The following is a 110,113-nucleotide window of genomic DNA, read 5'->3' on the forward strand; positions in this document are numbered from 1 at the left end:
AAATATGATTACCGCAAAAATATGTACAGTTACAAAATTATATGCTACATGTAATGTATGTAATTGTGGTTGTCTCTTTAATGCTTTACATTGTCCTATTACACAAGTTTCTTTCAAAGACCGTCTGATTTTAGGTTTGTATTACCAATGTCACCTTTCTATTGTTCCCTAGGTTTTTAATTGTTATTTTCCAAATCGTGTGTAAACTGTCTAAATTTATCGGAACTTTATTTGCCGCCACAAGAAAACACTTTCCAGTCACTTACACCTAATGTATAGGTGTTAAGATTGTTACATATACAATCTAGCTGAAAGATATTTGTCGTGACAAATATGTCACTGTTCCTTAAATTGTAATTAAATGTGTCTAGGTATTTGTTTAACGATCTAGTTTTTGTTCATAAATCCATGAAATGTTTAGAATAATAAATCACACAATAACTAACGGAGGTATGGCCATCTCGTAGGAGTGCTACGCTTACACCAATACCAAACTGAGAAATTTCCCTCGGGCAATTTGACCAGAGAATGACCACGAAAACAGATTTGTCATAGGCACACTCGTCACAAATGTTATTCGACTGTGTATTTACCTGGCGGCGTATACAATACTGGTCGTGTATCGTGTCATCGGGATATTGGAATTAAACAATACAACCAAATCATGAAATCAACTTAATCCGACGCAAATCAAGCTTAAAGATCACCTTATAAATAGCAAGTGGCTAAAGGACTGACCAGTCCATGCATATCCCCTGGTGATATCGTGACTGTCTATAGGGATACAGCTCAAGAAATGGCGGTCCTTGGACGACTCCTCCCTGTGCTACTTTGGGCCATAGTGTCTCATGCAGCTTGCCCAGATAAAGAACCTGGTCTGAAAAATTGGTCCAACCCTACTACATGGCCAAACGGGGTATGTACACGGTTTTGTTGAAAATTAACACTTGTTTTATATGCACTAGTGTATTGTGCACATACTGCATCTGATAACTGATGTTATATAAAGTTACCAAGACCCGGAAAAAATGTATCATTAAAGATACCCCCTTTATAAAATAAAATACTGTCAACACATATATTGGCTAAATTTTCATTGTTGACAGTGTATTGATCACACTTTCAAATTTGTTTAATATGTAAATGTACATCCTGTCGATCAAACCCATATTTCTATGTGATAACATACGTACCAGGTATTACTCGCAATGTCGAAGTTAGATATGAATATGATATGTTCCATCTCCAAAGTCACAAAAACATGTTGGGAGTCTTTTAAATGATCCAGTGCTAGGTCAGAATTAAAGTCGCTGGCACAAAATTATATTTATAGCTTGACAACCATAATTCATAAAGGCTTTATTGGTATTGGTAATTAATGGCACTGCATATTTATAGAAATATTTATCTTTTACATGAAAGCGTATGGCTAGCACTGTCAAATTAAGATTTGGATGTAGTGAATAGTGATGCATCGCCTTTCTGACAAAAATATTTTGTTTTACATGTGGCGATGTTTTACTGCTAACGGTACAATACAGTTTGTGAAATTACATTTCCCGTACAATTACTGCAAATTAGACATACATAAGATAGCCAATTGTACCATTACATGTAGACTTTAATACACAGTACCACTCCACATATATTTACCCCTTAATACCAGTGAAATATATGTATATTAAGGTTTACATACGAAATTCCGTATATTTTCTGATTTCGGAGATAGTTTTAGTGCGATGGGATATTTGAAGACTTCCTGCAGGATTAAACAAAAGACACAGAATATATAAGCATCTTTCAATATAATTAGAGGAACCACGTTATCTTCGGTGTTATCATCAACTATATTATTTTTATCGTTTTATAAATCCAAGGCCTAATGTGTTATAATGATATTGATATATAGTTTAACGCGGATTTCGAGCATGTTTTTACAAAAAGAATCCCCTATTTGACTCTAGCTGCTTATATCAAATCAGGTCCCAGGTGAAGGTGCCGACGTCATCATTGATACCAAGATAGCATTAGATTCAAGTCCCGGCGTCGACCTCAGCAGCGTCACCATAGTAACCGGAGGTCAGCTGGTATTCTTACCGAATAGCGACTTGACACTTAGAACGAAATACATTGATATCAAAGGCGGAAGAATGGACATCGGGTCTGAAGATTGTCTTTACGAAGGACAAGCAACGATTCAACTATTAGGTACTTTACTTACCGAGATCAGGTATTGATCTAATAGGATTAATACTGTATGTAGTGATTTGATATAATAATAACAAATTGGTCGGAAGGTGAAATTGATATAGCACTATACGAACCGATCTCAGTCACTTCAATTTCCTGATCTGACCTGGAAAGATGCGAGAGGTAGCCGGATATAATATTCTCGAATTTAAAAACATAGCCCCGCCCACTTGATATATGGTTTATTCTCTAAGTAAGACTATGAATGCCATCAAGAATAATTAAACTATTTTTAACCAAGTAAAACTCTTATTTCTTACGTTATCTAAAATAGCTACGACATGCATGTTTGTTTTTATTTCCGTTTATTTTTAGGGACCGCCCAAGACACTTACTCTGTACCCGGATTTGGACGAAAGTTCATCGGCGTTGATGTTAATGGGGCACTTGAGATTCATGGAGAAAGGAAACTTTCGTGGACTAAACTTTTAACTCCTGTCCAGAAATTGACTGACGATGCGTTCGCCTCTTATGATGCCGTAAGACGGAATCATTACTTTATAAAAAAAACTCGTATAGCATTAAGTTCATAACAGCTGATTGTGTAATAATATTGAATTACTGGTAAACATTGCATTCGTTTGTATTGTCTGTGTAAGCATTACTGTACATGCATTTTGTATGATTATTCCCTTTCATCACTCATGATCTGTTGAACTTGGCGGAAATTTAATCACTTTTGAAAAGGTTAATAATTTCTTATTTAAGGTACCGGAAAAAGCAGATACAAGGGGATTCATAGTAAATTCGTACAACCCTGTCACTGGAATCAGGGACAGACCACGAGGTGAATTTGGGATTGGCAAGGCTCACCAGAAAGCAGTTGACAGAGAAATAGAGAGCTTCATCGACTATATTACTGGTAACTATAGATAATTATAAAACGGTTTCACCATACAATATTGACTGATGTGGTTTCGGTCTTCATTACCTTATGGCTGGCATCATGCTAGTCGACAATAGGAACGTCCTGTACACTTCGCCATGCATCTTATATCGTCCACGCAAATATCATACACTATAATTATGAGTAATCAATTGGACTTTTATAATCATTTGATAATTTGTATTTATTTTAGGCATACCTGATGGAAACGTAGTAATGCTGGCGGTCCGAAAATTCATCATTGACAGAGAAAATGCTTTTGATAGAAGTCGTTTTTATGATGCTGTTGAAATGTTAGGGTTTGGAAAGATTACAAACAACAGTAAAATCAGGGACTTGGTGTTTTACGACAGTTTTGCCATGATCGTTGTAAAAGGTAGGTCTTTATTGATTAGTGCCTTTCTAAGAATTTGAGCAATGATGAATATATAGAGGTATATTTTCAGTGACTATAGATTGGAAACATTCGTTTTGATGCATAAATAACGTTTTTAAGGATTATTACTGTTACAACAGCTAGATATTTATGATGTTATATAATAATATTGCTTTATTTGATTTACACCATGCACATTCCATAAAAAACTGTTCTTTGAAATTCAAAAGTGAGTTTAAATCATAAATTATATTTCACTGAAATACCGCTGTACCTTAACCTTAAGCTTATGTTTTAATGTCTGTTTTAACGCTTAGTAAAACGATTGAAAGATAAAAAGGATTACTAATGTACTTGAGTTTAGCCATTTGATTTATTGAGAAATATGTTCAGAAATATCTACATATGCACGTCATAATATACAAGACATAGACACACTTTTTATAGTTTTACCGTCGAGGCGGCTATACCCGGGTACCCTTCACCTATGCCTTTATATCACGGATATATATTGATTGATTAAATTTACATGTATTTTGCTTTCAATATTTGTTTCTTTGTTTTTTATCTGAACGTTTTTCTTATCACGATGTCAATTTAACTAATCTTTGAGCAATCATTGTTGTAAATAACCTGTCGATTTTGTGAAGATTTTGAAAATTGTCAAGATAATGCTATACCATCACTACTGGTTTACATGTTTGATCTGACGGTTATAGGAGATCCCACAAAGACTGTGGAGGGGTTCAACCCCTACAAAGCTGGGGGGTTACATCAGACCTCCACAGCTACTTTGTTATCTGATGACATGCGTCTGAAGTTCTACGTGGAGAGTTACACAAGATCAGTTGGGTTTGGGCAGTCTACCGCGACATTTGAGGTGACCGATACTGACCGATCCATCCCTATTCTCGATGTCAGCGATAACGTCACTTCCTGGCATACAGGTACCTCAAGCTACATAATATATATTCTTTATATCTGTTAAGTTTAAAATGTGTGCACATATTGTCTATACACCAAAGCTAACTAGTTATGAAATATAAACATAAATGAAATAGCTGTGTACTTCGAAAAAAATGCATTGCTTGAAAGCTTTATAATTTGCTACCAAAAATTAATGTAGTTATACATATAACAAAAATTAGACAATGAACTCGAAATATATAATTCACATCAATTCATAGTAACTGAGTAAGACATTCATTGTTTAAACTTTAAGAAGATACCTCTCCTGAGTAATACTCCATACTCTTTCTTCAGAAGGATTGATTAAAACTATAGAAAAACATAGTTTGTGGTGACAAACATAATGCTAAAACTGATCCAAGTGTGTTAAGGTAGATGTAGCGTGGTATCTTGCTAATTATGCTTTGTTGTTATTCAGGTGATAAAGTATTCATCACGTCTACGGACTATGACTGGGAGCAGGTCGAGGTGGGCACACTATTTCCCTGTGACAGCTGTAACTACAATCAGTTCAGAATTGACTGTAAGTTTCACTTGTACGTTACATTTCATCATTTAGATTTAATCAGGGTTTTCATCTAATTCCAAGACGTGATACACTCTGAAATGAGAAGAATGACAGACACGTCTGCTGAATGGATATTTGATTTTATGTCGAATGGATCTTCAAATAACATCTTTTCATCCTATTTCTCTACTTTATCATTGACGGTACATGGAACAATGAACAGGATTATTTGCTTTTTGCCTCCGATTGTTTTACTAGGCTCGTACTGTTGTTTTTGCCATTTTTGTGTAACATGAATATGTAATTTTGTGTAACATAAATCTGTTTTGTTTATGTAACAGAAAATCTGTAATTTTGTGTACATAACTTTTCTTTTGTGCAACATCAATCTGTACTTTTGTGTGACATCAGTCTGTGATTTCGTTCATATTTTGTCCCCGCTTCACTGCCTATAATGTCAGCAATCTCTGATGTTTTTTTATTTCGTTTTTTGTGTGTGTTGGCTGACATTGTTGTATGTATTTGGTATGTTGATAGTATCACCGCGATTCAACCACTATGCTGCTATCACTAAGAACGTGGACATGCGTGCTGAAGTAGGACTACTCAGTAGAAACGTCATCATTGAAGGGGACATGACACTTGGTGACGATCAGCTTGGCGGACACATCAAGGTGAGCACTATTACTAAAACGACCAATTAAAACAATTCTAATATAATTTCTATATAAGAACAGGAATCCCTCTCGATGTCATTGTTTTACGCATTATTACTTTCTAGTGTAGGACTTTCTTGGCGGTATTAACTGTTTATAAATATATAACCGTATGGCATATGTAATTGTACAGGTCTTGCAAGGATTCAAAGACTTCCATATCGAAGGAGCGGAAATACGCCGTATGGGACAGTCCATGCAACTTGGTAAGTATATTAATATTTGTTAGTCGTGGCTGTAATATTACATGCATTTAGTGAGAATTTTCGTATATCACTTCATTCTTAGAAAAAATGAAATACGTGTATATCATATCTTTCTTTGAATTCTATTCCAGTGCTGAATTAAATATGTTTTAACTAACGAGACATTATATTAAAGTATGCATGTTATCACAGTACATTGTACTTTTTTTTCTGTCTTGAAATAACCACCGTTAATGTAATCATCGATTGTCCATTCAGTATTATGTACGATGTAACAACGGTATGTGTACATCACATATACTATAGATAGTGTCTACACCTTAATTAAGCTCCCTCCTTTGGTGTATATGAACAAGGATGTGCTATTTCAAGAGCTTTGATTAAGAGAAGAAAAAAAAAATATCCAGATCTGTCGTGTCCATCAATTTAACAGTTACAGTACGTACCATATCCGAATAGAAACCATCAACCCATCCAGAAAATCCGTAACTCAATGCCTTTTATGACATTTGCTTTTGTATTTTTATAGAATTATCTATTTAGTTAGCAATACAGTATCACATCCGGCATGAATAAAACGGGTAAAACATCGTTTCTCCATTGCAGGTAATTATCCCATCCACTGGCACATGTGTGAGGATGTAGACGACATGGAGATATATCCAAATCCGACGTACGCTCGCGAAAACTCCATTCACGATTCATATGCCAGATGCATAACAGTCCATGCGACACATGGGACAACGGTACTGATATTTTTTTCATTTAGTAAAAATATCATCAAAATATTGAAGGATATATGTATAAAAAAAAAACAAAAAAAAAAACGTAACTTGTTTGTTTTTTAATTCTGACATGTCAAAGTGATCAAATTAAGAAGGAAGATAAATACAACGTTATTTGATATACAATCGTGTATCGAGAACTGCAACATTTACTTAATTTCATTTTGCCATGTTGTAGGTAGCAAATAATGTCTGCTTTAAGAGTATTGGGCACGGCTATTTTCTTGAAGAAGGCGGGGAAAAGAGGACATTATTCAACGGCAATCTTGGTGTTGGACAGACAAGAGGCAATCTGATCCCGACTGACATGTGAGACTCTTATACACAAACATTAAAAAAAAAAAAAGATTATGAACTTTTTATAGCAGAATTTATTTAAATATTCATAAAATACTTCCAGGACGTGAATTACAAACTTACTTTAACATTACAGACGCCCGACAACATTCTGGATAACTAACCCTCTCACAACCATGGAAAACAACGTTGCAGCTGGCGGAGAGGTAAGCTTGTGTATAGAGGTTTTATGATACAACCCGATCGTCATCATATCTTCTACCTGCTAATTTCTACATATTCAAACAGTATACAGAAACTGCACTCAACGCAATAATAATTAGCGGACGATTTTTAACTCGACATATTGTATTATCATATTTCTCAAATTCGGATAATGTATGTAAAGGGATTTAAATAACATATATTCATGCCATCAATATCATTAAATCAAGTTTAAGAACCTGAGTTGAAATGTAACACGAAAATATCGTGCATTTAATACGCCATCAGACGACGTTGTAGACTTTGTTGATAAGAAACAGTGCTAGAAAACACTAGTACTACTTGTGATCTTCAGATTTCTTTAATTGATACGTACATTTATAGGGTTTCGGATTCTGGTATATCTTTCCTTATGAACCTTTTGGATCGTCCAAAGGAAAGGGCTACATGGGGGTGGAAGAGGCGAGCCATACTGCAATCACCTGGTTCTACAATAATGTAGCACACTCCAACAAATTAGTAAGTTAACTTTTTTTATCTAATATTGTTGTTCTAAACGTTCTTGTTTATTCCAAATAGTATTATAATTTATTGTTTTAGGTCCAAAAATTATAGCTGTTTTGTCCCACATATAATTTACATACACGTACAATTATATATTTTTAAATGTGAAAAAGCCACTGAATTTTATATTGTGATATATATATTTCAATATGGGTAAAAGCAAAATAAGTCCACAAGACAAATATATGAACAATTACTGAATTCCTATCATTTAGGTCGGTCTCAAGATAGACGACACGATGGACGAGAATGGAACACGAGTAACAAACAGTAGGTACGAACCATGGAACGACCCTCTCGACGAGTTTTCTGGCAGCAAGAAGGTCGAAATCATCAAACTTACAGGTAATGATACTAGAGAAAACCACAAATGGTGAGTCTACCTCGAAACAGACAGTCGATATGGAATCGGAACCTCATCACAAATACAATATGGTCACGAATGCCACAAATTCGGCCATAAAGTTAGCATCGTTTATAAAATTCGTCTATGTAGTTATCAATTTTTTGTAAGTAATTATGAGATTATGCTGGTAATTGTTTACCGTAGCGTTACAAATGCTTCAATTTCGTCTATAGAATTAGCCGTGTAACTTTTCAAAAATCATCGAAGCAGAAAAATTCACTAACCCGAAATCATGAAGTATCACAGAAAAGAAGTTTACACCATATGAATCTACATGTATACAACATATGTCCGATATCATGATCGCGCTTAGATATGACACTACCTTTCCATACCTTTTTACATTAATTTAAGAGAAAGTGTTTTTTTTAACATAACATTTTAGCTTAACATTTCGAAAAATATTTCAGTGAGTACCTGTTGTTGGTCGCCTATCTTTATAAGAATAAATGCCCTATTTTGTTTATAACCGTATCATTCCAACAAGAGTTTAATAATTTTGTGTTATTCTCTTTTATAGTATGATTTCTTTTACAGCGTACAAGAACAGATTTTTCAATGCCCTGATGAGAGGTTACATAGAAGTTATAGACTCATCGTAAGTAATTTTGAGGATATGTTTGGAATATTACCATAACATGTTATATCATTATAAAAAATAGTACCAGCGTTCTTTATGGTTATACGACTTTTCTTTTGGTTAGTTATGCATTCAACACCCGTTATCTATTCCGAAATCAACATCCACAATAAAGCTATACTTATTTGTTATGTATATACCACGTGATTAAATAACCTTTTTTTATTGTTTTAGGATTGCTGATTCTGCGCAGGGGTTACAGATGCTGAGGTTTGTTCAAAGTTATCGACCCCAATGTCCTATTTTATTTATGTTGGTAAAAGGTTTGTGCCAAAGACACACAATATTAGCACCTTTCAAAAGATACAATAGAGCAAACATGAATTACACTGCATAATATAGCTATTTCGTTTTTCTATGACCCATCAGTGATGCTAAGGACATACAATGTTCATGATAGTAGGCGGTCAGAACAAAACTGGGAAAGGATTTTAAATGCCAAAATTTGGATAGGGATATGCAAAAGGTCAAGAACATATACATTTCATAATTTTCAATAATGCATTTCTAGAGGACATCAAATGCACGTGACTCTATTCTAATTAATGAAAACCTGACAAGCAGGTTACATTTAATATTTGTGACTGAAAAATCACCAACCAGTGTCTGCCATTTACAATCTCAAAGAATAGTACAAAAGTTGCACAAGATATTAGATCCCTTCAAAAACAAATTGAGAGGTAGTCACCGTATAGCAAAATTAATTATACTGCAATCAAAAATACTTACTGTTTACCGCCAGTAGTTATTTCTTATAGGTAATACATCTAACTTCTGGATGGAGAATTTTTCCGGATGCAGTGCTTTATATAACATTGAATTCAAATAGCTTCCCTATCGAGATATTGTTTACACTTCCATTAATGCTGATATATATGTAATTTGCCTGTTATTGTCAGTAATAGGAAATATATCACTTCAAAAGATATTCTCAAATATTGTTTGTTATCGAATTATGTACGTTAACGAAATATTCATGCAATTATATAACGTAATGATTTCATTATGACGACAAAATAGATGGAAAACCGGAGGGCAAAAGGTGACCAACACTGTCATCATCGGGGACTCGGATAACTTGGGAGAACCCTCAATAGGGGCGGACCGATCTTTGCCAATGGAAGACTCTATGATTGGGTAAATATGGTCTTTTCTTATATAAAACTTCACTTAAAACACTCTTAAAATCTTGAATATTGTATTACAAAATAGAACTAATTAATAAGGTTCACATTTACAATTTACTTAGCATCAACCTTCATTTATTTCCGCTTATTGATTTTAAAGTGATATTTTTTGTCATTAATTCAGTAGAAAAAACAACAACAACTACGCTATTGTAAGTAAATGATCACGAACTTGAGTATATAAGTGTCGTTTATTATTTCAAACATATTTTTAAATCTAGATCTATATTCATTCTAGCTACTCTCAGGCAGGTAAAGAAAAAAAGTTAATAGAAGCATTTATGGGGTTTTAAGTCATTGTGCATTCCTGATAACATTAGACGTGCTGCTACTCTTTAATTGAAGGTCCGTTCCAAGAAAAGGTCTGATCTTTGGAATGGGGCCTATGATCGTGAAGAACGTGTGGTTCAATGGATTTGCCAACACAGCTGATGCGGAGGCTGGGGCCATTGGCTTTCAGCCATTGAACGGCATGTTAAGCTCTCCGAACAATATTCTAGATGGAATTGGATTTGGCTTCGATGACGTAAGATCATTTAAAAATGTCTGCAAAAACATATTCTTCGATCCGAAAACTTTATTTATGTTAAACAAAGAAGAAGAAAATATATCAGAGTAAGATGTTACAAGATTTCTTACTAAAATAAAAATTGGGGAAGCATATTACGTAATTTACATTTTCTATGAGCACATGGAATTTATATCGGAATTAAAACAAATCCACATTCAAGCGTTGTCTCTTATTTGCAGGGGTCCGAGGGAAACCGAGTTTACCAGGGTGAAATTCCTGAGGATTATCGAGATGGAAATAAAGTGGAACGTTTGTTTGACGCTTCCGGTTCCGTTACGTCAGTTCCTGGCGCTAGCATTGTTAGGGCTACCCCATTTCAAATGACACCTAACTGTGCGGAGAGAGCCAATTGGAGAATGGCTGTCTGCAATGAAAACTTTGCACAGGTAGTTCAAAGAAAAGAAACCTAGTCTGCATTAGACATGAAACGATATACGAATATATCTTACAGTTTCAGGAAATACAAATACATCGAAACATTTACGTTATAAATGCCCTGTATATGGAATATGTATATTATTGATTACACTATAACAATAATGACTCTAGTCACGTTAACGATTTAAGATGATAATCAGAATAAAACTGGCTTGTTTAAAGTTAATGACCGTGTACGTTAATTGAAAAAATATATGTTTTTGACCATATATAACAACAATATCTGGTAACCATCTTATATAAGGTAATATTGAATGTTATTGTGTAATCTCTTACTCAGGCGATTGTAAGAGTAGAAAGGGAAGACAGTGCGACCATGATGAGGACGGATAACATAGTAACAAACAAACACACGTCGGATAATCTAGGACAAGCTGTATTCAATTTAGTGACAAGCGGAGCATATGGTTATCTTCTCAAATACAACAAAATAATGCCAAAAGACGCTATCGTAGTTCGTGCAACCAACATGGCTGTGTAAGTATACAACTAGAGCTGATACAAGTATATTTTATCAAATAAAACTAGTTAGTAATGTTCAGTGTTCGAGAGATGGCAACAATTTGATGTAAGACTATAAAACATTGTTCTCATACATTTATTTGCAAATAACGTAAATAATATAAGTTCAATGTTGTGTGATGACGACTTATGATATTCAAAATCATTGTCAAGTTATTCACTTTTTTTAGTGGCGGGAGTTTCCTTCTTGGTGTGTGTGTACCTAAGGACCTGATTTTCAAAGCTATGGTAAGGAAACCTGCACCAGCAAGGATGGCAGAGGTAACCAGTGTAGGCGACGTTGTTTCTGGTGACGGATCCAAGTATTTCTTTGATCGAGATGTCGGGTATGTATATATTTGTATATTTGTCGTCAAGCGATTTCCACCGCATTTAATTACGTTTTAGTTTAAAAAAAAGCAGCAATATTTTGTGAGACCTCAAAATGTCTTTCAAATCATTTGAAAAATAGTCACGAGGTATCTAGAGGCGATCTTTAGTGACTTTTTGCGTTTTGTAAAATTTTTCATTTTAAGGATTAAAGCTATGTTTCGCCTGCATTTTTTTTCAGGGTTCTATTTGCAAAATATACATACGACGGTGGAAATTCTCTCACGACAATAATGGCGTTTGTCAGACTGGAAACTTCACATCGTAAAGATGTTGACTGTGTACCCGCCTACACCGCTAAATACGGAGCTACAAATGAGGTCAGTTTACAGCCCGTTAATGTGTGCATTTCAATTCGAAATAGTCAATCTTTAAAAAGCACTCTATATTCGTGTACATATAATTTGAAATTATTTTAATGAAAAATAGTGAAGTAAATAAATAAGTAATAATGTTATTGCATATGGTTATTTGCCATTCATAACATTTTGCCTGACAAGTATTTAATAGAATAATATTAACAGAGCTATTGTGTGCAAGTTCCCAGTACACGGACAAAGATCTTAAGCTATTTTTATGCATTAGTATTGTTGCCTGTACCGTTGGATGTAATGTAAATATGATCCATTTTTAGAAAAAAAGATTTATGTAAACAGGTATGACAATACCTTATCGTAATACACTCAAGGAAAGTTATACAATATATATAAATTATATAAATATAGGTATACAAATATTCATGCTGTATATTTTTCTGTGAAAAATGGTTGTATTTTCCTGATTTGCTAGCATCGTGCCAAAAAGTTTTAAAATACAATCTCGATAACCTCCCTTGAAATATATAAATTATGTTTATCAACATGTGATTTGAAATTTGACGTACTCTGAACTCATACATCTGTGTTAGATAAAATTCGTGTATGTACATATCACCAGAATAACCACGGCCCTATATTTATTCAATATATGTACTTAGATGGTTACGTTAACATGATTAAGATTTTGCTGTCAAGTCTGACGAATGTTTTTATACAATTGGATGTAATTTCATAAACACGCCTACATGTAAAAATTACACATTCATGTTTAGTAAGAATATTTTACACTCATTTCAAGAGTTATAACGACACTTTAATATACATCAACTATCTTGTCATTAGGCAATAAAATAGAAATATTATTTTACGCATGCAAACTGTTACTACGACCACACTATCTTGTTATCTGGGAATGAAGGGGTAAACATCCTGTGTATGTTACAATGCATTTTGTATGTATCAGTTCGTTGATATTGATTTACAAAAACCTGTCGATTTTTGAATGTGTAACAGTGATTTGGATTCCTTCATTTAGTTTTGCACCTCCTGTGATGTTGTTATGGCGTCAGTTGAATTAAGCTTTCGGCTTTACATAGAAACATAACGTATGACCATTCGCTTCCAGTGCAGCAATGGAATGCAAATAAAGATTGATATTTGACTAAAAGGCACGCCACATTGATTATCTACTTTTTTTTTACTATGAAGTAAAAACTGCTTCCTCAGCCTCAATTGTCGAGTAACAGATAAAGTGTATGTCCTTCTGATAAATCTAATAACTTATTCTTTGTTTTCAGGTTGTCGGTCAAAATCCACTAATTTTATCGACGGAACTGCTCCATACCTCACGAGAGCCCCCTCAGGTAAATTACCGTCTTTAAGTATGCATTTATTAAAACAGCATGTAAAATAGATCCGCTCATTTAGTCACATGTATTTGGATATCCCAGTATCCAGCCAGATTTAAAAGCATTTTTTGTTTTTGATTTTCTTTTCAACACAATAAAGCTGTTTCCCGTTCTAGATACATTTTTAGAGAACATTTTTTTCCTCTAAGGAGAAGTTCTATTTCACGTTATAAGCGCCCTTCAATATGTAAGATTAGATGAAATGAAAGTACTTATTAGGTTTATGTCCCGATTTCTGACGAAATCGAGAATAGAAAATTATCATTATACATCATTGAAGCCAGCGTCACTGCATATGCATAAATAAAGAATATCATATCAGTATCGCTCATAGTTTTGTTTTGTTTGTGTTTTACAGTCCCTTGACAACTAGGGTCTTTTAGGGCCAAACAGTATATATGTACTGTACTATCATTGTGTTTTATGACTTTAAACCCAGATAAAATTGGTCATTGTTAAAAGCATTCGTATTGCATATTTAGATCATTATGATAAAAAAGTTGGTTAAAATAGTAACAATATATATATATGTATATATAACGAATAGATTATATGAACTTTATGATATATATATTCAACGTCAAATAGAATATTTGTAAAAGACATCAAAGTCTGTAGAATAGATCGATTTCTTTCAAGTATTTAAATTTTGTTTTCCAATCCAAGGAACTGAAAATAGTTTTGATATCCGGGACTCGAATGTATTTATCATGAAGGTGCTTGAAATCGGAACATTCTATAAGAAAATGCTCAACTGTGAATTGAGTGTCACATACATGGCATATCGGTGGATCCTCTCTACTTTTTCCGCTTTACGATCTTTCACTCATACAGGGGCTATTTTAGGGTAAGGAAAAATAAGACTTGGTGACTTATCTTCATCGTTCTGCCCAGGGCGAAAAATAAAACGTTTGTTGTATGATTTATCGGTAAAAAATTCACATAAAAATTGAGGGGATTTTTTTTTTGTTGTTTTGTTTTTTTTGTTTGTTTTAATATTTGAACAGTAATATGCACATGTTATGTCGAGATAGCAAATAAATGAAGGAATTTAATGTTACTTTCCGTTACTATAAACCAGACGGGCGGCCTAAAATCAAAAGTGTTTTAAAGAAAACATACATCCCGAGTAATGCCTTAATCTGTTATTTTATTTACAGAACGCTGGAGCAGGATCCACTCATGGATGATGTGAAAGTGATGCCAATGAAGAAGAAATCCAGTTTTCTATTTGTTTTTATACTATTCATATACTTGTACGTAATGTATGCTGCAATTATAACACGTATGATTTCTAAATAAAGATCTAGCAGATCAATGATTTATGTCATAGCCTTATCATTTACCTCCAAACCCAGAATTTGTCCATATGTGATTGCCTTTTCATTAACCCAATCATAGCTTTTGTACGTATATGGAACCTTCTTATTTACCCCAAACTCAACTTTTGTACATATGAGATGACCTTCGCATTTAAACAAAACCCAGAGCTATTTGTACATTTTTTATTGTACGTATGTGATAACCTTCTCTTTAACCCATACCCAGCTTTTGTACGTATATGATAACCTTCTCAATAACCAAGCTGTTGTACGTATGTGATAACCTCCTCATTATCCCCATATCAGGCTATTGAAGTATGTGACAGCGTTTCCATTAATCCCAATTCCAGCTATTGTAGTATGTGACAGCCTTTCCATTGATCCCAATTCCAGCTATTGTAGTATGTGACAGCCTTTCCATTAATCCCAATTCCAGATATTGTAGTATGTGACAGCCTTTCCATTAATTCCAATTCCAGCTATTGTAGTATGTGACAGCCTTTCCATTAATCCCAATTCCAGCTATTGTAGTATGTGACAGCCTTTCCATTAATCCCAATTCTAGCTATTGTAGTATGTGACAGCCTTTCCATTAATCCCAATTCCAGCTATTGTAGTATGTGACAGCCTTACCATTAATCCCAATTCCAGATATTGTAGTATGTGACAGCCTTTCCATTGATCCCAATTCCAGATATTTGTTTTTTTTCTTTTTTTTTTGTTACACTCAGAGAATGGGAGTTTTTGCCAATGATTTGAATAAAAAAAAGTGTGAATTGCCAATAATTATAAAAAAGGACATTTTTGGGGATTCTAATATATAGTATAGTTAATATGCTTAATTACTCCTGGTGAACAACAATCCGGTTATAAAATTATACAGAAAGGACAGCAAGAACCTATGAGGAAAAAATTAACCATCAAAAGAGAAAAGCAGTAATTAAGTAGTCAAAGAATTTACTTGAGAGAGAGTACATGTCAGACAATTCGAACAATGCGTTTGCTTGCTACCAGGATGTCATTTGAGGGCAACAACTTAAAATATAACAACAAGAACTGACAGACATAATTTAGAAAGATAGGAAGATCTTAAAACAATATTCAAGTTCTAGAATCAAGCAGCCAGAATAACTACCTTTACAAAATAAGTTTCTAAGATGTCAGAACATTCCTCTAGAAATAGTGAATAAGCCAAAAGCCGTAAATCTCCTTTGATAGAAGTAATTTATCACTGTAGATTGTAAAGTATTTCTCTGGAAACAGAATTATTATATAACTTTATAAGGGACCCTATAACAAATCAAATTGTTTTCATTAATACCTTTACATTGATTTTGTATGTTGGCTTTTCTCATTTTTTTTTTTTATCTTTGTAAGCATATAATTATTTTCTGGCCATAAGCAATGCGAACTTAAACACATTTGACATAATTTTGCGGTGACCTGATCAATTATACCAAGAGTCCAGTTTCCGTGTTGGTCATATCAACTCTAGCCACATCTACTGAACTGTTAGTATGATTGACCAGGATCCGAGTCTCAAAATCCATAATGAACCAAAGAATATAATTGTCTATAGTGTAAGTATATTTTTTCCTGCCATAAGCAATGCGCACTTCAACACATTTAGCATAATTTTGCGGTTACCTGATCAATCATACCAAAAGTCCAGTTTCCGTGTTGGTCATATCAACTCTAGCCACATCTACTGAACTATTGGTATGACTGACCAGGATCTGTGCCCCTTTTTATATATAAGATGCCCATATATTGTCATTTAGAGGTTAAATTTTAACGCAAAATGTTCAATGAGCCCTTTGGGTTTAAGTTTCGTGGTGATTTTAATGATAAGTAGCTCTTCTTTAAACAGCCTTTGAATATCAACAGTTTTACGCTTTTGTTCACTTACGTGAAAGGCTCTATATATTCCAGTTATTGTTTGCTACCAATTTGCTTCTTTTGAGAACATAATGGAAAATGTTTTGCAACAACGTTTTTGATGTTGAATATAGATATACACTTAGTAGTGCGTCACGCTACCTTCTACTGAAAAGCCATACTTTTCATTTCGCTTTGTACAGATTTCTGACATTAACTTGGTTTTTATGATTATTATATACTGCTATCGCCACTTTTACCCTCTATTCCAAAGAAAACATATCCCGAGACATTTTTAAGTTACTTACGTTTGACTTAAATGGTTAAATGAAAATTAAGGACAGTCGCAGAATGGAAAACACTGCCGAAGGAATGGCTTATTTTTTTTGTTAACGTAAAATGCGTTATCATGACAATGTTAGAAGTGAAATCGAGGAGACACACTGTTTATCTTCTCAATACGTGTGACCATCCGTCCATGTTTCCGAACTATTTGTTTCGTATAGATAAATAACAGAATGAAATGGATCAAATCTTGATCGATTAGACATAAAGGAGATAAAGCTAGTCAAACGACTACCCGGTATAGCACTGTGACATCCCCCAGGAATTCAGCGCCAAAAAGGCTTCATTTTAATGGCACCTCAATAATTCCATTTTCATCACAGCATTGCCATTTCCTTACTTCATGGCTTATATTCTCACTGGTTTGTCTGATCATTCTTCATACTTGCTACCTTATCTCTATATCACAGTTTTCACCTTATAAAATAGTTTCCAGATATAGCCGTGGAAATTGTCCGAGAAAACTGCCCGTATTTAGAAACGATCAGGAAATTCTTTTTCAAAGTTTTTTAAAACAAAACCTCTAAACCTCCTTAATTTACTTGATAAAAAAGATAGAATAAACAAACACAAAATATCAATACTTTATTGCAATAATATACGCATATACAACTATAAATAAGATATACAATTAATTACTAAGCTTTACTTTCAATGTTGTTGACAATATATATAATTTTTTTTTTGCAAATTTGCAATACCCAGTCAATTTTTTGTTAAGAATGATTTAAAACAAAAGTATGGTAAAAAATATCAACAATGGATATTTAAAATAAAAATAAATGCATTATTTAAACAGTGGGGTTGTTTTGGCAAGACTGAGTGCGTTAGTTTGGATCATTGTCTAACTTTATTTTTCAACGAAAGGGACATTGGTTATATACGGGTATACAATTCATATAAAACAAGGAATGGGTTTATATGCTATCCTCACACGTTAAAGGTATATAGTGATGACCTGGTTGATATATAAAACACCCGGCATATTTGAATTAACTATGATTTACTAACGTTAATCAAATCTTTTCATATGTGGTGTTCATACACAATTTTGACAAATTAACATATCTCTGCAGTCAAAGTTCAAAAATATAAAGAATAAAGGATCTTGCTGTTACGTATCATGTAATATGTACCGTTTTTTTTTACTATAATCATTTTAAATATTTTAAGCAGTCAAAACAGATAACACTACTTTGGAAACAACACTATATTAACATGTATTACAGTCCAAACGTAATCGTATCGATGAATATATTAATAATTTGACAATAATAAAGGCTATATAATCACTTAAAACTTCAAACGGCGTTGATCACATTGGATGAAAAGTCGATAGGTGGGTCATTCTGGAGGGTTTTAGCGTACACATTTGGGATTCACTTCCTTGTAGCAGAACATGTACCATAACCCTACAAATAGATAAATTAATCAATATATAAGTACATACGTACAGTAATATGTTTCAAATATTTCAATTGTATGAACTTAGTCATTGATTTAACTATTTTGATCTGTAATACTCAACAGGTGTTAAATATACAGGATAATGTTTTTTCTTGATAGTTCAAAATTATATGAAACAATATTGATTTAGAAAAAACTTACAGCAGGTACAGCACCAGTATATGCCGCAAAGACTCTGTCAGGATCCTCCACACTCCTCCTGCTTAGTGTGCGCTTTAGCTAGAATACCAATTCAGAAATGTCTGTATAAAGTCTAAAGGTAAATATATTGCAACTTAGTGTAAATAGTAAGAGAACAAAATATAAAACCTCCAAAATGTTTTCTAACCTTTTTTCACTCAGAAACTTCCAAATATGTACAGTGCAGTATTTCGGTAGTTTTATATAACTATAACTCGAGCATCAAATCAAATGCTTAGAGGCCAATACCCTTTTATGACTTCTGCAAAGCATATATTTTGTTTGGCCTAATGGAACGTACGTCATTTTCATGAATGAATCATCAACCGTAATCTTGACTAATGAACCATAAATGCCCAATGCCACGTAATTTGATCCAAAGTATTAACAGCTAAAATATTGACCTAATAAAGTCACTATTGATTATTAAATGGATTCACAGGAATTATGTTAGACACACATTACGACACTTACAGCGGTCTTCTTGGAACGGGAACTTTCGGATTCACCCCGGGCAAGTTTCGCAATGAGTTTCAATAATCTCTTCTCTGCTATTGTCATTGTCTGTAAGACAACAACAAAACTTGGAAATTGTTAAGGAACCTATTTGAATAACATTGACAGATTTGATAATACTTATTTCCGGAAAATAGCACAAAAGGCAAAATCTTGGGAATACAATGTAGTTACACGTCATTAATCAATAGATATTAATTACATATTCAATAGATATCGAGAAGAAATGATTGCATACCTTATGATCATGATCAACTAGTCCTCTCTTTGCCTAGAAAAAATATATATTTGATCTTTATTTCCTTTATATTCTTGAGATAATTGCGGGGAAAACATATAATGTATACAGAGTGTAGCACATGAAATAAACAATGACCAATCTGAAGATAAAAAATATAAAAGTCGTGTCTGTTATTATACTACATTGTTGAAATACAGCAAAGATAGCGAACAGCGAGACATTCAAGTATATATAAATGTACTTTTACTTTCTTATCAGTGAAGTATGACTATAAATTGCAACAAATAAAGACATTTTATAAGAGACAATATGCAATGTGGATTATACAAAGCATTCGATGAACTTGAATTGTTCTTTTTGAAATATGAATCGGTGAAACTTACTGATAATCACTTTACAGATGAGTGTTCCTTTAGAAATTCCATTTACGAGTAGAAAGACGCAGGTACGGAAACATGAATACTATCCAACTATTCCCAGGATATCTACTGAACGAATTAACCCATGTCGACAAGAACAGTAAGCGACCGGTTCCTATGTTGCTTCATTATCTTCTAATTCTAAATCGTGCAACTAGTAGTAGATAAAGCGTAAACACCGAAACAAAATCGACCTAACTGAAAGGTAAATCAAATTATGATACTTCAATTAAACGTACCGCTGGTGATGGTGGTGTGTACTGTTCGGCATCCGCGAAGCAATCATTAATTCCTGTAACGCTGTTTGTCACTTTAACCTTGACAGTACGGCATACCCCTGTTGTGTCGAAGTCACTTGAACAAGCATCATTGTTATCCTGTCCAAGAACATTGAAAAACAAAACCCTGTAAAAAAATGTTAAAATTGGATTGTTATAGCCAACTAAAAAAAGACATAATCTAAATAGAATGGATAATGATAAGGAATCTGAGAACACCGATTGCCCTAGCTGCCGTGGTTTTGTGTTTCAGAAAAGCATTTCGCAAACAACAAACGAGGTTGTCCGGTATTTTGTTGAGTGAAGTAGAAAGGTGGCTATCACATTGAGTCACTGCCGCAAAATGGTATTTTTGATACTCAGTTAGCGATCCCAATCCCATTATCTTTCCAATTAAACTTCAATCGCGAACACATATCATAGTATCTAATAGGAGCGTTTTGATTGGTTGAAATGCCTCTTCAAGCCATGTTTGTGTAATATAATTCAAAACCGTCATTTACATTTCAAGTTCAAAATAAAATAAGTGTTTATACTATTAATAGAGTCATATCAGGTGAAAAAATGACCCTATTTTAAAATGTGGTATAGACACTAATGAGTATGATAAAACGGTTGATTTTCAGTTTTGATTATTTGTGTGACTTATAGCTGTTTGATGCTGCGTCTTACCAATAAGTAACTCTACAGTAGCAACTGTCTGCATCTACAGCAAATTATTGATGGTTTTGAGAAACTAACGTCCAGGCAAACAAATGATTAGTTCTGTGCAAATCTGTGGAATTCTGTTCTCTTTTAAAATTCAACATAATTTTCCTATACAGATGATCCTTAAAGACATGTGTAGAAAAATTGTTGAAATAAAAAAGAAACAGTAAACTTCTCAAAATGCACCTAAACTGACTTTTTAACCAAACATTTCTCTTCCTGAGTAATGGGAAGAAAACATCCAATAGTGCCTAAATTACAACAAATGTTCGCCTATAAACAGTTTTATAAGTGGATTACCGATGAGGTTACCACGTTAATTCCTCTAAAATGAGGATTCTAACGTGAACACGCCAAAAATAAATAAGTAAATCAAATTCAAAAGCCATACAGCAATGCAACTATTTTGATTGAAATATCACCAATGTTTTTTTGAGAAACAGTCAAGTTTCCCTACACACCTTTTCAGAGTCACTGTTCTACAAATTATGGTTGAGATTACATAGTTAAAGGGAAATTTTCATGCCGACGTCGTCCCCGTTGATTAATTTAACTAGTATCTCGCTTTTGTGACTTTTCGTCGCAGGCAAGACAAAATTGAATCTTACCCTGCTGTCTTATCGAGAAAATAATTCTTTTCAGTACTGGTGGCCAAATCGCTGTAAGAACCGACAGCAGTGAACCGTTCTGCGGAGCTATATTGCACTCGAGTCTCGGCTCCCGGTGGAACACAGCAACCAAATACTTTATTTCTGTCCAAAAATATTAAGAATAAAACAATTTGACAATTTGCACAATACATAACATTTTCTAAAGCGTACAAACAAATAATTGCTGAGACTTGTTATTCTGTTTTTAAAGATATAATAATAGAATATTCACATTTGGGAATACAGTCTTCTACGAGCGTATAGATGCAGCCAAGATCATAATATAATGACGTGATTGTTACGTTATTTTGATCAACATCATGGAAATGCTTCGCTATGCGTTACGAATGAATCAAACGCAGCGAGGATAATGATGGAGAACACTTCCGTTACTATTCATCTGTCACCCAGATTGTATTAATATTGATAGTGAATACACTATAACAAGCGTTTAATTGTTAAATGAAATGACATATGACTGTAGAAAGTAAATAATGAACTTACCCGTTGTTACCTCCGATCAATTTTACATTTACTGACGAGGAAAAATCATTATTATCAAAGCGAAATAGATAATGATATTGCTGCTTGTCGACAATAGCGTTGAATGGAGTACTGGACGGTAAGACGCCTCCTGGTAGATACACATAATTAGCTTCATTGTCAACTCTCGCGATTGTAGCGGCAGTGTTGATGCTCACCTGTAAGATGTTCAAGCGTAATACGTTACACTAAATGAAATAGACAAACCTCTAATTCAAAGCATAATATTACGGGGAGAAAAAAAGCAAAATTCAATTCGTCACGGGAAGATTTTGAAAACGTATAATATTTTACGAAATGCTGTACACAATTTCGCTATATAAAATGTGACGATTTTTTTTATTATCTATTTTTATTTTCAAACTTATATAAAGTCAAACTGCACCATTTGATACTCTTCGTCACAGACTGAATAGTCCCAGTTCTCTCTTCTGTAGCATTTGTCTGTTGTTTGGAAGTCAAAACTTCTCAAGACTGTTAAGGGCGAGTTTGAATCTGTAACATCACCAGCATCAATAAACGATTCAGCACGGTTTCCGTCTCCATCCTCTGCTACATCAGGCGGAAGCACTCGATTACCATCAGTGGCCTATAGTGAACATAGTAAAACATTTACCTCTAGATTAAAATAAAATAAAATTCCGTACCTACATTTCTACAATTACGCACTTTGTTCCCGGAGCTATTTCGAATACGATACAATCAATTCATATTAACACATACTCAAATGCAGATAACAATCAATAAGACGTTATGTACTTAAAAGTATTCCAGGATATGACACATGTATTCAATCAAATGATTACTCAGGTACATGTACAACAGCACGTGCATTTGACACATTTATCCAAGGATACAATAAGATATAAGTTTTCAGATGACAACGTATACTGATCTGATGTTGATAAGCTTTGCTAATTAAAAAGTTTTTTTTTTAGATATATATTTACGTCAGTGAAGCCGAAATAAACATCGTCTCCTATTTCATTTCCTATTATTGAATGGCGGTTTCCATCATTAAAACCGATGGCCCCAGAACGGTAAACGGTAGTTTTGTAGAAATCATTAAAATAAAGTTGTGACAAAGATACTGGTCCGGTAAATTCCAACCCAACTCTATAATCGGTGTCACTGAAACCAATGAAAAAAAGTAAAACAATTACAGAAAAAAAAGACATGTAAGCAATTTGATTAATTTTAGAAGCAGAAACAGTAGAGCTAAGATTACGACTGAGGTACATTTTGTAGCTAGGAGACGCCAGAGGTAGCTAGGAGACAACGGAAATTACTAGGAGGCGATGGAAGTATCTAGAAGTCGACGGGGCTAACTATGAGGCGACGGGGCTAACTAGAAGGTGACAAGGCAATTTAGCAGGCGATGGAGGTAACTAGGATACGACGGAGATTACTAGGAGACGACGGGCTAACTAGGAGACGCTCCATGTAATTAGGAGGAGACGGAGGTAGCTAATCTGAATATGGATATGGTGTTAGCATATTACTCGAAATATGAGATAAGCAATTACTTGTTTTGTTTAGGTTATTACAAGGACAAGGACAAGGACAAGGAGCAAGGGGCTATTCCCTATACTCCCATTAATTGAAAAACTTACAATAAACAATGACAAACGCTAGAGTGGTATATATTTATTGGCATTAGATTGAACCTTTTTATTTAACGTTACAGAAATGATTACTGTGATAGTACATATCACAATTATCACATTCCTCATCTTCACAGAGAGGGCTTCAGCGTTTTACGGGATTTTCAAAGTTAATGTCATATCAAGTTTTCGCCAAATAAACCTGATATATCTGCACCGATGAGTCATTGCCAATTTGGTGTTTTTCATGTGCTCACTATGATATAGGGGAGATCTGTTTCAGTTGTTAATGCAAAGAACAATGAAGAAATGAAACCGTATAGATTAAGAATAATCGGTAAAAATATCATAGTAAACAATAAAAATCAAATAAAAACAAAGCGAAGTATTCGCTCTTAAAGCAAACTAATACAAAAATTAAAATAACATAATATAAAATTCTAAAGCCTTTTATCATTAAAACTGTATACATACTCCTCGTCCACAGCTTCGTCAGCGCTTTCACGATCACCTAGGATAACACAATTCTTTACTGTCTGTTCAAACCGCTCATTGTTTATTCCTCTGAAAAATGATTATGTCTACATTATTGAACCATTCATGGTAACTTACTTAACGAACATACTGTGGTTATGAAATATTAATATTCAGAATTGTTATCATATCATTACTTTAATCTTTAAAATAGTGTATCATGAGAGAGTATATCAAGACCTGGAGGTCCATCTATTTGCCATCATTCCATTGTATTTTTACTTGGTGGCTAATAGTCCTGAGCATACGTCACGTGACCATTAATGACAATTTAAAGAGGTTTTTCTTTTCCTTTTGTCAGTTCCATTTTTATAACCTAAAAAAGATATAAGAACGGTTGAATTTTATGAGTATTTCACCTACAATAAAACAATCCACATCTTTAATCCATTAGAAACAGAAATGAGAACGTGGGTTATTTCCCCTTCTTCAAATTTGTACACTTCCTCCGCAATTGATTATTTTGATGTGTTGCAGAATACTTTAGAACGTGATATATCTAAAGTGTTGGAATCTCAGATTTAAAACCAACATGGAGCACCGACATGATATCGAAATCGTAACTCAAAATCGAAAAATATGATACTTACAAATCTTCATATTTTGGTGTATATTTATACACCAAAATATGGAGATTTGTAAGTATCATTTTTTATCATGTAGAAGGATGAGAATTGTACCATTTTCATGACCAAACATCTAATTTGTGCTCACTCCAACTTTAAGATCACATAAATCGTGAGACATCAAGTTAAAAGAAACCCCTAAACATCGAAAATAATATCGTATAAGTATTTCCGAAATTCTTTCAAATAAAAAAATAATAAATTATATTATACTTCTCATTAAAAGTATTCGAAACATAGTTCATTTGAGGTAAATTTATATTAGAAAACGAGTGGAACCATTTTGCTTTGGCAATACTTAACATTTATTCATGAAAAGGGCATCATTAAACAGTTGCATGAACGGATTATGGCTCTGTTTAAATAACCGGCCAATACAATATTGGAAAAAGGATAACTATCTTATACCAAAACTGTACTCACCTCAACAGTGTAATCCCCCTTTTGGCCTTTGCGACACTAAAAGAGCAAAATTCATGCATTAAATGACGTAACCAACATTTTCACAGTGTATAATCAAACCAAGATCACAAAACAAATCAATTGCATATGTTTAGAATTGTTATCATCAGTAAATTTCAATAAAATGATAAAGAACATTGAAAATATACATGACCTTATTCACGGTGACATTGGTCATTGGAAAGGGGGAATGTTTCGACATATAATATATGTCCATGGAACCTTGTATTGTTTTAAACTAATAAGTATATACATAAGTGTTGATGAAAAGAAATTGTTTTCTCATGAGTTGAATGTATGGTGTATTGTGTTTCGCGCGTAGTGAAAAATATCACACTCATTCATTTGATCTGTATTGTTAATATCAAAGAGCTAACACTCGACACAATATTACAATGAACCACTGTGTATATGTATTGTTAATATCAAAGAGCTGACACTAGACACAATATCACATTGATCACTGTGTATCTGTATTGTTAATATCAAAGAGCTGACACTAGACACAATATCACATTGATCACTGTGTATATGTATTGTTAATATCAAAGAGCTGACACGAGACACAATATCACAATGAACCACTGTGTATATGTATTGTTAATATCAAAGAGCTAACACGAGACACAATATCACATTGATCACTGTGTATATGTATTGTTAATATCAAAGAGCTGACACGAGACACAATATCACATTGATCACTGTGTATCTGTATTGTTAATATCAAAGAGCTAACACGAGACACAATATCACATTGATCACTGTGTATATGTATTGTTAATATCAAAGAGCTGACACGAGACACAATATCACATTGATCACTGTGTATCTGTATTGTTAATATCAAAGAGCTAACACTAGACACAATATCACATTGATCACTGTGTATCTGTATTGTTAATATCAAAGAGCTAACACGAGACACAATATCACATTGATCACTGTGTATATGTATTGTTAATATCAAAGAGCTGACACGAGACACAATATCACATTGATCACTGTGTATCTGTATTGTTAATATCAAAGAGCTAACACTAGACACAGTATCACATTGATCACTGTGTATCTGTATTGTTAATATCAAAGAGCTGACACTAGACACAATATCACATTGATCACTGTGTATCTGTATTGTTAATATCAAAGAGCTGACACTAGACACAATATCACATTGATCACTGTGTATATGTATTGTTAATATCTACAATTTAGGTGTAGACAAAGTATACATTGATTAACGGTAAAGTACGTACACATAGGTTATACGATAAGGTATATAGGTTAAACGATCAGGTGCATATGTTTAACTGTAAGGCATACAGGTAAAACGGTAAGGTAGGTATTCACAAGTTAAACGTTATGATATACAGGTAAAACGGTAAGGTAGGTATACATAAGTTAAACGTTAAGATATATAGTATAACAGTAAGGTAGGTAATAGGTATACGTACATTAAACGTCAAGATATATAGGTTAAACGGTATGATAGGTATACATAAGTTACACGTTTAGATATACACAAGTTTAACGTGAGGATATATAGTATAACGGTAAGGTAGGTATACACAAGTTAAACGTGAAGATATATGGGTAAAACGGTAAGGTACTCACGCGATATTCGTCAATGATGCCTTGGCCGTTCTGACGTGTACATTGCTTTCCCCATTATTATAGGCTGAAATCGTTAGAATGGAAGTGATGCATATTTACTTGCATATAACACATAAACAAATGTATAGGAAATAAAAATGAAACGGCTAAAGCTTGAACATATGTGCCATGTAGAAAAAAAATTCATAGTAAGAAAAAATCTAAACAATATCTTCTGTCGTATTCTATTTTCTTCCATTGCTTTTAGTACACTTTGTGCTTATGTTCAAGTGAGTGACTTCATTAACTTTAACCAATATTTCTATTATGTTTATATCTGAAGGCTCATCGTTTCTTAAATATCGTTTCGGCTCCATGTCTTTGCTTATCATTTTTACCGTTTTAGACGATGTATCTCAATATCAATATCAATGACCGAAGTACAACCCTACGGTTATCAAAGTATTTGTAAAACTCACAAGTGATACAGCTGAGCTCCGTTAAGACTAATGCTGATGAGCTGTCTTTTGGGTCGACACGGGCGTTGTAACCACTGCCTGACTTAACTTCTCCTGTACTGTCAAGGTAGTCATCGAAACGCACGCCATCCTTATAGAAAAAAAAGGTGAAGATGGTAAAATGAATAAGAGGCAATATGGCTCCCTAGCCGTTCTACATGCAAAGCTAGTAAGTATACTGCAATGCTGCTATCATCTGTGTACTTAAACATGCCTAGATATACCATTACTGCTATGAGAAAGGGGGGCCAGCTGCAATCTCCAATACGTCTTCACATATATTAAACCCTACATAAAATATTGCTTTATCAATTCCTGGAAAAGGCAGTGCCTTATGAGTGTGACTTTGGACAAACGTGTGCGTGTTTTAATAAATTTGTATCTATGGATAACTGAAAACGGATACCCCTAAATCATGAAGTCGAAAAAGTCACAAATAAAAGCTACCACATATACTACAATACTGATAATGAAGCATGAAATAAATATATCACCATTAAGTTTGAGTGAGCTGTGTTCTTAGTAAATAGAGCGATGTTGGTTCTGCTTGCCTCCCCTGCTACAAGATTATTCAGCGGGGCTGCGTTGCCAGTTGGTGATTCCGGAAATACCAAATAAAAGCCATGTCCCTGAAATATGAGTCATGCAAATTAATGCCAATGATAAACTAAAAGCATGAATTTTTGATATAAGTAAAGAGTTGTCCTGGAGAAAATAAATCATTATATACAAACATCTATTTATTACCTAAAACATTCTTTTCTTATTTCATTAGACACCAGTAAGTAATTCTTCATCTGGACTCATACTCTGGATAGTCCGTCCGGCAGGTACCGAGGCGAGGGCCTGGGCAAACTTCCCGGCGTGTGCCGAGGCGAAGGCTTCAACAATCCTTGCGGCGGGTGTCGAGGCGAGGGCTTAAAAAATCCTTCCGGCAGCTGTCGAGGCGAGGGCTTAAACAATCCTTCCGGCAGGTGTCGAGGCGAGGGTTTAAACAATCCTTGCGGCGGGTGTCGATGCGAGAGCTTCAACAATCCTTCCAGCGGGTGTCAAGGCGAGGGCTTCAACAATCCTTGCGGCGGGTCTCGAGGCGAGGGCTTCGACAATCCTTGCGGCGAGTATCGAGGCGAGGGCCTGGACAGACCTTCCGGTGATCGTCGAGGTGAGTTCATGGAGAGTTCGTCCAGCGGGTGTCGAGGCGAGGCCTGGACATCCCTTTTTAAATGCTTTCACTACATCCTTATCAATTTCAAAATTAAGCTCCCGGCTACGATAATAAAAAAGCTAGCACCTATCCATAATTTGAGTCTATCAAAAGTTAGCATTTATATATCATTATAGGATTCAAACCTTCCAACCAACGATGTATAGGGAAACGAAACTTTTCTGTAACACTTACCTCAGATCCTACTGCATGGTTACCCTCAAATTTATTGTTGGGATGGGTAATGAAAAAACCACTCGGCTTTCTGTAAGTACAGTATATTCATCCCCAGTTGGTTAATGGATTTTTAGAAGGAGGGAAACAAAGAGGATTTAACGTACTGCCTTTAGAAACAATTAATTAACTTAAAGATTGAAGACATTGTAAACTTAATGCAAGCAATGGAAATAAGATATGGCATCCAACTGACAAAATAATGAGCATATGTTTACAAAACTATAAAAATCGGCCTGTAGGGATGTGTAAAGTGATCTATGTACGGTTTACTATTGTTATTTTGCTGTGATTACTTTCCCTAGATGAAAACATTATTGCATTAATGATGTAAAACCACTCTGAAATGAAAAGAACCTGTCAGCACAACATCAAGTAACTGACATGTCTCAGGAACGCGGAAGAAAAGTATTAACAAATATAAGAGTGAGGAACGGTATAACATAATTACATAACTGACTCATTTGAGTGATGCTACATAACATTGATAGAACTGTCGTCCGGGGGCAAACTCGTACGCCCTCTCCTCCGCGCCATCAATGAGGTTACTTGTAGAATAATGAAGTTAATAATTGTAGTCTTGTAACACAGGATCGGGGTCAATTTAGCTTTCCAAAACAGGAAAGTTAATTCTACCTCTTACATATTACGCACATCTACAACGCATAAGGATTATTGTTGGTAATGTTGGTCCCATTCAATTTATAGGACAAAGGCTTACAATGATCGGAAACCATTACAGAAGTCCCCAATATATCTCCCATATTTGCAGTCCCTAAAACCCCCAAGTATGATTAAATAACAGTGGTTTGAGGGACACATTGTGATATGATTATATAACTAACCCATCTAAGCGAAAGGAACTAATATGATTAAAAAACTGACTGTTCTGAGAAACAAAGCATAATAAATCAAATAACTGACCTATCTTAGGGACATGGCACAATATAAATAAATTACTGACTGCTCTGAGGGACACGATAAAATATAATGAAATAACTGACAGGTCCGAAGGACACGATAAAGTATAATTAAATAACTGACTGGTCTGAGGGACACGACATACAATTATTAGATAACTGATTCGTCTGAGGGACACGGCATAAACTAATTAAACTAATGACCTATCTGAGGGACACAACATCCTAAGATAATAGAAAAATCCAGTCCAGAAGGATGTCTATGAACTAAACGTAGTGTTGTGTATTAACAAACTTGTTCACTGGAAATGTGAACCAAATATCTTTCTTGTCGGACACACGAGGTGCATTAATATAAAAAACTTACTTGTCTGACGGAATCAGAAAAGTATTGTCTTCATTATTCGGCTTGATTGGCAGCAAGGCGAGGTTATCTGTAAAAGTGTTACCAATCTCGTCTCCGTCTTCCAAGAAATACCCATGACCAAGAAACTTCACACAGATGTTGCCTGTAACCTACACATATATTCACAGTTGCATTGAAAGATAATTTGAACCAATGTCTTACTTTTAATAAACCGCTACCTGTTATAAGTAAACATCCATTTTTAAAGAATTGGTTAGAAGTGTACGCCTCATAACTATATATATATATATGTGTATGAATTGTAAATGCTTAATGTTTAATCATGTGTAAAAGTTCGTGGGAGTTTTGTTCCATTACATCTATCAAAACAGATAAGTGGGTGAAGACCATTAACACTAGGGTATTGGGTCGAGAGATGCATTTATATGCTATTTTAGCATGCTACATAAGGAGAGGGTACACTAGCCAAGGGGCCATAGCCTTAGTGAATACAATGGACAGCGGTCTGTACCTTCATTTTAATTTGTAGCGCGTATTCCAACACCTGCATCTGGAGTTAAACTTCCTTTCCCATCATCTCCCATACGATCCACTTATTACATATATATTTTAGGGACCTTTCGTGTCCCATCCTAGACTTGTCAACTACATTCCTCAAGACAATTTTCACATGATGGTTCGCGTTGTACATTTATGGACATTTACCCTTTAGAAAAGTGTGGAAACGGAGTCGTTTTCGTAGGCCAACCTTAGACGTCTAACATGCTTACCATTTTAAGGATCCATACTAAGAATCCATCATAAACAATACATATTGACATATTAAGGGTCTGTACAGTTTGTTGTATTGCCAGTACACATGTTGTTATTCCTAAAAGGTAGATCAGGTAAAGTCAATACCAGATTAAAGATAAAGTTCTGTTCCAAGACAGATGGAGCGATTCAAGTAAACCTCTCATTTTGTTTTTAAAGTATATTTTGGGCACTCAGCGATGTGCACACACGCACGCATGCACTTTCTACATTCATTTGGATGATAATGGCGGTACTTACAATGAGGTTGTTTGTGCGGTGGACCGTTACACAGCGGGCGTACGTGTCGTGGATGGATAAAGATTTAACAAGTCCATTACCTGTTACAACATCTCCCAGGTGAAAATGTATCGGGTAACGTCCTGCAAAACGACCACAACATTCAAATCGTCGAACAATATGTAAAAAGGTACATATATAACAGCGTGCATTTCAGTCATAGACAATAGTTTCTAGTCTCTAAACGATTAACACATGTAAAGTTGGGGCGTTTTGTAACATTATAACATTTAATCTCCCTTCCTGACGTTGTGGGCTAGGTTTGGGAAAATTACCCCAAAACATGACTTTATAGGAACTATAAAAGATATAATTAAATATTTACAAATGCTTCACAATTCAGCCTCTATGTGCAAGTGTTATGTGTATTCATTGCATGGTTATCAAAAATCAGAAAAACCATTTTATAATACAAGTGTATAACTATTATAGCCTTTTGGTTTCGATTAATATATGGTTTTATTAACATGAAAAATATCAACCTCGGACTTCGTCCGCGGTCAAATATTTTGTCTGGTTAATAAAACAATGTCAATTACATTGACCTTATCAAAAGGCAACAATTTTATATTATGACATTTTATGTATATACTGTTATCTATAATTTCAATGTTGATGTACATAATGTTATCTACAATTATAATGTTTTATGCATATAAATGTTATCTACAATTATATTATGTATATAATGTTATATACAATTATCATGATTTATTCTGCACAGTTGATGTAGCATTGCTCGCAAATATGTTTATTGAATGGAAATAAAAGCATGGGGATAACATGAAAATAATGTACTTACCTAGAGGAAATTGTTGGCCCATTAGAGACAGTTCAAAGTCAACAAAATTACAGCTTCCAAAACCAGCCAAGCACTATAACATTAAATATAGTTATACATACATTAGTACACCATGTTAAAGGGTTTTAAAGGTGCCTATCCTGTATCCCTCAACGATGAACAATTAATAATCTATTATGGCTATTAGAAACTGATGTATATCAATGCCATTAATGGTAAGGTTTTGTAAAATGATTTTACTTTCTAACTGGTAAATACATTAAAATATTCCCGGTAGATACGTTACTAATTGCAAATAAAATGAAAACAAAGCTAATCTATCCACTATGTAAAGAATCGTTTTCTCAGCAATTTGCACTATATGTTAATTTTTAACTATATTTTTGGCTGGCAAGATGCTGTGATCTTCATATACCCGGATCAGGAGAAGATATTTATGCATTGCAAGTTGTACTTGTGAACTAACGAATACTACGTTTGAAAAAAAACAGCCTCATTTAAAATATGAAAATAGCAACTAGTGGGATGATAAAATAATGCGAACATTTTGACTATGAAAATCAAGCAATGCTGTTGAATATCAAATATATATGTTTCTTATTGTATACTGTAGGCTAGACGATTACCTGTGAACGTGATAAGTGATTAAAAATGTACACGTGCATATTGACCCGAATTAAGAAGGAAAGGTAAATGTTACATGTAGACTTGTGGAAATTTTAGTGGCATATCTATTGAAGTAATATACCAAACACGAATTACATCCCTCCAAAGGTAACCATCCATATGGCAGCTTGAGAAAAAGACAGTCCGCGCGGTTGAAAAATGCAATAATCTCAGAGGGTTAAATTTCTGTAAAATGCTCCTGGGTAAATTGGTCGCTAAGATCAAGATAAGAATGTTAAAATCTAACTAGAATTAATAAAACATTGGAGGACGTGGTGTATAGTAGCATTCGAAAACATTCCAAACACGAAGAGTGATTGCATACTATCATTATCATTTGGTATTAATGATTTGTATCCTTGATGAGCCAAAAAATAAAATTTAGCCACCATTTTGGTAAACAGTAACACAGTTTATTTAGCAATATTAAGCAACCATATCGGAACTGCAATGAAACCATGCATACTGTATAGCCACCGTATGTCGTTCCTCTAGGACTCGTCAGTGATGTAAGGGACACCATACAACTATATCGTCCCTCTAGGACTCGTCAGTGATGTAAGGGACACCATACAACTGCATTTTCCCTCTAGGACTCGTCAGTGATGTAAGGGCCATCATACAATAGTATTGTCCCTCTAGGACTCGTCAGTGATGTAAGGGCTACAATACAACTGTATCGTCCCTCTAGGACTCGTCAGTGATGTAAGGTCCATCATACAACTGTATCGTCCCTCTAGGACTCGTCAGTGATGTAAGGGCCACCATACAACTATATAGTCCATCTAGGACTCGTCGGTGATGTAAGGGACACCATACAACTGTATCGTCCCTCTAGGACTCGTCAGTGATGTAAGGTCCATCATACAACTATATCGTCCCTCTAGGACTCGTCAGTGATGTAAGGGCCATCATACAACTATATCGTCCCTCTAGGACTCGTCGATGATGTAAGGGCTACCATACAACTGTATAGTCCCTCTAGGACTCGTCAGTGATGTAAGGGCTACCATACAACTGTATCGTCCCTCTAGGACTCGTCAGTGATGTAAGGTCCACCATACAACTGTATCATTCCTCTAGGACTCGTCAGTGATGTAAGGGCTACCATACAACTGTATAGTCCCTCTAGGACTCGTCAGTGATGTAAGGGCTACCATACAACTATATCGTCCCTCTAGGACTCGTCGGTGATGTAAGGGCTACAATACAACTGTATCGTCCCTCTAGGACTCGTCAGTGATGTAAGGTCCATCATACAACTATATCGTCCCTCTAGGACTCGTCAGTGATGTAAGGGCCATCATTCATCTATATCGTCCCTCTAGGACTCGTCGATGATATAAGGGCTACCATACAACTGTATAGTCCCTCTAGGACTCGTCAGTGATGTAAGGGACACCATACAACTATATTGTCCCTCTATGATGTAAGGGACACCATCTATCGATAATATACCACTCACCTTAATGTTACCTCCGTAGAGATCATCACCAAATGTTATTCCCTCTACATGAACGTTTCTATTAAGAAGTGCCACTTCAGCACATTTGAATACGCCCTTGTCGGTTTCACACTTGTGCTCGTGCCGGACGGTCACTGTAGTGAATATACATTTTATATAACAAAACAACGAAACACATCGATTCTTTCGGTATATCGTATAACATTCTGTGTTACATATATAGTAGTTTTAACGTATAAGTCATGGGTTATTGATCTTTCTCTTGGACAACAGGGCTGATCTACTTTTATGCTTAAGCTAAAGGACTACGCAAGTTTTCTGAACATGTTTATCCTAAATGTTACAGATCGATAAATAGTCTATCAGAATTAAATTAATTTTAAATAAAACGGTAATATTATGAAAATGTACGTAAGACGATTGATTATATTTACCGCACAATCACCACAAAATTTGTTTGACAGCTTTCCCTGATTTTTTCCCTTTTGTTCAACTATGATATGCATGATTTTCTGGAGTTACAAATATGTGCTGACTTCTTGTATCAAAAACGATATAAGTATACTTACAGTCGATCTTAACATGGGTGGAATCAATTACTTCCGTGACTGTCGCGTACTCGTGTTCCTCTGGATCACTGCCCGTTGGTGCTATAACTATACTGTCATCTGGATAACGGAATAAAGATTCCAATGTGAAGTTGGTGAACCATTATAAAAATGGTGTCCAATCATAAGGATGGATTGCTGATACAAATACTATGAGATTCCCTAATGATATTATGTTAGGTATTACGTTAACTATCAAACAAGAGACAATGAAACCTGTCTTCACTGACACTGTATGGTATTGCGTCGGATATGACAGTGTGTCGGTAAAGTCAATGTCGGCAATGACAGTTGGGCATGTCACTGTTCTGGTTGATATGGTCAAATATTACAGGATGTCGTTAAAGTCAGTGGTCGGCAAAGTCAGGTTTCATTGCACAAAGGTGTATATCAATAGATGTGAAAGATTATTTAACATACATGTAGTGCATATATAATATATAATTTAAAATTAAAAACACATCACCCTATTTCCACCCCTGGAATATTTCATGGCAAAATCGTAGGTACACGGCTAGCTCTTTAAAAGACCTGAATAGACCTGACCTATACACGCCAGTTATTTTCAATCTATTAACTAATTGTTATACCTGCTCCAGAGTAATCATAAATCATGCACGCATAAAAAAAACCTTGGATAATTATTTTTGGCCATCTAGTTGCGTTGTCTTCTTACCTGCTTTAAAAGAGTGTTTAGCAACTGCGATGGTTGGCTCGGAGTATTCTCGCAGGGTAGCCTCGACCTCTATATAGGATTGTCCGTGAGCTTTAATTCTAGTATAACTTTTGGCGTAAAATTTAAGATCCCCATCAAACTTGATGAGTTCACACTCCTGGTGCAGTCCGTTCAGTCTGTAATCGCTTGTTTCCTCAATCGCTGGGTATGAACCACCTACCAATGGAAACATCAATGTAATATACGTAGTTATATAAATGTACATGTAAATATAAACTACCAAAACAATGTTACAACTGTAATATCAATGCCTGTAAGCTATTTCAAGACCCCTCACCAAAAACCTCTTCCCATTATTCATTCAAATGAAACTTACCTTTCTTCATAAGCATGACATAGCCATCGTAAAATTCCAGCGTACGGAGTTTAGATTTTCCTTCGTCCAACTGTAAAAAATCCTCTATAACTTTGTATAACGGCTCGAAGTCCTTCACATCGTTTTCCGCCATCAAGGACTTTCGTATGGCCGCAATGACCACATACTGGTCAGGAACCGCTAAAGAAATAACAATATAAAGATCTATAATAACACTCGTTTTAAGAGAAATGATTCACATCTTGTTATGATCTATAAACCCATTGCGTTATCATTTTTGAAGACACAGCATACCATAGTTTTCATGAAAGACAAATATGGCTTGAATAATAACATAAGGTTTACCATTCCAACGAGTGTACAAGCAACACACGAGGGTCCTTAAGTAAATTCTGTCAATATACTGATTCCCTACAATACCATAACACACAGCAAAGGTATATCAATAGCAATGCACGAGTAAAACTTTACCGAACCCGAGTTAACACTGAGGCACTCCTGGGTCATTGGATTTGATAATGACGAATTTGATATCAAATGAAAACGCGACCAGACAGACCATTTATTTCAGCATAAACACACAGCACACATCACCTGTTAACAAAGTGTTTGAAATTCTGGCTGTCATTGGGTGAGAGACACAAGTATACGAACATTTAATATACTCTTTGTAAATTTGTAAACTAGTTCCAAAAGTTCCCTATCATCTCTAAGGAGTAAGCCGGGTTAATGGCTTAACAGACATGGGGCTATGTCTTTGTGAAGTGTAATTATTAGACGATGAAAGGGAAAACGACCTATATCACGGAAGGGCAGATAGAAGTGTTAATAGGTTTGATTTGAGAATGACAATTCATTTTTTATTGAATATCAAATTCTTATTTGAAAACAATCTGGTTGATTACGCTCAAGACATTTGTTTTGAAGTATTGAGAGTATACACCAATTATTAGAGCAGGTATACACCAGCTCATTCGAGTGGGTATACACCAACTCATTAGACGAATACACTCCAACTCATTAGAACGAGTGTACAAAACTCATTAGAGTAAGTATACACCTATCAATAGAGGGAGTATACACCGACTCAAAAGAGATAGTATAGAGCAATTCCTTAGAGCAAGTATTCACCAACTCATTAGAGCGAGTAAACAGCGATTAATTAGAGCGAGTGTACAACTCATTAGAGCGAGTGTACAACTCATTAGAGCAAGTATACAACAACTCATTCGAGCGAGTTTAGAGCAATTTATTATAACGAGTATATACCATTATAGCGAGTATACACCAAACTATTATAGCGAATATACAGCAATTCATTAGAGCGAGTATATACCAACTCATTAGACGGAGTAATCACCAACTCATTAAAGCGAGTAAACATCAACTCATTATAGCAACTATACAGCAATTCATTAGAGCGAATGTATAGCAACTTATTAGAGCGAGTGTACACCAACTCATTAGAGCAAATATGCATCAACTCATTAGAGCAATCATTCACCAGCTCATTAGAGCGAGTGTACACCAACTCATTAGAGAGAGTGTACACCAACTACTTAGAGCGAGTGTACACCAACCCATTAGAGAGAGTGTACACCAACTCATTAGAGCGAGTGCACACCAACTCAACAGAGCAACAATAATACTCGATTATACACTTGAGTACGCAAGAGTATTTTCGGATCTGTTCGCCTAAGGCACATCCTTTGTTTCTGATTTTCTATTAGCTAATACCGGACTAAAAGGACAGGCGTAATATTTTCTGTAAGGCAACGGTAACTCACGGACGGACAGCGTGATAGGTGTATAGTGTAGAGACTGCTAAAAAGGGTTGCTCTGTGCCTTTTTTTTATCATTTTTATTTTAAGTGAGCTAGTAGTTCAGGAATGGAAATCTTAATCGTATAGACACATCGTGTATTAAAAATATCAACATAAAAAAGTGTCCAAGTAAAGGAAAACTACAACGTCATGCGATTGCCAAAGTGCGTTTCTGCCAAGGAAGATTGCTACGGAAAATGTTACTTACACAATGATACGCATGATTGATGACATTGATGACAGAATCTGTTCTTTGCACTTATCAATTTACCCTCAGGTATAAACAACAATTAGCCTACAATCAGGCGGTAAAATTTCCTCTTATGTAAGGTTTAACTGTCGAACATCTAGATATCTACCTTAGTTACTATCTTCTTCAATGACTTAATAGTAAAATGATAATATATGTTATAATAGATAATATAGGTTGTAATAGAAAATATATGTTATAATATGAACTATACATGTATGTTATAAAAGATAATGTTTGTTATGATAGATAATATAGATTATAATAAATAATGTATGGTATAATAGATAATATATGTTGTAACAGAAAATATATATTATAATATGTGTTTAATAGATGATATATATTGTACTTTATGTTATAATAGATAATATATGTTATAATATGTACTATATGTTGTAATAGAATATATATATTATTATAGATAATATAGGTTATAATAGGAACAATATGTTATAATAGGTACTATATGCAAAAATAGACACTGTATGTTATCACAGATAATATATGTTGTAATAGGTTCGTGACAACTTACCATCGAGGTCAGCTTTCAGTGTGTCCACAGTTCTGCTGAATTTATCTTGTGAACTTGTTTTAAAATTGTAAACCTTTTCATTTACATCGGCATCAGTAAAACTGTCCTGTGCGGGGTTAAACTGGTATGTAATGAAGCCTTGTATTGCGTCATCCTGTGTTACCTGATAATGGAAAAACAATAGTGTTGTTATAATTTCAAGCTTATCATCCCACTTCTTGAGGTGTATACGACTCACTAGGGCTGACGTTATAGCAAATGATTTCCAAATCCGGAAGGCTTTTGCAATCCGAAACAGTCTCTAAATAGTTTCAGGAAATTGATGGCTATTGGTGGCATTTTACATTGCAAACACAAATAAACAGAATCAAAATTGAACGTGCAAAACATTCTGACTTACCTGTTTTGCAAACGCAAATCCTGTGTCTGGCATCTTCTGCAGGGTGCTTGTCAAAGAGGTCCAGGCAACCTGCTCTGTTCCCCATATATTTAGATGACCTCCACTTTCGACCCCTATGAACTTGTCACCGAAACTCGGGATATTGATAGTTGTGGTCCGCTCGCCTGAAATAGTTTGTCAAGCATGGATAGATTGTTGCATGTAAATCCATGATCAATTCAAAGGGTATAATCGATATTGTTAAAATGATACTTTTATTTAATCTAGAATCTGGAGCTTTGTCACCTAGTTGGAAACACGCAACAATGATGTTATTTTTAAAGGAAATGTGATGTTTTATATTGTATTATATTTGTTTGCAATATTGACCAGGGAAAGGGGTTAGCTTTTGATCGTGGCCAAGGTATTATAATTAAACTTAAGAAATAAAGCACTAATGGAAATCAAGATGGACTTCATTTAAAAAGTCATTTCAAAATATCTGTAGAATCTTTATTATACCTTCTCGTAACAACCTAGCCACACATGTGAATAAAATGTATTGACCGGTCTTTTATTCGATTCATTTGGCTATCTATATACATTTTCCCATCAGGCGCTAGTAAAACAAAAATATCGTATATGTAAAGGTGTATTAAAATTTACAATGATTCGGTCAGTGTATGGATACAGCTTCAGGTGTCCTAGGTTTGCATCATGGTATAGTTGCAGGTAAATGTGTTATAGAGATCATCATGGACAATTACTCGAAATGAAATAATTCATTAGCTATGTCAGGGACGTTCGAGATAGGAAACTTTATCTATGTATTCTTTATTTACTCTTTATCAAAGTTCATGCTAAAATCGAAATTAAAAGTGTGTACAATTGATGTATATGTGTGTAGCATAGCGTTATTGTCCTTTAGCTCGGTAATAGGTAGGACAACGAACACACCAGTACTACATTGGTATTACTACAGCTAATTGGGGTGTTTTTCTCCGCCTATTTTATCGGTGTGGGTAATTGACTGATCCCGTTTAGTCCCTGTACGTCAGTAGTATGTGATTGGCATTTTGACGATTTAATAAGTACGAACATTTACCCATACGTCTAGCGTTGAGTAACTTATCGATAAGTTAATGTCAGTGTCTCAAAAACACTTACCGAGCAGCTGAATGTTTAATGAACCTTCATATCGACATCCATCAGCTCCTATATCCATACGTCCACCGTCTTTGATAAGGATATAGGATGTTCTAAGGACAATCCCGTCAGCAATGTTTGGCGCAAACACCAATGCTCCGCCGTTTTCTATCTCTATACCTGCAAATTCTTCAGTGAGAGTCTTGTCCAGAAGTACTTTTGTGGAAATTTTGACCAGAGTACCGGTCGCCGCGTCCTGCAATAAACCAATTGTACAAATTACCATGTGATAAATGGCTGATGATGGCATGCGTGAAAGAGAAGCGCTTGACCACAACAAACGAGCATCTGTAAGAGAAATGTGGTTGAAAGAAGTGAAATGACAAAATATGACAGCTTTTATTACATCAATTCTCAGTGTTTGTTACATTTCGTTTTATAACTCGTCACAATACTCACAGCTGGCCATGATCCAAGATCGGAATCATCGTATGGACAAGTTACAGCATAAGTTGTCTGTAATGTTGCCACTACCAAGATGGCAAACAGAGGATTGGACAGCATTGCTTTCTTCGTCCGTTTGTCACTTGTATCAGTTTATTTTATCTGTAATCAAATAATGAAGTATGATTTCATGCAAAGATAGGATATCCTTCTTAGAGTTTTACAGATTAAACATTGCTTTTACTTACCAAAAAGCATGTAACTTCATATGTTAATAACATTCGCCGCGGAGGTCTGAAAATTGGACAAAAGACCATCCCCGAAAACTTTGTTCCCCAATCCACTGTAAAGTTATAGACAAGTGATCACTCACCAAAAAACACACGCAACGATATTTCTAATCTCCCGTGAATGTCTGAAGACCCGATTACTCACGAAAATGCACGTGCAACGTTGTTCCCTAATCTAATTTAAAGTTTTGACAAAAGACAGCTCATGCGCTGCAAGACCTACAATGGTAAAGCGACGCCATTGTAGAATTAAATATATATTTCTAAAGCATTCCTTATTCTGCTCATAGTCAAATGTCTAAAAGTCTAATTATGTTAAGTATGTATTGTATGCATAATCATGAAGCAGTGTTCAATATGCAAAGTATACGAAATAACCACGAATTCGTATAATTCATCAGGAGAAAAGTTTACTTATGGCTCTTGTGTTTCCTTCCATACACATAAGTAAATTGCAGTCGAGCGTTTGATATGACCGGGTTATGACCTTATACAAGTGATATTTAGACCGTTTATCAGTGAAATTACGTTCGATATGATCAATGATGTTGTTGGGATGGAAAGCTGATTTAATTGAAAGGTAAACTGTGATATTTTGTTTATAGGAATATTTTAATGTTCGGTTTACTCATAAAAGGTCGTATATGATAAACAATATGAAGTCAAATGAGAAGAACGAGCTGTTACCGTGCAACAACAACTGGACCTGTTTTTGACAATAAATTTGTTAGATGATTGTCATAACAGGAACAAATACAATCTATCTACAGGTTAATTTACGTCGAAATGATTCTAGGTATACTTAGTAAATTATTGATTTCGGACAATCACTTTGTTCGTTCATAACAATAGTATATGTGTATGTGCATGTAAGGTACTATTTTTATCAGCTCCCTATTTTACCTGTAGACAAATGATAATTCATCGAGTGGCCTTTTGCATATTATACTTCAAATATTTAATGTGGAATATTATGTTGTCAAATGACATACTGTAAGTATCAAGTGTATTCATTTTGTTTAAATTCATACCAATTTCAGGTTGGAGGCATACATGAACAACAACTTAAGGGACGATGCTATGTTTTTACCTAGACATAATACGTTGCGTAATTGGCCAGTTGGGATGTTCGGGTTTCGTTAGTTGACCCTATACCACAACAATCAGTTGTCAACACTTGGAATGGCACAGGTTGAATGTATCGCACATTGTATCAAATTATCAGGAGTAAGTAAGCATTGGTGGTCCTACTTTTTACATGCATTGTAATGGGAAAGTGGAACTCGCGAAGAAACCTGTTGACAAAATACTTATTGATACTGGAAAAACGACATTTGCAATATATTGAATTTTAACTAAGTATCAATAAGCACATATTATTGCAATGTATAAACTTTCATCAAACGAGACCTCGTTGTTTGGGCCACATTGTTTGTTTACGTATAACAGCTGCCTGTATTCCTCCACCCACTGGGTGTTATAGCCTGAGGCAATGGGTGGAATATGCGTATGGCGGCAACTGCCTCTAAGCATTGTGTCCATGGAAAAATGCGGAGCAAATGTAAATAAAAATTATTTTTTTTCAACGGTTATGAGGTTATAACAACATTTGCTTTCTGGACATATTTACCAAAAATCGCTATCGCGATGTTTACATTATGCTTATTTTTTTAATTCAATCTGTAAAAAAGCACATGATACAAAATGTATTTTCCATGTTTTTACCTGAGAGTGACGTCGGAGAGAGAACAGCCGTTTGCCCGGGAAAGTGCCAGACAGTTCTTGACACGGTCTTAGCAACCACCATAACAACAACACAAACAAAATGTGATTCAATCAGCAATATTTAATGTGTTTTGGAGTATTTTTCCTGTTTTAAACATTTAGGGGATCGTAAAAACTAAAACATTGGTTTTATGTAAATATTACTTGAAACGTGTTTATTTAAAATCCGACGGCTTGACAGCGGAGAGTATTACCCGTGGTAACGCGAGTGTGCAGTGATGAAAAAAATATGAAAAAATGAATACAATATTCGGCAATGCTTTCAAGTATACTGAATTAAAATATAACACAGTATACAGACACTATAGTCCTCAACAACGACGTCACAGCGAGAACCGCAGTCACAACACAGTGGACAGACAATGTCGGGTTCTACAACGACGTCACAGCGAGAACCGCAGCCACAACACAATGGACAGACACTAGCGGGTTCTACAAAGACGTCACAGCGAGAACCGCAGCCACAACACAGTGGACAGACACTCTCGGGTTCTACAACGACGTCACAGCGAGAACCGCAGTCACAACACAGTGGACAGACAATGTCGGGTTCTACAACGACGTCACAGCGAGAACCGCAGTCACAACACAATGGACAGACACTGTCGGGTTCTACAAAGACGTCACAGCGAGAACCGCAGTCACAACACAATGGACAGACAATGTCGGGTTCTACAACGACGTCACAGCGAGAACCGCAGTCACAACACAATGGACAGACAATGTCAGGTTCTACAACGACGTCACAGCGAGAACCGCAGCCACAACACAATGGACAGACACTAGCGGGTTCTACAAAGACGTCACAACGAGAACCGCAGTCACAACACAGTGGACAGACAATGTCGGGTTCTACAACGACGTCACAGCGAGAACCGCAGTCACAACACAGTGGACAGACAATGTCGGGTTCTACAACGACGTCACAGCGAGAACCGCAGCCACAACACAGTGGACAGACACTCTCGGGTTCTACAACGACGTCACAGCGAGAACCGCAGCCACAACACAATGGACAGACAATGTCGGGTTCTACAACGACGTCACAGCGAGAACCGCAGTCACAACACAATGGACAGACACTCTCGGGTTCTACAACGACGTCACAGCGAGAACCGCAGTCACAACACAGTGGACAGACACTGTAGGGTTCTACAACGACGTCACAGCGATAGCCGCAGCCACAACACAGTGGACAGACACTCTCGGGTTCTACAACGACGTCACAGCGAGAACCGCAGCCACAACACAATGGACAGACACTCTCGGGTTCTACAACGACGTCACAGCGAGAACCGCAGTCACAACACAATGGACAGACACTGTCGGGTTCTACAACGACGTCACAGCGAGAACCGCTGTCACAACACAGTGGACAGACAATGTCGGGTTCTACAACGACGTCACAGCGAGAACCGCAGTCACAACACAATGGACAGACAATGTCGGGTTCTACAACGACGTCACAGCGAGAACCGCAGTCACAACACAGTGGACAGACACTCTCGGGTTCTACAACGACGTCACAGCGAGAACCGCAGTCACAACACAGTGGACAGACACCCTCGGATTCTACAACGACGTCACAGCGAGAACCGCAGTCACAACACAATGGACAGACACCCTCGGGTTCTACAACGACGTCACAGCGAGAACCGCAGCCACAACACAATGGACAGACACTAGCGGGTTCTACAACGACGTCACAGCGAGAACCGCAGCTACAACACAGTGGACAGACACTCTCGGGTTCTACAACGACGTCACAGCGAGAACCGCAGCCACAACACAATGGACAGACAATGTCGGGTTCTACAACGACGTCACAGCGAGAACCGCAGTCACAACACAATGGACAGACACTCTCGGGTTCTACAACGACGTCACAGCGAGAACCGCAGCCACAACACAGTGGACAGACACTGTAGGGTTCTACAACGACGTCACAGCGATAGCCGCAGCCACAACACAGTGGACAGACACTCTCGGGTTCTACAACGACGTCACAGCGAGAACCGCAGCCACAACACAATGGACAGACACTCTCGGGTTCTACAACGACGTCACAGCGAGAACCGCAGTCACAACACAATGGACAGACAATGTCGGGTTCTACAACGACGTCACAGCGAGAACCGCAGCCACAACACAGTGGACAGACACTCTCGGGTTCTACAACGACGTCACAGCGAGAACCGCAGCCACAACACAGTGGACAGACACTAGCGGGTTCTACAACGACGTCACAGCGAGAACCGCAGTCACAACACAATGGACAGACACTCTCGGGTTCTACAACGACGTCACAGCGAGAACCGCAGTCACAACACAATGGACAGACACTCTCGGGTTCTACAACGACGTCACAGCGAGAACCGCAGTCACAACACAATGGACAGACACTCTCGGGTTCTACAACGACGTCACAGCGAGAACCGCAGTCACAACACAGTGGACAGACACCCTCGGATTCTACAATGACGTCACAGCGAGAACCGCAGTCACAACACAATGGACAGACACCCTCGGGTTCTACAACGACGTCACAGCGAGAACCGCAGCCACAACACAATGGACAGACACTAGCGGGTTCTACAACGACGTCACAGCGAGAACCGCAGCCACAACACAGTGGACAGACACTCTCGGGTTCTACAACGACGTCACAGCGAGAACCGCAGTCACAACACAGTGGACAGACACTGTCGGGTTCTACAACGACGTCACAGCGAGAACCGCAGCCACAACACAATGGACAGACACTAGCGGGTTCTACAACGACGTCACAGCGAGAACCGCAGCCACAACACAATGGACAGACACTAGCGGGTTCTACAACGACGTCACAGCGAGAACCGCAGCCACAACACAGTGGACAGACAATGTCGGGTTCTACAAAGACGTCACAGCGAGAACCGCAGCCACAACACAGTGGACAGACAATGTCGGGTTCTACAACGACGTCACAGCGAGAACCGCAGTCACAACACAATGGACAGACACTGTCGGGTTCTACAAAGACGTCACAGCGAGAACCGCAGTCACAACACAATGGACAGACAATGTCGGGTTCTACAACGACGTCACAGCGAGAACCGCAGTCACAACACAATGGACAGACAATGTCAGGTTCTACAACGACGTCACAGCGAGAACCGCAGTCACAACACAATGGACAGACACTAGCGGGTTCTACAAAGACGTCACAACGAGAACCGCAGTCACAACACAGTGGACAGACAATGTCGGGTTCTACAACGACGTCACAGCGAGAACCGCAGTCACAACACAATGGACAGACACTGTCGGGTTCTACAAAGACGTCACAGCGAGAACCGCAGTCACAACACAATGGACAGACAATGTCGGGTTCTACAACGACGTCACAGCGAGAACCGCAGTCACAACACAATGGACAGACAATGTCAGGTTCTACAACGACGTCACAGCGAGAACCGCAGCCACAACACAATGGACAGACACTAGCGGGTTCTACAAAGACGTCACAACGAGAACCGCAGTCACAACACAGTGGACAGACAATGTCGGGTTCTACAACGACGTCACAACGAGAACCGCAGTCACAACACAGTGGACAGACAATGTCGGGTTCTACAACGACGTCACAGCGAGAACCGCAGCCACAACACAGTGGACAGACACTCTCGGGTTCTACAACGACGTCACAGCGAGAACCGCAGCCACAACACAATGGACAGACAATGTCGGGTTCTACAACGACGTCACAGCGAGAACCGCAGTCACAACACAATGGACAGACACTCTCGGGTTCTACAACGACGTCACAGCGAGAACCGCAGTCACAACACAGTGGACAGACACTGTCGGGTTCTACAACGACGTCACAGCGATAGCCGCAGCCACAACACAGTGGACAGACACTCTCGGGTTCTACAACGACGTCACAGCGAGAACCGCAGCCACAACACAATGGACAGACACTCTCGGGTTCTACAACGACGTCACAGCGAGAACCGCAGTCACAACACAATGGACAGACACTGTCGGGTTCTACAACGACGTCACAGCGAGAACCGCTGTCACAACACAGTGGACAGACAATGTCGGGTTCTACAACGACGTCACAGCGAGAACCGCAGTCACAACACAATGGACAGACAATGTCGGGTTCTACAACGACGTCACAGCGAGAACCGCAGTCACAACACAGTGGACAGACACTCTCGGGTTCTACAACGACGTCACAGCGAGAACCGCAGTCACAACACAGTGGACAGACACCCTCGGATTCTACAACGACGTCACAGCGAGAACCGCAGTCACAACACAATGGACAGACACCCTCGGGTTCTACAACGACGTCACAGCGAGAACCGCAGCCACAACACAATGGACAGACACTAGCGGGTTCTACAACGACGTCACAGCGAGAACCGCAGCTACAACACAGTGGACAGACACTCTCGGGTTCTACAACGACGTCACAGCGAGAACCGCAGCCACAACACAATGGACAGACAATGTCGGGTTCTACAACGACGTCACAGCGAGAACCGCAGTCACAACACAATGGACAGACACTCTCGGGTTCTACAACGACGTCACAGCGAGAACCGCAGTCACAACACAGTGGACAGACACTGTAGGGTTCTACAACGACGTCACAGCGAGAGCCGCAGCCACAACACAGTGGACAGACACTCTCGGGTTCTACAACGACGTCACAGCGAGAACCGCAGCCACAACACAATGGACAGACACTCTCGGGTTCTACAACGACGTCACAGCGAGAACCGCAGTCACAACACAATGGACAGACACTGTCGGGTTCTACAACGACGTCACAGCGAGAACCGCAGTCACAACACAGTGGACAGACACTCTCGGGTTCTACAACGACGTCACAGCGAGAACCGCAGCCACAACACAGTGGACAGACACTAGCGGGTTCTACAACGACGTCACAGCGAGAACCGCAGTCACAACACAGTGGACAGACACTCTCGGGTTCTACAACGACGTCACAGCGAGAACCGCAGTCACAACACAATGGACAGACACTCTCGGGTTCTACAACGACGTCACAGCGAGAACCGCAGTCACAACACAGTGGACAGACACCCTCGGATTCTACAATGACGTCACAGCGAGAACCGCAGTCACAACACAATGGACAGACACCCTCGGGTTCTACAACGACGTCACAGCGAGAACCGCAGCCACAACACAATGGACAGACACTAGCGGGTTCTACAACGACGTCACAGCGAGAACCGCAGCTACAACACAGTGGACAGACACTCTCGGGTTCTACAACGACGTCACAGCGAGAACCGCAGTCACAACACAGTGGACAGACACTGTCGGGTTCTACAACGACGTCACAGCGAGAACCGCAGCCACAACACAATGGACAGACACTAGCGGGTTCTACAACGACGTCACAGCGAGAACCGCAGCCACAACACAATGGACAGACACTAGCGGGTTCTACAACGACGTCACAGCGAGAACCGCAGCCACAACACAGTGGACAGACAATGTCGGGTTCTACAAAGACGTCACAGCGAGAACCGCAGCCACAACACAGTGGACAGACAATGTCGGGTTCTACAACGACGTCACAGCGAGAACCGCAGTCACAACACAATGGACAGACACTGTCGGGTTCTACAAAGACGTCACAGCGAGAACCGCAGTCACAACACAATGGACAGACAATGTCGGGTTCTACAACGACGTCACAGCGAGAACCGCAGTCACAACACAATGGACAGACAATGTCAGGTTCTACAACGACGTCACAGCGAGAACCGCAGTCACAACACAATGGACAGACACTAGCGGGTTCTACAAAGACGTCACAACGAGAACCGCAGTCACAACACAGTGGACAGACAATGTCGGGTTCTACAACGACGTCACAGCGAGAACCGCAGTCACAACACAATGGACAGACACTGTCGGGTTCTACAAAGACGTCACAGCGAGAACCGCAGTCACAACACAATGGACAGACAATGTCGGGTTCTACAACGACGTCACAGCGAGAACCGCAGTCACAACACAATGGACAGACAATGTCAGGTTCTACAACGACGTCACAGCGAGAACCGCAGCCACAACACAATGGACAGACACTAGCGGGTTCTACAAAGACGTCACAACGAGAACCGAAGTCACAACACAGTGGACAGACAATGTCGGGTTCTACAACGACGTCACAACGAGAACCGCAGTCACAACACAGTGGACAGACAATGTCGGGTTCTACAACGACGTCACAGCGAGAACCGCAGCCACAACACAGTGGACAGACACTCTCGGGTTCTACAACGACGTCACAGCGAGAACCGCAGCCACAACACAATGGACAGACAATGTCGGGTTCTACAACGACGTCACAGCGAGAACCGCAGTCACAACACAATGGACAGACACTCTCGGGTTCTACAACGACGTCACAGCGAGAACCGCAGTCACAACACAGTGGACAGACACTGTAGGGTTCTACAACGACGTCACAGCGATAGCCGCAGCCACAACACAGTGGACAGACACTCTCGGGTTCTACAACGACGTCACAGCGAGAACCGCAGCCACAACACAATGGACAGACACTCTCGGGTTCTACAACGACGTCACAGCGAGAACCGCAGTCACAACACAATGGACAGACACTGTCGGGTTCTACAACGACGTCACAGCGAGAACCGCAGTCACAACACAGTGGACAGACAATGTCGGGTTCTACAACGACGTCACAGCGAGAACCGCAGTCACAACACAATGGACAGACAATGTCGGGTTCTACAACGACGTCACAGCGAGAACCGCAGTCACAACACAGTGGACAGACACTCTCGGGTTCTACAACGACGTCACAGCGAGAACCGCAGTCACAACACAGTGGACAGACACCCTCGGATTCTACAACGACGTCACAGCGAGAACCGCAGTCACAACACAATGGACAGACACCCTCGGGTTCTACAACGACGTCACAGCGAGAACCGCAGCCACAACACAATGGACAGACACTAGCGGGTTCTACAACGACGTCACAGCGAGAACCGCAGCTACAACACAGTGGACAGACACTCTCGGGTTCTACAACGACGTCACAGCGAGAACCGCAGCCACAACACAATGGACAGACAATGTCGGGTTCTACAACGACGTCACAGCGAGAACCGCAGTCACAACACAATGGACAGACACTCTCGGGTTCTACAACGACGTCACAGCGAGAACCGCAGCCACAACACAGTGGACAGACACTGTAGGGTTCTACAACGACGTCACAGCGATAGCCGCAGCCACAACACAGTGGACAGACACTCTCGGGTTCTACAACGACGTCACAGCGAGAACCGCAGCCACAACACAATGGACAGACACTCTCGGGTTCTACAACGACGTCACAGCGAGAACCGCAGTCACAACACAATGGACAGACAATGTCGGGTTCTACAACGACGTCACAGCGAGAACCGCAGTCACAACACAGTGGACAGACACTCTCGGGTTCTACAACGACGTCACAGCGAGAACCGCAGCCACAACACAGTGGACAGACACTAGCGGGTTCTACAACGACGTCACAGCGAGAACCGCAGCCACAACACAATGGACAGACACTAGCGGGTTCTACAACGACGTCACAGCGAGAACCGCAGCTACAACACAGTGGACAGACACTCTCGGGTTCTACAACGACGTCACAGCGAGAACCGCAGTCACAACACAGTGGACAGACACTGTCGGGTTCTACAACGACGTCACAGCGAGAACCGCAGCCACAACACAATGGACAGACACTAGCGGGTTCTACAACGACGTCACAGCGAGAACCGCAGCCACAACACAATGGACAGACACTAGCGGGTTCTACAACGACGTCACAGCGAGAACCGCAGCCACAACACAGTGGACAGACAATGTCGGGTTCTACAAAGACGTCACAGCGAGAACCGCAGCCACAACACAGTGGACAGACAATGTCGGGTTCTACAACGACGTCACAGCGAGAACCGCAGTCACAAGACAATGGACAGACACTGTCGGGTTCTACAAAGACGTCACAGCGAGAACCGCAGTCACAACACAATGGACAGACAATGTCGGGTTCTACAACGACGTCACAGCGAGAACCGCAGTCACAACACAATGGACAGACAATGTCAGGTTCTACAACGACGTCACAGCGAGAACCGCAGTCACAACACAATGGACAGACACTAGCGGGTTCTACAAAGACGTCACAACGAGAACCGCAGTCACAACACAGTGGACAGACAATGTCGGGTTCTACAACGACGTCACAACGAGAACCGCAGTCACAACACAGTGGACAGACAATGTCGGGTTCTACAACGACGTCACAGCGAGAACCGCAGCCACAACACAGTGGACAGACACTCTCGGGTTCTACAACGACGTCACAGCGAGAACCGCAGCCACAACACAATGGACAGACAATGTCGGGTTCTACAACGACGTCACAGCGAGAACCGCAGTCACAACACAATGGACAGACACTCTCGGGTTCTACAACGACGTCACAGCGAGAACCGCAGTCACAACACAGTGGACAGACACTGTAGGGTTCTACAACGACGTCACAGCGATAGCCGCAGCCACAACACAGTGGACAGACACTCTCGGGTTCTACAACGACGTCACAGCGAGAACCGCAGCCACAACACAATGGACAGACACTCTCGGGTTCTACAACGACGTCACAGCGAGAACCGCAGTCACAACACAATGGACAGACACTGTCGGGTTCTACAACGACGTCACAGCGAGAACCGCAGTCACAACACAGTGGACAGACACTGTCGGGTTCTACAACGACGTCACAGCGAGAACCGCAGTCACAACACAATGGACAGACAATGTCGGGTTCTACAACGACGTCACAGCGAGAACCGCAGTCACAACACAGTGGACAGACACTCTCGGGTTCTACAACGACGTCACAGCGAGAACCGCAGTCACAACACAGTGGACAGACACCCTCGGATTCTACAACGACGTCACAGCGAGAACCGCAGTCACAACACAATGGACAGACACCCTCGGGTTCTACAACGACGTCACAGCGAGAACCGCAGCCACAACACAATGGACAGACACTAGCGGGTTCTACAATGACGTCACAGCGAGAACCGCAGCTACAACACAGTGGACAGACACTCTCGGGTTCTACAACGACGTCACAGCGAGAACCGCAGCCACAACACAATGGACAGACAATGTCGGGTTCTACAACGACGTCACAGCGAGAACCGCAGTCACAACACAATGGACAGACACTATCGGGTTCTACAACGACGTCACAGCGAGAACCGCAGTCACAACACAGTGGACAGACACTGTAGGGTTCTACAACGACGTCACAGCGATAGCCGCAGCCACAACACAGTGGACAGACACTCTCGGGTTCTACAACGACGTCACAGCGAGAACCGCAGCCACAACACAATGGACAGACACTCTCGGGTTCTACAACGACGTCACAGCGAGAACCGCAGTCACAACACAATGGACAGACAATGTCGGGTTCTACAACGACGTCACAGCGAGAACCGCAGTCACAACACAGTGGACAGACACTCTCGGGTTCTACAACGACGTCACAGCGAGAACCGCAGCCACAACACAGTGGACAGACACTAGCGGGTTCTACAACGACGTCACAGCGAGAACCGCAGTCACAACACAATGGACAGACACTCTCGGGTTCTACAACGACGTCACAGCGAGAACCGCAGTCACAACACAATGGACAGACACTCTCGGGTTCTACAACGACGTCACAGCGAGAACCGCAGTCACAACACAATGGACAGACACTCTCGGGTTCTACAACGACGTCACAGCGAGAACCGCAGTCACAACACAATGGACAGACACTCTCGGGTTCTACAACGACGTCACAGCGAGAACCGCAGTCACAACACAGTGGACAGACACCCTCGGATTCTACAATGACGTCACAGCGAGAACCGCAGTCACAACACAATGGACAGACACCCTCGGGTTCTACAACGACGTCACAGCGAGAACCGCAGCCACAACACAATGGACAGACACTAGCGGGTTCTACAACGACGTCACAGCGAGAACCGCAGCTACAACACAGTGGACAGACACTCTCGGGTTCTACAACGACGTCACAGCGAGAACCGCAGTCACAACACAGTGGACAGACACTGTCGGGTTCTACAACGACGTCACAGCGAGAACCGCAGCCACAACACAATGGACAGACACTAGCGGGTTCTACAACGACGTCACAGCGAGAACCGCAGCCACAACACAATGGACAGACACTCTCGGGTTCTACAACGACGTCACAGCGAGAACCGCAGCCACAACACAGTGGACAGACAATGTCGGGTTCTACAAAGACGTCACAGCGAGAACCGCAGTCACAACACAGTGGACAGACACTCTCGGGTTCTACAACGACGTCACAGCGAGAACCGCAGCCACAACACAGTGGACAGACAATGTTGGGTTCTACAACGACGTCACAGCGAGAACCGCAGCCACAACACAGTGGACAGACAATGTCGGGTTCTACAACGACGTCACAGCGAGAACCGCAGCCACAACACAGTGGACAGACAATGTCGGGTTCTACAACGACGTCACAGCGAGAACCGCAGTCACAACACAATGGACAGACACTCTCGGGTTCTACAACGACGTCACAGCGAGAACCGCAGTCACAACACAGTGGACAGACACTGTCGGGTTCTACAACGACGTCACAGCGAGAACCGCAGCCACAACACAATGGACAGACATTGTCGGGTTCTACAACGACGTCACAGCGAGAACCGCAGCCACAACACAGTGGACAGACACTCTCGGGTTCTACAACGACGTCACAGCGAGAACCGCAGTCACAACACAATGGACAGACACTCTCGGGTTCTACAACGACGTCACAGCGAGAACCGCAGTCACAACACAATGGACAGACACTAGCGGGTTCTACAACGACGTCACAGCGAGAACCGCAGCCACAACACAATGGACAGACACTGTCGGGTTCTACAACGACGTCACAGCGAGAACCGCAGTCACAACACAATGGACAGACACTCTCGGGTTCTACAACGACGTCACAGCGAGAACCGCAGCCACAACACAATGGACAGACACTCTCGGGTTCTACAACGACGTCACAGCGAGAACCGCAGTCACAACACAGTGGACAGACACTAGCGGGTTCTACAACGACGTCACAGCGAGAACCGCAGCCACAACACAGTGGACAGACACTCTCGGGTTCTACAACGACGTCACAGCGAGAACCGCAGCCACAACACAATGGACAGACACTCTCGGGTTCTACAACGACGTCACAGCGAGAACCGCAGTCACAACACAATGGACAGACACTCTCGGGTTCTACAACGACGTCACAGCGAGAACCGCAGTCACAACACAATGGACAGACACTAGCGGGTTCTACAACGACGTCACAGCGAGAACCGCAGCCACAACACAATGGACAGACACTGTCGGGTTCTACAACGACGTCACAGCGAGAACCGCAGTCACAACACAATGGACAGACACTCTCGGGTTCTACAACGACGTCACAGCGAGAACCGCAGCCACAACACAATGGACAGACACTCTCGGGTTCTACAACGACGTCACAGCGAGAACCGCAGTCACAACACAGTGGACAGACACTAGCGGGTTCTACAACGACGTCACAGCGAGAACCGCAGCCACAACACAGTGGACAGACACTCTCGGGTTCTACAACGACGTCACAGCGAGAACCGCAGTCACAACACAATGGACAGACACTAGCGGGTTCTACAACGACGTCACAGCGAGAACCGCAGCCACAACACAATGGACAGACACTGTCGGGTTCTACAACGACGTCACAGCGAGAACCGCAGTCACAACACAATGGACAGACACTCTCGGGTTCTACAACGACGTCACAGCGAGAACCGCAGCCACAACACAATGGACAGACACTCTCGGGTTCTACAACGACGTCACAGCGAGAACCGCAGCCACAACACAATGGACAGACACTCTCGGGTTCTACAACGACGTCACAGCGAGAACCGCAGTCACAACACAGTGGACAGACACTAGCGGGTTCTACAACGACGTCACAGCGAGAACCGCAGCCACAACACAGTGGACAGACACTCTCGGGTTCTACAACGACGTCACAGCGAGAACCGCAGCCACAACACAATGGACAGACAATGTCAGGTTCTACAACGACGTCACAGCGAGAACCGCAGCCACAACACAGTGGACAGACACTCTCGGGTTCTACAACGACGTCACAGCGAGAACCGCAGCCACAACACAATGGACAGACACTGTCGGGTTCTACAACGACGTCACAGCGAGAACCGCAGCCACAACACAATGGACAGACACTCTCGGGTTCTACAACGACGTCACAGCGATAGCCGCTGTCACTCACAGCAAAGTTTCATTTTTTTCTAGTCACCAAATGCAATTCGTTTTACAAATGCATAGTACAAGAATTATTCTGAACATGCTTCTCAAGATGGCGGAGGATAATTCTTAATATTACTAAACGAAATTGAATTAAACGAACGTGCTTTATATAATTACATACTACAAATTGATAAGATTTGTTTTCTCTTATCTTAATTTTAACATTTTTGCATGAATATAGTTATATAAGCTTAAAAACACTCGGATGTCTATAATGATATTGTTTTATAAACTTAACTCTTAACTCTGCATAAGTTGTACATGGTAGTATAAAATGCACCTCATCTTCTACATCATTTTTGTTACCGACTTTACATATTCCTCCGCCTCTCGGAACGGCATTACAGCGCCCGGACAAAATAAAGTGCGCCTGCATACGAATTTTATTTAATATTTGTTAAGTTCTGAAATTAAACGATTTGTCAAACGATATGGAATTTCAAAGATATCAGCAAAGTATGCATACATTTTAAGTATCGAATGCATTATGTAATTCCTGAATAGATATGTCATGCAAGTTTTGCATATTCGTTTTCAAAAACTGTTTTTCATTATGTACATTTTGAGCAATAATTGTCATAGTTTATTTCCCCGAAAGCACAACACAATCTCAGTGAAGGGATGTTCAGACACCCCATTCAGCGAAGTAAATCATTCTTAACCTCTATGAACGCCATATATATTCAATTTTAATCAGATAGTCGTGCGCGACCGCAAACCCGGGTGCCGCAATCTTGGGATATCTGACACAGTGGACAGACACTATCGGGTTCTGCAACGACGTCACAGCGAGAACCATCGAGAAAAAAAAGAGGAAAACAGATTCAACGAATACCTACAAAAAAGCACATAAGAAATGTGTTATAAAGGAAAACCAAAACTGTTCGGGATTCGGACTCGATATACTTTTACCTGTACTCACCGACGTAACCATTTGGTGGTCAATACAAAAAGTCTCGGAAATCATTTTAAACTGTTCCATATACACATATTTTCAATATACCTATTTGCCTTCTATATTTGACTCGAAGGCCAATCAAAGTTTAACACCAAGGGCCACTCTAGTGGAATCATAACTTTAGGTCTTAAAATTGATAATTATTCCGGCACTGTCATAATTATTTTTCATTTGCTGGTGTTTGTAAGAGAGTTTGTATACCGTGGGTGCAATTTTATACATTTTGACACACAGTGTATAGGCTGTCAGCGCTGTAGCATCCCAAGTACGGAAGCCGAGTGTGAATAAACACTTATTACCGTGTACGGAAGGCGAGAGTGAACTTACTCCCAATTTACTGTGTACGGAAGGCGAGTGTAAACAAACTCCCAATTTACTGTGTACGGAAGGCGAGTGTAAATAAACTTCCAAATTTTACCGGGTACGGAAGGAGAGTTTAATTAAACTTCCGAATTTTACCGGGTACACTGCAAAAGATGGAATTTGCAAGCTCTCCTTTAATAAAAACATCAACAACAGCATTATCTATTTCTGCTACTTGTATTGCAAATTAATGGTAAGTCCTATACAGTCAGACTTAATACAGATTTGACCTTACATCAGCACAACACAAAATAATTTACAAGGCGCCAAGTTAAAAATACGATAGCAAACGTTATAGAGTAGCACAACATTTCACTCAGGTCAGGCTAAATGTCAGACCATTGGTATTAGTATACTAATGGATTCGACAATTCGACCAATGATGCTTATTCAACTGTAATGATAGTAAATGATTCTTTGCCATAATTATAAGTGAATAAATATGTGAATAAATCTAATAACAATACATGTGTACTCTTGATCAATCAACACAATTACTATCACTTTTCCCTCAACTTAAAAGTGGCCTTAGGAAGCATTGCAGAATTCAAGACATTACCTTTAACTCAATTTTTCCTAAATCCAATAACGCTTTCCTATGCAATTTTTCAGTTTAAAGAATTTCTGCCAAATGAAGAATATCGATTAAACATGGACTCGATTGTAGGATTAGAGTAAAGAGCTATAATCGTGTGATTACTTACAGTTGCCGTGTCTCTTCCTTGCCCCGTCCGACGAAAGGTGATTTCTCACAGGTCAAGGGTGGCACTTTATAGCAAATCTGTATGACGTCTCCTGAACACAATTATAGATTCGTGACCAGTCAGCTTTTTATCATTAGATAAAAATCTACACTAATACACAGTGAAAGTGGTGAAAAAATCACATAGGTCAACCTTTAGAAATCGAACACAGATAGAAATAAGTGGTAGCAAAAACAAATAGGATAACCTTTAGAATTCCGACACAGTAAAAATAAGTGCCTGGTACATGGCTAATAGGCATAGCAAATCAATAAAATTTCAACCGGTTGACGGTAGGAATTAAGATGTAATTTATTTGTCTTTGGTATGAGATACGCCAATAGGTGGCGCTACCTGTATTTGCACGTGAAAATGGGCTTAGTATTAATTTGTATTCAGGCGACAAATGTAACAGCGAGTACATGCATTGTTTTTATTGTTTTTTTGTTTTGTTATTGATAAGATTAACAGGTGAGAAATGTGTATCATGTGTGCGAATTGTGTCATTGTTTTTGATAATCATGAGTTTTTAAAATAAATATATCAGTCCGTGTCTATGTCGCTGTGAAATACAGTTGTTGTATTTGTGTTTTTTATCCGATTAGATTATATATATGATGCATTTTAGTTGCTTTTCTCCTTTTGATATCTTAAGAATTAAAATGCAAGCGTAAACCATTTTATATATTTACAGAATTTGAGAAATATTGCATAGCAAGTTAACTAGGGGAATATTCACCAGATATTTAATATATAAGGCACATTTTCCAATTAAATAGAGAGCTTTAATGAAGAAAAAAACTCATTTGAATTAATAAACTTAATTTTCATATGAATGCATATTAAAAGTAGTTATACAATTAAGTAAATTAAATTTATCTATAAATCTCTTATTGAATAAAGTGTCAAACTGCCTTGAAATCTAAAATATTTTGTTCAGAGAGTCACTTAATATCTAACAACCTCGTGTTTATCAAGCATACATATTTAACAACCCCGTGTTTATCAAGCATACATATATAATCACTGATTTTATCCCGAATGGAGTAGACCACATGAGGTTTTATTTATAGGGCAATATAAGACTGAGAACATTCCATGTTTCCATGCGAACGATCCCCAACATGATGAAAGGTGAAGGCGTTGTACACCACCACCCGACCACCGACGGTGGCCGTATAAGGCTAGTAATACCTGTTGGTGATTAATTTCAGCCTTCGCTTTTTGTGTCTTCAATGTCTGACCACAAGAGGCCATATCAATTTAAAAAGCAGCACATGGACATTCATATTTCCCAGCAGTTATTAATCAAAAAGCTGGTAGGTGCACATGTTTCACAAAATAAGTGATATGTGTTTAAGATAGCAGTTATTCACTTAAATCATACTACAGTTCCTCTCTTTATATTAACTCCTCAACACACACTAAATCTAGATATATAAGATAATATTTGAAATGGTTCTACAAACGAAATACGAAACAGTTCACTTTTGATTAATTCGTTTCTTTCATATTGCCCTCATAAAACTGTGATAAAATGTTTATCTTACATAACATATTGCCCGAGAACTCACCTTAAGTAACCGTATTTAAATTCTGATGACTAGAAAGCCTATCATGTTTAAACTATTTATGCTTTGTAGTAAAGGCCTGTCATATGTGTCCATGAATGTGAGTATATAACGAAAAATACATTGATATCAAGTTTATCTCTAAAGTGGACATGCTATACTTGACAAGGGATCGTTGCTTTTCCTGGTGAAACCTTCAAATTATACTTCATATTTATGTCAACAAAAACAAAAATAATGGTCAAGACGGGCGTTGTTTGTTGGTACAAGTATGCCAATAACCTTTTTGTGTATGACTATGTTTTTATTTACATCAAATTATTTGCTTTCCCAAGGAAAGAATAGTCCACAACATGAGAAAGAATGAATGTGCTTTTTATATATAGTTTTACATAGTTTAAAGAATGAGGTATAGTCGTATACAGATTAAAAAGTAAAATGTTCTAAGGTGAAATTTTGTCACCGATTTTCTGTGCCTTATATGCTGATGGTTGTGAAACTCATTTCTAAGTGACTGCCCATCATCGAAATCCAAATGACAAATATATTTCTTTTAATGTATGCCGACGACAATATCAGAAATTCAAGAAAGGTTATAAAAAATGTTGACTCCTCAATAAAATACACGCAGAAATGTGATCTTACAGTGACTACTTCCAAAACTGAAATAGTAATATTCCGTAATGGTGAAATTATAAGAGCAAATAAATCGTTGGTATATAACGATTGTGTGTTGGAAATCAACAATGGATATAACTATCTTGGAGTATTGTTAAATTATAATGGTATTTCAGTAAAACGTTAACTTAAACAAAAAGTAACCGAACAAGGACAGAAAACATTATTTGCACTAATGAAAGTATGTTCTGATAACATTATTATCCCTAAAAGCATAAGTTAGCAAATAGTATACTTATTAACGGATCTGAAATATGGCTTATTTTTAACATGATAGATATCCTTTATTTAAGTGTGGAAAATGAAAACAAAAACAAAAACATACAAAAAACAATAATAATTTGGCCAAAATACGCTTCAGTACTTTATATTTTACACGTTAATGTATAATAAGAAAGTTCTAGCTTAAATTTAATAACACAGAACATTGCATTTTACATGCAACAGAGCATGTTCAGTCAAATGGTACAAAATAGCGATATCTACGTAACTGGTCTTAAGAATGAGTTGTATAGATAGGGATAAGGATATGTATATACGCCGACAAAAAGTATATCCTATCAATAAGGACAAATGATTAACATTTCTCGCCAAAAGTGTATCGAAAGAATAAATTCTTCGCCTAAAGGTAGCTTGTAACGATTTCTTAACAGAAATGAGTAGAATACGATTGTCATCGCCTGATTTACGTACTGAAACTGGGAGATGTTATAATGTAGAACAAATGTAAGCTGTGCTCACTTTTAATGATTCAAGACATTGCAGATGAATTTCATTTTATCTTAAAGTGTCCTTATTTTGATTAAACACGAAGGAAATTAATCAAGTCTTATTATTTCAGAAATGTTCATGTTCAAATTAGAAGAGCTTTTAACAACAAATGATACAAAGGATACTCAAATCTTGCAAAATATCTTTAGGTTGCAAGAAAGAAAAGATTAGATGGACCTAATTATTGATATTTATATAACGACATTACGTTCCTCTACCACATGTTGTTTGAATTGTCTCTATATATGTTTATGTATACATGTTTTATATGTGTATGTATGAGTGAACATGGGCGAGAATTAAAGTCGCTAATTTGCGTGCATTTATTTCGTCTTTTCGAGTGTGATGTTTCGTTCTATCGTGGCGAAAAGACGAAATTTAAGTTTTGTTAATTTTTCATCCTTTCGGGGCGAAAAGACGAAATTCAAAATTTTAAAAATTAGCCAACGTAAATATGGCGTTAAAGGCTGCCTTGCGGCGATGTAACGACGTAATGTACATAGCAAGATCATCAGAAAATTTAGACTACCACCTTTTGAACCATCGTATTCATCCAGGCGGCTCCAAACTGCGCGTGACCTATTGTTTCTATCGAAGAATAAAATTCCGGTAGACTTTGACTAAAATCACTAGAGATTATATATACAATCAATTAGACACTGGCTGTAAATACATAGTCTTCAACTCCATTTACAATTCCTAATGTTAATCAACGGAGTAAACAAAACCGCACGAAACGTGTGCTTTGCAAATGTTGGTTAAAAATGATTAATTCACATATACAGTTAGTATTGAATAGCTAGGACCTAAATACTGTATTGCTCGTGTGTGCACACGATGCACATGCCTATGCACATCGTTTTTGGTGCATTGCTCTATAGCAAGACTATAATTACATAACCTAAGGCCCTAAACTATTGACCACAGAATATCAATGTATATAGGTATACCATGTATGGGACTGAAAATCAATCTGGAAAGAAAAGTGATATTTGACCTTTGGGTGTATACAAATCTAGTTTTTATTTACTCAAAATGTTTGAAGTTATCTCTAATTTCATCAATAAGGTAATGGATTATTTTTGTAAAGTTCATCTCTACCCCCGGTACGTTTCACTGATGGTACCTTAATCATTTTGTTTGACGTGTTCGCAATTGAAATCACTATCTGTCTGCATCTGTTGATATGTTTCCCCCTTTAAGACAGTATGGCGCCAACAAGCACTTTCAGAGATAATTCAATAGTAATCCTAGAATGTTCCACAGATTTTTTTTTTTTCACATTTAGGTATATGCATATTGTGTTACAGCACACAACGCACTTGCTTTTGGAAAATATCACACATGTCTGCAGTATTTCGGGGTGATACAATTACTTCACATCCGCTAATATATCGCTCTAACTATACGACTAAGGATTATCTAGCTATACCAACCAACAATGTATATCTAGCTATACTAACAAGGTGTATCTAACTATACCAACAAGGTGTATCTAACTATACCAACAAGGTATATATAACTTTACCAACAAGGTATATCTAACTATACCAACAAGGTATATCTAACTATACCAACAAGGTGTATCTAACTATACCAACAAGGTATATCTAACTATACCAACAAGGTTTATCTAACTATACCAACAAGGTATATCTAACTATACTAACAAGGTGTATCTAACTATATCAACGAGGTGTATCTAACTATATCAATAAGGTATATCTAACTATACCAATTAGGTGTATGTAACTATACCAACAAGGTGTATCTAACTATACCAACAAGGTATATCTAACTATACCAACAAGGTGTATCTAACTATACCAACAAGGTATATCTAACTATACCAACAAGGTGTATCTAACTATACCAACAAGGTATATCTAACTATACCAACAAGGTGTATCTAACTATACCAACAAGGTATACTATACCAACAAGGTGTATCTAACTATACCAACAAGGTATACTATACCAACAAGGTGTATCTAACTATACCAACAAGGTATACTATACCAACAAGGTGTATCTAACTATACCAACAAGGTATACTATACCAACAAGGTGTATCTAACTATACCAACAAGGTATACTATACCAACAAGGTGTATCTAACTATACCAACAAGGTATATCTAACTATACCAACAAGGTGTATCTAACTATACCAACAAGGTATATCTAACTATACCAACAAGGTGTATCAAACTATACCAACAAGGTATATCTAACTATACCAACAAGGTGTATCTAACTATACCAACAAGGTATATCTAACTATACCAACAAGGTATACTATACCAACAAGGTGTATCTAACTATACCAACAAGGTGTATCTAACTATATCAACAAGGTGTATCTAACTATACCAACGAGGTGTATCTAACTATATCAACGAGGTGTATGTAACTATACCAACAAGGTGTATCTAACTATACCAACGAGGTGTATCTAACCATACCAACAAGGTGTATCTAACTATACCAACAAGGTATATCTAACTATACCAACAAGGTGTATCTAACTATACCAACAAGGTATACTATACCAACAAGGTGTATCTAACTATACCAACAAGGTATACTATACCAACAAGGTGTATCTAACTATACCAACAAGGTATACTATACCAACAAGGTGTATCTAACTATACCAACAAGGTATACTATACCAACAAGGTGTATCTAACTATACCAACAAGGTATATCTAACTATACCAACAAGGTGTATCTAACTATACCAACAAGGTATATCTAACTATACCAACAAGGTGTATCAAACTATACCAACAAGGTATATCTAACTATACCAACAAGGTGTATCTAACTATACCAACAAGGTATATCTAACTATACCAACAAGGTATACTATACCAACAAGGTGTATCTAACTATACCAACAAGGTGTATCTAACTATATCAACAAGGTGTATCTAACTATACCAACGAGGTGTATCTAACTATATCAACGAGGTGTATGTAACTATACCAACAAGGTGTATCTAACTATACCAACGAGGTGTATCTAACCATACCAACAAGGTATATCTAACTATACCAACAAGGTATATCTAACTATGCCAACAAGGCATATCTAACTATACCAACAAGGTGTATCTAACTATATCAACAAGGTGTATCTAACTATACCAACGAGGTGTATCTAACTATATCAACGAGGTGTATCTAACTATACCAACGAGGTGTATCTAACTATATCAACAAGGTGTATCTAACTATACTAACAAGGTATATCTAACTATACCAACAAGGTATATCTAACTATACCAACAAGGTATATCTAACTATACTAACAAGGTATATCTAACTATACCAACAAGGTATATCTAACTATACCAACAAGGTGTATCTAACTATACCAACAAGGTATATCTAACTATACTAACAAGGTGTATCTAACTATACCAACAATGTATATCTAACTATACCAACAAGGTATACTATACCAACAAGGTGTATCTAACTATACCAACAAGGTGTATCTAACTATACCAACAAGGTATATCTAACTATACTAACAATGTATATCTAACTATACCAACAAGGTATATCTAACTATACCAACAATGTATATCTAATTATACCAACAAGGTATACTATACCAACAAGGTGTATCTAACTATACCAACAAGGTATACTATACCAACAATGTATATCTAACTATACTAACAAGGTATATCTAACCATACCAACAAGGTGTATCTAACTATACCAACAAGGTGTATCTAACTATATCAACAAGGTGTATCTAACTATACCAACAAGGTATATCTAAATATACCAACAAGGTGTATCTAACTATACCAACAATGTCTATCTAACTATACTAACAAGGTGTATCTAACTATACTAACAAGGTATATCTAACTATACTAACAAGGTGTATCTAACTATACCAACAAGGTGTATCTAACTATGCCAACAAGGTGTATCTAACTATACCCACAAGGTGTATCTAACTATACCAACAAGGTATATCTAACTATACTAACAAGGTGTATCTAACTATACCAACAAGGTGTATCTAACTATACTAACAAGGTGTATCTAACTATACCTAACAAGGTGTATCTAACTATACCAACAAGGTGTATCTAACTATATCAACAAGGTGTATCTAACTATACCAACAAGATGTATCTAACTATACCAACAAGGTATACTATACTAACAAGGTATACCTAACCATACCAACAAGGTATATATAACCATACCAACAAGGTATACTATACCAACAAGGTGTATGTAACTATACCAACAAGGTATACTATACCAACAAGGCATATCTAACTATACCAACAAGGTGTATCTAACTATACTAACAACGTGTATCTAACTATACCAACAATGTATATCATTTGAAGATCGGACTAAGCACCGTCTGTGGAACGGAAACAGCTAACTTTTAAAACGAACAGGCTGATGGTCGACAATTACAGCTTGGCTAGCACTGTCTGCAGAGCTGTCGACCAATCATATTGCCCGTTGCAGAACCTATCAAAAATATAGAGTCTGCTTCCGTTCCACAGATGATGCATCTTCGCCTACCACGACTGCTTTTGTTCTATTTTCTCACAGAATAATAACACGAGTTGATATTTATGGATTGAAACCAAGGTACAAAACTGAAATTGATGTGCATTTATATTTCGGTCGGATTGAACTTAAATTAAAAGTCTTTTAAAGTGTTACACCTTGTTGATAGAGTATTTTTTTCTATCATCATCCAGCAATATCCACTCCAAGGCTATCTATCAATCACACGTCCGGCAATAGCCCTGAAAATGATCAAGGTTGAACATTTCATATACCGTGTATATAGTACTGTTTATATAGCTATTACAATGTAGTACTGTTTGTATAGCATTACAATGTAGTACTGTTTATATAGCTATTACAATGTAGTACTGTTTGTATAGCATTACAATGTAGTACTGTTTGTATAGCATTACAATGTATTAATGTTTGTATAGCTATTACAATATAGTACTGTTTGTATTGCTATAACAATGTAGTACTGTTTGAATAGCTATAACAATATAGTACTGTCTGTAAAGCTATTACAATGTAGTACTGTTTGTATAGCTATAACAATAAAGTACTGTTTGTAAAGCTATTACAATGTAGTACTGTTTGTATATCTATTACAAAGTAGTTATGTTTAAAAAGCTGTTACAATATAGTAATGTTTGTATTGCTATAACAATGTAGTACTGTTTGTATAGTTATTACAATGTATTAATGTTTGTTTTGCTATTACAATGTAGTACTCTTTGCATAGATATTACATGTAGCACTGTTTGTATAGCTATAACAATATAGTACTGTTTGTATAGCTATTACAATGTATTAATGTTTGTATTGATATTACAATGTAGTACTGTTTGTATAGATATTACAATGTTTTAATGTTTGTATTGCTATTACAATGTAGTACTGTTTGTACAGCTATTACAATGTACATGTATTAATGTTTGTATAGCTATTACAATGTAGTGCTCTTTGTATAGATATTACAATGTAGTACTGTTTGTAAAGCTTTTACAATGTAGGACTGTTTGTATAGATATTACAATGTAGTACTGTTTGTATAGATATTACAATATAGTACTGTTTGTAAAGCTATTACAATGTAGGACTGTTTGTATAGATATTACAATGTATTAATGTTTGTATTGCTATTATAATGTAGTACTGTTTGTATAGCTATTACAATGTAGTTTTGTTTCTATAGCTATAACAATGTATTAATGTTTGAATAGCTATAACATTGTCGTACTGTTTGTATTGCTTTTACAATGTAGTACTGTTTGTATAGCTATTACAATGTAGTACTGACTGTAATGCTATTACAATGTAGTACTGTTTGTATAGCTATTACAATGTATAATTGTTTGTAATGCTATTACAATGTAGCACGGTTTGTATTGCTTTAACAATGTAGTACTGTTTGTATAGCTATTACAATGTATTATTGTTTGTAATGCTATTACAATGTAGCACTGTTTGTATTGCTTTTACAATGTAGTACTGTTTGTATAGCTATTACAATGTAGTACTGACAGTAATGTTATCTGGAAACATTAGATAAGAAGGCCTGGAACACTGGTTTTTATGCAAATACATTTATTTACCAGTATGTTGTTGACGATCCTATATTGAAATGAATCAGTGGATAACAAAATCGCCAGATTATATATATATATATCTGTATCCTAAAGCGACGCGCCCATTCACGCGATGCAATCGCAACACAGGGACTTAATGGTGATATATTTAGAAAAACAACTTTCATTTTTTTGAAAATAAAAGAGTTTATGACCTTTCCGTAGATCTTATCTTTATTTACCCACTTTTTAAATTTGTTTTGATTCGAAATTTAAGGTTAATGGAAAAGTGTTTTGAAGGTCAAAGCAGATATTTTTATAATTTAAGGTTTATGGAGAAGTGTTATGAAGGTCAAAGCAGATATGAGCTGAACCTTTATAGGGTTAATGACGCCCTACAAATGTGTATGTGGTTTGCTCCTTATAGATAATATGACGCTTACAGGCCCTTTAAATATTGTTTTAATTTTATGTAGATAAGTTTTTCCGGATATTTTGTGTTATTATGTAATAGATGTATTTTCACAATACGCGTCAGTTTTATCAATATAGTAACCTATTATTTTAATGATAAAATAACATTTTCACATGCCAGTATACAAGTGAAATATCTCATATTTCTATTTGCTCTGCACTGTCACTATATCACTTAACATGAAATGGAAATATATATATATATATATAGAATTACATAAGCTACGGCATCCTGGTTGTACTTCTGCAAGAGAACACAACTGCTGAGTAGACACACAGAAAGTCTGTACCTATACTCTCCACTGGACAGTCGATAGTAATCATTATTAGTACAATACAATTTATTTAGCTAAAACGTCATGTATCACAGTTCATGGCATATCATATAGAACTTTAATGTTTACAGCATGGAAATATATATTATAAAAGTGTACAGTAAAAAAGAATATGTTGTATTAAGAACTGATACCAAGCCAGGACTTGCGTATGAGACACTGCATCATTATTTGTTGTCAGTAGCCATTGCGCAGTAAGCAGTTGGCTGTAAGCAGTAGATAGTCAGCTGTAAGCAATAAGCTCATGGGATTCGATAATTATAAGATCATAACATTATACTTACAAAGGAAAGATATTTTGAACCGAACAAAAGTCATTAAAATGTGTTCTTAAAAGGTACAGATCAGGTATTTTCCGAATTATGAGAACTATCCGTTTGATATTAAAGACTTAAGAAATAATGATGATGACGAACAGAGGCATTGTCAAATGTACTAGAATTTCAGTATTTTTACCCAAACAGCTATTTCAGAACATATATCAAATTTCGGAAAAATCCCGCATTTTCAGAATTAATGTAGTGATATCATTTTTTATACCAAAATCACTCTTTGAGTAACGCAAACTTTAACTTATTGAGCAACATATCTAGACGCAAATCGTGGCATATGAAATGCTGACGACGCCTTCGTTACCGCCCAAAAAGTAACACCAAGAGACAAAAATCACGATATGTATTATTAGTCAGTCATTTAGGTTTTATATCCAAACATTTTGTACAGTAACTATTCATTAAATAAGAAAAGCATTGGTTTGATAAAACATCTGCATTCATTAACAACAGTGGACACATGCATATCGTTAGTTTACAAACAATTTACGTGATCCTCATCGTGGATCAAATCACATTACAAAATACTTAATTTTTATTAAAAAGAAAAGTGGTATTTGACCTTTCGATACACATGTATCTGGTCCTTGTTTACTCAATATCTCTTAAGTGATCTTTTATTCTATCAAAGTGGTAATGGAAAAATACTATGAAGCTTATTATCATCCCGGCACATTTCACTGACAGTACCTGAATTCTTTAGGAGTAATTTGTGATTTAGAATATGAAGTTGCCATACTCAAGTAAGGAGTGTCAATCTCATCGATACCTGACATTCATCAAGGTAAAAATGGAAAATGGACCATGTTGAATAGCTTTGGACTGTACAGGCATTGTGGGAAACATAATTCTTTGAATAAAGATTGTATTGGCATGGAATCCTGGGTGATATGAAATCGAAATGAAGCTACATATCATCTTATTGATTACCTATAACAATAAAATGTTAATGGTAAGTATAACATTGGGTGGCTCACCACATAATAAATATACAAACATCTGCATATATCAGAGCAAACGTATTACATCTCATCAGTTTCTGTATCTATGCCATCCTGGTATACTAGCTTCTTACAGTTTCTGTATCTATGCCATCCTGGTATACTAGCTTCTTACAGTTTCTGTATCTATGCCATCCTGGTATACTAGCTTCTTACAGTTTCTGTATATATGCCATCCCGGTATACTAGTTTCTTACAGTTTCTGTATCTATGCCATCCTGGTATACTAGCTTCTTACAGTTTCTGTATCTATGCCATCCTGGTATACTAGCTTCTTACAGTTTCTGTATCTATGCCATCCTGGTATACTAGCTTCTTACAGTTTCTGTATCTATGCCATCCTTGTATACTAGCTTCTTACAGTTTCTGTATCTATGCCATCCTGGTATACTAGCTTCTTACAGTTTCTGTATCTATGCCATCCTGGTATACTAGCTTCTTACAGTTTCTGTATCTATGCCATCCTGGTATACTAGCTTCTTACAGTTTCTGTATCTATGCCATCCTGGTATACTAGCTTCTTACAGTTTCTGTATCTATGCCATCCTTGTATACTAGCTTCTTACAGTTTCTGTATCTATGCCATCCTTGTATACTAGCTTCTTACAGTTTCTGTATCTATGCCATCCTTGTATACTAGCTTCTTACAGTTTCTGTATCTATGCCATCCTGGTATACTAGCTTCTTACAGTTTCTGTATCTATGCCATCCTGGTATACTAGCTTCTTACAGTTTCTGTATCTATGCCATCCTGGTATACTAGCTTCTTACAGTTTCTGTATCTATGCCATCCTGGTATACTAGCTTCTTACAGTTTCTGTATCTATGCCATCCTTGTATACTAGCTTCTTACAGTTTCTGTATCTATGCCATCCTGGTATACTAGCTTCTTACAGTTTCTGTATCTATGCCATCCTGGTATACTAGCTTCTTCTTACAGTTTAAGTTAAAGGGACATTATCCTTAACCCATTCGTTCAAACGTCCGACACGTTAAATAGGGGTTCTGGGCTCAAACATAATCAGCCTTACTTTCACAAGCACCGCTGTTACAGCCGAGATCGGATGTAATTTCATCCTGGTAAGATACAAGCTGTTTCCTTTTGACTCGGTGTTATTTCACCCTGATAGGATGCTAACTGTTTCCTTCTGACTCGGTGTTATTTCCCCCTGGTAGGATACCAGCTGTTTCATTCTGAATCGGTGTTATTTCATCCTGGTAGATACTAGCTGTTTCCTTCTGACCCGGTGTTATTTCACCCTGATAGGATGTTAACTGTTTCCTTCTGACTCGGTGTTATTTCATCCTGATAGGATACTAGCTGTTTCCTTCTGACTCGTTGTTATTTCACCCTGGTAGGATACTAGCTGTTTCCTTCTGACTCGGTGTTATTTCATCCTGGTAGATACTAGCTGTTTCCTTCTGACCCGGTGTTATTTCCCCCTGATAGGATGCTAACTGTTTCCTTCTGACTCGGTGTTATTTCATCCTGATAGGATACTAGCTGTTTCCTTCTGACTCGTTGTTATTTCACCCTGGTAGGATACTAGCTGTTTCCTTCTGACTCGGTGTTATTTCATCCTGGTAGATACTAACTGTTTCCTTCTGACTCTGTGTTATTTCACCAAGTAGATACTAGCTGTTTCCTTCTGACTCGGTGTTACATGTATGTCCCCCAGGTAGATACTAACTGTTTCATTCTGACTCGGTGTTATTTCATCCTGATAGGATGCTAGCTGTTTCCTTCTAACTCGGTGTTATTTCATCCTGATAGGATACTAGCTGTTTCCTTCTGACTCGGTGTTATTTCATCCTGATAGGATGCTAACTGTTTACTTCTGACTCGGTGTTATTTCACCAGGTAGATACTAGCTGTTTCCTTCTGACTCGGTGTTATTTCCCCTGGTAGGATACTAGCTGTTTCCTTCTGACTCGGTGTTATGTCCCCCAGGTAGGATACTAGCTGTTTCCTTCTGACTCGGTGTTATTTCACCCTGGTAGATACTAACTGTTTCCTTCTGACTCGGTGTTATTTCACCTGGTAGGATACTAGCTGTTTCCTTCTGACTCGGTGTTATTTCACCCTGATAGGATACTAGCTGTTTCTTTCTGACTCGGTGTTATGTCCCCCAGGTAGGACACTAGCTGTTTCCTTCTGACTCGGTGTTATTTCATCCTGGTAGATACTAACTGTTTCCTTCTGACTCGGTGTTATTTCCCCTGGTAGGATACTAGCTGTTTCCTTCTGACTCGGTGTTATTTCATCCTGATAGGATACTAGCTGTTTCCTTCTGACTCGGTGTTATTTCATCCTGATAGGATGCTAACTGTTTCCTTCTGACTCGGTGTTATTTCACCTGGTAGATACTAGCTGTTTCCTTCTGACTCTGTGTTATTTCACCAAGTAGATACTAGCTGTTTCCTTCTGACTCTGTGTTATTTCACCCTGATAGGATACTAGCTGTTTCTTTCTGACTCGGTGTTATGTCCCCCAGGTAGATACTAGCTGTTTCATTCTGACTCGGTGTTATTTCACCCTGATAGGATACTAACTGTTTCCTTCTGACTCGGTGTTATTTCACCTGGTAGATACTAGCTGTTTCCTTCTGACTCGGTGTTATTTCACCCTGGTAGGATACTAGCTGTTTCATTCTGACTCGGTGTTATTTCACCCTGGTAGGATGCTAACTGTTTCCTTCTGACTCGGTGTTATTTCCCCCTGGTAGGATACCAGCTGTTTCATTCTGACTCGGTGTTATTTCACCTGGTAGATACTAGCTGTTTCCTTCTGACTCGGTGTTACATGTATGTCCCCCAGGTAGATACTAACTGTTTCATTCTGACTCGGCGTTATTTCACCTGGTAGATACTAGCTGTTTCCTTCTGACTCGGTGTTATTTCACCCTGATAGGATACTAGCTGTTTCATTCTGACTCGGTGTTATGTCCCCCAGGTAGGATACTAGCTGTTTCCTTCTGACTCGGTGTTATTTCATCCTGGTAGATACTAGCTGTTTCCTTCTGACTCGGTGTTATTTCCCCTGGTAGGATACTAGCTGTTTCCTTCTGACTCGGTGTTATTTCACCCTGATAGGATACTAGCTGTTTCCTTCTGACTCGGTGTTATTTCATCCTGATAGGATGCTAACTGTTTCCTTCTGACTCGGTGTTATTTCACCTGGTAGATACTAGCTGTTTCCTTCTGACTCTGTGTTATTTCACCAGGTAGATACTAGCTGTTTCCTTCTGACTCTGTGTTATTTCACCCTGATAGGATACTAGCTGTTTCTTTCTGACTCGGTGTTATGTCCCCCAGGTAGATACTAGCTGTTTCATTCTGACTCGGTGTTATTTCACCCTAGTAAGATACTAACTGTTTCATTCTGACTCGGTGTTATTTCACCTGGTAGATACTAGCTGTTTCCTTCTGACTCGGTGTTATTTCACCCTGGTAGGATACTAGCTGTTTCATTCTGACTCGGTGTTATTTCACCCTGGTAGGATGCTAACTGTTTCCTTCTGACTCGGTGTTATTTCCCCCTGGTAGGATACCAGCTGTTTCATTCTGACTCGGTGTTATTTCACCTGGTAGATACTAGCTGTTTCCTTCTGACTCGGTGTTACATGTATGTCCCCCAGGTAGATACTAACTCTTTCATTCTGACTCGGTGTTATTTCATCCTGATAGGATGCTAGCTGTTTCCTTCTGACTCGGTGTTATTTCACCCTGATAGGATACTAGCTGTTTCTTTCTGACTCGGTGTTATGTCCCCCAGGTAGGACACTAGCTGTTTCCTTCTGACTCGGTGTTATTTCATCCTGGTAGATACTAACTGTTTCCTTCTGACTCGGTGTTATTTCCCCTGGTAGGATACTAGCTGTTTCCTTCTGACTCGGTGTTATTTCATCCTGATAGGATACTAGCTGTTTCCTTCTGACTCGGTGTTATTTCATCCTGATAGGATGCTAACTGTTTCCTTCTGACTCGGTGTTATTTCAACTGGTAGATACTAACTGTTTCATTCTGACTCTGTGTTATTTCACCAAGTAGATACTAGCTGTTTCCTTCTGACTCTGTGTTATTTCACCCTGATAGGATACTAGCTGTTTCTTTCTGACTCGGTGTTATGTCCCCCAGGTAGATACTAGCTGTTTCATTCTGACTCGGTGTTATTTCACCCTGATAAGATGCTAACTGTTTCCTTCTGACTCGGTGTTATTTCACCTGGTAGATACTAGCTGTTTCCTTCTGACTCGGTGTTATTTCACCCTGATAGGATGCTAGCTGTTTCATTCTATTCTGACTCTGTGTTATTTCACCCTGGTGGGATACTAGCTGTTTCATTCTGACTCTGTGTTATTTCACCCTGGTAGGATGCTAACTGTTTCCTTCTGACTCGGTGTTATTTCCCCCTGGTAGGATACCAGCTGTTTCATTCTGAATCGGTGTTATTTCACCTGGTAGATACTAGCTGTTTCCTTCTGACTCGGTGTTACATGTATGTCCCCCAGGTAGATACTAACTCTTTCATTCTGACTCGGTGTTATTTCATCCTGATAGGATGCTAACTGTTTCCTTCTGACTCGGTGTTATTTCAACTGGTAGATACTAGCTGTTTCCTTCTGACCCTGTGTTATTTCACCAAGTAGATACTAGCTGTTTCCTTCTGACTCTGTGTTATTTCACCCTGATAGGATACTAGCTGTTTCTTTCTGACTCGGTGTTATGTCCCCCAGGTAGACACTAGCTGTTTCATTCTGACTCGGTGTTATTTCACCCTGATAAGATGCTAACTGTTTCCTTCTGACTCGGTGTTATTTCACCTGGTAGATACTAGCTGTTTCCTTCTGACTCGGTGTTATTTCACCCTGATAGGATGCTAGCTGTTTCATTCTATTCTGACTCTGTGTTATTTCACCCTGGTGGGATACTAGCTGTTTCATTCTGACTCTGTGTTATTTCACCCTGGTAGGATGCTAACTGTTTCCTTCTGACTCGGTGTTATTTCCCCCTGGTAGGATACCAGCTGTTTCATTCTGAATCGGTGTTATTTCACCTGGTAGATACTAGCTGTTTCCTTCTGACTCGGTGTTACATGTATGTCCCCCAGGTAGATACTAACTCTTTCATTCTGACTCGGTGTTATTTCATCCTGATAGGATGCTAGCTGTTTCCTTCTGACTCGGTGTTATTTCACCCTGATAGGATACTAGCTGTTTCTTTCTGACTCGGTGTTATGTCCCCCAGGTAGGACACTAGCTGTTTCCTTCTGACTCGGTGTTATTTCATCCTGGTAGATACTAACTGTTTCCTTCTGACTCGGTGTTATTTCCCCTGGTAGGATACTAGCTGTTTCCTTCTGACTCGGTGTTATTTCATCCTGATAGGATACTAGCTGTTTCCTTCTGACTCGGTGTTATTTCATCCTGATAGGATGCTAACTGTTTCCTTCTGACTCGGTGTTATTTCAACTGGTAGATACTAGCTGTTTCCTTCTGACTCTGTGTTATTTCACCAAGTAGATACTAGCTGTTTCCTTCTGACTCTGTGTTATTTCACCCTGATAGGATACTAGCTGTTTCTTTCTGACTCGGTGTTATGTCCCCCAGGTAGATACTAGCTGTTTCATTCTGACTCGGTGTTATTTCACCCTGATAGGATGCTAACTGTTTCCTTCTGACTCGGTGTTATTTCACCTGGTAGATACTAGCTGTTTCCTTCTGACTCGGTGTTATTTCACCCTGATAGGATGCTAGCTGTTTCATTCTATTCTGACTCTGTGTTATTTCACCCTGGTGGGATACTAGCTGTTTCATTCTGACTCTGTGTTATTTCACCCTGGTAGGATGCTAACTGTTTCCTTCTGACTCGGTGTTATTTCCCCCTGGTAGGATACCAGCTGTTTCATTCTGAATCGGTGTTATTTCACCTGGTAGATACTAGCTGTTTCCTTCTGACTCGGTGTTACATGTATGTCCCCCAGGTAGATACTAACTCTTTCATTCTGACTCGGTGTTATTTCATCCTGATAGGATGCTAGCTCTTTCCTTCTGACTCGGTGTTATTTCATCCTGATAGGATGCTAGCTGTTTCCTTCTGACCCGGTGTTATTTCACCCTGATAGGATGCTAACTGTTTCCTTCTGACTCGGTGTTATTTCATCCTGATAGGATACTAGCTGTTTCCTTCTGACTCGTTGTTATTTCACCCTGGTAGGATACTAGCTGTTTCCTTCTGACTCGGTGTTATTTCATCCTGGTAGATACTGTTTCCTTCTGACTCGGTGTTATTTCCCCTGGTAGGATACCAGCTGTTTCATTCTGAATCGGTGTTATTTCACCTGGTAGATACTAGCTGTTTCCTTCTGAATCGGTGTTATTTCACCTGGTAGATACTAGCTGTTTCCTTCTGACCCGGTGTTATTTCACCCTGATAGGATGCTAACTGTTTCCTTCTGACTCGGTGTTATTTCACCCTGGTAGATACTAACTGTTTCCTTCTTACTCGTTGTTATTTCACCCTGGTAGGATACTAACTGTTTCCTTCTGCCTCGGTGTTATTTCCCCTGGTAGATACTAGCTGTTTCCTTCTGACTCGGTGTTATTTCATCCTGATAGGATGCTAACTGTTTCCTTCTGACTCGGTGTTATTTCAACTGGTGGATACTAGCTGTTTCCTTCTGACTCTGTGTTATTTCATCAAGTAGATACTAGCTGTTTCCTTCTGACTCTGTGTTATTTCACCCTGATAGGATACTAGCTGTTTCTTTCTGACTCGGTGTTATGTCCCCCAGGTAGATACTAGCTGTTTCCTTCTGACTCGGTGTTATGTCCCCCAGGTAGATACTAACTGTTTCCTTCTGACTCGTTGTTATTTCACCCTGGTAGGATACTAGCTGTTTCCTTCTGACTCGGTGTTATTTCATCCTGATAGGATACTAGCTGTTTCCTTCTGACTCGGTGTTATTTCATCCTGATAGGATGCTAACTGTTTCCTTCTGACTCGGTGTTATTTCAACTGGTAGATACTAGCTGTTTCCTTCTGACTCTGTGTTATTTCACCAAGTAGATACTAGCTGTTTCCTTCTGACTCTGTGTTATTTCACCCTGATAGGATACTAGCTGTTTCTTTCTGACTCGGTGTTATGTCCCCCAGGTAGATACTAGCTGTTTCATTCTGACTCGGTGTTATTTCACCCTGATAAGATGCTAACTGTTTCCTTCTGACTCGGTGTTATTTCACCTGGTAGATACTAGCTGTTTCCTTCTGACTCGGTGTTATTTCACCCTGATAGGATGCTAGCTGTTTCATTCTATTCTGACTCTGTGTTATTTCACCCTGGTGGGATACTAGCTGTTTCATTCTGACTCTGTGTTATTTCACCCTGGTAGGATGCTAGCTGTTTCCTTCTGACTCGGTGTTATTTCCCCCTGGTAGGATACCAGCTGTTTCATTCTGAATCGGTGTTATTTCACCTGGTAGATACTAGCTGTTTCCTTCTGACTCGGTGTTACATGTATGCCCCCCAGGTAGATACTAACTCTTTCATTCTGACTCGGTGTTATTTCATCCTGATAGGATGCTAGCTGTTTCCTTCTGACTCGGTGTTATTTCATCCTGATAGGATGCTAGCTGTTTCCTTCTGACCCGGTGTTATTTCACCCTGATAGGATGCTAACTGTTTCCTTCTGACCCGGTGTTATTTCACCCTGATAGGATGCTAGCTGTTTCCTTCTGACCCGGTGTTATTTCACCCTGATAGGATACTAGCTGTTTCCTTCTGACTCGTTGTTATTTCACCCTGGTAGGATACTAGCTGTTTCCTTCTGACTCGGTGTTATTTCATCCTGGTAGATACTGTTTCCTTCTGACTCGGTGTTATTTCCCCTGGTAGGATACCAGCTGTTTCATTCTGAATCGGTGTTATTTCACCTGGTAGATACTAGCTGTTTCCTTCTGACTCGGTGTTATTTCCCCTGGTAGATACTAGCTGTTTCCTTCTGACCCGGTGTTATTTCACCCTGATAGGATGCTAACTGTTTCCTTCTGACTCGGTGTTATTTCCCCCTGGTAGGATACCAGCTGTTTCATTCTGAATCGGTGTTATTTCACCTGGTAGATACTAGCTGTTTCCTTCTGTCCCGGTGTTATTTCACCCTGATAGGATGCTAACTGTTTCCTTCTGACTCGGTGTTATTTCACCCTGGTAGATACTAACTGTTTCCTTCTTACTCGTTGTTATTTCACCCTGGTAGGATACTAACTGTTTCCTTCTGACTCGGTGTTATTTCCCCTGGTAGATACTAGCTGTTTCCTTCTGACTCGGTGTTATTTCATCCTGATAGGATGCTAACTGTTTCCTTCTGACTCGGTGTTATTTCAACTGGTGGATACTAGCTGTTTCCTTCTGACTCTGTGTTATTTCACCAAGTAGATACTAGCTGTTTCCTTCTGACTCTGTGTTATTTCACCCTGATAGGATACTAGCTGTTTCTTTCTGACTCGGTGTTATGTCCCCCAGGTAGATACTAGCTGTTTCCTTCTGACTCGGTGTTATGTCCCCCAGGTAGATACTAACTGTTTCCTTCTGACTCGTTGTTATTTCACCCTGGTAGGATACTAGCTGTTTCCTTCTGACTCGGTGTTATTTCATCCTGATAGGATGCTAACTGTTTCCTTCTGACTCGGTGTTATTTCAACTGGTAGATACTAGCTGTTTCCTTCTGACTCTGTGTTATTTCACCAAGTAGATACTAGCTGTTTCCTTCTGACTCTGTGTTATTTCACCCTGATAGGATACAAGCTGTTTCTTTCTGACTCGGTGTTATGTCCCCCAGGTAGATACTAGCTGTTTCATTCTGACTCGGTGTTATTTCACCCTGATAAGATGCTAACTGTTTCCTTCTGACTCGGTGTTATTTCACCTGGTAGATACTAGCTGTTTCCTTCTGACTCGGTGTTATTTCACCCTGATAGGATGCTAGCTGTTTCATTCTATTCTGACTCTGTGTTATTTCACCCTGGTGGGATACTAGCTGTTTCATTCTGACTCTGTGTTATTTCACCCTGGTAGGATGCTAACTGTTTCCTTCTGAATCGGTGTTATTTCCCCCTGGTAGGCTACCAGCTGTTTCATTCTGAATCGGTGTTATTTCACCTGGTAGATACTAGCTGTTTCCTTCTGACTCGGTGTTACATGTATGTCCCCCAGGTAGATACTAACTCTTTCATTCTGACTCGGTGTTATTTCATCCTGATAGGATGCTAGCTGTTTCCTTCTGACTCGGTGTTATTTCATCCTGATAGGATGCTAGCTGTTTCCTTCTGACCCGGTGTTATTTCACCCTGATAGGATGCTAACTGTTTCCTTCTGACTCGGTGTTATTTCATCCTGATAGGATACTAGCTGTTTCCTTCTGACTCGTTGTTATTTCACCCTGGTAGGATACTAGCTGTTTCCTTCTGACTCGGTGTTATTTCATCCTGGTAGATACTGTTTCCTTCTGACTCGGTGTTATTTCCCCTGGTAGGATACCAGCTGTTTCATTCTGAATCGGTGTTATTTCACCTGGTAGATACTAGCTGTTTCCTTCTGACTCGGTGTTATTTCCCCTGGTAGATACTAGCTGTTTCCTTCTGACCCGGTGTTATTTCACCCTGATAGGATACTAGCTGTGTCATTCTGACTCGGTGTTATTTCATCCTGGTAGATACTGTTTCCTTCTGACTCGGTGTTATTTCCCCTGGTAGGATACCAGCTGTTTCATTCTGAATCGGTGTTATTTCACCTGGTAGATACTAGCTGTTTCCTTCTGACCCGGTGTTATTTCACCCTGATAGGATGCTAACTGTTTCCTTCTGACTCGGTGTTATTTCACCCTGGTAGATACTAACTGTTTCCTTCTTACTCGTTGTTATTTCACCCTGGTAGGATACTAGCTGTTTCCTTCTGACTCGGTGTTATTTCATCCTGGTAGATACTAACTGTTTCCTTCTGACTCGGTGTTATTTCCCCTGGTAGATACTAGCTGTTTCATTCTGACTCGGTGTTATTTCATCCTGATAGGATGCTAACTGTTTCCTTCTGACTCGGTGTTATTTCAACTGGTGGATACTAGCTGTTTCCTTCTGACTCTGTGTTATTTCACCAAGTAGATACTAGCTGTTTCCTTCTGACTCTGTGTTATTTCACCCTGATAGAATACTAGCTGTTTCTTTCTGACTCGGTGTTATGTCCCCCAGGTAGATACTAGCTGTTTCCTTCTGACTCGGTGTTATGTCCCCCAGGTAGATACTAACTGTTTCCTTCTGACTCGTTGTTATTTCACCCTGGTAGGATACTAGCTGTTTCCTTCTGACTCGGTGTTATTTCATCCTGGTAGGATGCTAGCTGTTTCCTTCTAACTCGGTGTTATTTCATCCTGATAGGATGCTAACTGTTTCCTTCTGACTCGGTGTTATTTCAACTGGTAGATACTAGCTGTTTCCTTCTGACTCTGTGTTATTTTACCAAGTAGATACTAGCTGTTTCCTTCTGACTCTGTGTTATTTCACCCTGATAGGATACTAGCTGTTTCTTTCTGACTCGGTGTTATGTCCCCCAGGTAGATACTAGCTGTTTCATTCTGACTCGGTGTTATTTCACCCTGATAGGATGCTAACTGTTTCCTTCTGACTCGGTGTTATTTCACCTGGTAGATACTAGCTGTTTCCTTCTGACTCGGTGTTATTTCACCCTGATAGGATGCTAGCTGTTTCATTCTATTCTGACTCTGTGTTATTTCACCCTGGTAGGATACTAGCTGTTTCCTTCTGACTCGGTGTTATTTCACCCTGATAGGATGCTAGCTGTTTCATTCTATTCTGACTCGGTGTTATTTCACCCTGGTAGGATGCTAACTGTATCCTTCTGACTCGGTGTTATTTCCCCCTGGTAGGATACCAGCTGTTTCATTCTGACTCGGTGTTATTTCACCTGGTAGGATACCAGCTGTTTCATTCTGACTCGGTGTTATTTCACCTGGTAGATACTAACTGTTTCATTCTGACTCGGTGTTATTTCATCCTGATAGGATGCTAGCTGTTTCCTTCTGACTCGGTGTTATTTCATCCTGATAGGATACTAGCTGTTTCCTTCTGACTCGGTGTTATTTCATCCTGATAGGATGCTAACTGTTTACTTCTGACTCGGTGTTATTTCACCAGGTAGATACTAGCTGTTTCCTTCTGACTCGGTGTTATTTCCCCTGGTAGGATACTAGCTGTTTCCTTCTGACTCGGTGTTATGTCCCCCAGGTAGGATACTAGCTGTTTCCTTCTGACTCGGTGTTATTTCATCCTGGTAGATACTAACTGTTTCCTTCTGACTCGGTGTTATTTCACCTGGTAGGATACTAGCTGTTTCCTTCTGACTCGGTGTTATTTCACCCTGATAGGATACTAGCTGTTTCTTTCTGACTCGGTGTTATGTCCCCAAGGTAGGATACTAGCTGTTTCCTTCTGACTCGGTGTTATTTCATCCTGGTAGATACTAACTGTTTCCTTCTGACTCGGTATTATTTCCCCTGGTAGGATACTAGCTGTTTCCTTCTGACTCGGTGTTATTTCATCCTGATAGGATGCTAGCTGTTTCCTTCTGACTCGGTGTTATTTCATCCTGATAGGATGCTAACTGTTTCCTTCTGACTCGGTGTTATTTCAACTGGTAGATACTAGCTGTTTCCTTCTGACTCTGTGTTATTTCACCAAGTAGATACTAGCTGTTTCCTTCTGACTCGGTGTTACATGTATGTCCCCCAGGTAGATACTAACTGTTTCATTCTGACTCGGTGTTATTTCATCCTGATAGGATGCTAGCTGTTTCCTTCTGACTCGGTGTTATTTCATCCTGATAGGATACTAGCTGTTTCCTTCTGACTCGGTGTTATTTCATCCTGATAGGATGCTAGCTGTTTCCTTCTGACTCGGTGTTATTTCATCCTGATAGGATGCTAACTGTTTACTTCTGACTCTGTGTTATTTCACCAGGTAGGATACTAGCTGTTTCCTTCTGACTCGGTGTTATGTCCCCCAGGTAGGATACTAGCTGTTTCCTTCTGACTCGGTGTTATTTCATCCTGGTAGATACTAACTGTTTCCTTCTGACTCGGTGTTATTTCACCTGGTAGGATACTAGCTGTTTCCTTCTGACTCGGTGTTATTTCACCCTGATAGGATACTAGCTGTTTCTTTCTGACTCGGTGTTATGTCCCCCAGGTAGGATACTAGCTGTTTCCTTCTGACTCGGTGTTATTTCATCCTGATAGGATGCTAACTGTTTCATTCTGACTCGGTGTTATTTCACCCTGGTAAGATACTAACTGTTTCCTTCTGACTCGGTGTTATTTCCCCTGGTAGGATACTAGCTGTTTCCTTCTGACTCGGTGTTATTTCAACCTGATAGGATACTAGCTGTTTCCTTCTGACTCGGTGTTATTTCATCCTGATAGGATGCTAACTGTTTCCTTCTGACTCGGTGTTATTTCAACTGGTAGATACTAGCTGTTTCCTTCTGACTCTGTGTTATTTCACCAAGTAGATACTAGCTGTTTCCTTCTGACTCTGTGTTATTTCACCCTGATAGGATACTAGCTGTTTCTTTCTGACTCGGTGTTATGTCCCCCAGGTAGATACTAGCTGTTTCATTCTGACTCGGTGTTATTTCACCCTGATAAGATGCTAACTGTTTCCTTCTGACTCGGTGTTATTTCACCTGGTAGATACTAGCTGTTTCCTTCTGACTCGGTGTTATTTCACCCTGATAGGATGCTAGCTGTTTCATTCTATTCTGACTCTGTGTTATTTCACCCTGGTAGGATACTAGCTGTTTCATTCCGACTCTGTGTTATTTCACCCTGGTAGGATGCTAACTGTTTCCTTCTGACTCGGTGTTATTTCCCCCTGGTAGGATACCAGCTGTTTCATTCTGAATCGGTGTTATTTCACCTGGTAGATACTAGCTGTTTCCTTCTGACTCGGTGTTACATGTATGTCCCCCAGGTAGATACCAACTCTTTCATTCTGACTCGGTGTTATTTCATCCTGATAGGGTGCTAGCTGTTTCCTTCTGACTCGGTGTTATTTCATCCTGATAGGATGCTAGCTGTTTCCTTCTGACTCGGTGTTATTTCATCCTGATAGGATGCTAGCTGTTTCCTTCTGACCCGGTGTTATTTCACCCTGATAGGATGCTAACTGTTTCCTTCTGACTCGGTGTTATTTCATCCTGATAGGATGCTAACTGTTTACTTCTGACTCGGTGTTATTTCACCTGGTAGATACTAGCTGTTTCCTTCTGACTCGGTGTTATTTCACCCTGATAGGATGCTAGCTGTTTCATTCTATTCTGACTCTGTGTTATTTCACCCTGGTAGGATACTAGCTGTTTCCTTCTGACTCGGTGTTATTTCACCCTGATAGGATGCTAGCTGTTTCATTCTATTCTGACTCGGTGTTATTTCCCCTGGTAGGATACTAACTGTTTCATTCTGACTCGGTGTTATTTCAACTGGTAGATACTAGCTGTTTCCTTCTGACTCTGTGTTATTTCACCAAGTAGATACTAGCTGTTTCCTTCTGACTCTGTGTTATTTCACCCTGATAGGATACTAGCTGTTTCTTTCTGACTCGGTGTTATGTCCCCCAGGTAGATACTAGCTGTTTCATTCTGACTCGGTGTTATTTCACCCTGATAAGATGCTAACTGTTTCCTTCTGACTCGGTGTTATTTCACCTGGTAGATACTAGCTGTTTCCTTCTGACTCGGTGTTATTTCACCCTGATAGGATGCTAGCTGTTTCATTCTATTCTGACTCTGTGTTATTTCACCCTGGTAGGATACTAGCTGTTTCATTCCGACTCTGTGTTATTTCACCCTGGTAGGATGCTAACTGTTTCCTTCTGACTCGGTGTTATTTCCCCCTGGTAGGATACCAGCTGTTTCATTCTGAATCGGTGTTATTTCACCTGGTAGATACTAGCTGTTTCCTTCTGACTCGGTGTTACATGTATGTCCCCCAGGTAGATACCAACTCTTTCATTCTGACTCGGTGTTATTTCATCCTGATAGGGTGCTAGCTGTTTCCTTCTGACTCGGTGTTATTTCATCCTGATAGGATGCTAGCTGTTTCCTTCTGACTCGGTGTTATTTCATCCTGATAGGATACTAACTGTTTCCTTCTGACTCGGTGTTATTTCACCCTGATAGGATGCTAACTGTTTCCTTCTGACTCGGTGTTATTTCATCCTGATAGGATGCTAACTGTTTCCTTTTGACTCGGTGTTATTTCACCTGGTAGATACTAGCTGTTTCCTTCTGACTCGGTGTTATTTCACCCTGATAGGATGCTAGCTGTTTCATTCTATTCTGACTCTGTGTTATTTCACCCTGGTAGGATACTAGCTGTTTCCTTCTGACTCGGTGTTATTTCACCCTGATAGGATGCTAGCTGTTTCATTCTATTCTGACTCGGTGTTATTTCCCCTGGTAGGATACTAACTGTTTCATTCTGACTCGGTGTTATTTCACCTGGTAGGATACTAGCTGTTTCCTTCTGACTCGGTGTTATTTCACCTGGTATATACTAGCTGTTTCTTTCTGACTCGGTGTTACATGTATGTCCCCCAGGTAGATACTAGCTGTTTCCTTCTGACTCGGTGTTATTTCACCCTGGTAGGATACTAGCTGTTTCATTCTGACTCGGTGTTATTTCACCTGGTATATACTAGCTGTTTCCTTCTGACTCGGTGTTATTTCACCCTGGTAAGATACTAACTGTTTCATTCTGACTCGGTGTTATTTCCCCCTGGTAGGATACTAGCTGTTTCATTCTGACTCGGTGTTATTTCACCTGGTATATACTAGCTGTTTCTTTCTGACTCGGTGTTACAGGTATGTCCCCCAGGTAGATACTAACTGTTTCATTCTGACTCGGCGTTATTTCCCCCTAGTAAGATACTAACTGTTTCCTTCTGACTCGGCGTTATTTCCCCCTAGTAAGATACTAGCTGTTTCTTTCTGACTCGGTGAGGGATTATTTCTCGTTGGCTCAATCAGATTTATACGTCAGTAGTCCTAGGCTCAATCCCTAACGGATGATTTGAAATTAATATAATTTATCACGGCCTCTGTTAACATCCACACTGTATATAAACTAGTACACAATTGATTCTATATTATATTCATTATATTATTGTTGATTTATAGGTTTTCATTTTGTATAAATTATTATACATTTGATTGCATGTAGGTGTGTAATATAGATGTTGGTGTTTCATATGTTTAAATATAAATATAATAAAATAGATGTTCGTTCCAGCAGCGTTAATTGTGTTTGCGGTTCATTTAACTAATGTACTATTGGTACGGCAGCTGTTTGTCATGTTTTCATCGCAAGTCACTCAATAAACATTGAGAAACATCCATCAAAAGTTGAGTTTGACGTTAAATCACAACCCCGATAACTTAACAGAAATGTTTAAATTTTCGATTGAAAAGCACCCACACTTAATAGTTCATTCCTCCACACTTAATATTTTTTTCTGTCATAATATCAATAACAAGAATTTTGATTGCTTGGTTTGTCACAAACCTTGTTTATCTAAAGTAAATTATGCAGATTTCTTTACACTAGAAAATAAAATCTACCGAAACATTTTGAATTCGTCTATATACCGATGCTTTAGAAATTGGTTAATATAGAAAGTAGATCATTGAGGAAATAAAGCTGACGTTGTTCTTTTCGCAATAAACTCGAAGTTTTGTTATGTTAAAAGACCTGATTAACTGGCATATATGTTGGTGGAAATATCATTTAAAAATCGAAACGTTAATTTGCTACTTTTGTCATAACCTTATTGTTTTTGTTGGGGAATTGAAGCTCTCACGTCCTGATAATTTGTGTTGGGAGAGTTTTCTTCGCAGTTTTAATTGAAAGATAAAGAGGGTTTTCTTTCATAGGACTAATGAACTATTTTATTGTTTTTTCAGCTGAACTTAAGATGGTTGTTCTTTATAAAAGTGTCATGCATTGTTTCGTGTACTGTTAGTAAATGGTATTGTAATAATTGCTGCCTGGAAATTTTGGAATTGGGATGTTGCAATTTTAAATGAGAATTAGGGTGGTGACAACGAAATCGCTAGGCATATCAGCAAGCGTCAAAACAAAATAATTATCTTCTTCAAACTGTACTTCTCGAAACCTTCTCCGTCAGAAACCGACATATGTCCTGGAAATCGAGATGATGGGAACAACTTCTTTGAATACCAAATCCACTTGGCAATGTAACACCGTAGGTAAAGAAGCAGGGATGTCATATCCAGGAAGGGAAAATTTATAAATGGGAAATTGAAATAATCACGCTTCTTGACAGCTTGGGTGTAAGCTACCACTCCTGTTGATCACTTTGTAAGTAAAGATCGATTTAAGGGCTGGTGTTGAAGAGTCTGAAGTGTCCTTGATTTCAAGTTCTACAGGGTATATCAGATTGATATGGTCAATAAAGCGTTTGCTCTTTAAAATAACGCATCGTCATTTTACCTATGGGTGACATTGAAAGCCTTTGTAAGGTCTCTGGTACTTGTTTTGATAAACTCTTCAATAAAACCAGCTTCGTAAGAGGAAAAATCGGCTGATGGAGGAACACAATTTGTTCCCGTAGGTATGTTAATAGTCTGCGGGAAGATCTGGTCACGATAACAGATTCGAGAAATGTTGATGTCAATCGGCAATCAAATCCTCCTCACAACAGATAAGGATAAGAGAGAACATGATTGACTTGTACAAATAGTAAACAACTTCTACGACGAGGCGGTAAGTACGTTGGGGAAACGATGTGATAATACGGCATCTCGGCATGATATTAAAGAGCATTCGAAAATGTTATATCCGCAACAATCCAAGACATCAACCAGGGCAAATTCTTTTTCTCGGTGAGGACAATCAGGACATGTAACAGCCTCAAAGAGGAAGTGATATCGACAGAAAATTTCAACACCTTTTAAAATAGGCTAAGTGGCTCCTGTTTAAGAGTCTGTTATAACCTTGATTTCAAGTCCATCGGGGTACATTCGGTTGACATGCTAAATTACATTTTAGTTATTTAAAGATAGCGCATCATCAATATATCTATAAGTGACTTTGGAGGACTACGGACTCTGTTACCTGTTCTGATAAGATATCGGTATAACTCGACCAAGAAAGGATTGATATGCTCCTCTGAATATGCTATTAGTCTTAGGACAATACTTGGGACATTAAATTGAATCCAAATAAAACAAAATCACGGATGTTTTCTAAATGTGTGAGGCTGTGTGTATGTGTGTGAAAATGCTTGTATGTATGTTTGTTTGGCTAATAGGTACAAGCACATTACCATCTATCTGCTTTCTTACTGCTTTATTTATTTGTATATTTATCTACTTATTTATTTATGTATGTACTTACTATTTGTATTTACTTAGTATTCACTTATTTTACCTACACATGCTTATTCTTCCCTTGTTTTTCATTTTATCTCTTTCCTGCATTGAAAAGCTTTATAATGGTAATGAAAGTCTATGAGGATGCTAATATGTACTATTAAAATGTACCTTCTATTTAATTGAGAATGTGTGAGTGTGTAAAAGATGTTTATATGTCATTTATGTTTACCATGCCTATTTTTGAAAAATAAAATAAATACAAAAAAAAAAAAAAAAAAAAGAATCCGAATAAAACAAAATCACGGATGTTTTCTAGAAAACAAGATTCAATCACCCTCGCTGTCATTCCAGATAGCCAACCACAGACACAACATCTCATCAGCACTTCAAGATGATGAAACATTGAAATAGTTATGCAAAATATATACAATAATGATAACCGCTACCTCTCCGACAGATTAGGCTTTCATCCCACCATTATGCAGAGCTATTTAGACAGATTTCCCCTCGACCTTGCACAATTAACACACCTTATTCGGACCTTAATGCTCCCTCTACTGGAGTTTTAACAAATACCTAAATGAACATACATATTTTTTTGTATTTCAATTTTCAAAACAGAAGGTCCAAGAAAAGTAAATATCATTCTATGTTATCTTCGGATCATCTGTAATTTGAATTCTGATTAACACCATGACCATCCTACTGATAGTTCAGCTGACCTAAATATGAAACAGTATCTCATCATTTTTAGGAATGTCCTATTTTTAATGATCAAAGAGCTACTCTATGTATTTCTCTAAATAGTTATGATAACCACAATTACATTGATATACGCTTTCTCCTCAAGGGCAGTCATAAGTGTGATGGATTATTGGACTAAATCTGCCAATATCTGTTTATGATGTTGTTTATATATACGATCAATTCAATATATTCTTACATGTACTTGTATGTGTGTAAAAGTGTGTATGAAGTGGGCTTGGCGTTTATTTCACGAGTTTCCTCCCCTTAGCCTGGTATTAAGTATTGGAGAAATAACGAAAACTGTGGAATAGTCAAGATAATGGATAGTTCGAGGCCCGTCACGCCGAGACCTATGCATTGTTTTGACTATTCCACAGTTTGAGGTGTTTCTCATACTTAAAACATGGCGTCATTAGACTTGACTATTACACAGGTGTATTGTTCATCTATTCCACAGTTCCAGGTAAACCTTTACCTGTTACACTCTGAGACCGATTCACTTTGTTTACCTAACTGAAAAAGCATACCTGGTAAATTATGCTTTACATGAAATCTGTGAATATTTCACAGGTACTAGGGTGCTACTATTGAAACATTAACTCAGTTAATTTTCCACTGCTCAACATGGAGGACTGTGCACAGTACTGTAGCGATGTTCTACTCACAAAAACAAAAGCTAATATTAATTTTGACCTTAAAAGTGATCTTCTTTTGGACATATATCGTGAACAATCGATTCAGAACAGGAACATAATCAAGCAATGCAGGAAACAGAGCATAAAGTAGGGGAACCAACATAACTGCCAGTTTCAGAAAATGTTATGACAAACTGGACAGTCAGTCATTTGAGGCCTGGTAGACTGATAGAAGCAAAAAGACTATAAACCGTCAAAATGTGTTTATATGAAGTAAAAAGGAAAATGATATGTTTTTTCTGACAAAGATCTTGATTCAAATTTAGGAAGATATACAATAGAAATATACAAAAATAACAGAGTATCAAGGGACTACTTTATGAAATAATTATTTGAATTCAGTGGTATTTTCGTGAAATGTGTCAATTTTACAATTGAAATTTTAGCCTGACAAAAATGTCACGCTTCTATGATTTTTTGGAGTTAATATATGTTGTGCCTTAGGAATTCTGGATTTACTGAATGTGAACTTCCTCATGGATTATCGATATCTTTTTTTTTTTTATTAAGTGTTATTTTTTCCATTTTTCAAAGTCAAAACAATCTATTGTTATAGCATGAAATTTAGTTGAGACAGATATACTTTTATCACCTTTAACTGTGGAGTAGTTCTTGGATTACTGTTGAATGGTTTGTAACTATTCCATAATAAATTCCAACTATTCCACAACTGTAGGTGATAATAGTAGACATGTTTTAATATGAATTATTTTGTGTTGAATTTTCATTTCGAATTTGTCTAAATATGTATGTCTGATTGTTTATTCTACTTTGACCAATTGATGGAGAAATACTATATTCTTAGCCTGTCAATCTATCCAGTTGTCTATGCCATTCTTTTAAAACATTTGATGGAATGAAAAATGTCAGTAGTTGAAAGATCATCTCACCAAACTGAACAGAAAGATGTCGTCGACGAGAAATGAAATCAACTCTGTAAGAACCTATACATGTCTGACGGAGTGACGTAAATCATCTGTGTGAGAACCTATACATGTCTGACGGAGTGACGTAAATCATCTGTGTGAGAACCTATACATGTCTGACGGAGTGACGTAAATCATCTCTGTGAGAACCTATACATGTCTGACGGAGTGACGTAAATCATCTCTGTGAGAACCTATACATGTCTGACGGAGTGACGTAAATCATCTCTGTGAGAACCTATACATGTCTGACGGAGTGACGTAAATCATCTCTGTGAGAACCTATACATGTCTGACGGAGTGACGTAAATCATCTCTGTGAGAACCTATACATGTCTGACGGAGTGACGTAAATCATCTCTGTGAGAACCTATACATGTCTGACGGAGTGACGTAAATCATCTGTGTGAGAACCTATACATGTCTGACGGAGTGACGTAAATCATCTGTGTGAGAACCTATACATGTCTGACGGAGTGACGTAAATCATCTCTGTGAGAACCTATACATGTCTGACGGAGTTACGTACCTTGGAATTGTTGTACAGCCAAGAACTGTACAATCAATACACTCCGGATCTACCTGTACCTTAGGTGTATGGTTTATTACACGGGACTTGGAACACTACCAGTAAAAGTTTCGGGGAGTTACGTACCTTGGTGTTATTAACAGGCAAACCTTGTCTCATCATGGACATTTCAAATCATTTGTTTCTCTTTCTCTGCTTCTGTTTAATGTCGTTTAAACAATCAGGACCTTCATAATATATTATGAAAACACGAATATATTATACTTTTGTTTGTTTGTTTGTTTTTTTGTTTTTGTTTAACGTCCTATTAACAGCCAGGGTCATTTAAGGACGTGCCAGGTTTTGGAGTATATTATACAGGTTCAGATTAACCTGCTATGGATTGCTATATACATGTAGATCTATCTTTGGTTTACTACATAGATCTGCTTTTGGGCCACTATATAGATCTCTGTCCTTGGGTTACTATATAGATCTGTCTTTGGGTTACTATATAGATCTGTCTTTGGGTAACTATATAGATCTGTCTTTGGGTAACTATATAGATCTGTCTTTGGGTTACTATATAGATCTGTCTTTGGGTAACTATATAGATCTGTCTTTGGGTTACTATATAGATCTGTCTTTGGGTTTCTATATAGATCTGTCTTTGGGTTACTATATAGATCTGTCTTTGGGTAACTATATATATCTATTTTTGGGTCCATATATATCTGTCTTTGAGTTACTATATAGATCTGTCTTTGAGTTATTATATAGATCTGTCTTTGGGTTACTACTAGTATATAGATATGTATCTAGGTTACTATATAGATCTGTCTTTGGGTAACTATATAGATCTATTTTTGGGTTATTATATAGATCTGTCTTTGAGTTACTATATAGATCTGTCTTTGAGTTATTATATAGATCTGTCTTTGGGTTACTACTAGTATATAGATATGTATCTAGGTTACTATATAGATCTGCCTTTGGGTAACTATATAGATCTGTCTTTGGGTTATATATAGATCTGTCTTTGGGTAACTATATAGATCTGTCTTTGGGTAACTATATAGATCTGTCTTTGGGTAACTATATAGATCTGTCTTTGACTTACTATATAGATCTGTCTTTGAGTTATTATATAGATCTGTCTTTGAGTTACTATATAGATCTGTCTTTGGGTAACTATATAGATCTATTTTTGGGTTATTATATAGATCTGTCTTTGAGTTACTATATAGATCTGTCTCTAGGTTACTATATAGATCTGTCTTTGGGTTACTATATAGATCTATTTTTGGGTTATTATATAGATCTGTCTTTGAGTTACTATATAGATCTGTCTTTGAGTTATTATATAGATCTGTTTTTGGGTAACTATATAGATATGTATCTAGGTTACTATATAGATCTGTCTTTGGGTTACTATATAGATATGTTTTTGGGTTACTATATAGATATGTATCTAGGTTACTATATAGATCTGTCTTTGGGTTACTATATAGATATGTATCTAGGTTATTATATAGATCTGTCTTTGGGTTACTATATAGATATGTATCTAGGTTACTATATAGATCTGCCTTTGGGTTAATATATAGATCTGTTTTTGACTTACTATATAGATCTGCCTTTGGGTTACTATATAGATCTGTTTTTGACTTACTATATAGATCTGTCTTTGGGTTACTATATAGATCTGTTTTTGAGTTACTATATAGATCTGTCTTTGGGTTACTATATAGATCTGTTTTTGGGTTACTATATAGATCTGTTTTTGGGTTACTATATAGATCTGTTTTTGGGTTACTATATAGATCTGTTTTTGGGTTACTATATAGATCTGTTTTTGGGTAACTATATAGATCTGTCTTTGGGTAACTATATAGATATGGTTTTGGGTTACTATATATATATCTGTTTTTAAGTTACTATATAGATCTGTCTTTGGGTTACTATATATATCTGTTTTTAAGTTACTATATAGATATGTCTGTTACTTACTGTCTGTTACTTACTGTCTGTTACTTACTACTTACTGTCTGTTACTTACTACTTACTGTCTGTTACTTACTACTTATTGTCTGTAACTGACGACTTACTGTCTGTTACTTACTGTCTGTTACTTACTACCTACTGTCTGTTACTTACTGTTTGTTACTTACTACTTACTGTCTGTTACTTACTACTTACTGTCTGTTACTTACTACTTACTGTCTGTTACTTACTGTCTGTTACTTACTGTCTGTTACTTACTATTTACTGTATGTTACTTACTGTTTGTTACTTACTACTTACTGTCTGTTACTTACTACTTATTGTCTGTTACTGACTACTTACTGTCTGTTACTTACTGTCTGTTACTTACTACTTACTGTCTGTTACTTACTACTTACTGTCTGTTACTTACTATTTACTGTCTGTTACTTACTACTTACTGTCTGTTACTTACTACTTACTGTCTGTTACTTACTACTTACTGTCTGTTACTTACTACTTACTGTTTGTTACTTACTACTTACTGTTTGTTACTTACTACTTACTGTCTGTTACTTACTGTTTGTTACTGACTACTTACTGTTTGTTACTTACTACTTATTGTCTGTAACTGACTACTTACTGTTTGTTACTTACTTCTTATCGTCTGTTACTTACTACTTACTGTCTGTTACTTACTGTTTGTTATTTACTTCTAACTGTTTGTTACTTATTTTTTTAACTGACTACTTACTGTCTGTTACTTACTACTTACTGTTTGTTGCTTACTACTTACTAACTGTTACTTACTTCTTACTGTCTGTTACTTACTGTTTGTTACTTACTGTTTGTTACTTACTTCTAACTGTTTGTTACTTATTGTTTTTAACTGACTACTTACTGTCTGTTACTTACTACTTACTAACTGTTACTTACTTCTTACTGTCTGTTACTTACTAACTGTTACTTACTACTTACTGTTTGTTACTTACTACTTACTGTCTGTTACTTACTGTTTGTTACTTACTTCTAACTGTTTGTTACTTATTGTTTTTAACTGACTACTTACTGTCTGTTACTTACTGTTTGTTACTTACTACTTACTGTTTGTTACTTACTACTTACTGTCTGTTACTTACTGTTTGTTACTTACTACTTAATGTATGTTACTTACTACTTACTGTCTGTTACTTACTACTTACTGTCTGTTACTTACTAACTGTTACTTACTACTTACTGTTTGTTACTTACTACTTACTGTCTGTTACTTACTGTTTGTTACTGACTACTAACTGTTTGTTACTTACTACTTATTGTTTTTAACTGACTACTTACTACTTACTGTCTACTGCTTACTGTCTAAGTGCCTACTGCCTACGCTGTCTACTGTTTGCTATTTACTTAAATCTGTCTGTGGGTAACTAAATACAAAATGTAGATCTGCCTGTGGGTTACTCTGCATAACTGTCTTTGGTTTACTATATAGATCTGTTTTTGGGATACTACATGTAGTTCTGTCTTTGGGTTACTAAATAGATCTGTTTTTGGGATACTACATGTAGTTCTGTATTTGGGTTATCACGTATATATGTGTTTTGGGTTAGTTATTAGATCTGTATTTGGGTTATCAAATGCTTATTAAACAGTTTTTGGGTAACCATATACATGTATACAGGTACATATATCTGTCATTGGGTTACTATAGAGATCTGTTTTAGGTTACTACATAGATCTGTCTTTTGGTTTCGTACAGCTGTTCCGACCTTCTAGGACTCGTCAGTGACGTTAGGGTAATCATACAGCTGTTTAGGTCTTTTAGGACTCGTCAGTGACGTTAGGGTCATCATAGAGCTGTTTCGGCCTCCTAGGACTATATAGTGATTTGTTGATTGTAATTGAATTTAAAGTGTTGATAGACTATAATTTTCAACATTAATCTGGAGATGAGTCCACACCTATAGCTAGTGATGGTATAATAGTTTAATTACCCTTCTACCACAATACCCTGTGTTATTCAACTCTCAGACCATCAGTTAATCATTACAGCTGTTGATTAACAATCTGTTTATACAACACGTGGTATAAACTCTGTACGCATTTTGATTGGCTAACACGGTGAACTTTGACACAACCTGCAAGTGTTATTGACGTCATCACTAATCTAATGACGTCACATCACCGGGTCCCGGACGTCACCGGTACACTTTATTTGCATACGCGAAATTATACTTGGCCACGTTTCCCTTTGATTCAAGCCGATATTATTGTGGTAGAAACAGGTCACACGTAAAGCTGGTGTCTTTTGTAACTTTTAAAAAATAACTTACTCGTGTGAAATAAATTCCATATCCAACAACCACTCGTTGTGTAACCTCTATTTAATATTCAACGTAGACTTGGCGTCATTATTAACTAAATGAAGTTTACTAGACAATGCTGCTACTGAATCAAACATTAAATAACTTCTGTAGAATAACGTGTGCCCACATGTTACCACACAAACCTAGTACAGACAATGGATACTTAAGTACTTTAACCCAAAAGTACAGATTTTAGAGAGTTCACTTTTTTACTTGTTCAACAAGGTACACAAACACGTTACGTGTATCATCAATACAATGCATTCTATGTATTGTTAAAATAACTTCAGAACGGAAATTATCGCACCACATTTATCACTAGGAAAACAATTTTGGCCTTCTTTTTTAATGTCAAAGCACTTTTACTTGCTTTATGTCTGCAATATCGCAAACAATATCGATTAGGGTGTGAATTGTTTACCTGATATTGTCAGTTATATAGATTAACACATTAATTTATTTCCATCAACACGAATTCAGGAAGTGCAGGCTTTAAAACTCGATAGATGGTTGTAATAAACTATAAAAAGGGTGTTTAAATTAATTTGCTCAAGAGCTTTTGAAATAATTGAAACCGGGGATTTGTGATTTTTTTTTAATTGTCTAATAGAATAGAACGAGTTTACCAACAGTGAGGCTTTGTTTAATTTCAATGTGATAAATCGCGGCATTGGGGAGTAAGGCGTTTCCTCATTGGACAGTTCGCTAAAGTAGGCGGGGTTTCATAACCTTTTAACTAAGAACACCGACTTGTTGTGTAATATGTTCAGGGTTTCCCAAGTAGGGAGAATTCAAACTTCCAGTGATAGAATGCAAAATAGACCGATTGTTTATATCAGCGGTTGATTAGTTACTTAAGAAATAATTAACGATGATTCGTGTATTGTTGCAGGATATACAGTACAACGAGGACGAGGATATTTTGCAATTAAATTAATAACGAAGGCAGCAGGCCTGAGTTATTAATTAAAATTGCAAAATATCCAAGTCCGAGTTGCATCTCCTGCAACAATACACGAGTCAAAGTTGATTACATTTGTATTTCTATTCTACCATGTACTGTTTAGTTCTGAGATCTACCTCTTTCTAATAGAAAAACGTCAAAGAAACCCCGGGAAAACCTTGTAATTTATTTCTTGAGTATTGCATTATTTTGTTCATGAAATATACATTTCTTTACAGGCACTACAGTACTACAACCAAGAACATCTATCATATGGCATTGATATTTTGAAATTAAAAAAATAAGGGGGATGAAAAAAAAGCGGCCTTCGTAAAATGAGCAAAGACTAACTCATTAGCCCACTCGGCTACAGTAACCGTACTATTCCTGCGTAAATATTGGATACATAACATTATATTTACATTTTCACTTCGCTCCGCCTCAATGAACATAGTAAACTCAGATCACTTCATTTCCCGTTGAAGATTTTGGGTCGTGTGCTTCTGTTCTGAGAGACGAATCACTTTCTTGCCGGCGTGTGAATACATTCACTGAGTTTACAATGGCGATCGAGTTCTGTACCGCCTCCGACTTGAATGCACTTTCACTTTGTGAATTGTGTAACATTGTTATAAACGTATATGAACACAAGTGGAATAGCCGCTTTATGTGCTAATAAAAATGCCAGTATAATGCAGACAGTTTATAAAACAGGATCTGACAGAACACTGACACTATCGATAGCACATGACCTACGTAGCGCAGTAGGTCTAACGTTAGCTGTATCTCGAATGCCATGCTTAATACCATTTCAGTGGTCATAGAAAATAAAGCTCAATTTAAACACTTTTTAACAACACAAAACGTAGCAGAAGTATGCTATATCGAGAACAGGGACACATTATTGTCGTAATTTGACTCAATCTAAACATGGAGGACACAAGTTTCCGGCCGTCGAATACCGCCAATTTTCAAATCAATGTTTCTTTACTTACTATTATCAGAATTTACATCCCAAAACGCCAGTGCGACAATGAAATCCAATATTTCAAGAAAACCATGTATATCACCAGCTAACCCTGCGACTAAAATCCACATTGTTACACTTTTTCTCGAGCTCTGAATATCCCGGCTATTAGACTGCATCACATCATTTTTTTAACCGAGTCCCTGTGTCTCGAATGACCAAATCACATACATACTATACTGTCAACACTGTACTTTAAATTCGTATTTATATGGGTATTGCTAAGTTTTTATTATACAATATCATAAATATTTGTTATAAATGAATATTTTACATTGTACCTTAAAAATATCGTATCTATGTGTATCAACATCGTTAATAATCAAAACGTGTATGGCACTATATTTACATTTGGATGGCAAAGCCATGATATAAACAAACTAAACAAATTTGCAGTCTATGAGAGTATAACTGACACCCAAAGCGTGACACCATTCTATGCATAACTGACACCCAAATCGTGCATTCAGGTGTTATTCATACGCGACCGGATCCCCCGGAACTACTTGCAACCAATGTAAACAAATGGCATCTTATCATTGCTCATCATGCTATCGGATAGAGTACGAGACCAGAAAACAAATCTTCAAATGTAAAACGAAAATAAAGGTAAGAATGGTTAACAATCACGAAAATGGAAATAAAACAAGATTTAATAAACACATATATTGACAGATATTTGTTCGGGGGCCAGAGTGGAAAATCATTACACACCACATTGTTTGCGCGCCACCGCCATCCAGTGTTTGAATGACAAAAATTTTGAAACCCGACACATCATGTTTATGTCAAATCATAAGAACGAGGCTTCTCCCCGGTCGTACAATAGAACAGTTTCTTCTTCACAAAAGAAAGCACCAAGTGGTGCATTATCGTGTCTAACGCATCCTAAACTTGAAACAGCCATGGTACCCGTCACAAGCAACGTTGTCGCTGAAGCTCGTCTAACTCCCTCGGCCACTGTCACTTCTCTCATTGGTCATATCCCTGACACCGGTGCTGTTGTAGCTACTATAAACTGTAATCAGGTTTCCATGCAATCAAAGAACATGTTTACATCTGGTTTTTTGGCGAATTCCACTTTCTCCCACTGCACATTCAACTTTCATAGCTAAACTCTGTCAATGCTGTCAGCCGTTGCGTGCGCGTGGTGACGGGTGAAATTTCCATCCGCATAATTGTTCCGGATGGTAAATTAAAAAAAAAAATCCGAAATCGTTAACAAACTGAATAATTCATCCGTATATTCTGAAATACTGACTACCAATATTATTGATATTGTTATTAAAATAATTCATGATGTTTTCAGTATTTTTTTAATTATTTCCATGCACTATTTTTTTTTATTTTGTTTTGCCAATCAGCACGTGAATCACAATAGGCTGTTCAATTTGTTGACCTCTGACAATGGAAACGTCGGTAAAAGTCAGATTTCAAATTATAATGAAAATTAAAGTTGAAATCGAAAAGAAACTAATATAGAAAACGTAAATATAAGCATTAAACTGTCTTTTTATGGATTATATGGTCTATATAGATGCCAGAGCTTTGCAGACAATCATTTCATAATGCGCGCTAGCGCATTATGAAGATTGTCTGCAAAGCTCTGGCATCTATATAGACCATATAATCCATAAAAAGACAGTTTAATGCTTAAATATTTTGTGTTGCCTTGGCGACGAGAATAGTTTCCACTACTGTGCGCACATGTACGATAAGTATAACAATGTTACAAAGTGACGCAATTACGTCACACTGTTGCGACCGAATTTTGCAATCTGGTGGCGAAGTTTTAAATTTGGTTAACGTAAATATAAGGATTGATTGTTAATTTTGTTGCTTGCATGGACTGATGAAGGGAAGTAAACCTCGTGCAAATGAAGTGAACTGCGAAGCATATTGGAAAATAATACATGGTTTTAAACCAATCAAAACTGGCGTTGCATATCAAACATGGTAGAATAGGAAACATTTTGCATGTTATAATCAAAGTACTGAAAGTACTGAAATGCAAAAGGTTAAAGATTAATAGCCTTGAAAGGAAAATATATGTGAAGCATTTTTACAGATAATTCTGTTTATTTGTTAAATTTTTCTGTGGTTTATACTGTATAAAAATCCTATTCCAAACTGAAATCAAAAGGATATTTAACTTGTTTTCACTCCAGACTAAATATTTTCGTAAGATGGCCGAATCGCTATCTGTATCTTCGACGATGCTGTCCAAATCCTCTCGCGCAGGTGCTGAAACCGCTGTAGGATGATGGGGGCGGGATCACGGCCAAGGTTGTTAGCACTCACAATTAATTATGTAAATGTTAAACTTGGGCACTAAACCCTTAATCTCAGCCCACATCTCTTCTACTCTATTGTCGCTTCGGGAGATGACAAAGAGAGCATCACTAGGACGTTAGTACTTGTGAAAATACTTGACCAAATATAAGGATTGCCGCAATGCGTATTTTTCTTGAGCGTATATTCAATATGAACAAATTGTAAAGGAGGTTTAGTTTTGTTTTTCCATTTTGTTTGGTCATGTGGTGAAATCAATTAGGGCCAGTGACAATAAATTTTCTTTTGTCTCTCTATGTGTTTTAATCGTTTTGTTTGTGAAAGAGGAGGGGACAAAACCTTGATATATTCTTAAAGTGGTTGGTATAAATTGTGGCTGAATTGTAGTCGTTTCATTTGATGGATACATTCAATTGATTTTTGGCCAACATGTGATAGCTAATCAAAATTATCGGATTACCAAACTGAATAGCTGTTCATTATCAAACTCTCTAAACAAGCGGGTACATGTACTTATCAATTAGTGATAATAAGTTTGTTGTTCTTTTCCGAATCAGATAACAGCAGCTGGTGGCGTTAGGTATGCTTGGATAATCTCACATAATCTCATCACTATCACTAATTAAGGTATAGTACAAACAACCGAACACAAATCTATTGAGTAATGAGTACATCGTATTGAATTACATGAATTAAACACAATTCAGCAAACTGAATGTTGACTATATGTTCGCGAAATCTGTTGATTGGCAGTAGTCTGCCGATGGTACGGGACCGGGCGTTCCAGAGATGCGTTATTAAAGCTTTATAAATCAATGATCAAGCCTTTTGAAATTACACGTATTTATCTTATCATGATAAAGGTTAAACACTTTACCTGCATCATGACTCTCGGTATTTCGAAAAGAAAAATGTTTGCTATCAATCAGCGAACTTCAAGCATGACTGCCGTGTCAGCTAAAGGAAAGTAACTCCGATAGGTCAAAGTTGCACATTTCCTACAGTCTTAGCCCCTCGTCATTTTCTACAAAACCTACGTCGGCAGACGAAGGTGAGGTGTTCTGTATGACACCCCAACAGGCAAAGGATTGATTCAGTAAAGCTTATTTTGAGAAACTATATATAATAAATGTTGTATGTGTACTTTAATATTGTAAACAACAGGTATCTGGATTACATTTTTTTAAAAACATTTTTTCATTCCGGTAGTGTATTTTAACTATAGAAATATTTCTAGCTATATCAATGCAGTTTCGTATATCGAAATCAAATAATTTGTTGCCATTTTATACAAAAACCCGCCGCTAGATGGGGTAGCGGTAAACTTACTTTTATAAGTAAACTTACATAGTGTCTCAATTGCGTTTGATGCATATGCAAACAAATAGGAGGCAGAAATAGAAGAGGCTGGTTAAGAACGATTGAACAGAAAGGTGATGACATTAGGCCACAGGCCTTTGAAGAGGTCTTTCCTTAAAAAACATAATATTTCTCAATCGAAACAAGTTGGACCAAGATGTCGAATATTCCTGACTACAATATCGCTTTGGCTTGAATTATTCGAGTACACATGCAAAAAACTTTTTGTAAACAACACCTAGTGGGCCCATACAATGCTACATATGGTCATATGGAATTCGTGCCCTATGGATGCTATTATCAATTGAAATTTCACATGAACACGTAACAGACCTGGCTACAAATCTCGGGAAAGGTAAGCGTCTTAGCTCAGTTTAGACAACACGCACCAGATTAGTCTAGGTTAAATCTAAGTCAATTCCAGGTAAAATCTGGGTCAAATCTAGACCATACGACCTTCTTACAATGAGAACCGAAATAATAATTCGAAACGTTAAAAGGCCCAGATCTCTCAGACCACGGTTTTATTTCCTTACCATATTTCTACTTTTGTGATTCATGGTTTTAGTTAAAGGGTCCTCTAAATAGCAAATCCAGTAATATTTATGAAATTTTAAAATAAATCACTACTATGGGACAATTTAACAGAGGTAACTTGATCATTTACTAGTATGTACCATGGCTAATTTGTCAAGCTGTTTCTTAATTTTGACAAAACAAGAAAGATGCATGTTTCAGGGGAACATAACTAGCTTATTTGTATCACATATATTGCACAAAATAACCATGCCGTTATACCCCTTCTATTTTGACCTTGAAATGCAAATGGCGGCTGTGAATATTTTCACACAAATGTGGCATATAGAGAGGCATTTCAAAAATGCATCAAAAATGTTTTATTAGACACTATGAACATTATGAACAATTTTCCGATTGCTAAGATTTAGATGAAAGTTGCATATTTCTTAAAAAAAAAAAAAAGGTCCCAATCCACAGTTAAACTATTTGTCCTTAAATTTTGTTTATACGTTTCAACTGTTAAATCCGGTCAAACAAAAGCTCCTATTTTGTGCTATAGACACTTAGGAGCGTAACAGCATGACTATTTTCAGGTTTAGTTATCTGTTTGTTTGACTTGTAAGTATGCCATGGTACATCTTACCATTAAGTAATTTTATAGAAGAAACTTTCAGCACCTACAGCAAATTATTAATGATTTTGAGAAACTACATTTCGAGACCTACATTTTGGTATACTGCAAATTTATCCGCATTTATTCGCTTTTCAAGTTCAACATTATTCTCCTATATTGATGACCCTTAAATAGACGAATACATTTCCACACCAATAATTTTCAAGAAGCCAACAGATATTTTTTACATGGACATAGGGATTGCATTTAGAAAATCAATCTTAGCCATTAGGGCAGGTATATATATATACAGTTTCGTAAGTACCTATGAATTAGTGGTTATATATACTCGCCCTATATTTGTTCCAGTATGTTCTGGTAAAAAGTTCGAAGAGTGAATCCTACTAGCTAAACAACACAGTTGTCGATGTGAGAATTATCGATCAGTATCAATGTGAAAGGTAGCTCATGTATCTATTCATGACTTATAACTGTAATGCCGCAGAATCGATATAGTTGAAGTAATAAACTGTATTAGGGATTTACTTCAGTACCTCTGTCTATTCAAATAACAGGTGTGTCGTACGGTCTATTTGTTGATTAAATGAATTACATAAAATGATTTTTCTCTCGAAAAATGCCATTAAGATAATCGAACGGTATCAAAGAAATCTCTGATGAGTCATTTAATTTACATTGATCGGATAGTTCAGTTCGTGTCGCTTGTATCGGATGATGAATTTTCTGTCGTGAACGTGTCTAATACGTATAAAATATATGGATTGGGAGGGGAGGGGGGTGGCGAGAGGTGATCTATCCTTGGGTTATATTTCTCCGTGGCGCTTACCCCCATCTTAGACTTGACTCTTTATCTTAAACAGATTTATAGATATACAATTTTGAATTGTCTGATTATCTAATTTTTTTTTTTTTTTTTTAGATATGTACCATTTTCGAAAAGTTGTATATGTACATTTATATAAATACACCGTTTAATAAAATGGCCCTATTCAATTCAATTTTGGTGTTTGTTGCTTACTTTAGTTGTACAGGTCTAACAAGCGTACCATGGTCATTCATAAAAACATATAAAATATAAAATAATCTAAATGTCTTATTTCATATATACAATGTAATATAGTAATACAAATTAGGAAGGAAGACTATCTTATGAATTGTATCCTGACCTAGTCTTGAACTCATGATCTAAGGCACCTAATCACCTAGCCAGAAATACCCGCAGCATACACCACTGTGACACATAAATAGTGATGGTCGATCCGATACCCTGACATAAATCATAGAAACAAATCGTCTATTATAGCATATATCTAGATATGTACAATTGTATATCAATTCGTATACATTGTCGAAATTCAGTGGACGATTTGCCACTATGACTTTATCGAAGGCTTCCTGCATATCACTAAAACAACACAAAAATGTAGTAATTGCTTCATTAGGAGATTAGTTATTTTCAGAGAAATGCCACCTACTTCTCGAATGTTAAACAAGCCACATTACCTCGTAGGTGGTGTGGATAAAAAATCATTTTGGAACAAAGGAGCTTCATATCAACCGATATGGCGGATGGTTTCCTCGAAAGATGTCAAATAAGCAATGCTGCATTTTGAGTAGGTCTACGACTAAGAGCTCATAATTCTGAAACACATGTTATTCCAAAAGACTTTTCAAGAAATCAGTGTTTGGATTAAAATATATTACTACATTACGTTGAATAAAACGTTTGAATTCACTGAAGCATTGATGTCAGCATTTTCCAGATTCATTGGGGTATGAACATTTTTTTTGCAAACTGTATGAATCCGCTGTATTTCAAACCAAAAACACGTTTTATGTACAATTTTACACTTTGAATAAGGAATTCATTTGAACAAATCAATACGCAACGTTAATGGTCGTATTTCTTTTCGCGCCATTTACGTTTTTAATACAGAGGAATGAGAAGAAAAACTCAACCAATCAGAAAGCTGTATTCTGCATACAAACAATGGAAAAATAATCATTTAATGGTATAACAGTACATTCGTGGTTCCATAAAAACCACGAAAACGACGAAAGTTTATACACAACGAAAGTTTAATGTTATAAATGTATAGTAAGATAAAAATTGTTATGGATGTGTTAATCCTGAGATGATATTTAGATTCTCAGCCTGGTACTTTATAGCAGTAATCGTAGCACGTGACAACTTACTGTTTGGTCAATTAAAAGATATATATGTAAACATACATAACGTCAATTAACTATTGACGCTTTGGACACAAATCACTCAAAACAATGGCTAGCTGTCATATATCTGTTAGTGACAAATATACATGTATGTCATTTGGGAATTCCTGCAGATACTTGGTTGTACTAGTATCACTTCATCATTATCAAAGTCCTTGAAGGTGGTGTTTAGATTCTATTGTCACTGAAATTACGCTAAAACGTATATTTCAACCTCACACATACAAAAGTTCACTTTGACAAGTTTCATGATTTTTACATAGCGTCCATAAACAGGGATCTGGCACTTGAATGTTTCGAACCTCGTGGTGCTCAATGTCGGTCCTGTGTTGTAACATTCGGTGAAGGGACCACCAGAGACCTGGGCAACGCTGATACTGACATTTGTCAGATTAGTACCTCCTAAAACATTACACACAACAGGATATTAAAAAGAAATGTTGATTTCAAATGTGGTAACTGATGCAGTAAGGGACAGCTAAAAAACGTGGAGGTTACCATTGGAAAGCTGTCATCGTCATGTAAATGAAATGAACAGTAATTATAACTCAAAATAGATTAAAACAACATGTTTGTTTACACGACTACCATCAAACAAAGATAATAAGAATCACCGAGATAATCGGGTCGCTCTGTTTGCCGATTTGCATTTGTAACACACAACAGACCATGTAACGTCGTTCAAAGGACAGTACATAGTCTTCGTCATTAGCTGGTAACCATGACCTAAACTTACAACGTAAACAGCATGATCTAAACTTACAACGTAAACAGCATAATCTAAACTTACAACGTAAACAGCATGATCTAAACTTACAACGTAAACAGCATGATCTAAACTTACAACGTAAACAGCATGATCTAAACTTACAACGTAAACAGCATGATCTAAACTTACAACGTAAACAGCGTGATCTAAACTTACAACGTAAACAGCATAATCTAAACTTACAACGTAAACAGCATAATCTAAACTTACAACGTAAACAGCATGATCTAAACTTACAACGTAAACAGCATGATCAAAACTTACAACGTAAACAGCATGATCTAAACTAACAACGTAAACAGCATGATTTAAACTTACAACATAAACAGCATAATCTAAACTTACAACGTAAACAGCGTGATCTAAACTTACAACGTAAACAGCATGATCTAAAATTACAACGTAAACAGCGTGATCTAAAATTACAACGTAAACAGCGTGATCTAAACTTACAACGTAAACAGCATAATCTAAACTTACAACGTAAACAGCATGATCTAAACTTACAACGTAAACAGCATGATCTAAACTTACAACGTAAACAGCATGATCTAAACTTACAACGTAAACAGCATGATCTAAACTTACAACGTAAACAGCATGATCTAAACTTACAACGTAAACAGCATGATCTAAACTTACAACGTAAACAGCATGATCTAAAATTACAACGTAAACAGCATGAACATAAACGGAACTAGGATAAATGGAACTAGGAACAAGTTCCGAGTTTCGCTAAGATAAACGGAACTCGGAACCAGTTCCGAATTCCGTTTAAGAAAAACGGAACTAGGAACCAGTTCCGACGAACTTCCGAGAGTTCCGTTTAAGAAAAATGGAACTGCAATGTATTAGCTTTACGGGACTTGGTCCCAGTTCCGAGTTTCGTTTAAGATAAACGGAACAAGGAACCAGTTTCCAAATTCCTTAAAGAAAATATTCTACGTACTTTATCTCAATATAAGACCCGAATCTGAAAAAGAAATGATGTCAATGAGTGTAAGGACACTTATCAGTCAGGTATAAACTTTACGGGACTTGGTCCTTGATCCCAGTTCCGTTTAACATAAATGAAACTAGAAACCAGTTCCGAGTTCCGTTGAACGGAAGTAGGAACCAGTTCCGAGTTCCTTTTAAGATAACTAGGAACCAATTCCGAGTTCCGTTTAAGTAAAACGGAACTACAATGTATTAGCTTTACGTGTTTTGGTCCCAGTTCCGAGTTCCGTTTAAGAAAAACTGAAATACTATGTATTAGCTTAATTAGTTTTGGTCCCAGTTCCGAGTTCCGTTTAAGAAAAACGAACTACTATGTATAAACTTTACGGGACTTGGTCCCAGTTACGAGTTCCGTTTAAGATAAACGGAACTCGGAACTGGTTCCTAGTTCCGTTTATCTTAAACGGAACATGGGACTTGTTTCCGAGTTCCGTTTTACTTAAACGGAACTCGGAACTCGGAACCAACTTCAGGCTCCCTCTAAACTGACAACGTAAACAGCAGCGGCAGCTTACAGCTAAGCTGTATGAGCGTGATGATTTTAATCTCCTATTTATTGAATTTCTATTTCTAGATAGCTACATTCCTGTTTCCCCCTCTACCTACGTTATTTACATGTCCAAGTTGATTCCACATTAAAAGATGTTGCTCCAATTTGCATGATTTCCGTGACTGATGTCGGCTACTGACTGAGAAATCATCAACACAAGGTTTCGAGTGACACAGGTTGACGAAGATCATGTTATGGTCGATATCATGATCTCATTTGGAAATATTTTATTTCCTTCAACGTCAAGATGTCGGACGTGTTGTTGATGCCTAGTGGTTCAATTAACGTCACGATGTCGGACGTGTTGTTGATGCCTAGTGGTTCAATTGTCACCACCCTAATTCACATTTTGAGAATATGACTTAAAATCGATTTTGCTTAGATTTATATGGCGGGCATCATCGATGAAGCTTACGTACCTAGAGCACCTGGGATGCCAGAACCATTTTTTGCCAATACTAGAAATAAGCTCATCTAACGTGTAGACTACATTTAAAGTTACTATTCTATATGCATTAGATGCTTTTTATTTTCGAGGTCATGTTTATTCTAAATATTTTGAAAACAGAATGAATCCTCTACTGAAGTAAACATTTTAGTAATTTATGTGGAGACCACTTATCTTTCCCATTTTTTTCAGCCATAATTAAAGATGATTAGAAAATCCCCCCCTTTCTAGTAGCAATATATATACAGTATCTCAGAGAGTACTATGTTTCTTTAATACAGTTTTCAATGCCGATAAAGACAGTCTCTTTCCCTTTTCTGGCATGCTATATAAATATTGGTTAATTACTAAAATTACTAAATTTGTCAAAAACAACTATACTTTTTCACATTCCCATAATGCATGAATTATTGTTTCATTCTCGGTATTACAATGGTAACAGAATGGACTATCAGCTAGGCCTATTTTATAGAGATGTTAGTCTGTAGTTTAAATGTATTGCTGTATTCTGAACTGAAGCCACTGTAATTTTGTATTTTTACAAATTTTGAACCGTGTTGAGTATATCTTTCTCCATATATTTTCAGCAAAATCGAACAATTCTTCCCATTTCCTCTTCCCAGTAGATGTTACATGTATGTTATTTTTTCACAGCCAGTTATAAAATTCTTGATCTTTGATTGAACCAATAATTATCATTATTGCATTTTTGCCAGTGAAATATAGAAATTTATCAAACTAATAAAACTTATATTATCACTGCAACGATGAGCAGTGAAAAGATAAGATTTTGCAGTGAAAATATAAGTTTTCCGTTTTTGACCAATCAGAGCGGACCTTTGTATTCACCTTGTTGAAGCGGATATAGATAAATTGGTTATTTTGCTGTATTTCTGAAATTTTCGGACTAGTTTTTGACTAAACACTCACTTGACGTTAGCTATTCATGCACAGATTCCCCTATAACAGCAGAAAACACTTAAATTGCGTTGATCAGTCCTTTCAAAATGGCGCCGTCAAGTTGACGTGAAGTAACGTCACACAGAGATGACGTCATTACTGATTCCCGCTTTTTTTGACACTATTGATTTTTCGATGTTTTTAATTTTGATTTTAAGTTTATGTAATGCAATAAAAAGAAAATTGAATGGTTTCCTCTATTTACTCCTATTTTCATGTGATGCTAGTGTAAGTTTTTATGCACTTCTTCTGCATAGCCTTGTTTACCGGGGTGATCAGTTCTTATATGGTTACTGGTATCTTAGCTTGGTAAACTTTTTGAAAATGGTAATGTTAGTGTTTTTATTGTAAAGGTTATAGCCTTTCTTCTGCCTTGTTTGAGGATCATCCATTCTCTGTTAATATATTTAATCTTCTCAAAATTAAGTTAGATACAGATTTATATGTCTTATATGTCGGTCCTCAGTTTATGCTTGATCATTTCTTATATTGTTTCTAAGTTAGATAGGAAGTGGTGTTTGCAGAGTTATTTATTTTGTCAAAGACCCTGGCAATAAATCAGTATTATTACAACAATAAAAATGAGAGACATTATCCATTAACCCAAGTACAGATTAATTTATTTCTTTATTAAATTCATCATAGTCCATTGTCGTATTATCATGTACCCTTCACCCTCTTATTTAACTGCACATGATATGATCTGCTCTGATTCTAATCTACATTTCCTTTAATTACCTATATATCTCATTCTTTGTTTCTTTCTTTTTTAAAAAAAAAAGTACATATCACAGATATTTAGCAGCTCTGCTATATAAAGTATAATATCTAATATAGTGTTGAATTGTAACTAATGATAAGGAATTGAATGATTGTGTGTATGTGCTGTCAAAAACTTTTAAAAATGAAAAAAAAAATCAACAAGAAAATGCCATTTATTTATATATTATAGTGCCAATATTGAAATCTGTCAAACATTTTGTAAATTACGTCTACATCACTTTTGATTTCTTTCGATTATAATGAATAAGTGTACAATCAAAAAAGGCTTATTTATACGCTTTAGGACAATCTAAACAGCAAATCCAGTCAAAACAGTGATTTTTCACAAGCCTATGAATTCCTACTATTATACAATTTAACAGAATTGACTTGATTAACTTTTAGTATGTATCATGGCAAACCCAGGGCCTTGCTGTTGACATGTAATGTGTTAAGCTGTTTGTAAATTTCAACAAAACATGTGAAAAATGCATGTTTCAGGGGTATATAATTAGCTCATCTGTATCGCATATATTGCACAAAATAGCCATACAGTTTTGCTCACAAGAGTCTAAAGCACTAAATAGTAGCATTGGTTTGACCAGATTTGACTTATACTATGTATTAACACTGTTTTTGTTTTTTACATTGAAATGCAAACGGCGGTTTTGAATAATACACACAAATATGGCACATAAGAAGGTATTTCAAACATCAAAAATGCTCTTATTAGACACCATGAAGAATTCCAGACATGGCAAGAAGACTGTTATGAAAAAAATGTTAAATCGTTGAGTTTGGGGTGAAATTTATTTCTGGAAATGACCACAAACTCCCCTGTTTAACAATTTGTCTGAATGTGGTAATTTTTACTATGATCAGATGTCTTATAATTATGATATAGGATCATTTTTATTGATTTAAATGCCTCCCTCTATGCCATATTTGTGTACTCTATAATTCACAGTCGCCATTTGCATGCTACGTCTTACCACAAAGTAACTCTATAGAAAAAACTGTTAGCATCTTCAGCAAATTATTAATAGTTGTAAGAAAGTACATGTCGAAACAAACATTTTGGTATATTTCATGACTATTTTTTAGCAATTTTAATATATTTATTCGTGTTTGAAATACAGTATTATTCTCCTAGTTAGGTGACCCTTAACGTTCTGTCTAATGAACTTGTCTCGATAGAGAGATAAACAGTATACTGTAATTGTAAAAGTGTATATACCTGATGGGTCATCTTCCCTTTGGAGTACAGCTACATCTGTGACAAGATATTTTTCCAGTAGATCAACCTGCCACCACTCCAAGGCCACGGACGCCGTACATGAACAAGAATCGTCGGGTTTGACAGCAACAGGATACCTGCTGCCATCCACTGCCTGAAAAGCCTGGTATATTCCCGACCAAGGCGGGAATGTTGAAGACTGAACCGCTGACTTTCCTTCGGCCACATTGCCATATTTACCTGTGTAATAGACAGTGTAATGTATATAAATAAGGAGAATTTTTGATGAGAATCACGAATACTTAATTCATAATGAAAATTACAATGACAATATTGTTAGGAAAAGAAACCCTTTTTATTACTAAATTCCGTGTCACGGCATTAAAGGCAAAGTCTATTAGTTTAAAGTCATAAACTAAATTGTTATGCTTAAAGAAAGCGTAGACTATCTCATGAAAGACCGATACCTTTTAGTTCATAGTATCGAACGCTCTCGGAAACCGTGGTCGGGAACATATCGTCCATTCTTGTGTCCCAACCTACACACTGTCCATCCTTGTAGAACACAGATATACAGCCAAACTGGTCAAAACACTCTTGCGCACACTCAGGTAAACTTGACACGTCAAATTTCGACAATACGCCGCCGTTGGGTAAAATATTGTCGTATCTGCTATCAGCGTGGAAACAGTTATGTTGGAATTCTTATATGAAAAACAAGTTAAAGTAATTATTTTGTTTTGTGCTCAAAGGTGTAAAATAAGGAATTAAAATGGTTGAATAAATTTTAGAAAGAAATAAGATAAAGTACAATCAATCTGTCTATTGTTTTAAATAAATTAAAACGTATAAAACAGTTATAAAGACTTATACCTAATGTTCACCGTATCATTGTAATTGAAAGAATAGTCTTTCCAATATTTGATTTTTGTACAACATATTTACTTACCTGCTAGCACTAATGTAACACAGAACATCCCTAATACGTACATGTTGGACAGATTATACTTGTACGTATGGCGCAACAACACAAATGTTTTAACTTAGTTGCATGTAGGAAACGGGACCAGAGAACGTTTCTATAAGATATGCCATGATCTATCCACTAATACCATCATATAAACAACACTCCTGTATAAATATGTGAAGGTAGTTACTCAACCGGACTCATTACTATTGATTTACATCTAAGGCTTGTCACACCTCGGCTGGTATAGGAACGTTGACTTTCGAATGAGACAGAACAATATTCTCTACTCTTACCTAAGGCGATTCAGATATGTTGAATGCATGTAGATTGCAACGCTCCAGAATGTGTTATAATATTTTTGAATTTAAAGAAGGCAACCAACATTTATTCGCTGAAGAATCGGTGAAGAGTTGAATATTCTAAGAAACTTCAAAATGTGTGTGTAAGCCTTCACACAAAAATAAAATAACATTGGTGGTTATATTTTCGAGGACAACCCATTTCGTCGTCAAAATAAATTTACCTTATAATCACCCTATTGTGTCTTGTAAAGTATGATTGCTACCTCACTGAACAACACCCGAGGTTCTTTTATTTATTTCTTTTATTTATTCATTTATTTACATTTACAAAGTCACTTATCTGTGTTCTGTTAAATGTCTTTCGAGACTCGACTGTGTACGCCTTTAATTCTCACGAATAGTTTCCTCACTACATATGATATTATAGGCTAAGGTGTAATGATTATTCCAATGGTGGACTACATTGCTCCGCTTCTCACAAGAACAATGGTATTACTGTTATGTTAGATTATCTCCACTTCTCACAAGTACAATGGTAGTACTGGTGGGCTAGGTTGTTCCCACTTCTCACAAGTACAATGGTATAACTGGTATGCTAGTTGGTTCCCACTTCTCACAAGTACAATTGTAATACTGGTGGGCTAGATTATGTCCACTTCTCACAAGTACAATTGTAATACTGGTGGGCTAGATTATGTCCACTTCTCACAAGTACAATGGTATTACTGGTGTGCTAAGTTGTCTCCACTTCTCACAAGGACAATGGTAGTACTGGTGGGCTAGGTTGTCTCCACTTCTCACATGTACAATGATAATACTGGTGGACTAGGTTGTCTCCACTTCTCACAAGAACAATTGTAATACAGGTGGGCTAGGGTGTCTCCACTTCTCACAAGTACAATGGTATTACTGGTATGATATGTTGTCTCCACTTCTCACAAGTACAATGGTTTTACTGTTATGTTAGGTTGTCTCCACTTCTCACAAGTACAATGATA

General features: G+C 37.6%; 3 protein-coding genes across 4 annotated transcripts; 1 reads left to right on the forward strand and 2 right to left on the reverse strand.

The window, feature by feature from the left end:
* Window positions 1-588: 588 nt before the first annotated feature.
* LOC117319062 (protein DDB_G0287365-like) lies at window positions 589-14,941 on the forward strand. The gene is made up of 24 exons (XM_033873952.1): window positions 589-916; window positions 1,983-2,208; window positions 2,566-2,729; window positions 2,959-3,112; window positions 3,330-3,512; window positions 4,232-4,459; window positions 4,900-5,004; window positions 5,527-5,663; window positions 5,839-5,911; window positions 6,518-6,657; window positions 6,875-7,005; window positions 7,130-7,199; window positions 7,582-7,716; window positions 7,977-8,106; window positions 8,705-8,765; window positions 8,982-9,017; window positions 9,828-9,944; window positions 10,340-10,520; window positions 10,745-10,951; window positions 11,284-11,480; window positions 11,696-11,851; window positions 12,076-12,214; window positions 13,510-13,575; window positions 14,781-14,941. Exons 1-24 carry the CDS (start codon window positions 797-799, stop codon window positions 14,808-14,810), a joined length of 3,186 nt encoding a protein of 1,061 aa, XP_033729843.1. The 5' UTR covers window positions 589-796; the 3' UTR covers window positions 14,811-14,941.
* Window positions 14,942-17,735: 2,794 nt separating this feature from the next.
* Window positions 17,736-57,181, reverse strand: LOC117319078 (cell migration-inducing and hyaluronan-binding protein-like). Of its 2 annotated transcripts, XM_033873953.1 has the most exons (27): window positions 57,102-57,181; window positions 40,510-40,656; window positions 40,072-40,306; window positions 38,926-39,089; window positions 38,526-38,688; window positions 35,918-36,097; window positions 35,542-35,757; window positions 34,827-34,925; window positions 34,258-34,391; window positions 32,127-32,199; window positions 31,286-31,407; window positions 30,233-30,381; window positions 28,907-28,976; window positions 28,002-28,136; window positions 27,469-27,598; window positions 27,011-27,074; window positions 25,355-25,390; window positions 24,246-24,335; window positions 23,118-23,298; window positions 22,553-22,756; window positions 22,129-22,325; window positions 21,583-21,726; window positions 20,228-20,393; window positions 19,567-19,599; window positions 19,287-19,376; window positions 18,774-18,851; window positions 17,736-18,577 (listed from the first exon to the last, which is right to left on the reverse strand). In XM_033873953.1, the coding sequence occupies exons 2-27, from the start codon at window positions 40,612-40,614 to the stop codon at window positions 18,545-18,547; spliced, it is 3,291 nt and encodes a 1,096-aa protein (XP_033729844.1). In that variant the 5' UTR covers window positions 40,615-40,656; window positions 57,102-57,181; the 3' UTR covers window positions 17,736-18,544. The 2 variants fall into 2 exon arrangements, with proteins under 2 accessions (XP_033729844.1, XP_033729845.1); XM_033873954.1 differs by lacking the exon at window positions 19,567-19,599.
* A 44,828-nt stretch (window positions 57,182-102,009) lies between these two features.
* On the reverse strand, window positions 102,010-108,225 carry LOC117341745 (fucolectin-6-like). The gene is made up of 4 exons (XM_033903611.1): window positions 108,221-108,225; window positions 108,140-108,144; window positions 107,844-108,083; window positions 102,010-102,520 (listed from the first exon to the last, which is right to left on the reverse strand). Exons 1-4 carry the CDS (start codon window positions 108,223-108,225, stop codon window positions 102,309-102,311), a joined length of 462 nt encoding a protein of 153 aa, XP_033759502.1. The 3' UTR covers window positions 102,010-102,308.
* Window positions 108,226-110,113: the final 1,888 nt, after the last annotated feature.

This window comes from Pecten maximus, chromosome 2, assembly GCF_902652985.1.
Source record: "Pecten maximus chromosome 2, xPecMax1.1, whole genome shotgun sequence".
NCBI classification, from domain to species: domain Eukaryota; kingdom Metazoa; phylum Mollusca; class Bivalvia; order Pectinida; family Pectinidae; genus Pecten; species Pecten maximus.

Bases quoted from the DNA above. Each gene is read 5' to 3' on its own strand.
- LOC117319062 (XM_033873952.1), top strand. From the start codon at position 797: ATGGCGGTCCTTGGACGACTCCTCCCTGTGCTACTTTGGGCCATAGTG. The intron at 8,766-8,981 runs GTAAGTAATTTT...TTATTGTTTTAG, and splicing joins ATAGAAGTTATAGACTCATC to GATTGCTGATTCTGCGCAGG. The intron at 10,521-10,744 runs GTAAGATCATTT...TCTTATTTGCAG, and splicing joins TTGGATTTGGCTTCGATGAC to GGGTCCGAGGGAAACCGAGT.
- LOC117319078 (XM_033873953.1), bottom strand. From the start codon at position 40,614: ATGCTGTCCAATCCTCTGTTTGCCATCTTGGTAGTGGCAACATTACAG. The intron at 34,392-34,826 runs GTAAGTATACTT...TATTCACTACAG, and splicing joins CACCCATGTTAAGATCGACT to TGACCGTCCGGCACGAGCAC. The intron at 27,075-27,468 runs GTGAGTTTTACA...TAACGATTTCAG, and splicing joins GGAGCTCAGCTGTATCACTT to CCTATAATAATGGGGAAAGC.
- LOC117341745 (XM_033903611.1), bottom strand. The intron at 102,521-107,843 runs GTATATACACTT...GTAATGTTTTAG, and splicing joins AAGGGAAGATGACCCATCAG to GAGGTACTAATCTGACAAAT.